The sequence below is a fragment of the Hippoglossus stenolepis genome, chromosome 5 (assembly GCF_022539355.2).
Source record: "Hippoglossus stenolepis isolate QCI-W04-F060 chromosome 5, HSTE1.2, whole genome shotgun sequence".
NCBI classification, from domain to species: domain Eukaryota; kingdom Metazoa; phylum Chordata; class Actinopteri; order Pleuronectiformes; family Pleuronectidae; genus Hippoglossus; species Hippoglossus stenolepis.
In genome coordinates this window covers 6,113,685-6,226,724 of record NC_061487.1, presented here as the reverse complement: position 1 = coordinate 6,226,724, position 113,040 = coordinate 6,113,685, and the positions used below count along the sequence as shown (strand labels likewise).

Here is a 113,040-nt window from a genome sequence, read left to right as displayed (position 1 = left end):
TGTACGAAGTCATTAATATAATATACATTCGACACTGTACATTCTACATTCTACTGCAGTGTTTCTCATTTTCTGTCCAAATAATGAATGAGGGAGACATAACATCAGACACATAAAGTACTGATCTCAACGCTAAACCACAATCGGATTGTGTTTGTTAATGGCAGATTGTGTTGGATTGTAAAGGTCTACATCTTCCAAAGTGGCCACTGTTGCTCCAGTTGACTCAGACAGCAACACTTTTATTTAAGAATCACTCAAACATTCTTTTTTTCATTGGACCATGTCACACCTGTTCCTAAAACTTGTCTATAAAGTCCAAATTCACTTTGTTCCACACTGACCTACCCATTGGATATGAACCTGTCAGAACCCCTGAGCTCGTCTGGCTCATGTCTGTCTTTATTCTGAGGGTGACATCACACATTCATGAGGCAGCTTTCTGTCTTTGTGTTCCCAGCTGCTGGAATTTACAACCACACAGCATTAGATGTGCTCCAACAGCAACTGTATAAATGCACACCTTATATACCTTATATAAATGTTTTTTATGTATTATTTCGTCTCCTCTGAAATGAATGTGCTAAATTGGGTAATCGCACATATTCACTGCCAATTGGATTTCACATATTTCAAGAGAGACACAGACAGTTTTTCATGCTTTTATTTTCTTCACACCCATTTCATTTTTATTTTGTCCTAAACTCTTTTGATGGGCTCCAGACTCCAGAGCTGGGCTGCCAGGCGTCTAACCAGAACCAAGAGGCGTGACCACGTCAGCCCTGATGTTCTCTCTGCAGCAGATGAACTCAGCTACATGGAGTTGAGCCATCACCCACCTTATAATTTACACCTGTGCTTTTACTGCTGTGACCTGTCAAAATGTCTGCTGGGAAAAAAGATCCACTGAAGCTGATCTGGAGCAACCGATTTACACCTGAGGAAAATAGCACAATGTAATGTGCTGCAGCAAAACAAACGGCCCCAGAGGGATTCTTCATTTCTTCAAAAACAGTTTTTTCTGAAGTTTAAATGGTCTAAGTTTTCAAATCTGACCCTATAGCTTCAATCATCATGGCCACCAAACTGATGGTGCTCTGCTGGGCTTTATAGACCTGCCCACAGGTCTGCTTCCTGTTCTGTCCAACAGATGCTGACACTGTTCAGATTATTTGATCCAAACCTTAAAAACATCTGGAGAACTGATGGATCTTTTACATCTGTAACAATAAAGCTACTTTCACTGTATTTTTCACACATGCTCAATACTTCTCAAAGGTGGCTGCATGTGGCTCAGGGGGTAGAGCTGGTTGTCCACAAACCAGAAGGCCGGCAGTTTGATCCCAGTCTCCCTCGTTCCGCGTGCCGAAGTGCCTTTGAGCAAAATAGTGAATCCCAAATTGCCTCTGACGGCGGCGTGTGTTTGATAGAGGAAGTGCCCCACAGAGAGGAAGTGTATGAATGGGTGAATGGCTAAACTGTACTGTGAAGCACTTTGAGTGGTCATCCAGACTATAAAAGCTCAATTATCAATACAGACCATTTACTTTTGCAGGGAGCCTCATTTGTAAATTTAACAATTATAATATAATAATGAAAATCAAATCCCCTATTTTCCTTTTTTCTTTAGCACAATTGTTTTCTACAATAACAAACCACAGTCTTGAGGGCGTATGGATACAATGAAAGCTTTTGACTTCGTGGTAATGAATCAGCCAATGGGGAAGTTGCAGGGTCTGTTTCTTTGTGTCTACTTATGAAACCCCAAGTCCAATTCAACCCTGCGCTTAGAAAACAGTGCTGAACAAATGACTTTAAAATTACATGACTAAAAATACTGAACTTTATTGATTTCTGAATAACAACAGATCTACAGACATGGCTTGAAGAGTCACACTTTATTTACAAAAATAGTGAGAACCAAACAGGCGATTGTGAGGAAGCGAGAAGGCGAATCAGTTTTAGTACTTTTTATTCCTATTGAACAGCAGCTAAAGGCTCCTGGTTGCATGAATTAAGACGTGGGTTGGTAACTTCCGGGTGAACCTCAGCATCACTTGCTTCTTCTGAGGTCCGACCTTCGCCACAGTGTGCGCAGCTTCATCAGGCGTTTGTCCGAGACGACCGCAGTTTGGTTTCTGAGCAGAGGCGAGGGCTCGTTTACTTTCTGCGGCGGGCGGCGGCTCCCTTCTTGCTGCTGTAATACAAAAGAAAATGGGACACGAGTCAGAACGATGGGGTTGTTTTCAACATTTTTGTACCTTCATTCAACGTGGGATAGCTGATGGCTGTGCAGGCTGAGGTTTCATGTCAACCCCCACTTGTGTTCTTGTGCACAGCCAAGTTATCAGGGATTGGTGCCTTGCTCTATGGCTCCTGAGCAATAGTGAAGTAATATAAACGTGTTTTTTTCCCTCGACAAAGTCTATACATAAATACTAAGGTTTGTACAACCATGCTGGATCAGGTTTTTATCTCAGACTTTACTAACTCAATATCTGACATAGAAATCCACAATATCAAGTCCTCATGTTTTGTCTAGTGATACATGGAGGCTAAATATACATGAATTATCTGTCTAGATCACAAAATAATAAGCCACACTAAATAAACATGTTATTTCACAAAAATACTTTTCTTGGTATCACACAAACACAACATATAAACAACAACAACTTCTCTGTTGCACATGTGACATTTTCAGAGGACATCTGGAACACGTCAGAGATGCAACATTTCCAGGCTGCGACACCACTCGTCAGAGACACACTCATGCAGCACTTACCTGCACAGACTAAGTCATTACTGAGTCCAACAGCCACTAAACCTAATACGACCATCTTTCGACTTACTGTTGTAATGGCTCTCCCACACATTGAAGTGAATGTGTCAGTATGAGGACAAGGACTCGGACAAAAGGATGCACTGTTTTGGGTAATAATGTGTGTTATGTTTGTTATGCAAGTGTTTTGTTTTAAAAACTATAGTTTTCACCATAATACAATCATTGTCGGTCACTATAATATTTGCTAAAGACATCGGTAAAAGTCTCCAGTCAGACAATGTGTCTTGCTACCATCACATATTATGTTATCAGTTGAATAGGAGCCAATCCTTTTTCAAAGACCGGCAGGGAACGTTCCTCACGTACAGACATCACTGTCATCAGTACGTTTACAGGTCTAATGAAAGGTAATATGATAATATTAGGGAAATAACACACAAAATGTATGAGATGTTAAAGACGCACATAGCCAGACAGAGAGGAGAGATAAAGAGTGGTTTGGAAATCTGTGCGCAGATATGGCTTAAAAGATTTCCAACCATATGGACGAGGGAAGAGCTCCGTGGAGGGGCTAAAACATCCGTTCCTTTTAAATGACTCACATATAAGCAGGAGAGTTTTATCAAATCTTTGACGATTTTTCCAAAAAAATCCAAAAAACAGGAGGGGAAAACCAAAGCTTATCACGAAAACATCATCAAAGCCCTTGTTAGTTACACAGTGGCTGCAGCTCAACTCTCAAAATGACATTAGCTTCTCTTCAAATTCAACTAAAGTTGAGCTTTAACTCTTTGCAACTTGTGACAGTTTTAAAGCCTAAAACTCTGACCAGCTGAGAGATTAGATTATTTACAAGAAGCTGGTGGCAGCACAGTCCTGCTGCTGCTGTGCACTGTGTTGTGTAACATGTAAATGAGCTGTGACGGGATCAGAGGCCGCACAGTTTTGATATGGGTTTGGGTTGGTTTGTGGTGTTAGTGGGGATTTGGTGCGTTTATGGCTTGTTTGAATCTATATAAATTTGGATTATCATGGGGTATCATGCAGCTCAGCTTTAGAGTTGATCCTAAATGATTCTAAAATTTCGGAATTCGGTTGCTGGTTTAAACATAAACTAAAAAAATGAGCTGATGTTTTGATCTTCTAATGCCATAAACTGCCATAAACAGTTATGTTCATGTTATGACAGTTATGTCTCGCGGAGAGAAGGGTTGTAACGTTCACCCAAACAACAAGTTGGAGTTAAATGGAGTTATGAAGTTATATTTTTTAGAGTTTTGAGATTACTATGTGTCAGTGAACGCAGCAGGGACAGTACTTACTGCTTCTGCAACTCGTCAATGTGTTTCCTATGCGTGAGCACCTGAAAAAATGACACAGCAGCATCTTTAACACCCACCAGGACAGGTTTACCTCGCAGGGGCCCGACTCCCTTCCCTCTCTTCTTCTGAACAGGCTCCGTGGGCTAAAAGCTGCAGACTGAGGCATCATGGGAAAGCACGACGGCGGGCGTGCATATGACCAGTGTTCATTATTTTTTCACTTTGGTTTGATTTGAACTAGATGTTCAGTTTCTATTATGATGTCTCATCCTGAATTTGGCAACTAACAGATGTTCTGATCCTTTGTGCTTTGAAACGCCCGTCGTATGTTTCCCCAAGATGCCACGTGGATGGTTTGGAGACATTTGGCTTCATCCGCTCTCACTCACCTGTCTGAGCGCTCGCTCACACACCTGAAGAGTTTGATTCCAAAATGACTCTGTTAATGAAAAACGTCTGAGAAAATGCGAACTGTTATATTGAAATTGTTAAAAATGGAGTCAAGATAACCGACTCATGTTTTGCTTTAACATTATCGAGTCTGACAGATGCTAACGAAGCATGATATTAAAGCTGTGGTACTGTTTTAAATGACAGAGGACATTCAACTTCCTCACTTAGTGGAAATCTTGCTTTGTCATTTTTCCAGAGTGAATCTTCAGGAAACAGACGTCCCTTTTGGAAACAAACCCTTCAGTTGTCTCTCCTTCAGTGGTGTCTCTGGACCAGAGGCGGCGCTCTGGTTCTCTGACCTTCCTTCATGCTAACATGCAGCGAGCCTGAAGGCGGCGGGTGCGACACCCTGCTCAGCTCTACTTACAATTTACTGAGCTCCTCCACTCTCTTACGCAGGGTTGTAACCTGGAGGAAATCAAAGAGTGTATCAAGGGTTCAAATCCGGAGGTGTGGGGACGCTCAGCCGAACGCCCACCTCAGGACAACGTCGTCAACAAGCAACAACTACATCGCTGCTTCTGTTTCCTTGGAAGGTTTCTGGACTTTAAACAATTTACTATGGCTCATATATATCAAGATAACTAAACTGGAAGGTAAACAATGGTATAAACAAACAAACAAACAAACAAACAAAACAAGTAATGGATGAAAGAGACATATCATTTCAAATGGAGGTAAACAGAAGGAGGAGGTACGTACCCAGAGACCAAGCTGTGGATCTTAACTGTCATGCACATTTGTATAAAGGCTCTCAAGGATGATTATTAATGATATTCATATATTATAGCATCTTTTCAAAAAAGTTAAACAAATAAAAAACTTTTTTTATAAATAAGTCTGACTTTTATTTCAAATCCAACAGTTCTAAAAATGCTAAATTCTGTTAGTTGTCTTTCTTCAATAAATTATATTAGTAAAGCATAAAAACTTTAGATCTAATCAAGATTGTGTTTTTTTTTTCACAAGGGCATCTCAGCTTTTATCGACCCATAATCTTATTTTTAGGTTTCAAAATTTCATGTAATGACATATTCCAAACCTACTGAATCTTTAAATGGGAATGTGAAAAAAAAAACATTAGAGACAGTAAACACAGTGGACATTACTGAGAGTCAGAACAGGGTTGAAGTCTCACCTCATACTTCTGCCTCTTCAGTCTCTCCATATGGTCAAACTTCTCAGACTCAAGCTGGGTCTGCCATTCATGCAGCTCATTGATCTTATCCCTGCAAACAGCACAGGAGCAGGAGGAAAAGATTAACTTCCAACACAACAGCTGATGCTCGATGTGCAGAGAGAACTCAAATATTTGAGTCCAGTTAGATTGAGGTGTTTCTATAAAAATCTTAATTATGTTTTCAAGAATATTTTCCTGCAGTGATGTAGGACATATTCAGATTCTACTGACCAGTCTGCAAAAACCCTCATGCATTAGTAATAGTATGAATAAAAAGTATAATCATAAAAATTCACCTGAAGTATTCATTTTAAAAGTACTGAGTGTATAAAAAAGAGTTATATGACTTCTATTATATATTACATTACATTTCATTTAGCTGACGCTTTTATCCAAAGTGACTTACAAGAAGTGCATTCAACCATGAGGGTACAAACCCAGAACAACAAGAATCAAGAAAGTACAATTTTCTTCAAGAAAGCCAAACTACATGTGCTATAAGTAAGTGCCATATAAGTGCTACAAAATCGCTACTATTTGTATTTATTTTTATTTTTATTTATTTTTTTATTCAAGGTATAGTTGTATATATTAGATACATATTTATATATTCCTGTGTCAGCAGCATTTTGTTGTTGTCATTAGTTGAAGTACTGATAATGATAACTATTCTGGACAGGGGTTCAACAAATATTTGGGCTGCTTAGTATGTTCTCAATTAATCAGTACATTTTTTGTTAAATATAAATGTGAGAAATTATTATCCATAATCATCTTGGTTTTGTCCAAATTATTGTTGAAAGTTATTCAGTGATGAATAAATGGCAATTATTTATAAAGAAAAGCATCATGTTTGAGAAGCTAAAAATCATGACATTTAAGACACTTTTACATGATGATCAAAGCAGTTGTTTGTTCAATTTTTGCTAGTGAAATAAACCTTGAATCAATGAAATATATCTGCTTTCATTGTTTATAATGTTGGTAGAAGATTAAAGTGGCATGAAACCAAAACACTCAAAATATCAGCTCAGATATATACTTGAGAAAATCTACTTCTATGAATATACACTGACACGGAGAAAAGGTGAAGTGTGTGTGTGTGTGTGTGTGTGTGGTGTGTGTGTGTGTGCGTGTGTGTGTGTGTGTGTGTGTGTGTGTGTGTGTGTGTGTGTGTGTGTGTGCGTGTGTGTGTGTGTGTGTGTGTGTGTGTGTGTGTGTGGGAGCATTGACTCGTACTTCAGCTTGTCTTCGTTCAGATGGTCGATGTTGAGTTGCTTGCGCCTGGCGCTCAGGATCTTCTTCTTCTTCTCTCTCTCAGTCTCTTTCTTTCCACCTCTCTTCTGGTCAGCCTGTTCCATGCAGACACACACACACAAACACACACAGTAGAGACGCAGGTTAACAGCTATCCAGAAAACAAGACACTGCTGTGGATGGTATAGGAGTGTGTACTGACTTTCTGCAGGTGACTGCTGTAGTTGGAGCCCATGCTGGACAGAGCTGACTTCTTCTTGGCATCTTCATCCATCTTCTTCTTGGTATCAGCCTCCTCCCTGATCCGCCTCTCTTCCTGGTTCACAAAAACAAAGAACGCGGCCGAGTGAGTGAGACCTCCGAGCCACACGCACAACTCAGAAAAGGAAACCAGAAGAATAATGACAAACAGATACAGAATTATAACGTGAAACTTGAAATATTGTAATGCACAATCAAATTAGAGCTAAAGTCATTGAAAGGAAATAGCGAATGTAGCATTTTCATATCAAATATTTTCAGAAACATGGATTATGAATATGAAAACAGAAACATGAATAGCAGAGTGGGCAAGTTCTTTACCACTAACAAATAAAATGACAAATATAAGTCATATTCTCTTGAAAAATGAAATGTGATAGATCCACGAACCTCACGTCTGGCCTGGCGCTCCTTATCCTTCTCAGTACGGACCCTCAGCTGTTCGGCCCTCTCGGCACGACGCTTCTCCTGCCACAGACCAACATATACAGCGTCAAGCGTTTTATTCAACACAACTTACTCCACCACATGTCACACGTGAGGTGGAACAGCCAATACAACCTCTAGAGAGGAAAGACAACATTCAGTTTGTTACTAAGCCCTTAAAAAACTCCAAGATCATTTTCGGGTTTAATTTTGGCATTTCTTTCTTTCTTGTTTCAGGATGTTGACACTGCTGATACATTGTTACATTCCCAAAAATCGGGATGGATTCCAATAATTTCACCTTGTTGTCTGAAATCGTTTGTGTTTGCTTTAAAATGTTTTCTTATTTGAACAGTTTTTTTTATAAGAAGACTTTTTTAGGGAGGAACAGATTTTTAAAATATTCAAATTTTTAACAATAAGGAAGGTTAGGGTTTGTTTATTTTTATAAATGTAGGGGATCGTTATGAAATGTTGTGCCATCTTGCTTTGAGTGCAGTCCCTGAGTTGTCTCCTATCGCAAAACTCACAATCCTGTCCTTGAGGGCAATCAGCTCCTCCTCCTCCTTCTTCCTGTGCTCGAAGTGAGCATCGATCAGGCCCTGCAGCTCAATCAGGTCCTTGTTCTGACGTTTCTTCTGGATGTCCTGCAGGGCAGAAGAGCAGAGGCAACACTCAGCCCTGCAGAGAAACAAACGCTAATCGACAGAAATCCATAATGTCGTTACTTTAGGTCAACTTACATCAAAGTCCACTTTCTCACCATCTGGGATTTTTGGAGCGCTGGGCCTACAAGAGGAGATCAAGTGGGTCTTAAGTGCATTGACACATCTCTGAGGGTAATGTTGCTATTTGTGTTTTCAGCCAAATGGCTCAGACCAAAATGTTTGCAGAAATCATTGGAGGTGAGATGACATGTGAAAGAAACTTACTTGAACTTTGGCTTCTCCTCTGCAGGTTAAGAAATGAAGAAGGGACAAGTACATGTCATTGGGTTAGAAACAAAGCAGACTATTTCAATTCTCTCAGGCATTAGACTGTATAGTTTTGTCCCTACATGACAGATTAGATTAAGATTTAAAAATAAAGATATAATTATGGAACATTGTAGGTTAGGGTTAGAAAAACAGAGCAAACAAATGAAAACTTCACATATATAAAGAAAACTAAAGCAAGGGTATAATGAAGTTTTGTGAGTATCAACATGTCATCTTGCTTTGAGTGCAGCTGAAGTGTTTTGTTATTACAAAGACATTTTTGCAAGAGTTTTCTTTAGGCCTTAGTATCTTGCTTTTTCATTTTTCCCAAAAAGTGACGTTTGTTTGTTTACCTTTTTTTTTTCATTTTTCTTTTGGCTTGACCCCAAAACTGTTTTACACAAGCAAATCATTTCCCCAGTTCCTTCTTCAGATTTAATCCAGATTCTGACGGCTCCATGCCATGCAGATGACGAAGGGCATACAGTAGCAAGAGTGTAAAGGTGGGGGTCGCTGTGCAGTGAGGCTTGTTAGCATTGTATATTCCTACGCCCTTCTTCTCCACTTCCAGTCTTAACTCTCCGAAACGCTCACATTTCCTGTATAATATGGGTGTGTCCGTGTGCAAGTGAATATGTATGGGTAGGTCAGTGGGGAGGGGGTGTGAGTTCGATTTTTTTTCATTTCTAATTCTTTTTCACAAATTTAGATTTCAAATTGCCCTCTTGGATTTTCAGATACAATTTCAGACCTGGACACTGCAGTCCTTCCAAAACCAGAATGACAGATTTCACATTTGTTATAAGTTTTAAATCAACATACCTTCCTCTTCAACAGCGTCTGCATGCAGCAAGCATCAAAAATAAAAGCAGAATAGACAACAGCATTAGCAGGCACATTAGAACCAAAACAGGTTCAGCATAACTCGCTCAGAGATGAGGAGGATTATAAGTGACGTCAATTCTCAAACATCCCCAATATTACCAGCTACCACAAACAAATAAAGGCTGAGAAAAATGCATCTGAATTTACTTTTATCCATTAATAAGGTGTTAGCAATTGGAAATACCTGGAAAAGACCTCAGAAGATCTAAGTATTTGAGAACTTACTTAAGTCTTGACTTGTTGAAGCCACAGTTTCACTTTCAAACCGCAAGTGTGAGCCCTTCAACAATTTGACCCTGTATTCATGTCCATTGGATGTTTCAGAAATTACAATTAAGAGGATGGAAAGAAATTTGGATGGTAATTGTAGTTTTCACAATCCAAACGGCAGCACATGAATACAACACTGACGTGGAGGACTTTCCCACCAGCATCTGAGTATTAAGAGGTGACATCCATCAGGTAAATTATATTGAAAAAGGCGACACCATCTTTTTAAATTAGATAAGCATATGTAACATGTTCATGCTCTGCAGTAAAAGTTATCGTATGTATTAAATCTGAAGTTCACCTTCATCAGACGTCACAGTAATGAAAAAGCAACCATGTACGCCAGATACTTGGAGTACATGGTACAGTAGTATAAGTAGAGTTAGAATGAAAAAGAGCCTAACATTAGTTTTTAATTTGAATTTTACTTTTAAAAGAATCACTTTGTTTTAAGAAGACAACTCTGTCCTCTGTGAATGCTAACATGTTAGCATATAGTACAGTTAATTGAGTAGCAGTATGTTCTGATTTGTTTGCAGCTGTCCAATCGTACTCAAGGACAAATTGACTAACGTTTTTCAGTTTTTCTTGATAAGAATAAATTAATAATTTAATAACATTTTAATAGGACTTTTCTAAAAAGTTTAGCCTTCGACAATTGTACTGTATGCTAAAATGTTGGTTCAAATACCAGATAGTCCACTACAGTTGTACAATAGATGTCAATTTACATCAAAATGACAAATGTCAGCTTTTCAACAATAGTTTTTAATGATTGAATTAATTAATTCTCAAATTATTTTGTCAGAAAATGTTTTGTAAGCAGAAAGCTAATGGTCAGAAAGCTAACGGATCAGAAAGCTAGAAGATCAGAAAGCTAAAAGATCAGAAAGCTAACGGATGAGAAAGCTAACGCATCAGAAGATAACGTTGATGTGAGGCAGGACTTAGGGTCTTTATCTCAGCACAAGGTTATCGGCCTTCAAATATTAGTCACATCCTTACTTTCAAGTGCTTCAGACAAGATCATATCAGCATTTCATGAGTTTGTATGAACAGATATAGTAATCTCATCCCAACTTGCAGCCTTTGAGTGCTGCATATACGGACTGTCTTTGCTTTGGGTAGAGGAGAATGGAAGGTAGCATTAGCATTAGCAGACATGATGAACATGTGTGCGAATCAGGATTAGTGGAATCTGTCTGGCTGGCTTTAGACAGTGGAGTGCACCTGTCGCCTGGGAAAGGATGAGAGAATAACCCCTACCCCCTCCATGCCACATACCTTCAGGCTCAGGCTCAGGCTCTGCTTCTGGTTCTGGTTCTGGTTCTGGTTCTACCACTGGTTCTGGTTCTGGTTCTGGCTCTGGTTCTGCCTCTGGCTCAGGGGCCGCCTCAGGGGCCACCTCTACTTCCTCTACTACCTCCTCTTCTACAGCTACACAACATGCATCGAATCACCAGGGGAGAGGAAGGGCGATGAGAGGGTTAATGGAAGCAGAAGTATAGGGAAAGTGGAGGTGGTCGGAGTAGATGACAGGAGATGCATGAAATGACAAGATTCATGGTGGCGAGGACTACCACCAGATGGCGTTAAAGCAGCTGAAAGGCAAGCTATTGCAGGAAGGAAAAGGTCAGTTGTTGATGGTCAGTTGTGGTGGATGAAATGTGAATGATTCCTGGAAAAACCTGCACTGGAACTCTCTGTTTGAACACAAAAACTTCTTGATTCTATCCCGTCGCGATATTTGTTTGAACCAGTTTCTTTTAATTTATTTCAAATACTGTTAGTGTTAACCTGCATGCCATAAAAAGTCCATGTGGTGGTAAGAACACACGTTGTCAAAAGTGATTGACAAATTAGTATCAGTGACGTAAGACTTATCGTCCGGAGTCTGCAAGCTGTGTCTTACCATCGTATTCTTCTAGTCCGTCCAAGAGAAAAAAAGGAGCAGAAGAACATTATCAAAAGATCCCATTGTACCCATTTTTGACAGAATTAAATTCAAAATGTGGGTACACTGGAGATTCATGCTTAGCATACGCAGCACAGTTCTCCTGGGTTGATCAGCGCTCGCAGGCGGGACTATGGAGTGGCTTCAAACTTCCCTAAAGTCACTTTGATCTGAAAGTGTGTTCAGCTCAGGAGGACTGTGGGCTACAGTTGCAAAGAGACATGCAGAGCTGCAGGTAACATTGGCAACAGGTCAGTGCAGGCTTGTGCAAACCAGATGTCATCAATTTAGATTTAGATTTCACACAGCATATTTGGCACTGTCCCGTTGCCATCGTTGGTGCCTGCAACCATGCTACAGCCGGAGGGAAATATAGGCTATGTGCACATTTGCTCAAAAGTGAGAACATTATTGCACAACTTGAATCTGGAGGAGTCAAGCCAAACCTGTAAACTTACAAATTTGTCCTGTGCAATTAACTTTCTTAAGGAGATGAAAGGTCGGTTAGGCAAGTTCCAGAAATAATACTGGGATTTAACATGGAACTCCAGACTGTACCTGGACCTAATTTGGGGGCATTTATTGGTTTTGTAAATGAGAAAAAAATGTGGCTACTTACCCTCGACCTGATCACTGCAAGACAGAAAGAAAAGAAATTCTGACTTAGAATTGAAGCTCATTGTCAACATTCATCTTGAATATTCATTTTTGTCTTCGGAAACATTGGTTTGGAAAAATAATCTTAAATCAAGGTCTGTGTAAAAGCTTTTCCCAAAGCCGTCGATTTTTATTTATTGAACACAAGAGATCCACACAGAGAATCTCTTGACAGACGCAGAGCTAGCTGGTAGACCTTAAATTTGAGATGATTTTTCCTACAGCTTTAAGAAATTTGTGAATGAAAATGTTAATTTACTTACACTTCCTCTGTGTCAGACATGGTGATAGTGGACTTTGCAACCTGGAGGCAAGAGAGAAGAGAATAACTTAGAGTCAGTCGGCAAGGAGTGACTGAGCAGCCTAGTGTATTAATAGCTCAGGATTTAGTTGCAGATGTCTTAAATATCTGCTGCCCCACCCTAAAGAAACCCCACCTGCTTGCCTGCGCATATTTTACTCACCCTAAAAATAAAAATAAAAGCTTTATGCAGATTCATTTAAAAAAAGCATTTAGCTTCTCACTCATTTTAGTTCCTTATCATTTAAAATATTTCACGGGTCACCTGTAAATAATCTTTGAGACATTTTACAAATTTGTCACATCCAAACCTCTTCAGTTTATAATTAGCGTGAGACCGCGGACTGAAATTCGAGCCTCAGTCTTAAAGCTGCTTCTCTGAGGATAAATGAGAAGGGAGCCAAACATAGAATTTTGCCATTGGTCTGTTTTCAACTGCTGAGAGATTTATGTTGCAGGAAAAAATGAAGGGAAAACTTCAGGGGTCAAGGTACAGGTCAGCCTCCTGCCCTCTCTGATCACTGCATCCTTTTGGCATCAAATATGTTAAAGGTAATATCTGTCACATCTAAAATCATTCTCAGCACACGATCCTGTTGGAATCCAGTTCCAATTCCGGCCTGGATGCAGTATCTGATAATGCAATCATAAACATAGATGACCTGAATTTATTCATAATTGAATCTACCAGTGACTTGATTTCGGATTAGTTGCCCATCAGCTTCATTAGCGTGAGGCCACCATGAAGGCGTCCCGACATCACCGCTATTTCCACCAGACAGCTGCACAGGTCCCAGATCTGGTTTCAGTGGACCCAATGTTGAAGATTGGGTTCCTTCCCCTGGACCCATAATTCCACCTTCATATCCTTATCTGGCCATCTCACATGGTTCCTTCAATCCCCTCTTGAGACTCCCTGCTGACTGAGGCCACTTTACTCAGGAATTAAAATAAACCTTGAGAGGAAGCCATGAAGGTTAAAGTTCTAATGCCTGGCTTCTTTCTATTTATTCTTTCAGTCTCATGAATTCCAAAATTGTTTCCAAAGTCTTACACCATTATGTAATATTAGCAGTCTAGAAAAACTAACTAGATGTAATGAATGGTTTACATCCAGTCTGGAGGTTCCGGGCTCCTGTTCAAGATGTCAATGTGTTTATCCTCATGCTATGTGCAATTTGGTCCCATGACCCTCTGCAGCTTTACATCAACAACAAGATTAAACCTACAAGCAAAGAAAAGCTGCTTCGAAAAACTCCCAGCAATGTCTATGTCAAAGTATCAATTCAAATATCACAAAACAGCATCAGGATTAATTGTGGCTATTCTCATGATGTTACATAACTCATTAGTATCATCCTCTGTCTCCTGAAGTGGGAAGCTGCTTCAAAGGGTTTAAGCCATCTGTAAATCCCTCAGGTATGAACTTCCCTTGGATCTCTGGACTTGGACCAAACTGGCACAACAACAACAACAACAAAGTCCTTTCAGGTAAAAGCTGCTGAACTTTTATCTCCAAAAAAAGAATCCACTTCATTACTGCATTTTAGAAACCCAGCAACACGGCTTATCAGCATCTGACAGGGCAATCAAACACCAGCACAAACAAGATTTCCTTGCCACTGAGCTCAAACACAAGCGCATCACACTCTCTGGGATTCAATGGGATTTCTCTGTGTATTCTTCCGTGTGACCCAATCTGTCCATCATTTCAGACAACTGTTTCCTTTTGAACAACAACCTCTACTCCCTATGGCAGTGATTGTAAAACACATGGACTCAGCTGTCCTCATTTAGAGTGATGTTTGGGGATATTGTACTTGAGCTTCCTATCCCCTCTACCACTCACACTCTCACACTCTCCCTTCTTCCTTACCTGAGAAAAGCTGAAAGAAGTGAGCTCCCTGCTGGCCGAGACTGGCTGTAAGGTTCCGCAAACTTACCGTGCTGATTATGTCCTTCTGTTATAGTGACACTCGATCTGCTCGGCCTGCCCATTGGTCAAGGGGCCGGGCCGTAGGCGAGGCTGGGCCTGCGTTGGGGCAGCGTCCATGGATTTTCGACCCCCCCCCCCACTCCCAGTGCTGGCACTCAATAAGGAGATAGAAGGGTTGACTGGTAAGAAGGGAGGCTCAAGTTTGGCGAAGGGGGCAACCAAGACGCTCCTAGGTTGCTATTCTGGGGGCATTGCATTAGGCAAGCAAATTTCAACTCAGAGTGAGAGAAGACGTCAGGGAGGAGAGGCAGGTGGTGTTTCTGAGCCTTCAAACATACTGTACATTATAGCCAAAGGAGGATAGAACCTAAATGAATTCAATATGTTGAACAATCTCCTGCTTGTGGTCTTTGAACTTGACTTTCTTGACTCCCTGGTCTGAAAGTAAAAGTAGTCTCCCACATAATCACAGCATATATATACATGACATCAGACCTACAACATGCAGGACCTACAACATGAAAAACAGACAATGTGATGATAACTGAGGAATTAGAAATAATTCATCCTCTTCCCATTGGGTCATCAGTCTGTAGTTCCTCGTTTTTTTAAGTAAAGGAAAAATATGCTTGAATGAGAAGAAAGGCTAACCTATACCTCAACTATTTTCTTACAGTGTGATCTAAAACAGTAAAATGTAAACATATGTGTATTTTAGTTGTGCTGTATATGAACACTGATAATTGTTTTCTTTTTGTCCTTTAAAATGCACCTTTATAGATTTAGTGTTTCTTTAAGAAAACTGTCTTAAACTATCTCATGTGCCGTATCAGTTAGATATGTTACAATGTTTTTCAATTCAGCTGTAAGTCAAACCAATCTGCAGTATGAATCATTCAGCAAACCTCTCAACTTATTTTGTCATTTGGATCTGACATACCCTGTAGTTGTCAATTTCAGTCCTGAAAGATCTTCTAACTTCCTCCAGAGGGTGCTGCAATGACAAAGTTAACAGCAGAGACTCTCTGACACTCTGATGTCAAATGTTTTCATGTCACTGAAACACAAATAGACCAACCTGGGGCCAAGGACCTCCTGCTGGAGTTTGTTGTTCTTGATTTACAGTTGAAATGACTTGTCTGTGCTTCAGCTGCTGGAATGATCACCGAAACAACATATTTAAAATTGTTGTATAGTTTTTTTTTCTTCTAATTTGAATAATTTTTATGTGGATAGTATTGTCAGATTAAACACATTCTCATTCTTCCAAACTCCCTAAACCATTCCTTGCAATGTAACCTATAGTCAAACTGATGTAAACCCCCAGAAAGAGCCCTAACACACTCTGAAGGACACCTGACACCCCAAGGGACTAACAAACCCCCTAGCAAGGATCAACTCCAGCCTTTAAAAATGGCCGTGACACCATTTGAACCCCATGAATCCATCAAGCCATCTATGATCGAAAACACTTATACTATAAGGGAGGTGTGGCTTGAACCAATCCCAGCCATTAGGCGAAAGGCGGGGAACATCCTAGACCAGTTGAGAGAATATATTGCATGGTTGAACCCAATGAATGACACATATATTCCTCAAGAGTATACTTGGAACTCACTAAAGGTCTGTGCACCTGAATCACACAGAAGCGCACCTGAATCTTACAAAACCTCAAAATGACCCAGTAAACCACCTAAATACTATTGGAACTTGCAGAAATACTTACAAAACCCAGCACAGGAGATACTTTCAAGGGCATCATAAAGGACCATAAGTAACCCTCTGAAAATCTTTATGATCACATAAATGGCTCCTAAATTCTTCTCCAGGAACCACACCAATACCTTTATAACTCCCTAATATTCCTCTTGCAAGGATAAATGCCCTTAAGGTGGCACTAAAACCTTCTCACTGAGTCCTGAAAAACAACCTAAACATAAAAAAAAGACACTCTTTGAATCCCCTCAAAGGTCTCCAGAATGCTCCTCCTGTAATATCCCACAATCCGGCAATCCCCCAATGCCTTCTTACATCAGTCAAAGGTTCCTACTCAACAAGCCTTGAACCCATGAACCCTCTTCCCCAAAGAAACTGAGCAAATTATTTTAATGGCTTGCTATTGTTGACATCTCCAATGTAGTGTGGTCATTGAGTAGGATTCAAATACTGCTTTTAGACTAGTTAAAACCGTATCTGGTAGATTTGGGGTAAATTACATTAAACAATGAATAGCTCCAGAGGAGAGATTTATATCCTGCAGATGTAGATCCAGTCTCTACTCTTATTGGATGCAGAAGTTAATGCATTACATGATATAATGTCATTCCTACCATATGATCATGAAGTATTTTTCGAATTATAAAAGCTTTAGGTTGGGTCATTCTCCTTAGAATGCAGATACCTTGAAAAATGAATTATGACTATGCATGGTTTTATTTTCTAACTTCATTGTTACTTCATGACATCACTTTTCAGATGATGTCATGTGATGGCACACAGTTTTTTTTTATTATTAGTGTGAAGTCAGATATATCAGGGCCTTTAGTTCCCAAGCTTTTCACTGGATGTTTACTTGAAAGTAGCTTTCAAGTTACAGTAACTTGGAAGAAGTTGTGCCGCTTTGTTCATATGACATGAACACAGCATCACAACTTCCTTGAGCAGCCCTGAAAACCCTTCAAGTGCTGCAACTTTGTACGATATATTTTCACCAGGGTCTATGCAGAAGCCACCTGGGACACTAGTAGACCCTTTAGAAACAATATCTTTGGTATTATCAGTGATGCCTAATGCCTCAAAAAGGAACCTGTATGCTTCTTCAGATTTGCTTGATTGACGTACAGCTTCAGAAACCCACTACAAACCCATTACATCTAGGTAATTTTGGATTAGGAAGGACTATGTCTGCTATTTTCTGTTACTTTCCAAAATCAAGTGCACCACTATGAATGTCAGGAAGATGAGTTGTCTTCATATCTTCCTCATATCATGTCTTCAATAATTGTGTCCTATCTCTGATGGTTGGCTTTTCACTGCATCTTGGAGTATAGCTCTTTGGAACAACAACAGCGTGGTAGAACCAATTTATTGAAAATAATCTGACCTTTAGAGTAGCCTTAAGAATCCTCAGAACTCAATCCAAGGTTCTAAGAACTCCATGCAGGACCTCCACCATTAGCCCCTCTACACACCACCAAAAATCCTGAAAACCAAAGATATCAATAACTGACCCGAAGGTTCCAAATTATGTGAATTGGTACCTTAATCCCATCATTCCGGAAATTTCATTATTTCCATTGGATACAAATCCTGCAAAATGAAACCCCTTCTCATCTTTCTGGATATACAGTGGAGTCCCACATCCTTAAAGGACCCCTGGGTGGCCCTCGGACCCCACTTTTAAAGTCCTGAGGTGGTGAAACCTAAGGTCCCATGGCATGTCGAGCTGCGCAGTGTCTCGCCAAGCCTTGCTCTGCTGTCAGGACAACGCCGCTGTCACTCTCAAGAGCTCACAGGGCTCTGGATTTATTTTTGGACTGTCATGGCGTCCGTTCCTTCCATTTGTAGGAAGGGGGGTCGAGTTGGGCTCAACATGAACCTGCCGCTCTAACACTCTGGGCTGGGACAAGCAGGCAGCAGCCGGCCGGCCGCCCCCAAAGCAGCAGTCGCACAGGTAAACATGCCATAATTACACATTTTATTCTCTAGATAGGGCAAAGAAAAGCTGTCAGTGTAAGGGAAACAGCTGCTGTCGAATTCAGAACCCCCCACCTTTACAGTCAGAGGTCTAATGTGTGTATGGAGAGCTCAGGATGTTTTTGTTCTTGTCCTCAGTGCAACATTAAAGCACCAGCGGGGCTGAGCTAAGTGTTAGCCTTACATTGTTTCTACTCCCGGTGGCTTCAAAACAATCTGCCCTGTCAACTATCTGTCCTGGCTGCAATGAGGCATGAGTGACTCATGATCACGTTATAGTTTCCTGTTGTGTAATTGTGGGGAATAAAGTTGTCCTTGTTAGGTTTGGAATTGTACATTGAACTTGAATCAGTGTTCTTTTTTGTTGTGTTAAGGGGAACCCGCCTGGAGCGCTTTGAACATCAGCAACAAGTTTTTACCTGGTAAGTTCCTCCTTTTCCATCCAAACTCATGGTTTGCTGTGTTTGTGTGTGAGCCTCATATCTTCACCGGAGGTAAATAGCTTTTTGGGGTGGATTCATTTACTTAAGGGGGCCATTGTGGAGCTGCTTGGTGTTTATTACACATCTATTATTACCCTTTCCTCTTTTGAACTTTCATCCTGAAGGCGCTCCAAATACCAAACCTTCCAGAGCCTTAAAAGGAGGAGTGAACTCTCATGTGTCAGGCAGGCAGGAGGTTCAGGGAGGGAGGGGAGGGTTGAAAAACACAGCCAGATCTGGCCTTCATTTTACTGAGGTGACATACATAGTATAGTGTGGATATTAAACAATTGTTTTTTACAGACTACATGATCTCAGATGTGGGGGGTCAGAAACACTCTGAATAATCTCATAATAAAGTTATCAGGCTCGTTTCAAGTCGAAATGGGTTATTGGGTATATTCAGTGACAATATTTCTCAGGCCCTATCCAGTGTCAGGGGGCTGTGATGTCATGAGGTCACATGCTCTGCATTCACTTTCACCCTTCAGCAGATATATATATATATATGTATATATGTTGGTGGGAAGTGACATGAGAAGACCCTGGTGTGACATAACTGCACTCCAGCCGTGCAAGTAAGGCTCAGCCTGTAAAGTGTACACTCACAGATGGGCCTACAAGATTCTCCCTAGGCAGAGTGCAGTTTTTTTATATAAACCTAATTGGGGAAAAAACAAATAAGTATTTAAGTATTTAAAAGTTACTTTTAAATATTTAAAGTCAAGTAAGTCAGTCTGAGACTTCAATACTTTGATCCATTGTGAGATATCTTACCAAATACAGACAGATTTTAACTTCTAATCTCAAAATCTAGGGCTTAACATCTCAACAACCCACTTACTATAAAATTTATTGTGAAAGTTCATGGACCCAGATGATGAATCCTGATGATTTTTATGACCCCTTCTAACAGCGGACCAGGTGAAATAAAAAAAGACATTGATCCCCATACCCTCTCCTTATCGATAGGTCTGGTCTCTGTTTATGGGCTCAAACCTTATGGGGTACCACTTAAAGCTCCCCTAGAGGCCTGTAAAACTTATCGTGTTTTACATGGATGGTTGATGGTTAAACTCAATAACTCAGTTTTTGCAGACGCCTCATCTGATCTGCATCACATCACTCTTTCGGGAAAGTGATGCAGCCTGTAAAAAGCTAGGAGTCTTAAAAAAGGGAAGCAGGTGTTTGGCCAGCCTCCTTTCTGCCTTCAAACTAAAATTAGGCAGAGTAAAAGCTTCCAGGATCAGCTGTGAGTCTGTAACATCATCCAGGAAGAGTTGAGATACATGCTCCTGTTGGTTTTTTAGCCTTCGGCACTGATCTGTGGCTCTTATAAACAGCACTCACATAAACAGGATGGGTCGTCCCATAGACTATATAAAGATCATCATGGGTCATCCTCAATACGTGTGTGTGTGTGTGTGTGTGTGTGTGAAGGTTAGCAGTAAGATCTCTCAAATCCAAAGTAAAAAAATGTATGTTTGTATCAAGTATCAAAGGTTCATTTCTAAAACATTGGCCACAACTGAAATTTTGACATCACACTCCAGTTGACAAACTTAAAAACTATCCTAAAATATTTAAGACTATCATCCCATGTTAATCAATTTGTATTAAATTAGATGTGTTAACCAGCAGTAATCATCATCTGAGAACCATAAAGCTCCACAAATGATTTGATAGAAAAAAACCGAAGTTTCCCTCTCAAACTAAATATGATGTTATGTGTTTTCAGTGCTCCAGCAGAATGATCATTGATCATTTACCATAAACCACAATGAGATGAAAAAACAGGTGATGCTCAAGTAGAAAATTATTTTAATTTATTTAAGAAAAGGGGTTACAAACAAACACAAGCAGGAATCTCAGTAAATGGACATTAAGGGGAAATGGCTGAATCAGTGAAGAGATCTAAAGGAACCAGTGAGTTGAACTAAAATATACGCAGGAGATGGAGTTTGATTGTACAGATCAGGTGTCTATATAATAAAGGTTGATGTAACAGATAGCAAATCTTCCAATGTTCCTCACATAATGGCCACCTTCCATTAGTATGAACTCTGAAATGTTTCAGATTGTTCTTTAGCCAAAGTGTAAAGGCAGAATAGTTGACACAACATAGTGTGGTCTTTTAATCGTACATGATTGGAAAATGTAAACACTTTCTACATAAAAGACTTTCCCTACATGCTATCTGAAAAGGATCAATCATTGGCAATAATTGAGAAAAAATAGAAACATTAAGGCTCACAGTTAGATATGTACACAATGATAGAAATAGAATGTCAGACAATACAAAACCAATGAGGAAATCAAATATAATATAAACATTTGAGAAGCAGATCTTTTGGACTTGAGCTGTTGAGTTTGTCCAACTGAGTCATAGAAGATGTTTTATTGGATATAAATGGAATATTGTAACTATAAATGTTGTGGAGCTGCTTCGGGTGGACATCTTTCATAGCAAATAAAGTCGAGGTGGTGGCCACCTGAAGAGTTGACACCTGCTCAGTAATCTCCATGACACAAATCTGCAAAAAATTACGAAAAAAGAAAATGTTAAATAAGCAAATATTGCAAAATAATTCACATTGCTATTATGTTACCTTTTGAAAATCTTTAGATTTTAACACTTTTAGCCTGACAACAATGTTCATAAAGGTCTCATCAATTTAGATTTGAGAAATTTGAATGCCTTTGGAAGGTGTTTTTGAGACTTTCTTGTGATCCAGTCAAATGTTGGTTAAGGACAGAGACATACCAGGGGCAGAGGAGAAGATTTAATTGGATGGTGTTTACAATTAATGAACATTTAAAACTTGACACTTGACAAATGCTTTGGCGTGAATCCCTGTGAATCTACCTTTTCTAACAGTTTTTGCTTTTTTTTCTCCACAGAGTGCTGCAGTACTCATGGCTGTCGCTTACAGTGCCGTCACCCATCCGGGCCTGCTTTCCCAGCAGTACCCTCCACCCCTGCTGCCCAAGCCTGGAAAGGACAACATTCGGCTTCGGAAGCTCCTCAAGAGAACTGCTAAGAAAAAGGCCTCTGCTCAGGCAGTGCAGTCTACAACGCCTTTTCGCTCCAACCTTTCCCCTGTGAATGAAGCAAGTCCTGACCTCGAGCACAGTGACCACTCCACTCCTCCCCGGACTCCAGAGACACCATCCAACCTCTACGGTGTCCAGCAGCCTCAACGGTTTACTGTCAGGCCGCTGTATCAACATGTGGCATCTCCTTACCCGCAGCGTGCAGCTTTTGGCAGAGCAGCAAGGTTCTCGCCACAGACAGTGGCATTCCCATCATACTCATACTCGCAGCATGTCACCTCAGTTTCTTCATATTCATCATCAGCCCACCTTTCTGGAGTCTCAGCAGCTCTGGGGCCAGTCGTACAGCCGGCAGTACCAAACATATCTATGTCAGCTTATTTTGTGCCTGAGATAACAGTGTCACCTGCTGAGGTGAAACTGACAGCTTCTACCACATTTGCTGACACTCAAGCTGGTCTAAGACCTGCTGCTGCAGTAGTAACTCTACAGCCAAAACCCAAAAGTCCAGGTCTGACTCCATATTCAACTTCACGAAGTCAAGGTTTGATTAGACCTCTCACTGTGTTGACCCCGTTTGTCAAATCAAGAAGTCCTCGTCCAACTTTCAAAGCAACTGAACCCTCAAGGTCACCCAAACCGATGTTTGATGTCCCTCAAATTAGAATGTACACAGCAAGCACATCGTTCTATGAGTCATCCAAGACCCCACCAGTGTACGACACAACTGAATTAACTGATATTGGCAGCACAATACCTCAAATTAAAATACCAACAGAAACGAAACAAGATTTGACCCCAATATCTGAGGTCAGAAGAGACACAGCACAGACACCTCAGCCTTCTTTCTTGGGCACAGATCCCCAGCGAAAAACACCAACTTCGGAGATCAACAGAGTTATAACACCTACCCTTGAAATCAAGAGAGCCACTCCAGCATCTGACATCAAAAGAGCCACTCCAATACCTGAAATCAAGAGAGCTACTCAAACACCTGACGTCAAAAAAACCACTCCAACATCTGAAATAAAAAAAAACACTCCAACATCTGAAATCAAAAGAGCAACTCCAACATCTGAAATTGGAGTTGCACCAACTTTTGAGTTCCAAACATCAAGAACTTTAACAGGGCGGCCTAAAACCCCAGCATACCACATGGGTCGGGCTACAACACCTGTATTTGAAATTTCAAAAGCCAATCCTCTATTGTTTGCAGTGTCACCAATACCAGTAGAGCCAGAGAGGTCAAGAACACCCGAAATGGCTTCTGCTGTGTCCAAAAGCACGATGACTATTGAGCCTAGGCCTACTGAAACAATACTGAATGGGGACATTTTTTCAAATGTGACACCTGCAGCTAAACCAATTCAACAAAGTATAACAAGGTCAAAATCAGAGCCTTCTCTGATCACAGAAAAGAACAAAACTGCTGCAGCTGATTCTGAAACACCTAAAACTCCCACATCTGAGCCAACAACATCAGCAGTCACTTCTTACAGCTGTCAGAGGCCTAAGACTCCAACTTTTGAGGCATCGCGGCTTATGACCACATCACCTGGCTTCAAAAGACCAAAAACACCAACTGGTTTATCATCTGTTGCTTTTCAAAGACCTAGAACCCCAACCCAGGGGGCTCATAAGTCTGCCTATCGTGGATTGACACCAGCAGAATATACTGCTTATGGTGGAATCAAAACTTACTCTCCAGCTTTTGGTATCAGAGGTTCTAAGACATCAACTGAAGAGGAGGTTAAAGTTGAAAAAGAGGAATCAGCAGATTATAAAACACTGAGTCAAGAACCATCTGTGAAAGAACCTTCAATAACTGAGGTGTCTAAAGTTAAAGACACGCCCAAAGATGTAGATGAACCCCGTCTAAGAGAGGCGAATGTTTCCACCACCCCTTCAATCCCTATAATTGTTGTTTCACAGGCATCTGACACTTTAGGAACAATGTTAACACTAGAGACAAGTACGCTATCTAGTCAGGCTACAATAGTACAAGAAGAAACAGTGATTCAACAAACACCAAAGTCTAAACCTCCAAAACCAGATGTGAAAAGTCTGAAAAAGGAAGAAACCCAAGTTAAAGAAGACATCAAACCAAAGACAAAAACCCCAGAAACCACAGGTTCCCTGCCGAAAGGTGGTGACCAAGACCCTCTGAAGGCTGTGAGGAAACTTTTAGGCAAAGATAAAGTTCAGCCTGCAGAGAAGAAAGTTGTAACTGAGGCAAAAGGTGACGTCTCAGAACAAAAAGTGAAACCTGTAACTGCCGTCACAACTAAAGCTCAAAGCTCAAAGCCAAGCTTGGCAGCGCCTGCTCTGCCTGCTAAAGCACCTGCTGCTGCATCAACAGAAAGTGATGAAAAAGGAAAAGATAAGACAGCAAAAACAGTGGTTAAAACTGCTGTTGAGAAAAAGGAAAGCGATGAGGCCCTCCTTCCAGCTGAACCCCTTCTTAAGGTCATGCAAAAGCCGAAAGGAGTGAAATCAAAACTGAGTGGTTGGTCCCGACTGAAGAAGCACATGGTAGTGGAGCAAGAGGAGCCCAGATTTCCTGAAAATGTCTCTCAGAAGGAGACAGCTGGGCAGGACCAGAATGAGGTTAAGGAATGTGAAGAGAAGGCCAAAGATGAGCCTGACACTCAAGACACAAGCCAAACCACAGACGCTCCCAAGGCAACAATGATGTGGGAAGCTGTCCTCTTCCAAATGTTTTCCACCAAAGAGAACATCATGCAGCAGATCGAGTTAAACAAAAACGAGGAGGAGAAAACGCCAGAGAAAAAGGATGAGCTAACAGAGATACCTTCATTTGCGTACCGGCTGCCTGTGCTCCTCTTTAGTCCAAAGTTTGACGCTAAAAGGCTAAAAGAGGCAGCATCAAGGCCGGTGACGAAAATTTCAACTGTGTTTGAAATGGGTCTGATTGGGCGGAAAGTTAAAGACGAGGAACCAAAAGACTTTAATAGAGTAGCAAGGGGGTTCACTGCTCCTTAGGTTGCATCTAATGTTCAGTGCCCCGATGAAAATGTAAAGACAAAAAGTTTATGTTTAATGTACAGAGCAGAAATCTTAGCAACAGAAATTGTGTACAGGTGTGGTCAGTGTTAGTCTCTGTGTTAAATGAATGATGTTTGTGACGGTGTTGTAGAAAATGTGGCCTTTACTTTATACTTTACCGAATGCTTTGTGTGGCATTTGTGTGACTGGTTGCCTGGATGTTAAATGTATTTGTGGATTAGCTGAAAGGAGAGAGCGACATTTGTCTTAAGTCATTCAGACGTCACATCAGATTAAAGCTTTTATGTTTTAAGTAATTTCAGAGCTTCTCATTTGTTCCTTTCTTTACATGTTCACAATAACTACTGACTGTTTTGTTAGTGATAGATTAGTCAGTATTTTGGTTATTGTGGCGCTAACTGTATGTGACGTATTAATATGCAGTGGCTCAAGAAAGTTAATTTTACTGAAAACCTAAAAGCAGTTTTTTACAAGAATAAGTCAACTTTAAGCAAATTATTAATAATTAGGTTTTTGTGTCTTTAAAAAATAGATAGAATAGACTAAATGATCTCATGACAAATAATTTCTGACAGAGAAAACCTCAATTTCTCTTTAATGATTGTGCAAAAATACACTTTTATTCAAAATGGTGCTACTTGCCTCAGGGTAAGACCTATCACTAGTTAATGGATGTACATGTGGAGTGATATGATATTTGAATTTTTTAACGTGTAAGTGGTTATGTTTTTACGAATGAACTTTCTTAAAGTCACAATGAAATAACAGTTTAGGAGGATCTAAATTCCTTTATGTGACCTTGGCAGGGGTGTAACGCAGGGACAGTTTGTCTTACATGTCAGCAATAACAGCTTTGATGCTTCAATAGTGGATGTAATTAAGTGAACATGAAGATATTGTCTTTTGTCTATGATGCACGTTTCTAAACAGCTAATGAGAGCATAACACCAAAATAAACTGAGTAAACTACAAATGCTAAAGGAAATATTAGATTAGGAATTGAAATCTGATAAAAAGTGAGATGCCAAGGACGAGATAGACAATATTTTAAACATTTACATCGGGTGGGTGATGGTTCACGTTTCATTAGGGTTAGGTTTTGGTCACACCCCAAACTCAAGGGCGCAACTACAGTTATTGCGTAGTTAATATTCCAGACTTCCAGACTTCTTTCTATACGTAGTCTATGTAGTGAGAGGTAGACAAGAGATCTAAATATTTCAAAAGTGTTAACCAGCCGTCTTAGTGATTGATTTCATTGTGACTTGAAGAAGGCAGCTGAGCTAAAAGCTTGTAGAGAAGGTGAATGATGAAGAGCAGCCTCGGTCATGATACTGGATACTGAACTGTGGGGTCAAGGGTCAAGAGACATGGAGGGGTTTTACTGTGAAGCAGGGCGGGCAATGTATTTTTCTATTTTTATTTTCTAACTTGCTGGATTATGTCTGATCTGATTTCCATTGTGTGCAGGAGTTGTGGATTAATCTAGTGAGTCTTTGACAATGTAAACCTTAGCAGGTAGATTTTCTGTGATTCCTTTGAATCAAAACCTGTTGACACTTTCAAATAAAATCACCAGGCAAAGTTTTCCCTGTGCTTGTGTATTTCTTGTGAATCTGCAGTGTCGAACACTGAGCTGGAAATAAAACATGGTATTTTATCCTATTCTATTCACTGCACATGAGCAGTCAAACATGAGCACTCAATCCATGACTGGGGGAGTTTTCAACCATTGTCTGTGTCACATTTATCTGTTTAATTTTCCACGTAGAATTAGTAAATTAATGTATTTATTAGTTTTCTTGCTTTGGAATCAGATAAGGACATCAGATGGTTCAGACTGGATGCGTAAACTTATCATCTGAACACGTGGTAAACATGTGCACTGCACATTTTATTTAGAGATGATGTAAAGTCTATAATGATAACATTAAAATAATATTAATAGTAATATTATTAATATTATTTTACTGTTATCATTTTAGACTCTACATCATCTCTAAATAAAATGTGCAGTGCACGACAAATTTCAGGCTGACATGAGTCAAAAAGAAAGATATGAATTGGCCTAAAATATCTTTAGCTTCTTTAGCTTGTTGCACTGGTTCAATTAGATGTTACTGCTGTTTATTATACATATACCTGTTGTCTGTCTACATTTAATTATTTTCTCTTCTTGCCATTTTTGAGCCACAATTTCGGGTTGAAGATTAAAAGTTACAGGCTACATGCGCATTAGAAATAGGAAAGAATAAACTTATTCTAAAAACAAAAGGGGAAAAATTATGTTGGTGCCTGTTGTCAGTTTAATAAGTTGTTTAAATGTAGTACATTTTATATCAAATTCAAGACTCTACTCTCCTTTAAATTGAAGTCACTCTACTCTAATCAACAGAATGAGAAAAATCAAGTTAAAGGATGATGCTGAGCTTCACTAAAACAAAGAGAAACTCTCCTGTCACTTGTCTTACCAGACTGTTTGTTCATAAATTCTCCTCCACTCTTGTCGTCCATGGGGATCTTGTTATATTTGCCGTGACCAGTGACGATAAATTTATACTTTTTACCAGCTGGTGATCCCTGATGAGTAAAAACACAAATTCACATTAGTTATAATGTTGTATCCTGGCATTGACAACATTCTTATTGTTCAATAAAAGAAATATAGATAAACATGCTAATAATACACATATGATAATAACATGTACATTAGTCAGTGTCACTTAAGTCATTTTTTTCTGCAGTAAGCACCTGGTTCACAATCTCAAAATTTCAGTGTAATTTAGCAAAAATAGAGATAAAACACATAATAAATAAAGTTAAAGATGAATTAAACTTTTTTTAAAGTAAAATATAGGTTATGTAGATATAAAAGTTATTATAAAAAGTTATGATATGATTATCATGAATGAGAGCATGCATCATTATTATCTGAAATTATTGGTCTGTTATCTCTTAAACTGTAATTTTACTTTTTTTATATCATTTGCTTGGGGTCAGGTTGGATAGATGGTTTTGTGGATTTGTTTTAGATGTTAAAGGCTAGTCTTACTATTATAGTCAAATATGATTGAAAATATAGTCAATATCGTGTCAATATCATATTTAAAGGCATTAGAGGCAGTGCAGAGGGACAATGACAGAACTAATACAAGTGAAAAAGAAGATGTTTGATTTACCTTATTGGCTTTTTGACCCGGTCCTTCTGACGAATCTCCGATGATCTCCCACATGTTCTTCTTCTGCATCACGTCTCCAGGCTTCACATCCTGAGAAATCAATCAATAATCAAACAGGTTGGTATTCTGAGTCCTGCTGCCTGCTGACCAGGATGTAGTTTACTGTTGAACTGTGTAGCTTTACACTGAGAGGTGTTTCTGTTATGTAGCCTACCCTCATTGATATAGATTGGCTGAACAAAATAATGTTTCACTTTGTTTTCTGCCGTAGATCCTAATGCCAGATACATAAACATATACAATTTGAATTAAAACTTGTTAGAGAGTTCATTTTTCTGACCAAAATACATTTCCAGTTGTTCCTAGACATTCTTTTGACAAATTTAAAACACTTAGGCAGATGTTTGCTGCTGATATGAGGGAAGTCATGATTAAGATATTTGTTTTTAGAAAATAAATTAAGAGAAAAGTCACGGCTGTTTCAACAGCTGATGTATCTTGTTTCTCCACAAGAGGGAAACCTCACATCATGAACCCACATCAAACATCCCACAAGTCTCATCACAGTCAGCTAAGTTTCTAGACTCAGCTCCTGGGGTCATGTCAGTGGAGCTAAAGGGCCGGCTACACCCTGGACAGGTCGCTATCACAGGGCCAATAGACTGTGACAGGAGGAAAGTGAATGTTCGCCTTGTGTTGGTGACTTACTGTTGCTCTGCTGGACGACTGTCTGCTGCCATCAGAGGGGCCTTTGACCCACTGGGTGATCAGGTTGGCCACGCCCACCTTCAGACCATCCGTGTCCTGATTCCGAAATAAAAAAAAACAACAAAGAATAAGATGCTTTGTTCATCCTGTAAATGCTTTGGATGAAAACACAATTTATCTATTAGATAACTGAACGTATTTAATTTCAGAAATAACCAAAATTTTGTTGACTCCACCAGATACTTCCATAGGAACTGTATTGTTATTAACTTACTAAAGGGTTTATATTACAAACTAATTCATATTAACAAAACAATTACATTTAATGTCACTAGAAAAGATTAACTGTTATATTACCTCAACATTTTAAACTTAAAAATCACAGTGCTCTGTAAACCAACTTAAAACATTGAGTTCAGAGCTGATTAACCCACTAACACCTCTGTTTGTTTGTTTGTTTACCTCAAAGAACTCCAATTGAAACAGATATATATTTAACACGTACAGTAAGAGTCTCACAGCCAGGATTTAAAGTAGACACGTGACGCTGCAGCTCGGAGGTCGGCCAAACTGACAAACATGATCCCCACAGGCTGACTGGTTTGTCTGTGCACAGACTGGTTGACTACAGGTCCATATGTTGCAGCTGTTACAGCTGATTGAAGACAGACTTTGCAAATTTTTCCACTGTAAAATGTCTAAAAACTAGACCTGTGTTACATGTGTGTACATGATTCCAAATGTTTCCAGGAATTGTAAAATCTGTCGTTATTAATCCATTCAATACAAAAATTACAATGCACTTTTTAGATCGTTTTTGAAACTTAAGTTTTCAGAGAAACCAGGTCTGCAGAGACGTCCTGTGAACAGAAACAGATTTTTGACATGAAACTGCTTCATTCAATACTTTTACTGGATTTAATGAGCAGGTCAATGTTTTGGAGAGGACACGTCGGAGGACAATTCAGCTTCAGGGGAAAAAAAACAGAGCAATGATCACTGATAGAATCTAAAGCTCACATGGGAGAAGTTTGCCATCAACACTCTCTGCCAGAAAACTTTTATACATGCTTACCATTGTAAAAGTGTCTATTTTGACCCAAACTATCCTCTTTCCCTAAAACTGACCAACTAGTTTTCTTTCCCACACTTCTCATATGTAGAACTTTTATATCTGATGACACAAGTTTTTGTTTGTAGGAAAATGAGACCATCCTGGTGAAAATGTGTTCAGTGACATAACAGCAAGGTACATCTGCTCATTCTCCCTGTATCTCAATGTGGAAAGATCCTCTTTGGGCTTCAGTAAGAGTTTGGTTTTAATCATTATACACAACAGTTATTATCATCTCTTCACACTGGTGTCACTGAGATGTCCCCTGAAGTAGTCTTTATGTTCGTGCCTGATTAAAGCCTTTTTTGGGTTTTAAATGTTTTACTACATTTTGTCTAATAAATGTGTCACAGCAACAGCCTCTTTATCATTTGTTAACATATATAATATGATATTATTCAAGTCTGAAAAGGGCTTAGATTAATCACTTTTCATCAATACATGTTACCAGGAGATATGGACATTTAGGCAGGTGTGTAGGTGTGTGTTCACAGATTTGAAATTATTTTGATGGCATAATCTGTTGTGGAAAATCCCGTTGACATTTTGTCAGTTTATTATTTATTTTCTAGTTACCAGTTCATCACGTTGTCTGGGAAGTGATGGCATGCATGTGTGATGCCACTAGGAGTCACTAAAGCATGACAGTTTGGGCTCTTTCACTCCTGGGGCCACCGGGTTTATCATTTAGCCTAGAACATTTGGTGTGTGAGCAGGAAGTAGCCACGTCCCTGTAGGTTTTCTGACCTTGCTAGTTGCTCCCTTGGTGGGACTCTGGCTCCAGGCCTCTCCGGCCTCAAACAGGTTCTTCTTGGAGGCGACGACCTCAGGTGAGCTGGGCAGGTCAGTCAGAGATGCCTTCACTGCTCGCGCCTCTTGTGAGTTCTGAAAAACAATAAACCTGGATAAGTTCGGTGTAAACTAATGAAATCAGAATATTTTAACCTTTTTTTGTCTGCTCAGGAAGCACAATTCTGATGTGGTGTCTAAGAAACAACACAGAACAGTTTCCTGGTTGTAAAGCATTATGAGAAGTTATTTAAGTCCAATATAAACAGTACTTTTTTTTTTTAAAGGGAACCTTGGTCTCAAAAATTGGTCGGGTGCAGATGTGAAATTAATGTTTTATTTCAAATTTATTTTTGAATGGCTTGTTTTCCACTTTGATATATATAAATTAAACTTTCTCTTATTCATGTTCTTAATTTAAGGTTTGTGGCTGTAAACCTAAGGCTAATAAGCCAAAAGAATACAATTCTAAATTACAATTTTACTTTTGGGTTAGATTATGCATCATCTGCATCATCTATCTATTTTAATATATAAGTATAATGCAATACACAGAAAATTTGTTTTTGTTCAGATTTCATTTTGTCACTACGTCATAGTCATAGTTTAAAGAAATATATACATTTATATATAAAACATAGAAAAAATATATTTCTGTTTGATTAAATTATTTAACATTAATTTTGGCACTCATGGTACTCCATACCCACCATGTTTTAACAGTGCTTTACCGATTCACGTAGGATAAGCCTACTTTTACTGGAATTTATGTCAAACCAGTTTTTCTTTGAAAGTGTGTCATGAACACATGTCAGAAATGAACCTGGGGTCATTAACTGTGCTGTTAATCAGCCTGGGAACCGCCTGAGGTGAAGAGTTAAAACAGGGAACGGAAGAATGACAAAACAAAGTTCTGAACATCTGGTTATTCCCGTCATATATCTGTCCTGACACATGCTGAAATGAAACAGAGCTGTGAAGTCATCGCCCAGGTGCTGATTCCAGCACAAAAAAAGGGGTCAGAGCTATTTCTGTCCCCGGCTGGTTTAAAACAATGATGGGTCCCACGGTTCAAGTCAATGTCAGCAGCTTCTGATCACTGCAGGGTGTGGACAATTTAGTTCCAGAGATACACCAATCGTTATATCTTTATATCTTTCATTTTGTCACACTGATTGTCCATACTGTAAATCGACTGTATTGCTCTATTCTATCCATTTTTCCAAACTGTTGCTGTAAAGGTAAACAATGTGATTCCTTTCCTACTGCCCAAAAGACCCCATGCCCTCTGTTATTGACCCCATGCCCTCTCCTCCAGTGCCATTTTCAGGACAAACTCTAATCTGTTGGACTCTAGGAATAAATGAATAATCCATGTGGTGTTTGTTCACTCCAACACGTTCATGTTCACGTGCCTTCAACAATAAGTGCAGCCTCCAGGGGGCACTGTCAGCATCGTACACAGCTCCTTCTGAGGTGCTGAGTGTGACTTCAGATAAAAGCAATGTGATTGGACAGTGTAACAGGTGTGAATCAGGTGCCACAATAAGCCTGAACTCGTCCTGAATTCCTGTGCGCTCCACTGAATGAGTCAGGTTGTTTGCCGATGAATGATGTGAAACCAACCTGCAGTGGGGGCGTGATGAAAATACTCATCAGCTCCATCAATGGGCCTTTTGTGTTTGTGAGCACTCCTGTGTGTCTGTCTTTGTGGAGGCTGGGGTGATGACATGTTTGGACAGTTGGGACATTTGGTCCAGTCTTCTGAAGGCTATGGGTTTCAAAGTCCAACTGTTGTTTAGTTTTTTACTGTCAATAGATTTTTATTTAGTAAAAGGAAGTTCTTGTGGGAAATGTTCCCTTTCGTCACAGTCCAGAGCAAAGGAACGAGACAAAAAGTAAACTGTGTCCATGGCCATGACCATCATCATCATCATCATCATCACCATAATCATCATCATCATCATTATCATCATCGTGTCTGTGTGTGTGTGTGTGTGTGATCTGACCTCCACGGCGTGGGCGTACTGCTCCAGCTTGTCGTCGATCTTGGCCATCAGTATGAGAGGCTGCGTCTTCTTAAAGCTGTTACTGATTCAAACGAAACAACAAATGCAAGCAGTTAAACCCAGATATGCAGATCTGAAACCAGTTAAGTCATGATCCTCATCATGTGTTGGTTTTCTTACCCTCACAAAATCTCATTACTCCCTCAAATTATAATTCTGACGTGGCAAAACTCCTCTCCATACCATGCAAACTTTATTTTGTGTCACTGAGTGAAATATTCAAACTTAAAACTCAGGTTACACTCATGATATTCCATCAAATAGCAAAATATCCGTAATGTCACAGTTCACACCTCAGTCAAAACCACAGAAGTTTTAAGTCTGACCAGCACATGTGGACTCCAGGAGTCCTGATGTTGACTCAAATCTGGGTTTGTGAACATTGAAAGGTTGTCTGAGATGGTTTTCTCTTATTCTCTGCAGATTCAGGAAGGTTTCCTTCTTTTATCCAGTTGTCCAAACTCAACCTCCACAGTCATCCTCCCCTAACAACAAACCCTCCTCCCTCACATCTCTTTTGTCATTTTACAGCTCCGGATATGAGTTGAGCTGCTGGATGAGGTCATTTCTCCACATTGGGGGAGGAACCTCATTCATCAACTGAATCATTTGCTTCAACATGTCTGAGGCTCTTTTCTCTTTGCCCACTTTTTGTGTGCACCTCTGATGGAGGAGAAGAGCAGATGAAATGACATCAGAGACACTTCTGATCTAACTTGCTTGCATTGACACAATTCCAATAGGTTTTATGAGCTGCATCTTTCACGACTGGAAGGTGTGACTCAGTTTTGAGTTTTACCTTCAATAATAAAGTTAGAGGGGAAGTTTCTATAGATCTTTTGCTGATTTTCTGAACGATTTATTCGTACATATATTTCATTGGAAACCCAATTTATACTGAACTTGTTTCTGCTGCCAACAATCTGCAATTTCTGCAGGTCGAAGTTAAAAGATTACTCTTACTGCCCGAAAAAACATGCATGTTAAGCTCATTGCTCAGAAGCACTAACACTGCTGGAGTCAAAGGTTCCTCCCTGCCTTCTGAAAATCTCCCCTGTTCCTGGTACAGTCATTTTAAGATAAAAGCATCCACACAGAGGTTTCACTCCTGCCGAGAGCTGCTCAGAGCTGATAACTAGCTGCTGCAGACTGCCTGGAGCCGCCATACCTCACCCACCAGCAGAGAAAATACAGCTGCCTGCATCTGGATGGAGTTTAGCTGACCCATAAATCATGGCAGAGAAGGGTGATGCAGTGAGAGAGGTGGAGAGGTCACCTCTGAACCCTCTTCATCAGTGTTTATCTTCGTAGAGAGGACGGTTAACCAGCAGACCAGCTGCTCTGCACAAAAACTCCACATTTTCTCTGCTGAAGGAAGTATTGAACTCCTGGTCCAGGATGACATTTTAGAACAGATCTATCCATCTGATATCTATACTGCGTATCCTTTAGAGGTCATGGGGGAGCTGGAGCCAATCCCAGCTGAGATTGGGAGACAGGCTGGGTTCACCCTGGACAGGTCGCCAGCTCATCACGTCCCACAAACAGAGACAAACAACCATTCACATCTACAGTCAATTTAGAATCTCCATTAACCAAACCCCAGTCTGCATGTCTTCGGACTATGGGAGCAGGAACCTTCTTACTGTCAGGTGTAAACCACTTTTTATTTCAAATAGTTGACAAGTTTCCAAAGATACTAAACATAGTGACCTGGTTTTTGGGGCAAATGTTTCAAAACTGATACACAAAACATCCAGAATGATTCAGTCTGATGGAACAGTTAGAGAATGATTACTGTCACACGTGAGATCGCTCAGGATAGTCACCTTTTCTTCAGTGAGCGGTTCAGGGACTCTGTTCTCTCTGTGATCTGCATGAAAAACAGAAGAAGTTGAGGTCATTTTTCTGAGAGTGCGTTTCTCTATGCCGCTGTCTCGGTTCTGAAGTGTGTCTACAGCAGCTCGGCTCTGTGTTCGTCCACAGACCGCCACAGCTCCGTCCAAGACAAATGGAGCCAGGTCTGCTGGTCTTAATCAAACCATGCAAGTCATCAGCTACTCTGACGGCACGAGCAAAGGATGATGGGAATGTGCTTTCTAGCCCATATGTCCCATATGAAAAACAAGAGGGTGATCTGTATTGGGTATTTTTTTTTAATCATAATGAATTTCCTTTGTGTGATGTCAGGCTTAATGTTGACTGACTGTAATCTCAGTGTTCTATTTGTAGTTACACTTTCATTTTCATGTCTCTTTCCTGTAAAGAGGTTATTCCTATTTTAAGGATTGTTGTGAACCAACCCTATAACCTTTAGATCATACATCCAGTGGCACTCTACTTCCACTAATGTCATGTATTAGTTAGTCACAGCTACATTTCAGATGGAAATCTTCGACTTTTTACTCCATATTTGACAGGTAATGTTTCCAGTTACTTTTTAATTTAAAATGTTAGACAAAAAACAGACGATAATCTAATAACATACAACACATTGTTTAATATTAGACCAGTGGCTCCCAACATTTTGGGCTTGGGATAAAAAGCAGCGTGCAGTTTTGACTCCTCCTACAAACTCCCGTCTAATCTTAGATTGCTAAAATGACTTTAGGAAAATTATTATCCTTATTACACCGATTTTCAATTATTTCAAACAATTTGATGAAAGACCAATGCATGGCTGTCAAGTTTTGCATTATAACGTTGTCTATTCTTCTGTGCTCTTTCCTTAATCATCTGACGGGCCCTCGCATTTATCTGCTGACCTCTACAGGGAGGTAGCCGATGGACTTAAATAAAATATTTAAAATCAGCTCCAGCAGTACAATGCTGCAGAAGAATTGATGAATGAATACTTGAGGTAAAGTTATCTGTTATTTTCTAATTTTAATCTTAATCTGCTGACTTTTACCTGTGATGGAGTATTTCTACCGGTGTGGTGTGATTGGACTGTGGTAAAGGAAGTGAATATTTCCTCCATTACTGTCTGAACTCATGGTATGTCCATGGTGACCTGACCCCTGCATCTTTCAGATCACAGTCTGGCCTGAAGCTGTGTAGGACCCTCCAGTGCTCAGGATATTTTACTTCTCTAGGTTGAGCCGCTCTTTGTAGCAGCCTGGTGTAACGGACTGTGATTGTCACATGGTCGAGAGGCTACATTTCACTGCTTTTAATTTTCTCTGTGGGCAGCAGAGGACTGATGTTCAGGATCAGTGTTTTCTATGACGTTAGAGGCGTTACTTTAAAACTTAAAATATGAGGGGATCTTGGAGGGTACTATAATTCCTTATTAACATAAGTAGCCGGCAGAATAACAAAGGGTCCATTAACAAAGCAAGTCCATTCACTGTGTCACACAAACATCTAATTTCTTGGTTTCCATGGTACATAGTTTGAATCTGAATGAAGAGTTTTGATTGTAAATTTCTGTTTCATATGGTAATAGAATTACCATGATTTGTATCCCACACAGAGCAGTGTATAGATTTCTTTTTCCAGACACATATGAGGCCACCATGCCCTTTGACCTTTCACTACTGAAATCTAATTAGGCCTAGTTCATTTTTGAGTCAAAAATTTGAAGACATTTCTTAAAGACAGACTTGAGGTATCATGTCAAAGGCCAAAAACATGTTTTTGAGGCATAAAAAGTAAAGTATTTAAATGTAACTTCTTCCTTTAATTCCCTGTATAGCACTGTCTGTAAATGTTCAGTTCAGATACAAAAAAAAACTGCCAAAAGAAGGTGCAGAGGTGCAGAACACACATGCAGTGTCATGCACACACACATTTTCATCTACACCGCTGATATCCACATACACAGCCCCTGAAGTCCTGAAAAATATTTCATTCCTAAATCGTTTGAGCACCACCAGAAAAAGAAAATGCTTCAGGGGCTTTGTACAAGAAATCAGCTTGTGCCCAAATACAGCAGGAACATGACACAGTGGTGTACAGTGGAGTCTTTTCACAAATACACATTTTAACCATCAGTGAGTTATCTGACAACACAACATGCTTTTTTGGTGCATTTATGTCACACTGACTAACAAAACACACTCACAGACCCAAACACACTCATGCGACTTACAAGCTGAGGCTGAAGCCATCGGCTGCGAAGATAACACAAGTATTTGTCATTGGGTGTTAATGGATAATGGATCACCAAGATTGAAGGATGATTCACCCCCACAAAAAATACAATAAAACCGTTCTTTCCCCCTTTTACTTCTTTTCCACAGTGACTGCTGCTGCCCTCCCATCTACACAGTGAAGTTATCAGCTGCAGCTCGACGGCTGCTGCAAGTAAACTTTACTGAATTCATGTTTAAACTTCTTCCTTAGCGTCCCTTGCTAACCTCCACAGTTTTCATTCTGTCACTTAGCGTTCACACTGCGAACAACCACTTCTGTTATGTTATTCATAATCTTCGCTGCCACGTCGTGGCCACTAAATCTCCCTGAGGAGAAAATTAGAGCTCAAAGAGAACAACATGTGTGAACCACATCTGTGTTTGCATAACAAACTCTCTTGTTGCCACAGTCTAGTTCCGTCTAGATGAATAAGTAGCACCATATTTTGGTAGGAGATTGTGGGATTGCAGATGAGCATTACTCTTTACATAAATACATGAATTGCATGTTCAACACTTTCCAACCACACACATAAATGTAAGTGGAACTTTGCCTTGCTCAGAGTCAGTCAGAACACAGTGGATCATCGAAGGTGCCCGCAGTGTGAACGCTGTCGTAAAGTAAAGGACTGGAAAAAAGTTGTGTCTGGAGGGGTTGTTTACCTTGTGTGTGGGAGCTTTTGGACTGAAGGGACTGAACATCTCTTCCCCGTCCACGCTGGACGTGCTCAGGCTCTTCATCCTCTCTGCTGCCTCCATCCTCCTCCTCTCGATGTCGTCCTTCATACGTCTACGCTCCTCCTGGAGTCAGGGCACAAACACGGTTCAGCTCCATATTTCTGTTGAGCTGCTGGATGTACCACAGCCTTCCCTAACTAGTCATTAACTTTGTCTTTTCTGTCATAAAACCAAAAATATGAGCTGAAAGAGGCTAAAAAGCAAACACACTCCTTTGACCTACTGTTAATAAAAAAATAAGGGTTGAGTGGTCTTTATAGCTTAGTTGCTTTACTTTGAATTACATTTAGAGATTTTGGTCTGGTCACTCAACTTCCTGTACACTCACTGATGAGCCTGTTTTATTTTTCAGTCAAAATAAAACTATTGGATTTGTGACTTTGTAAAATCTTGCGGGTCTCTATTGCGGTCGTGTGAATATCAGAGTGATACCATGTCAACTTTTTCACATATTAAGCTTTGAAGGCAGCTCACCTCCTCTTTAGCCAGCCTTTGCTGCTCCTCCTCCTCCCTCCGGTGCTCCTCTTCTTGCCTGACTCGGCGTCTCTCCTCCCTTCTCCTCTTCAGCTCCTCCAGCTCCTGCTCGGCCTCGGCCTGTCCGTGTCTCAGCTGCTCCAGGTCCTGGCTCTCCTTTACCTGGAGGCTCCGTCGGATCTTCTCCAGACGCTGCTCCGTCTCCAGGATGGCCTCCGCCTCCTCCGGCTCTGTAGCTCTCCTGCAACAACAGGGAGGTTTTACATGGGAAAAACGTTCATTCATGCCCAGGCTCTGGACTGTCTCCAACACTGTTCATTCAAACACTTTGGGTCTTTAAAAAAGCTGAAACTGAATGTCTAAATATAATCTGCTCCTATCCTGGTTAATAAAAGTTTTAATTTACCATTTAAAACAAAGGAAGATATTCATTAACAATAAATAAATAAAATATTGGACATACCTAGTAGATCTTTTTGTTTTGCTGTTGATGTGTGACACCACTTCCTCATTTGTTGCGTCTCCATTGTGTTTCGGCTCCTGTTGAAGGAAAACCTTCGATGTGTAGGAGACTTTAACTTCTTTTCTTTTCTCCATCTGCACAGAAAGGTTGAAACAGTTCTCTCTCAAATTACTTTACATTTGACTTGGACCTCGAACTTTGAAAAAGCTTGAATATTACTTGGACTGGAAACCGAAGGCTGACTTCTCTAGAATGATTGAAAACCTTAAACCAGCTCATTTGTTTGGTGAGGAAAACCTACTTCTGTTTTTGGCCTTTGCACATCCTCCCTTCTCCTAGTCATCACCTCCTCCCTCTTCCTCTTCTCCTCGTCCTGTCCGTCTTTCTCCCTCCTCGCCCTCTCGGCTCGAACAGCCACCTCCTCACGCTCCTTCGTCCTCTCCACCTCCATCCTGGCCTTTTCCATCCCTTCCTGCTCCTGTTGCTGGAGTCGGCTGGAGGATGTGGCCGAGGCCTGGACGGTCTTTACGGATGGAGCTTTGTTTATCGTGTTCTCCTCCTCGTCCTCCTGGCCTCCCTGGCCGAGCTCCTGCAGGCGCTGCTGCCTCCGAAGCTCTCTGCGCTGAGTCCAGTCGCTGAAGCCTTCGTCCTCCTCCAGAGAGGGAGAGCTGCTGGGCTTGAAGTCGCTATCGAACCTGAGGAGAGACGAGACAGGAAAGGACAGTGAGCACAGCTTGTTGATGGAGTTAAAGTGACGTGAAACAGCAGCAGGTGTTTCAAACCGTGTTTAACCGAATACAAACCCGGCTCAGTTCTACTTTTTGCATGTTTATCAATTAAATATTTATACAGTGTATCATTCCCCAGAATTCAGTGCAGTGTGTCAATACTCAGACATATGACATTAATACGGAACTAGCATCACGGGACCAAAGACTTAATGAAATACCCAAATCACAAATACAAGTTTAAACATAGAGATGTATCAGATTTGAAATTGAGAGAAATAATCAACAACAGATTAAAGATCAGTGTGAAAAATAACACAATATAAGAAAAGGTTGGAGACTAAATTTGAGGGATTTGGGTTATTTTGTCAGCTTGTACATCTTCCTACTCCGTCTGTATGTGGAATGCTTATACTGAGAAGCATATAATACGATTTGAATAAACAGGCGACCAGCGCAGCAGTCAGTGGGGGCGGGGCATTCACAGTCAGTCTGCGAATCAGGTTGAACTTCTTCTTTGTCCCATCCTATTTATCCTTGAAAAGCTTTTGGGACAGGATCATTACTCCTGAGCTGACTCAGAGGTGACGCTTGTGCTTCTGACAGGAGGTCTGATCTTCACTGCTGGAGCTCATTTCAGCTCCTGTCAGTCAAAAGGCATGAAAGGAATTTTGTAATATGGTTCAGTGCTTTGGTAAACAGAGGCTTAGACCAGCGGCAGGGAAGTGTTCACTGTGGGGATGTCAGTCCAGGGTGGACACATAACTGTACAGAAAGAATTAAAATGGTAAATGGTCTGTATTTATGCTTTACAATTCTTGATAACGACTCAAAGTGCTTTACAGTACAGTTTTGCCATCCACCCATTATACACATTCATACAGTGCATCAATGGGCCGTTCTTTTTTATGAGAATGGTGCAGCCTTAACGGGCAATTTGGAGTTCAGTATTTGATTGCATAAATTGTTATTGTTCTAGAGGCAGAAATTCATATTTGGTGTAAATATTCATAATGTACAAACGTCAATATGTTTGGGCACAGGGGCATTTTAAGGTTTAAGGGGGAAAATCAGTACATCTTTACTGTACGTCTTATATTTCTTATCTTCTCTTGTCATTTTGTCTCGTCTTTGCCCCTCGATGTGCACACCCCGAAACGATAATCTTGGCAAAGGTGGGGAATGGATAAAAACAAAATATGACGAATTGAAATGAAAACAGGCTTAGAAATAAATTAAATGAACTCTAACCAAAGCTCTTTTAATAACCTCTCCACTAACAAATCAACTCTCATTCATATAAAAGCATAACCATTGATTTACTCTAACAGGTTTTCAGGATATTTAGTTAAATACATGTGCTGCATTTGGAATGAACCCTGATGACAGAAAAAAGGGCTTCATGCACTACAGCAGTTATCCAAATAATAACAAGACCAGAAACCCAAAGCTTTACCAAAAAAGATGGTCCACAAACAGCCACACAGCTGCCGAGCAATTTTCTGCTTTGAACGGAAATTGTATTACTTTTAAGTATTAAAGTAAAAAGTATTAATTATTAACTGAGTGATAACTAACGGTTGATTAAGTGAACTCATCATTCCACAATTTTCCCAACAATCAGCACAGTGTCTCTGTCTGCTCCCCCGCTGATCAAAAGTAATCAAAGTGTGCTTTGTGTTTCCAGGAGCTGGCAGAAAGGAATTCCCTCAGCATTCCCCACATGATTAAGACGCTCAGCCAGCCAGCAAGTCGACAGGTTCCCCGCTGCATGATGGGAGTCTCTGCCTGATCTCTCAGCAGCTAATGTCCCATAACGAGCGGCCATGTTTCTGCGTCGGCTGTGTGGCGACAGAGACGACACCTGGACAGGTTTTCGGAGGTTTCGGAGGTTCTGACACATTTTGATGACAAAGACACTGATTTACAGGATGTCTTTGATTCTGATGTCCGTTTAAACAAAACAGATATTCTCAGATATATAAAGTTGATGAAAATACTAACTTATTCAAAACCAAACCACAGCACTGTATATAATGGTTTGACGGCCCCTGCTAGGTTGTGTGGGGCATCACTGCTGGTTTGATGGATTGTTAAAACATTTTTGTAAAATGAAGGTCATGTCAGTAAATTAAAAAATATCTTCTGTAGTGTAGACAAACTTTTTGTAAAACAAAAATGTTTTATGCTACGCTACGTTAAGGTGAAAATGCCTTGACTCCATGTCTGTACAAATACTTACACTTCTAGTGAGTATTAAAACACAAATGTGACTCAGATATATGTCGGTCTGAGGCAGAAAACAAGCAGAAGCTCAGAGACAGAAATCAGTGAAAGATGAAGGTAAATATTTGTCATAATAGAAAGAGCTACAGGAGAACAATTATGGATTCAACCATTTAAGTTTGTTTGCACAGGCACATACACAACAACTGCTCTTCATTTGACTTATTATGTGTTTACAGACTGCGTGTGATTGTGTGTAAGTTGGTTATGATTACACCAGTAACATAAAGGTTATGCAATGGGTAATGCTGCATTCTATTCAAAGTTGGATTTCTTTGTGAATTTCTTTCTGATTTTTCATTAGAATTATTTACAATTCAGGTACAATTCGAAATACACAACGTCAGTAAAACAAGTAAGACAAGCTAGAGATTTTGTTGTTGTTGGCGAGTGATTCAACTACTGTACTGTAAACAGCACAGCCTGTTTGACACATGCTGTAAACGCAATTGCTAGACAAAGTCAAACAACTGCTTCTCCAGTAAGCAATGATTTCAGCCAGAGTTCATAGGATCCCTGACTTTGTGTGGCCTTCCATTATCATTTTTATAGCAGGAGGTTGGAAAATCTTGACTTCCATGTTTTGTGGAACATATGTTTTAGGTTTAAATATATTGTTTGCAGCAACAGAGGGCAGCAATCAGCATTTTATATACTACAGGATTTCTGTTATTTAATGACATTATCTTAAAGGACACATCTGCTAATATTCTATTTTGTTTTTATTGTCCACATAAAAAAGACCAAAACCAACATTAAATGTGTCGTACTGACAAACACAAGCCTAATATATCGTTTCCCTCTTGCCACACATCAGCCTTGTTGCTCAAAAACTAATAAAAAGCCATCTGTGAGACAGAAAGTATGACAGTATTACAAACTAACAAAGTCCTGGTCAATCAGTGACATGCACATGCAAAAATCATCCTGTGACTGAACAGTTATTTTGATTTAATGAAACCTTTAAAAACCTCTTGGGCAGAGGAGTGATGTAGTGCCAACCGGCATCTATATATTCATACCTTGATCTCTGACCTTTCTAGAGGCAAGAAAACGTAGCAAATTTTTTTTTTAAACAGCATTATTGCATCTCAAACAGAAAACCACATCCTGACTCCAGCTGAGGCAGTGAGGTGACAGACGAGAAGGTGTTAGAGGTGCAAGCTGTAATCAAACAGGCTCAGATTATATGTGGGCTGAGACGCCACAAGCTTTGACACGGTGGTACTCCTCTCTTGGGACACTTTTGCAGTAAACATTCTTTGGAGGTTGCGTAATGAAAAGGCAGCTGTGTGTTTGTTACACATCAACAGGTCGGGAGGGGAATACTTTTTTTGCTGCTTTTCCCAATGGAAAAATTTGTTTTATGAAACCAAGCGTCCATAGGTGCAAGGTCGTAAAACATGCGATGGCACGGCAGCAGTGAGGAAGAGGAAAACTGAGGCTGCAGCATGTCGTGCTTTAAGTCTCACAGCTGGGAAACATGACAGCACACTTTTAAAATTGCACTTATATCAAGAAAAAAAACTGTCACAAAGTTAGCAGCTTGTACAGGAAGTAATTGGAAGTGAGGCAAGTGAATGAATAATGTTCTCTGCTTAATAACTTCCTCAGTTCCCACGATCGCATATACAAGGAATTCAGGAATTCAGCCTGCATTAGCATCTTTAAGGGTGAGACCAGGGCCAGACTTTTGACGCTGGAAAGAAGGGTTAGGTAATGTCCCATGAACTCGCATCGCATTACTTACTATGGAGTTTAACAAATTAAGTGAAAGATTAAACCTATATCATCATATCATCCTTTTTGTCTTCTTAAGCTCATACAATCTTCTAAAACCTACTTATTAAAAGAAACAAATAAAATAAATTGTAGCCAAACTTAAAACAAGATAGATGACTTTTGACAACAAAGATTATTCTCCTAGATTATCAAAAAACCCTCTAAATCTAAAAGTCTACTTTTTAGTGATGACAGAGCCTATAAAGATTCAACAGGAAGCTGCTGGGCTCTGTTTACCTAACCAGTACTTTTAAGTGGGCACCATGCAAAAAATGTGCTCCTCGCTCTCTGGTGTATTTGGGAATATTCCTGTTCTCACATAGTCATGTAGATAACCATGGTTACCAAAAGATCTTGATCTTGGACTGGGGTTCAATTTTCTGTTGCTGTTCTCTTTCTGTCTGTACTTACATCTTCTCCTCTGTCTGCGTCTCGTTCTCTGGAGAGGACTCTCCGGGTGTTGAACCACTGCTGCCCCGTCGGAAAGACTCTCGAGCTCTACGACGACGTTCCCTCTCCACCTCCTCCGCGTCCTCGATGCTCCTCTGAGCCGTCAGCCTGGGAAGGAGGTAGGACAGAGTGTGGTTAATAAGGAGTGGGGATGTTTGTTTCTTTCAGGTCAGTACGGAAGTGAACCACTACTACTGCCAGTACTACTGGGGCAGCTACCTACTGAGGGGTAGAGCGGTCGTCCTCCAACCAGAAGGCAAAACTGTACTGTATATATATATATATATAGATACAGAACATTTACCGTACTTTATCTTTACTACAGATTTTACATTTAACCTGAGAAAAATATCACGGTTCCTGGGTTGTAGGGACACTGCAAAGAAAAATGTATTGATAAGCAGCTAAAATCGCTCCACTGTTATGCCACACAATTAAATAGACCAACAATGAAGTTTGTGATGTAGATGGTGGGATAGTGACTCCACATTTAATGTTGGTAATACGAGGAGGGTCCAGCTGCAGCCTTGTGAAGCTCACCCCCCCTTTTGTGAGTCCAAACCATGTCTATCTGAATCAGGAAGTTCAGCCTCCTTCCACTCCCTTCATGATCATCCTTCATATTCGCTGCTGGATACATTTTACTGCATCAACAAACACTGTAAGTGTAGAAGTTTTTTTTTTTCTTTCAGAAAAAATGCACCATCCACTTTGTACAATAAATGCACAGGCTTTGATGACTTGGCCTGCAGCTAATGATCTTCACTATCAATGAACCTGACTGATGATAATTCATTATTGATCGACTGGCACCTGCCCTTGCTGGGACGTGATTTGATTGGCTGGTGCCTCCTCTGACACATGAAAGTTAAGCTTTTCAATGGAAGCAAACGAACCACAATACAGTCAATGCACGACGTCACCTCGTTCAAAGTGCATGAAGCCTCCAACGTGTACATGTCAGTGCTACATTACAGATCATCGTCTGTTCAATCAGCAAAGACACGGAACTGGAAAAACTAAATAGACAGAGAATCACTGAAAGCTTGCAGAAGTAATCACTAAAACTGTCTTTTATGACTTCTCCACTGTGGCATCGCCCCACAGAGGACTTCTTTCATCGCTGGTGGTCAGGAAACAGTGAAACCTTCAATGAGAAACATTTGTCCCAACACAAATTCCTGACTCATCGCCGTGTCTCGGAAAAAGAGTCTGTAAAGTGGTGAAGAGGCGGAGATCCGGGCCAGAGGAACATCTGCTGGGCCTCAGGGGAGAAAGGACACGGGCTGTTTATCTTCAGGATAAACACACGTGCTCTTCAGCTCGTGTCAGCGTGACATCACTGTATTTATTACAAACACTGTTAATCTTTCTTTATTCACTGACGACGAGCCCAACATGAACACGCCCTGATTCATAGCTACAAGTTAGTCTTTAATGCCAGTGCCTCACCTCAGATGTGAGTGGTGACATGGCACAGAGTATTTTTTGTCACATTGAAAATCCTACAAACATTTTTGGGTTGTTTTTTATTCAGATAAATGTCATTTCTGTTTTTTACAACTAAGGACTACACCCATTTCTTCATCTAGCATTATTTCTTCATAACTATAAATTAGCTATAGGTCTGTGATGTTTAAAAACATAAACATTTTTTTATTGAGACCGTTCAATTTCTTTTCGAAAATACTTTTATTTCATTTTTTTTTTTTTTGTGGCTTTGGCTTAGAGTTTGTTGAATCACATACATTCTTTCCACGTGGAAACACAGTATCAGAGTTATCTTCTTGATTGTCACTTGCTGCCGTTGCTATAAATTAATTTACCAGCAAGTATATCACTGTTTTATCTCATCATATTATTACTGTTATCATTATTTTGATCTGATCATTCTCAGTTCGATGATTTGATTGGAACAACTCTAACTCCTAACTTAAACTGGCTCTGTGGTCCAGGCCACTGGTCTGCGTTGGTGAAGTCTGGTAGGACTAACAGGTCAATAAGCTCCATGTGGCTGCTCAGGTATCGAGTAACTCCAATTGGCTTCAGGGTCACTAATAGTTCCATAATGGCCCCCAGCCTCCATCTGCCCACCCACTTTCTCTAATAGAGGGGGGGATGTAGATAGAACTGGCTGTGACCTTTGACCCTCAGCATCATCCTGGATCAAGCTTTTGTCTTTGTCTTCATACACATTTACAAGCTGCACCTTCTCTCTGACTCCTCGTCCTTCCTGTGTTTTCATCACAGATTTCCATCATTTTACCTCCATTACTGTTCATCTCCTGCAGCCTTTCACTCTTCTTCATCACTGTCGTTTTTAGCTTGTACTATTACACCTTCATCTTTGTTGTTTTTTAAAGGTGCAACAGTTCGGAATCAAGGTTGTGTGGTTCAGATGCTAAAGGAGGAGACTGTCTTTGACTCACAAGGGGTTAAAGGTATGATCCATGGAGGGAGATGTAAAACCCAACTCTCAGAGCATTTTATCATAATGTAGACTTGATCTGTATGGCAAGTAAACAAAATATTAGGGCTAAACCAAATACTATGAGTGTTCACGATTACTATGCTTATCCATGCCCAAATCAGAGATATAGTAGGCTAATCCGACATTAACCATCATGCATCAAGATTAACTGCTATTAGATTATTTTCAGATCAGGAAATTTCATCTTCGTGACATCATGTTACAGTGGAACAGTGACAAGTGACTTTTGTCCACACATGGGGTCTGGACTTTCTCTGGAGTTGGCTCACAAGAACAAAAAAATCTCCAGGGGTGCATGCAGGAGACAGAATGGAATATGTAAATGATCTGCATCTTCCACGCGTATGGCTCCACTGGATAATCACCCTCTGTGTTCTCACATGAGTCATTCAGACATTCTCTGGAGTTTTTACTTAGGGGCTGGCAGGAGAAACTCTGGACAAAGTCCTCAGCAACTGACTCGGACATTTACATTCTCACATTGAGACTCTCCGAATAATTATCCGGAGTTCAGTGCATGTTTGACAGCACCTTGTGTAACAGGCTTACAAGTTAAAATAACTACACTAGCAAGATATAGAAAACACCAAGCATCTGGAATAACTTCAAAATTTTGTAGAGATGACCAAAACGTTTAGTGTCAGATACAGTGGGATGGAAACTATAGCAAATCCACAACAGTCTTTTCTTCTATTATGTCAGTTCTTAGTGCGACATGCATGCCAACAAAGTATAATATTAAAATCCATTTTTCTTGTTTCCCTCTCTCTGCTTACTACCTGCTAAGCAGGCAACATACAGACACAGACAACAGCTGGGGAACATAGCCGAGCAGCTAAAGGGTCACTATCACCCTCAGAAGGTGGTGGGGACTAAACCCAAAGCTAAAAGAAGAGGGTTCTTAGATTCATCAGGTGGAAACAAACACTGCTCTAAATAAAGGAAAATGTTGCTTCTCAGCTAGTATCAAGTTCAACATATAAACTTAAAGTGTGATTTTTGCAGGTTTAAAACTTGTATTTCATGCATTGCTGGCTGAATCCAAATTGAAAACATACTGTGAAAAGATTAAAGTTTACCACAGCATCAACACCACCTGCTACTGTTTGATTATCAACTGACAGAGTCCTGCCGCCTCACATGCAGCTGCACTTTTCCACATAACAAATGGTACACCAGCATTTCCAGATGGACCACAGCCATTTTCCAGTCCAACTAGAGTCGATGAAAATATCTGACATGTGGACAGTGATTCAGAGGTCGAGAAACAAGAAACCGATAATCTCTACACTTGCCAGCATCCAATCTACTTCCCCTTCCACTTTGCTTCCTGTGCTTGTCCTTCCTGTAGGCAGGGCAAGGACGAGCAGAGAGGAAACTGGCAAAGGGACAGAGGTTGAGAGGCCGGAGCACAGCTGGATGTGGGTCAGCGTTTCACTGTGACCTGATGAGGCAAAACTCAGGTCAGAACGTGTTTGGAGAGCGGCAGAGAGGCAGTGGTCAGTGTGTCAGGACGGAACATGGATCTATCTCCATTGTTTATTAAATCTCTCCTTGTGTTTTTTCTTGCAAAAAAATGTGTTTTCGAAACAAATCAAACAGCACGGCCACATTTAATTCAATTATGTTTTCTTGCAACATTAAGTGTGAACTATGATTTATAATTTCAATGTGTAATATGTTACATTTCCAAATTGGCCCAAACTGTTGTACTATTTAGATCATATTTGGGAAAATACTTTGAAGATCGGATGTTTTGCGTATTAGGACAAAATTGCATTTGTGTAAATGTATATGTAAGACACATATAATACCTATGTGATGTCTTCCAGCTTAGGACAATAATAATTGTATTTTCTTATAATCATTGCATATAGTCATATAATCATTGTATTGTCTTATAATCGAACAACCTTCGCTGCACCAGGACCATCTTCCTCATCCACTGACAGGACTGCTGCTGAGTAAACAACATCAGGGGCTTCTGCTCCCTCCTCTGACATGACTACGACTGCAGAGGTCATAACAGAGGTACCACCTTCTACATCCTCCTTCATTGTGAGTGTGTCTGTGTACATTCAGTCACGAGCAGTATGACTGATTTGTTGCGCTGGTGTTTTTGGGCCACAAGCAAAATCTTGTTTAGGAAAATCTTTGATTCGTCATGAGCTGGGTGTTGAAAGCTGCTCAGACTGTTTGAGCTAAACTCTGTCTCCCGTGCCCTCTCATTACGTCTCCCTTCTGTAATCAGTGATTCAGTATTCTGTCATACCTGGCACGAGCTCAAACATCTGATTTGGACTAAATGATTAATCCCCCCTCTGAGTGATTTTAAAGCACCGGAATTAACAGCAGCTTTACTTCCTCCTTCTCATCCTGTGTTTTATCAAAACCAAATCTGATTTTTTCCGAGCTCATGTCATCTAATCCCAGTGACAAGGCAGAAATCCCCCCCTGCTCGAAACGCAGAGTGGGTCTGGATTGTATCAGGGTTTCGTTGCCTCTCAAGACAATTACAACAACACGCACAGAGCACTTTCTCCTCCTTAGTGTCAAGCAGGTTTTTTGTTCTCCTCAGTTTGTTGATTCTCTGTAAACTAACGCCAGACAAGTCTGAGCACGCTGCCTCCCTGAATGCTTCCCCTGATAGCGGCTGACAAATCTGGCCTACAGCCCTGGAGGTCAGTGAGACCCAGCATGTCAGGAAAACAAACCTAAGCCCTGAGCTGACAAATCAACACCAGAACAGACAAGTGCAATTAATAGCTGATAAATTAAAATCTTCTAGATCTCTTTAAAAATAAATTTATTTTTTACCTAAATTGGATATTCGGAAACAAAGAATTAATTTGCTTTTGTCGGTTTTATTTTTTCAGGTCTTATGTCTCTCACTGGTCCCAGTTTCTCAAACAAAAGGGTTTGATAGTTTTCTGTGATAGTATGATAATATCTTTGAGTTTTTTTAAGAGATCACCTTGGGATTCATTTGATTAATCTGTAAATGCAAGATATAACCAGCAGATTAAAATCAATCAAAGTCCTAAACCACATCCTGGTCCTCTCTGTACATGGTGCAAGGCAGAGACAGAATCAGGTGAACATGTATGAGAGAATGATAAATAATACACCCCTAAAAGTGTTGGACTGTTTCTTTAAGTAACAGACAGTTCAGTGTTTTGGAGACACAGCTGGTTGCCAACAGATTTTATGAAGCTTTATAAAAGATAAAGAAGCCCACAGTTCTGTGATGAAAAAAATTAAATGCAACTGATAGTAACAACCCGAAACATGACACACAAACCCACAAAGCAGATGAAAGCTCCACCGCCTGCTAACAAAACCACCAAACCAGGCAGCGTTGCTCTGTATCTGCCTGCACTTGCCCAGGCTTTAACTTTATTGTCCAGCAACATTTTACCGGAACCAGAGTGAATGAGGCAAACGGCTGAGGGTACAGATGCCTCATCTGCTCTTTTGTAAGTACACATGCTGTCATCGGCCGGATGATTCCGCTGAATGACGTGATAATAACATGATCTGCTTGCAGCCTCAAGGAGCCAAGCCAGTCTCCATATAGGTTAGAAGACGAGGAACGGTGGGGAGACGCTTGTGAGATGAAGTCATTGTTGTGTTGAGACTTGTCAGGGCGGCAGTGGGCACTGAATCACTCTGACGCGACAACAAAAAGACGCCACTTCTCAGGAACAGAAAAAAAACTCCCTAGAGCAGCCAGAGTTGAGAGGAGGGAGCTGGGGGCTTCAACCTGCAGACAGCAGGGTCAAACTGCTGCTTATCTTTTTTGAATGTGTCTCACAGAGACTGAGTCATGCAGCTGCTGTGACTTCGACCTAACCCAATGTGCAGAAGTGTGAAAATTGACATTGTGTGACAGTAATCAGACATGATATTATATTTCAGGGGGTTGCAGGTTGAAAATGAAAATGTATCTGTATAACGTTATATCGATTTTACAGTGATGTTGTGACTGCAGCCCTTTAATACACCAGATTATGCTATAGACTTATCAGGCCAAATACATGTGGACCGGATCTGGCTGACATTTGTGAAGAGCATGGCCAGATCAGACAGTCAGCCCACACTAACCTGACCTCAGAGTGAAATCTGGTTTAGCCGGTGGATCACATTTACGGACACTAGGGCTGAGCTGTTTCTACTGTTGTTTAAGCCCCTGTTCACAAATTCTCCCCTGAAGCAGAGGAGGGGAAACATGTCTTTTTCTGGTTGGACTTTCCCCCCCCTCTTCCTGGTTTCAGACATTTTTATCTGACATTTTTAAATTTCCTGATCAGTGACAGAAGAGGAAACTCAGAAGGAAATAAGTAATCCAATGGGGATGAATGCAACAAGGAAAGCACCAAATCACAAGGAAGTGTCAGAGGAAGCCTAGGACCTTACGATGTTATGGAGAGATACCCAACAGACAATGCACAAACACTTGGTGACAGTGGAGAGAAAGAACCAAGGCTCAAAGTGGTCGACCATTATTCCTTCTTTGCAGGAATACACAGCGACAAGATGGCCAGCAGCAGCCTGTGTCCTGGACACTTCAGAGAGAAGTAGGCAGTCAGATAAAGCCAGAGGTCCGACAAGTCCCCCAACAGCAGACAGTAATCACCATGTTATGGCTGCATGTCTGAGTGCCCGCACCCCCCATGCAGAGCACAAATGGGCCGATGATCCCTGAAGTCTGAGCAGCTTGCAGGTTTGTTTGCCCTCAGGATTTGACTGGAGGACAGTGGAAGAAAGCAGCAGCCATTGTCAAGAAAAGACCTTCCTGTGTTTGTTCAGTGTGAACCTTAACCGCCTGAAAAAAAAAACACAGCAAGGGCAACCTTCTCTAATACCAAAGAAAAATACATTCAGTAACTCATTCCATCTGAAGCTCCATTTTGTCTTTAAACAAAATGACAAAAATGACAAAGAAGCAGAAAAGAGGAGAGCAAAGGTGAAGAGGTTAGTTTACTCACAGTTTCCCTGAGACCAGAGAAGCTGGGAAAGAATAGTTGTACATGTGAGGAAGGATATTTTCTATATATTTATTGTCTATATGGACATTTTCTACGTAGTACCCACATTGGTAATTCATGCCCTGAGATTTGATGGTAAACAGTAAATGGCCTCTAGTTATATAACGCTTTTCTAGTCTTGATGAGTACAGGTTATTGCAATTAACTCACACAGTCAGTGAGGTGCAATTCGGGTTCAGTATCTTGCCCAAGGACACTTTAGCATGCTGATGACTGGGATCGAACCGCCAACCTTCTGGTTAGAAGCACCAGCCGCCCCTTCGTACAAATGGTAACAATTGCTAACCTTGAATTAATGCAGTCAGTTTATGTCATCTGCCCTCACTCTCCTCTCTTGTGTAAGCTCAAAGAACCAGAACCTTGAAACTGAGTTTTTCAGAGTGGTTATGAATAAGAATTTATAAGAGTCAGATGTGTGGCTGTGGAAGAATCTGACTCTGAGGATCCCATTCTACAGGCTCTGATTTACAAGTTAAGTTATGACAAGCAACAACAAGCCGCCTCCCATCAACACTATGACCTCCAGGATGTTTTACTAAACCTCCACTTTCTTGGTGAGTGATCCTACCCTGTCTCCTATCCTGCAAAATAAGGTTTAATAACATATATGTACATTTTTCTCTATTGCAAACCTCAGATTACATCATACACTTCCTACTAATTTGTCCTCGTTGATCCGAACCTTGAACTTGAGTTTGAGATGCAGTGACAATCTCCCCCTCCATGTTCACACAGTATTTCAAGGTGACATTTCATTGACCGTAACGGTTGGAAACAGGTCACACATTACAGCCTTACTTTTGTGTGATGCTCTTTCATTGCAATAAAATTTAACAGGAGAAATTCTCTTGGTGACAGATCTTTCTGAAACATATTTGGCATCAGTTCCCTCATCAAAACAAAGCTCAGAACTCCTTTCTCCCGTTGTGACTGATGTACCATCTGCTCAGAGCCATTGTTGCCACATGTGCGATAATTATTGTATTTCCACGATAATTTGCCCTCTGTACAATGTACAATCAATAATTCCAAAATTTCCACGATGTATGATAATTTTATCATTTTGTGACACTTATCTAAAAGTTGTTATCTAAAAGAATGGGTCACGTCTGTGTTTACGCATCTCTTCTCACGTGTCCGCATGTTTAGGTCAACACACAACCTTTTATTACAGGGATTACCTTTTTCTACCTAAGTTTTTTTTTTTTGAATGAATTAGGTAAACTTTTCATGACAGCCTCCCGGTCCGACTTCTTCTTCTACATTTTTTTTAGGGGCGCATTTGTTCTTTGTGTTTTGAATTCATGCTGCTGCATCAATATGCAAACACGAAACGCCATCTTTAACCGGTTTGTCCACTAGGGGTGACTGTAGCAATATGGAGATGCAACATGTCGACGTCCATGGCAGCGCAACCACGGACATTATTATTTATGTTATTAATGATAATATAAATGATGAGGCTAATTCTACCCTATACACTACAGTTTTTATGTGATGGTAGTTACAGTAACTATGACATAGATATGAGAATTATATCCCATTTTTGCATAGAGATCCTTATAAATTCTACACACTGCTCCTCTATTACAGGACATGTTGAAAACTATCATGTAGTCTCAGCCTTCAGACCACGCACTGCGCCTTGTGATGACCAGACCAAGCATCCCATTTGTGACGACTTGGGAGTGAGAATGCTCTCGTCAAATAGATAAAAACCTGTCATCTGCTCACACAGATACCACCTCTGGAAACAGGAAACCATGCTGTGTTTATTTTCCCTCTGTTCTTTTAATGCAGACAACCTGTGGAGGAGGGTTGGGGGGGGGAGTTCAGTGCCCCCATCACTCATCAGCTAACTCTACCACCCTCTCCCCCCCGAAAACATTCCTCAGCATTTTATCTCCCTGTATCGTAAACACTGAGGTAACCCACACATGTGTGTGGGAATGAGGGGTCAGAGGTCACAGCGGTCAGTTTGTTTTGAAGCAGGTATGCCTCCTGGATGACATCAGCGCTGGCCAGGGGGTGTTTATCTCACCAAAAGAGCTGATTTAAAACAGATTGACCCTGGTGCATGCCTGCCTGATGCCACAGCCTGTTGATTTGAACAAGGATGTCAAAATCAAACACTCCTCTTTCATTACTCAGCATGGTAGTGAATTCTGCGTGCTTGAATATTGTTCCACTTCTGTAATTGCTTTTATTGATTCTATTTTTATTACTTTTGAGAGAATGATAGCATCAAACCTTTAAAATAAAAAATCATCCCTTTTTTTAATTAGTTGCTGATTAATTGCCAACTGCGTGTTTAATGTTTCCCTATGTGGAGTAAATAAACAGCATGTTGATGACCAGAATTCCGACCTAATGGAAAAACACGAAATTACCGCAAAGCAGTTGCATTCCTAATCAGCTCAACACTGAGAAATGCAGGGTGAATCACACTGTGGGACAGCGGGGGTGGTGGGTGTGAAACAGCTCAGCAGAGATACGTACTGCGACTGTCTTTTGGCGTCAGTTTGGTGAGTGATGTCAGCTCCTCCAGACTGATGCCATCTGCTGAGAGGACTGAGTCAGAGCGAGGCCAGCTGTTACTGCATGTGCTGCATGAACATACAGCCTGACAGCTGCTTTCACTGTGACTCAGAGGTCTACACCTCCACACATTGCTACAATACAGAGACAGAGTCATGCGTCGGCTTTCTGTACAAAGTCATCATGTGGAAAGTCACCAAGAGGTTTCTCTTTTACATTTAAAGACTCGTGTCTGACAGCCCAATGTGATGGGAAACTAGGATGATATGATATGATGACAAGAATGATGACAAGAATGATGACTATCTTTTCTGCTTATTAAAATGAACAAGATACTTCAATACTTCTATATTAAAAGTCTAAAAACAATTAGATGCATGTCATATTTTGCTCAGAGTGCATATTTAGCATTCATTCTCTCACCTTAAGTCTAATGAGTAAAATTTGTCTTTAAAGTTGGTTCCTTTTTGTCATCAGAATCATGACCCAAGTCTATCTCATGTCGAAGTCATGTGACTACCTGCTGACACCAGCTTTCATTGACTGCACTATATTCTGATTCTACATCTGATTCTATGTGGCCAGACCCTACAGGCACGTACAGTCAGTGATGAAAGTTAGCATTGTCTGGTTTGTTCAGCACAAATGGAAGACAACCGACATCTCATGACATGAGGACTATAGTATTAACACACCAGCTCATCACTGCATTCAAAATCACAAGTTAAAGATCATCAACAAAACGCAGTAAAAATACTGGTTCTACAGAAAAATGGCCCTTGAATGACATATTATTATATGTTACATAATACAGTGTTAACACTGATGCAGCATTGAAGTCGCAGCTGCTCCAGGTGGAGCTGGTTTATACTTTACGGTTAGACAGTTTACTACAGTGGTTCCCAACTCAGCGGTCGGGCCCCTCCAATGAGTCACATGATAAATGTGAGGGGTCGAGTGACGATTGTTGGGAAAGGAAAGTTTCCCTTTTTTGTTACCTCTTTGGGCTTTGAACAGTTCAACATGATCTGTTTAGGAGAAAATGTCTCTTTGATGAAACTGTTAACAACTCATAGACATGTGAACTGCAGAGGGGCCCCAAAGCAGGAACTATTACATTTTTCAAGAATTTTTCACATGCCACTAAAAATAATTATAAATATAAATTCTCTAGTTCAGTACTTGAGTAATTGTATTTTCCACCACTGGGTCTAGATCAATAGAAGCCTCTTCAAAAGAAAAGATGTGATGTTAAGATGTGTCAGAGAAGTCATGGCAGACAGCAGCTTTTGACTCTGCCATGTCTCTTCAAGTCACAGCTAGAATGTGGTCGTCTAATCTGACAACGTCACCATCCCGTAAACAACGTCACCATCCCGTAAACCCAAAACTTCCAGTGTTACAGTCTGAGTCACAGAATGAGCTGCTATCTCCTCTGTTACAAAACCACAGGGAAGGGGGAGTCACACTGGAAACCTGACACAGGATGAAAACGCAGATCTCCCCCCAAATGACAGGACATGTCGCCACCCATAAGCACCCACAAAACAAAGGACTGACTCAGGTGACCTTTAACCTCTGTCACAGGTCACCGACACCACTTCCCCCCAGAGTGAGGCAGAGCAGCCTCGGGCGTCCAGCTCGTCCTAAACCTCAGAGTGAGTCTAGACTGAAAATGAAAAAGACTGATTTTACTGATTACTTATGATATTAGCTTGTGATTTGTGATTGAAAAAGGGAAAATAATTACTGAGCATAATGATTTTTAATTGTTTCTTTGTTATGCTCAATTAATTCATGTGAAAGGAGGTAAGTAGATTCCAAAAACAAAACAAATCCCCTGCACACAACCCTGCGTGACCCAAAACACTGCCACTAATCCCACTGTTCTCATTTAGACAGACGTGTTTACCACACACTGAAAATGTAACACACACACACACACAGGCATGCTTAAAATATGAAAACAATACTCTTTATCTTCATCTGCAGGCTTTCTGCTGGCATCTTTTCAAATTGCAGTTAAAAGCTCACATTTCACATCTTGACAGATTTCTCCTCTGAGCCAGAAAAGGATAAAAAGATCTTCACCTCATCTCTATTCCAACCAACCTGGAGTGTGTGTCTGTGTGTGTGCTCAAAGAGTGTGTTGTGTTTAAATATTAACCCCAGCTGCCTCTTTCTTTCTGTATGTGTACATCAAAAACAAACAGAAACCAGCAGCAGAAATTGAGAGAAATAAACCACATACCTCATCAGGTTTTGCAAACCCTGTTTGCTGGAGTTTCTCCTCAGCAGTGCGTTTGACATGTTGACCCCTTCTCGATCTACTACTTCTAATTCTTCTTCTTCTTCTTCTTCTTCCCTTCTTCCTCTTGTCTCACCTCTGGCAGAAACAGAACAGATCGCACCGGCCACTGAAAATTATTTTCTCCCCTTCTTTTACTCGACACTTGAAGGCAGCTTTCTGTCCAGCAGCCGTACTGAAGCCCGGTGCTCAGATAGTGCGAGACGCTGGATTGTGTTGTACTGTTACAGGCTCCTCCAGTGGTTACACACTCCCACCCACTCACACACATGCACACTTTCTTTCTGCTGTATATCACACACAAGGCTTCTCCCCTGCAATGCCTGTTGGGAATGTCAGTGGTGCTCAGAGTGACTCCCTCCTCAGTCTCTCAGAGGCTGGGTTTTTAGTCATTAACACCCCCCTCCTTCTCTCTCTCTCTCTCTCTCTCTCTCTCTCACACACACACACACACACACACACACACACACACAATACTTTCCCCCTCCCAGTCCTACATGTGGTTTTCATTGAAGAGCTCAGAGCAGCGGGGCCCAACATCTCTCTCTAGTCCTTTTTTTTCTCTTTGCTGCCTTTTCTCTGTAATGTGGGGTCATGTGGTCTTCCCTGAGGGGGAATATAAGATGATAACCCCCAACAAGAAAAAGTCCACTACTGTTCCCCTTCCCCTTCAATTCAATCTCCCTGCGATTGCTACAGCAGCAGATTAGCAGAAAACATAAATGTCCATCTGCAGTGGTGTCCAATGTGAAGTTAGGGAAACTGAAATAACTTGTATAATAAACATTTCACTGCATGTTTTTGGATAAATATGTTTTTGTTTTGTGTATTACCAGAGCCCACTGACATATGCTTTTTTTGAGAATTGTTTTTGTTAATAAGCAGATTTTCAGACATGACCTGCGGTAAGAACTGGGTCCGGAGTTTACCCAGAGTTTCCCTTCACACATGCACAACACAGCAGGAGGTTCTCGGCACAGACGTGTTCACAATAGCAGCAAATGCTCCGCATTATTCAGGCGAGAGGTGGAGCAGCCGGCACAGGCAGGAAGTGACATATTACCTCCACTGGGTAGATCACATAGGATGATGTTTACAGCACCCAGACACCGTTGATTGCACTTACTCTACAAACTCTCTTGACAAGAGTGTGTGCGACGCCGGTTTTTCTCGGGGAGATATTTGTTTCTTTTTTTTTTTATTCGTTTGCCCCCCCACTTGCTCACGTTGAACCAGCGGGGATCCCCAATGTCCCAATAGCTAATCTGTGTCCATTCTGCGATAAAGTACGGTGGCCAACATTTCAGACCTACGCCTACGTGAATTTGAGACGTTTACGCATGCGCCACCAGTTTGATATACGCACACACAGAAAACGAATATGCAGAAACTAGGAGAACCAAATTCTATCAAGGCTGCCAACATTATTAAAATTATACACACATATAATAGGGTTAGGGTTAGGGTTATATCAGTATATATATACTGATACTGATACTGTATTATTATTATATTAAACTTTATTCTGATGGTGTGTTTTGTAAGGAAATATACAACTTTTGTTTGATCTTCTTTCACAGCCATGGATGTTTGAATGGAGATATAGTGCTGCTTAAAGCTGTTCACTTTTATGCCACCAGTGTATTTATTTGTCTATCACAGAGTTCTGAAATTAATTTTCAGTCTAGATGATGTTATGAAAACTCAGTTTCCTTCTCTTAGTGGGTCTTGAACTTGCCCATGCAAGGGTCTACAGCAGTGAAGGACAGGGTACAGGGGCTCTCGGGCTCAGCCGGAGGATGTTTCTCATTCTTGCTGACACAGTGGGATCATCAACTCATGGTAGATAGATTTCACCTGTGCAACTGACTCAGTGCTGGATGATTGTCCTCTGCTCTGATGTGGAAAGTGTCCACCTGCCCAGTGGTGCAGAGGGAGAGGAACAACAAAACAGCAGGGGAAAACATGTGTCAGGAGTGGGATTTGAACCCACGCCTCCATTTGGAGACCAGAAGACCCTTTGACCAGGAAGGAGATTGTCCTTGAGTCTGGCGCCTTAGACCACTCGGCCACCCTGACATGTATAATTGCTTTGAAGCTTAAGAAATTACTGGAGCATTTTTTTTGAATTTATACCCGACTTATGTGTAGTCCCTTTGACCAGCAAGTAGTCAGTCCTTGAGTCTTGCACCTTACAGTTGTGGGATATGTTGCAAATAACAAATCATACATGACATATTTGACAGATATAGACATTGAAACAGCTGTAAATTTCCACATGAGCAGAGCCTGGTAGATGAAGACCCAGGACTACAGGAACCATGAGTGAGCCTGTATTTAGGAAGCTGAGCCCACGTCTCTTATCGATTGGATTTCCTCTTTGGCCCATGAAATCAATTTGCATGGTGGATACTTAAGAAAAGTACAGTTCTATTAAATGTTTACTTACTATTATTCTATCTCGTTCCCTGTTGTGGAACTAATAAAGGATTGTCTTATCTTGTTTTACCAACTGAACTGCTTCTTGTTGCCCCCAAAACTCACAAGATGTCACAGGTCCTGTTCCTATTGGTGTGATCATCAACTCTAACTTGATATAGTTCACCAGTGTAAATGATTGAGTACTGGATGACTGTCTTTAATGTTTAAGATGTGTCAGGAGTGGGATTTGAACCCACGCCTCCATGTGGAGACCAGAAGTCCCCTGTGACAGGAAGGAGTCTGTCCTTGAGTCTGGCGCCTTAGACCACTCGGCCACCCTGACATACAGCTCATACCTTATTTGTACCTGTTTTCATAAACGAGAAAGGACCAGAGGCCCAAACACAGGAAACATTAATTCAGCAAAATATCCATTTCAGTGTGGAGAGGGCATCAAATCCACAAAATGTTATTTTACAATCTAGTGGAGCCAACGTTTCCAAAGATATCTAAAATGTCAAGCTGACTTCTATGTGTCTATGAAATGATGCACACATATTTGTTTGGATGGTTCTTCTTGTCTCTTCTCTCTTTAGGTTTCACAATCTTCCATTACACACTGATATCAACCATATTTTACAGAAAATCAAGACAGGAAAACAGGATTTAGTGCTTGTTTCCTTCTACTATTGCAATCGATATATCAACTTTAAAACTTTCTTTATTTTGGTATTTTGACTTTCTGTTTTAATTTTATTGATGCTTCCACTTCAACCTTTTTATTAACAAATTGAAAATGTAGGTAAAACTTAGGGGGAAGTAAAACTCTACCGCTGAACACAGCACCTGTGATATCCAGCTCTGCAGATTTTGTCGTCAGACTGTTTGCCAAGAGCTCGCAGGTTTGGAAACCGTCTCTCTGCTCTTCACACTTTGACAAACAAACTGGGCGTCTTTGTCTTCGCCCACCCCTCCCAAAAGCCTCACGCTCACATATTCAACACACCACCGTAACTATGGTAACCCACTCAAGTAAGTCTTGTTGGGTGGCACGTCAGACAAAGGGGCACTCTTGGAAGTGAATTCATAGCGCGGTTACTACCACCCGCCCTCCCTCGTGTGTGAGCCCATAACACAGAGCTGCCATTTCCAACCAACACAGGCTGACCTGAACACAACCTGGACACTCAGGCGCTCTTGAACAAACACATTCAAAAAGGGAAAGGCTCGACAACATGCAACATCTGTTCCCCCTGAAAAACAGGGGGGATCTGATGAAGAGAAACAAAGCTCATCCACTCTGTTGCAAAACCACAGCAAAACTGATTTTAGAAATGAGTCTATCTTTTGAGCATTGTAAACCATGTGTATAAGTGTTACAGACTGTAAGGTAAGTGTATACAAAGGTCCACATGCATTGCACAATAAGAAAACACATGGAGATCACATAGGGATGTCGCTGACCCCTCACTGTAAATTATTCAAACCATCAGTTGGGAAACTCCACAGTCAAATTTCATTTAGTCGGTTGTGACGGTATATAAGTGTTGTTGAGGTAGATTCTGGTCAGCTCAGTGTGGATTACAGCAGAGCTCAAACAAGATGCAGTCTGGTGTTTACTGCTCTTTTCAACCGTCCTCCAACATGTCACAGCGGATTTCCAGTTAAGAATACTTAAGCATGATCTCGCTGCTCCTGTGTTGGTGTTGGACTGAGAGTGATAAGGTTTTGGGGGTCAACACTGGAGATTAATTGTCCCTGTGGTGCAGAAACATGTTGCTCTATTTCTAACCTCTCCAACTCCTTGGCTGAGAAAACGGGTTCAATGCCTTTCATTCCACCAGACCTCTGGCTTAATACGTGAGAGTTCTGAAGATGTTCAACTGAATGTGATTTACAACCACTGTGGGCGTCATGCCTCTGACATTTGATCTTCACTGCAAGTTTTGACATTCAAGTCAATGGGGGTGGGCCAGTCTGCGGACCGAGTTGTTTTCTTCTACGTCCTCGTATAAACTACAGCAGGGGTCGGTAACTGGGTCAAAACATGGGTCCGCTCATTTTGTCGATTTGATCGACACACAATATAGGTGCAGGTATCTTCAAAGTAAGGGCACAATGGTCATTTTGTTGCTGTCATTCTTTATACCAAGCACAATTACAAAGCTTTTATTTCAAAAAGTTGCGAGCTTGGGTCTGTAGATTTTGTCGACAGAGATACAGATGCGAATGGCAGGGGCCATTTAGGCAACACCATGATTTGGATCAAGTAGGTAATAAGGCCTTGTTCCAATTCCTATATCTATTGATCAATACACAGTCAGTCAGCGTGTTTACATCGGTAATTTTAATGTAACGTTAACATGAGTGGGAAGTTTTTTTCAATCTTCATATACGGGACACGGGAGTAACAAACGTTACTGTCACAGCGATTCAATTACATTTCCATACGCTACTGGATTATAGATTATATTCCCCTGGATTTAAAAAAACATTTCATGGTTATTTTGCAAGATTTTATACTTACATTTATGAGCATTTTACCCGCAGCGGTCGCTTTGTCCATTCGTAAAGTATTCAGGAAATACACGGTAGAAAGGGTGTTTGATGGGCTAAATGGCCATTACACCTACATCGCATAGAGAAATAGGACAACGCTACCCGTAAGCAGCCACGCACAAAACAAAGGGGTAGGGCCAGGTGTTAGGGCTCAGGGGTGAATTGGGACAGGGCATAAGTTTATAAATTTCTCACCTTTTAAAACTTTAAATCTTTCTTCAAACCCAAGCTTATGCCTTGCTTGTTAAAGCTATTTGTTGATGCCATTAACTTGTATGAGAATTATAAAGTCATATAAATCTAAAGTCACTGTCTCTGTATATTGAACACATACAAACAACAAGGGAAAGCTGCACAGAGTTTTATCTTCACCTTTCCTGCTGGAGAACAAACACCATTCTCCATCAACAGAGAAACAACAGTCTGTTGGTTCACTTTCAGCTCAAAGCAAACAGCCTGAGCTGCTGTGTTTGGCTTCCTGCTGCTGAAGGTTATCTGCTCACACCAGGTATCGATGGACCACCATCAGTCCACTGCAGAGATTTAAGAGATGAAGTGTCCACTTTGGCATCAGCAGCACTCTTCACAGCTGTATTTAGAAACTAAATAGAAATCCTCTCCATAGTTTACATTCAATCACAAACCAAAGGCTTCTGCTCTAAATGAACTAGCTAGCTCAGTCCAGATATTTTTATCCAAGATATCTGCATTATTTTTTGATACATTCACAAATAATGTTGAAAAACATTCATTTTTGCAATGTGATATTGTGAAAAAAAATTATTGATCCACCCCTTAATCGAACCCTCTGCAAAGGTTAATGGGTTCTTCCTTGGCCTCTTGGGGTCTCTTCTCTTCTACAGAACATGCTTCTCACTCAGATAAAGGAAAACAACAGAATAGGTTAACACAGTTGCAGGTGACACACAAATTAAAATAACCAAACCATCACAGGGCTAAAATCTCATTCAAGCATTAACCAAGTGTCACAAACAAATAAACTATATGAGTCCGAATTTTAACAAAGATAAAACTGAAATCAATAGTTTTTGGAGAGAGGGAAAAACGATAAAAAGTCAGTACTCAGCTTGAATCTGTTAAGTTAAAAAACCACAAGCCGTGTCAGAAATCTTTGTGTTGTCATATTCTCAGACTCTAACAGCCACATTAACTCAATTGAAAGTCATCTTATTACCACTTAAAGAACATATCAAGGATTAAGGCCTTGTGTCTCAGCAGGATTTGGAAAAACTACTTTCACAAACATGACAACACCTTTTATTTCTTTGGTGTATATTATATATGATGTAATACTGGAAAAACTAAGGGAGGAGTTTATGTCTAATGCATGTCTTTGTGGTCTTGATGCAACAATCCGTACCGACAATTAGTCAGGATGCCATCCAAAGTTTAACTTAATTTATTAAACTGTATGTATTGTGGTCGCAAAATGTTTGTAATTTTTGTATTGTAATTTTCAGTTGTCCTGATTCTGACATTATAAATTTCAGATACTGTTGGATGCAGTTGTGTAGTGCAGGGTATATGCAGGTATACGGCATATATTGGGCGTGTTTTCCAATCCGCAGAGCATATACCCTTTTCTAAATCGCCTTCTGTTGCACATCATTCAGGAGTTTGTTTATTTAGGTAATAGGAGTGGTGATAGTGTTAGTTAGGATAAGAATATCAGAGTGAGCCAATAAGAGGCAGAGATGGGGCAGGTCATGTCTGTGTTTGTCATCCAGGGAAAAATGATCACCTGCTCTTTGCATGACCTCTGAACTAGTTAAAAATCGCTACAGGCCTCTAAAGACATTCAAACATGAAACAAACTACCCAAATAAAAATTTCACAAGCAAACAACCTTGTGCCACTACCTCAGTGCTGCTCACCAGCAGCTCAGGTAGTGATAGTGGTTCAGCGCCCCCGCGCTCCGTCCCCCACCCCTGTTGGAGAGGAAGCTGTTGATGACAGAGCTTCTGCCTTCTGCCCAATTTAAAGTGACAACAATGCTGAGCACGTTTTAATGGCAGAACCTTGTTAATTATGTAAGTAACATGCAGTGGAGTAATTTATATGGAAATTTTGGGGATATTTGCAAACTGTAATTGCCCCATTCCAAATAATGATAATATTATAATGGGGCTGCTTCTCAAAAATATTTCCTGGGGAGAAGAGAGGAAGAAGATGGTCGAGGAGTTGGATTCTTCTGCCTCACTTCTGTTGAAGTCCAAAGACGACCTGACCGGCTTGATTCAGCTCGTGGAGTCTGAAAAAGCCAAAAAGAAGGAGCTGGAGAAGGAGCTCAGAAACATGAACATGAGCTTTAAAGTAAAAGAGGAAGAGGTCGTCTCCCCGAATGCAGACCTGAAGCTCCAGCAGGACAAGCTGCAGCACTACATCCTCAAAAATGAGGGCAGGTCCGAGGTAATAGAGGAGCTGCAAAAATAAATTAGAGACTTAGATGAAAGGAGGTCCACCGAGCACGAGGAGTCCCTAGAAAAGGAAATCAAGCTGGAGGACGCCATAAAACTCCTGATCCAGCAGAACATTGTGCTTCAGGTACGTTACACCAACTCATTCTGATTGAATAATATTGGATTGTTGATTTGTTTCCGATTCAGACTTTGAAAAAGAAAAGAGTGAAACTTATGTTGTCTCTGTGTTTTCAGGAACAGGCCTTGAAGACCGACAGCTACAAGGAGAGGGTCAAGAAGGAGAAAGAGGAGAAGAAAGAAAGGAAGAAGGAGGAGAAGATGAAAAAGAAAGAAAGGAAGAAGGAGGAGGAGATGAAAAAGAAAGAAAGGAAGAAGAGAGAGAAGGAGGAGAATGAGGGGACGACGAGGAGGAGGTTCCCCTGTTTTCTCTTCAACTTCAAACCCTCCTAATCTCCTCTCCCATCCTTTCTCTCCCTCTGCCCTGTCAATCATCCCCTCATCCCAGCTCCCCCCACTACCTTACACCTTAACCCCCTACCCTCCTTACCCTCTTCCCTCCCCTCCCCTCCTCACCCTCCATCTACCTGTATGTGTTAGAAAATGAAAAAGATCCATCAGTAACAGTGACCTTTCCTCTGTCTAGTGATTCCAGAAATCTCTGTCAGTATGTGACTTGTATATCTCAAGAACTGTTCTTCTTATCAGCTACACACATGTTTATTCAAAGGCCGATTGAAGAGCAGTTTGTGACTGTTGTGATTTCTTTTTTAATAAACTTTGAATAATCAGACAACCAGCGCTGTGGCTGATGTTTGGTCCACAATCAAAACGATGAAAACCAAACATTTATATGTAAAAAAAACTAAATATCAAGTTCATCTCGGCTGGCATTCTTTAATTGGGCAGTTGTATTAAGGGATCTGGCTCCCTTTTCGTCTGTGGGTTTAAAGTTCATCCAATGTGGGGAGGTGATAGGGTTACAAAATATCCGGGCCTCTTTGTTCAAGAACGTTGTGAAACTTTTAAAATCGGGGTAATCCCCAGACTTATATAGGTTATCGTCGACAATTCGGCCCCACCGTCGTACAATCCATTCGGGTAGTTTTTGAAGTAACTTGTGGTTTTCTTCACAATCATTCAAGATGGTCAACCCTTTAACATGTGGGATTGCCTCTGCGCAAAGAAAGTCTGTAAATTCTCTAAGTGCTAAAGGATCAGTCGCACTGATTTTAGGCCATCTGGCGAGCTTGTCTCGAAAGGCCTTTTGAACAAGGAATGGGTTGCCATATCTCTCATGTAGGACTTTCCAGGCGCCTGTATATGCGTCCTCCGAGTTCCTGTAGAAGAACCCTTCCACCGCTTTGCGGGCTTCTCCGACGAGGTAAGTTTTTAGGTAAAACATCTTCTCGCTTGGTGAGAGAGGTTTCTGATCAATAAGGGTTGTGAAAGACATCTTCCAATCAAGGAATTGCATGAGATCATTGCTGGCTCAGGTACGGGCAAGCGATTTATGCTGAGTGCGCTTGCTATTGCTTGGGCCAGAGAGACGGTATCTTCAGATGTAGTTGCTCTCAGAGGTGCTAGTTGAGGTTGAAATGACACATTTGAATTTAGCCGCGCTTCATATTTGGTCTCCTGGTGAGCAGCATCTGATTCATGGTTCATCCCATTTTGGCGGTCATCTTCAAAACTGTTATATGCTCTTACTCTAGCAGATGCTACCTGGACTTCCTTCTTTGCCTTTAGCTGCTGCAGGTTCGTTCTTTCCTCTTCTAGCTTTGATTGTCTCTCTGTCCTTTTACGCTCCACTTCGGTCAACATGGCCGCCTCTTCAAGTTTCCATTCACTTTCCAGTATTCTGAGCTTGGATTGCTGAGTTAGAATGTCTTTTGTCGCCTTTGCCTCTTCTTGCTTGGCTGTGAGTTCTGCTTCTGCATCTTGTTGTTTACTAGAGCTAGTGGAAGTTGCAATTGATTGATCTGAGTTCCGTGATGCTTCTGAAAGTGCGGTTTCAGTTTTTGTAAATCCAAAGATGGAGCCATGCTCTTCCTTACTCTTTCACACTTCTCACTCTCTCCTTCTCGACTCGTTCATTATAGTTCCCATCGACGATGTCTCTACGATTACTCACAAGAGCAAGGATCTCTTCAGTCAGAGCGGAGCAGGTGTCCATTTTACCAACAATATCTGGAGTGGAGGTTTGGTTGCATACAAGTGGCTCATAATGATGGTGCACCACATCATGATTTGTGATAATTTTTCGTTGGATTTTATCAAGGTCATCTGGAGAGCAGTAGGTTTTCAATTCAGTCCGAACTTCTCTCGCTGACAATTTCCAGGACTCATAGGCCTTATAAAAAGTATTTTTGTGCTGCTCTTGGACCTTCTCTGGTATTATTCTTTGCCGCGAGCTTGGTCTGTCTTGATGTGTGGGAACTTGTTGCTGCTGCATCGAGTGACATTTTGTTTTACTTGCGTTGCTGATTTGACTATCGAACTTTAATCTTTGAGTGTAATATGCAGTATGCCTGAATAGAACCTCTGCAAGTAGTCGCTCTAATTTGGTAACTGCTATTTATCTTGCCATACATACAAAACAGTTAAAAAATAAGAGTTTTAGTACAAAAACAGATGCAACATAAATATCGTAAGTAGAAAGAAAAAGGCTCAACAGGCAAAATTGAAAGAGAATGCGCTATAAGTGTGCTTAGCAAACTATACTAGGCAGTTAAACAGTTTAACTGTCACTGTTTAGACTCCTCAAAGACACGACAATAAATAATGTTAGTTGCAGCGCTAGCCGGTTTGTGGCCGCGGATAGCATGTAGCCTAGCTCCTTAGCCTGAGCTAACCAGGTAACGTTGAGCTCTGCGGGCGTGGCTCAGCTGTCAGTCTTCACTCGCGCTCCTCCTCTTTGCCCATTTATTGGTTAGCCAGGAACTAGGAGGAGTCAGCACCGGCAAGATGGCACCGGGTGAACGCCTACTACTAGCCTCATTTTCACTCTTCAGAAACCAACGGGTGACGTCACGGACCCTACGTCCATCTATATATACAGTCTATGATAATATCCAGTAGGGTAAAATCCTGGAGGCTCCTCTGAACCTGCGAGGCCTGAATTCAAGTTTTCCAGGTTGTTTTGCTCCTTTGGCTGAAGCAGGATTAAAGCTACAGCTCCTCTGGAACAATTCAGCAGCTCATTCCTGCAGATCACCCCCTGTCCTCACTCACTAGAGGCAGTGGAGAGGTCAAAGCCTGGAGTGCTGTTGATCCATTTGAGCGGTGATCCTCCCTGGCAACTCAGGGAGTGCTGACCTGCGACCCAGTGCTGATCCTGCCTCTCCTCCAATATGATACCGGAGCTTCCCTCATCACCTCCCACTCAGAGCGCCTCCTCTCAGGGTTCGACGGCCAGAGTTCTCCTCGCATGACACCGAAAGCTAAACACCACTGAGCTCTCAGTGACAGGTACATTCCCCTTTCTGACCAAATGATGAATTAGTATACTTAGTAGGGTTTGGAGATTTTACAAACATACATGCTAGCTATATACAGTTTTAATAGACTCCTCAGAATCACCCAAAGGCAGAGAGAGTAATGAATCTGACAGGCATCCTCTTTTTAGTTTCTGAGCTCGATCTGAGCCCCAATAGCCAGAGGCTATAAACCATATAAACTGATTACACCTGCAGCAGCGTCATAATGATGACTTCTACGGAAGAAGACACAAACTTCGTAAAAACAGCAAAAGGAAAATTCTATTTTTCAACCTGGGTGTAAATGAATGGTACTTACAAAAGGATCAGTCCAGTAGATGCAGGAGTCTCCACAGGCAGCTGCAACACAGCAGCAGTTGCTACAATGTTATCTTATGGGGCAACTGCGACAGTCCACGAAATGTCCACTAAAAGTTATTTTTCAAATTGAGAGAGTATGGAAACATACACATGTCTCGCTCAACAAGAAGTCTCACTTTGAAGTTGTGTGACTGGGGTGGTTGCAGGAAGACAGAGGTGGAAACATGAGAGAGAGCTGGAGAGAGGAGTTTGTATTATGCTGAGAGAAACGGTAATGGCTGAATCTTTTTCTAATGTGGACAATGTCAATGAAGAAAATTTGAGTTGGAGTATGGAGAGAGAGGACCTTTGGACAAACTGAACAGTGGACAAGGCAGAATGCTGTAAAGAGTGGGATCTGTTGATGCTGATATTGGTTGTCTTGATGTGTCCACAGACAAAAAACCACGCTTTGTGAGAATTTTTGAGGATTTCCCCCCCTCTGATCATCCGGACTGTGCTGGAGACATGTTTAATGTTGCCAGACTCTTATCAAAGACCCAGAAAAACAATTTGAGCCGTTTAGTTGAAAATAACTCTATTAGTGGACATTTCATGGACATGGACTGTCACTGTTGCCCCATAAGACTACATTGTAGCCACTGCTGCTGTATTACGGCTGCTGGTGGAAGTAAAGGTTTTGCACATACCATTTATTCAAACCTCCACATTTATAAATATAAGGCCTGAGTTGAGAAATACCAAAATCCCTCTTAAATTGTGCAGGTAATATTTGCATGTGTGACATGCAACTTAAACCATACACTGCTTGTAGCAGCACTCCTTCAAAAGGATTTTAGAAAGTGGAAACAACTTTAAAAGAAGCTGATGAGGGGATGAAGCCGACCTAATAAACAAAGATCTGAGGTTGGAGAAGACAGAGTTAATATCTGCTGCTGGATGAGCCCTGTTGTGTACTGTAAACACTCCACCAGTCTGAATACAACGTGTACGTCATGCTGCTGGTACCCCTGAGGGCTTTTCTGTGAGAACATAATCACTTGTTTTTTTTCTGCTTGTGGTGGTAAATAAAGAGCCAGCACAGACCTGCTGACACCCAGTGTATAATGACACCTTTCTCAAAAACTGTAGTTTTTCTTTTTCTGTACACCCAGTTCTGTCTGAATATACAGAACAGAGTGTTTGGATGAAAATAACCTGTATTTACTACGTCTTAATAATGAATTCTTGAGTTTATTATTTAGATTATATCATAGTCTGTGGCAGGTAAGGGTCAATGCCTATCTTGAGGAAAACGAGAACGAGAAACAGTATGTAACTTCATTATGAGAGATGACTGGGTTTGTTATGTGGTGCTGTGAAGGAGCCTCTGTAATTTGTCTGTGGTTAAATACCTTCAAACATTTTACACACACACTCTGATGTCTCTGATGTTCACTGTGTTCATTATGCTAATCTCAAATGTAAAATATATCCTGGTCAGCAGTTTAGATGTCCTGTTTTCCAGATGGTGTTTTGAAACTGTATATGTAGATTTGATTGGAACTGTTCTTTGATTTCTATACCATGTTCTGCTCTGCTCTGCAGTATTTATGTTAATTGTTTTATTTCTGCAGGACAGAACTGATTTTACCTTTTTTGCATAATAAGGTTGTGTTTTGGAGAACTTGCCTGGCTCAGTGGACTCAGTACTGTAAACTTCTGCCTAGAGAGGTGACATCAGTAGAGTAAAACTGTGGGGAAGCTCCGAGCCTCCTCTGGGCTTTTATGAGCTTCAGTCAGGATGACTTTTATGGCAGCGTAGCTGCTTTACACAGCCCACCAGGAGCTTTACTGTGTGAAGGAGACGTGCTGAGTGTACTGACGGAGTAACACGGCGGCGATTCCACGTTCAGACGGAGGAATGCAGCCTCATTAAAGCAGCACAGGGGCCGAAACGGTGCATTTCTGCTGAGTGAGGTAAACCAGGAAAACACACTGAGGAGATACTAGCAAAGCAGGGGGGAATTTCAGCACATGTACAATATGGTTACATTGCTAACTACAGCCGGAAACATTACCACAGCATTTCAACAGTACCCCTCTCCTTATTGAAGGTTTGTTGCATAGATGTTATGCTGGATTTGATTAGGTTTGAAACGTGATGATTTTGAATTAATGTTCTGTAAGAATTTACAACAAAAACCTTGAATGAAAGAAGGCATTTCAGTTTAGAGGTTCAAAAAGGCAAGAAGAAAAGCTAATAGACCTTTACATAACATGTAACACATGTACACTATGTAAAAACAAATCAAAATCAGAACAACTATTTGAAAATAATATAAAGTAAAAGTATCATCTCTAAGCATATTTACAGCCAAGCTCAGTCATATTAGAGTAGAGTCCTGTGCAGACTCTGCTTGACTCCTCCTGTAATTTTCGCCACCACTTTGCAAAAACATGGCCTTTGGGACAAACAGTCATGGCACTCAGACCATGGAAATGCAGCTGACTATGTATTTCACCTGGCTCCTCCTGTTGCACCGGCTGCAGGTCAAATTTTGGATTGTCCATTACTTGAGCAACACAGCTGACATTGAATGAGGAGGCGGGGCTGGATGGATGGTTCGATTAGACTTTCCATTTCTTTCCTGTTTCAAACTAGTCAATTTAGTTTTTTCTAATTGTGACCACATCATGTGTTCCACATCATTAACCATGTGCTTATTATGATGATGAAGATCCTCTAGCTTTAACAAAGTGCTTTTCTTTAACCCAGACCCATAGCAAGTCATTTTGAAGCTGACCAAATGAACCATGACCTTTCCCTTGCCTTTGGCTCATAGTAGCTGGAACACCTTGATGACGAGACTGGAAACGATCAGCAATGAGACTGCAACAAAAAACTGCAAGTGAGGAAAGAGGGAGGCAGTGAATTAACATTACAGAAATCATCTTATAATGAGCAAACCTCACGTGATCTGTCAAAAACACAGTCAGGGACAAAATGAAATGTCTCTCAGTGAGGCATGGACAGATGAGCCACACTGAAACCACTCCTCGGATAATCCCTGCAATTACGTCCGCAAACAGGGACCTGAGAGGACCTGCATTCAATGACAGGTTAAAAACTGTATTCTGCAGCATTCACCACATTTTGGTACACACACTAAATCACATATACACACACACACACATGCCAATTCAAGTCCTGTACATATTTTCTCACATCCACTTCGATAAATGTATTAACAAAACATTTGTTTTAGAACCTTGCTCAGCTCCTTTAATTTAGTTTTCTGTGTTTGTTAAGGGTTAAATAACATAATTCACAAAGTAAATCCCTGTATTTATTATAGTATAAATAGCAGAGCACATCTTAACAAAGAAGAAACAAATGGAAATGGAAGACAAATGTAACAAGTGATTCAACATGTTTACACGTGACTCTATGTTCCATAAATAGCAGAACCTATACACATCTCCACATGCTTTGTTAGCCTTACAGAGCCAGTGTGGTGTGCAGAGGCGCCGCAGGTACTTACTTATATCAGGGCATCATTGGAGCAGCTATTTCACAGGAAACTGGATCTGCCTTTAAGTAGCAATGTTTACTGGTATCTTCACTGACTTAATACTTTCATGCAGGTAATTTTCTGCTGAAATACATATAGATTCTTGTGTACAAACCTATTTTCATTGTAGTGTCTTATCGCTAACTAAATGCATGCACTACTAAAAGGACAAGCTAAGAGGGTAATGGAATTTCAGTTAGGAGAATCAATTCTTTTAAATGTTGGTGGGCACCAATATAGTGATATTTGAATGGTTCTAAATATATATTTTCTCTGCAATCAGAAGTGTTTCCTTGCTGGGAACAGGTGGTGATGGGGGTTTGCTGAGAGCCATTATTTAATTTACAAGACAAGATGTTATATCCACCCTCTGAGCAAAGCTACTTCTTCATAGCAGACTGGATGCTATGGGCCGGGCCGAGGAAAACTAGTTAGCATGTGAAGAAAAAAGTGATAGAAACAAAATTAGAATGAACATTGGAATGAAGTCACATATTACACACAGACACACAGACGCACACACATTCAAACACACTGATCATGGGCGGCACCAGGTCCATTAAAACATCCATTTATTTTGCAGCGGGCTGGCAGGATTCCAGATGCATCCGTCTTCTCCCTTTTTTACTGTTAAGCATGTTGCAAATGTTCCTGCAAGGTAATCCAGAGTTAGAGCCCTGTGGAAATGACAGAGTCATTCTGCCTTTAAGTCTGTGTAACATCAAAATGATTGTAAAGCTGTTATTTAAAGGTTAAAATAACTGTATTGCTTCAATGTAAGACAGAAGGAGAGGCAAGTTCACCCTCAGTGATAAATTGATTGCAAAATATTTCAACTTGAGCAAAACATCCTCGGAGGATGTGGTTACAAATCTGCTGTGATCTAAAGTTATATCTCAACACACCTTTACTGTGTGTCAGCGAGTTGGTGGTATTTTAATAAAAAAATAAGTTTGACATGAAGCAGTGCAAAGCCTTGTTAGAGGTTTATCCAGCGATGTCTCTTGTGCTTTGTTCAGTTTTCAGTTTTACAGATGTCTTTCTTAAATCTGAAGCTGCTCCTCTCGGGATGCAGGGCTGTTTGAAATCAGATCAACCTGTCCCTGTGTACTGTCTGACTGATATACAACACACCAGATGGACGGCAGGTTGGGCTGCATTCAAGAGCCTGCCAGGTTCTCAGTAACAAAAACCGTCTCTCTGTACAGAGGACCGTGGACTGCAGAGTGCCTGGTGGAAGGCCGAATTCAAAAAAGAATAAATCACTGTTGATCCAGAGATGACAACAAGCGTGCAAAGAAGCTGTGTGATGCCAAGTTTCAACAAACCTCCAGCCGGGGGAAGGAAGCAAAGAACCACTGCCTCTCCATCTGTGAGCTCCGGTGTACTCTGAGTGAAAACATATGGGACTCGGTGCAAACGGGGGAAAGTTAATGAGATTTTGAGCAGGCACTAAATGTAACGGCACGCCTTGAACTTTTTACGATGACCTCCAGCAGGCTGGACATAATAACCCTAAATGACTTTACAGCATGGGTCAGTTATTAGGATCTGCTTGGGTTACAGTCATAAGATCTGCAGAAAGACGTCATGACAGAGGGAAAGACTGCAGAGCAATATGTCTGATTCAGCAGAGTGAAGAGATGGAAAATGATCTGTGCAATTATTCACCACGCTCGGCTGACTGATGCAGGAAATAAAGCGTGTCAAGAAAAAAAAATAAACTTCGAGTTAAATGTGCTAGAAAACGTTCAATACATCCACACACATGACACAGTCTTTTGGATGCTTTATGTTCCTAATAAAAAGATTAAAGTGCAGGATGCTCAACAGTGTTCTAAAAAAAAACTTTCAAATCCCCAGGATCTGCAATAAAAACTAATTACTGCTCTCACAGTCAAACTCCCCAGGAATCTGTTAAAACTGTTTTAGGACAGACTGCACATTGCATAAGTATTGCTCCCCAAAAGGGGAAGCTGTAAATTCCGTATATACATTTAACCGTTTCTGCACAGGTAAGCTTCCTGCTATCATTAACTGCACATTCACAGATGAGTCAAAATAGTTAAATTGTGAGTGTGCAGTCCAACACAGATGAATTTAAACATGATAGATTACAGCCTTTACACTGATCTGGCAGTTTAATAGGCAGTGATGAACAGTAGTTTTACAGATAAGCAGTCAGAGACAAAGGATTCACTTACTGCTCCACCTTAACCTCCGTCTATGTTTTACTACACCAATGAGAAATATGTAGATCCGCATACACATATGGATTAAGGTAACAAAATATGCTGTCTCCAACTTACTCACTACAAAGATGATGAATCACAGTGTAATTTGCTCCTTAATGCTTAGTAGGAACAAATATTCAAGTAATTTTTTTATGCACAAATACAGTTTCCACATACATGTGTATTAGTGCGTGCAATATCATATCATAACTGATCTGGAACAGTTGAAACTCACAGTATCTGTATGATGAATGTAAAGAAAGTTGAACTTCCAAATATGGTTTGAGGTGGGCGTGGTTTGTACTCCCTTACTGCCAATGAATGACTGCTGCTAATGCTAATGAGCATGGTTTAAATAGACCACTGGTCTTTTAGCTCAGCAGAAAATCCCCATCCACACTAACACACCTGAAACTCAAATCACATGAGCATTCACACATACATTCTCAAGCTGGTGTAAAGAGGAAGCAGATCTCGTCTGAAGTGTGCTGCTAAGTTGCAGAAAATGTTATAATAATAAGACATAAAGTCAACATGTCATCATTTTCAAGTCTTCATTTCTGCCCATCCAGAGGAAAGCACGAAGAATAGCTCTGATGGCTGCTCAGAGCATCAAGTCCCTTTTGAAAAAACTACCCATTAGTTTCATTCAGACTATGCATTTTGAGACTTCTCAGCTGCTACTTCCCTTGTCTTGGTAGATCATTTCTGAACCATTCATGAGAAAGCTCAATTGTTTACCAGACCCGAAATCCATTTTCCATTCTCTGCACTGGCTTCCCAGTAGGTTTTGGATCCCTTCCTGGTCCGGTGCCTGGGTAAACCTGTGACTCACTCCATCCCTATACGATCTCTCAGGTTTTCTGACCTGTGCACTAGACTAAAAAGAGAGGAGATTGTGCCTTAGTACCGCACGTGCCTAATAACTTATTGTTCTTTCTACTTATGTATATTGTTTTCTACTTACATATATTGTTGTTTTTATGTCCGATGCACCAACCACACCAAGTCAATTTTCTGTATGTGAAAATATACTTGGCCAATAAAAGAATTCTGATTCTGAATTCTTCTTCTTTGAAGTAGTGACTTTTCATTGGGAGTATGATCTGTAACCTCTGTACAATCTTTTAAAAAGCAACTGAGGACCAGTCTCACTTTGACATAAGAAGTGTCTATGCTTCTATACCCAGCACTTTTACTTTCAGACATCATTCACACTTCTGGCACAGCAAGCGGCAGTATGGTTCAGTGTATTGCCCAGGAGCATCTTGGCATACAGACAGGATTATCCAGGGTGTGAACCATGACCTTCTGGTTAGTGAAGGTCATGGTTTCACCACATTTTTATAGCACCTTGCTCTACAGCTCAGGGGGTGGAGAGGGTGATCTTATAACTGTATGACCTTACATCGGATTGATGTGGATTAAATGTCTGTGAAAGGTGCTGTATTAAATGTATTTATTTATGCAGAGGTAAGACCTGAAGTCGGCAGACATTATGACCAGATCCAATAAAAGTTCACATTAACCATGAATCAATCAATGCTTTGAGAAATTGTTATCAATTCATTTTCTTTCATCTCTACATTTGGGAAAGAAAAGTGTGGTATCCTCTAATTGTATATACAGCAACTCCTTTCTGAGGCCAGACTTAAAACACACCAAACCTGACTGTGGCTTTATACACAAAAACTGATACTTTTCTATTATTAAAGTTTGATAGCTGTGTAATATGTCATCATCTATTTACTGAATTTACAGTCAAGGGTCATAGCATGCAGAATAATATACAAATAATGCTTCATTCCAATCAGCACCATACCCGCCCCAACCAAAAGACAATAATAATGATGATGATGAACAAATAATATAAAAGATCAAGGGATGAACAAAATATGAACGTGCCCCAAAATATTCTGTTGGATGTTTACTTACAGGTATGATCCCAACTCAACCTAAACTGAGTCCTCAGACCACAGTGCTGCTGTTCAGACTAGAAAAACAGGACACACATGCCCCCTACTGACCTCAAAACTATATTCACACCAACAGTCAATTATCAGGCCTGAGCAAAGAGCTGTTTCAGCTCTGAACGAGAACATCTAAAGCAAAAAAATCTTCTCAATAAGGAACATTTATGACTTAAGTTTTTTGTCCTTGTTTTGTGTTTCTGGGAGTTGCTGTGGTTATAGTGTCCTTTGCATTTATTATTTGTTAGACCTATGACCATCAACCAGCATTATGCACATTTGCTGTTTATTTATTTATTGTCTTAGTTCTTCTTGTTGTTTGTGCGTCAAATGACCATATGCAAAAAAGGTCATCTTTTTGCAGCTTCAGTCCATAAACATCCGTATCAGTTTCCAGGAGGCCAGATAGAACCCATCACTGCCCTCTGATCTTTGACGATTCAAGGACGTAAATGTCCCTGTGATTTTACTGTGCTCATTGTAAATCAATCACCTAAAAAAAGGATGCTTCATCCTAAAAGTAAAATAAAGATTCATCTCTTATAGCAGAAACAAATAAATTCTGCACAGATGTTGACATGCCTGTTAACATCAATGTGTCCCTTGTTAAAACATTACTGCCTTGGTTTTATGACTGTTGCTCGCTGAGCTTAATAAACACTCGTCTGTGAGCGCTGTCAGTCAGCTGCTGCCACATCTGCTGGAAAGAAGCAGGACACATCAGAAGACCATGACGTCATTAATTAAATATTAACATTGTTACGCAAACTAGACGCGCCAAAAACATGCATTTTTATAGCTGACAGTGACATTGACATCACATGGTACTTGACTCTGGGATTTAAAGCTGCACTGACTAATTGTTATTTTTAGCTAACAATTAATCAAACGTCTCCAGGTGATGTGAAACAAGTTAGTTGTACTTTTGAACCAACTCTGTGGCTCCTTTGTTTTGTTTTTATTGCACTTTCCAGCAGCAGCGGTTTTTAGAGACTGAACATAGTGGAGCACTGAGCGGCTAAAGAGCCAGAAACAGAGCTTAAGAGAGGTAATATTAGACTTATATTCATCAGGTGGACACCAGGTGGACACGAATATGACTCCAGTAGGACAAACAAGATTTTTGTGAAAATATGTATTTTGAAAATACTTCCTTATGAACTCTCTAGGAAAGAGAAAAGACAGTTGTGTAACCATCATGTTCCTGCACTATCCAGAAATGAAACCAAAATATCCTCGGATACAAACACCGGTCATCTTGCCCTGATGACGGCATTTAGAGCCAGAATCAGAAGATGAAGTATCAACGTTCACCGATACGTTTGACCAATCCCGAGTCAGTCTCAGCTGTCAATCATGACCTTTCACCACGTTTTTATAGCATCAAGTAACTACAGAATAATTAGCACTTTGGTGTATGTCAGTGGGTTAATAACTACCTAAAGTGAGTCAAAGCATCTTTGGGAAAAAATGTAGTTGACGTCTATTTTGACTTTTTAGTTTGATCCATGTCCCATCTGCTTACATAGAGGAGGTGGAGTTTGTGATCGATACAATGATACCTAACCACTGGCTAATTGGTGAATTACTGGTGCAGGCAAGCTAACTGCTAATACGCAAGCATGGGCTAGCTGCTGCATGGATGTTACTTTCCTCAAGTGGTTGTTGTTATTGACATAGTTCAGTCATTTTGTACCAGCCAAAGATAAAATGTTTGTTAAACTTCCAGGCAAGGTTAAGCCATGATTTATAATGACCTTATAAAGTATTAATGCCAAACATAAAACGAGCACTTTGAGAAGTGTGACTCTATGTGCCTGGACACCAATTATACCATGCAGCATCTAAATGTCAGGTACTTGTTGAAAGTAAGATCCACTTACTCCTTACTGAGCCCTGAAGTCCCATGTGATGATATAATGGTCATAAAATAGGATGTACCTCTGGGAACATGTTGGCAATAGCTGGAGTTTGAACTTTTTACTCAGGATTTTACATTATTTTATTTAATAAGGATCCACTGAAAGCTGAAAGCTCCTTAGCATTTTAGCTTAGCATGGTGAACATCAGTTTGCAGTTTATTCAAAAGACGACATTAATGCTGCACAATTAGGTCCGGATTTTCTCCAGAGTTTGCCTTTCACGTGTGAAGACCACAGCAGGAGATTCTCCATTCAGACACAACAGGAAAATCTCCAGAGCTTCAGTTGAGGAGTAGAGACAGGGTTGAAGAAGCAGAAGGGAGGACATAACCTATAAATTCCAATGCAGAGATAATTTGTTTTTGTCTACAGCACCTTTTCATATAAAACTCTAGAATCTCATTGTTTTTCCAGGTTGACTTCCTACTCGGCATCTACGTATATGGCTCCTCTTTTTAATACTGAAATATTTAGATTGTTTTTGTTTATAACTTTCAGTTTTGTTGTTTGTTAGCAACGTTATCAACACGATCATTCGCTCATGGTGAATCCTCTGTATAATCTTCTTCTGTGTCCTCACATAGGCTTAATCAGGCATTAATCCAGAGTTTGTACTAGGGGGCTGGCAGAAGAAACTCAGGAGGATGTCCGGAGCCTCTCACTAGTACATCTGCATTCTCACATACAGCCCATTCAGATAATTTCAGGAGATTATCTGGAGTTCAGTGAGTGTCTGAAAGTAGCTTTGTCGTGGGGCTCAGTAGAACTGGATGGTGAATCCATGATCAGTGTTTTCATTGCTGTTATTGCCTTCAGAGCACTGGTCTCTAAATTTTTAAAATAACTCTTGTGCAGGTGATGTACAAACATCTGGATACAGTAGAGTGCAAACATGGTGTCTGTAGTGACCCACAGCCCAGTAGTTAAGATGCCCATGTCTGGACTTAGGGGCAAATTTTTACTTCCGCTGTATTGTGTGTATATTGCGAACACTTTACATTAGAAAACTGAATTAAAAACATAGTATTACTGTAATTCTAATGGCAGATACATGCTATGGAGAACCCAGCTACACTACAGGCTGTCTGATCCAGACTGAGCCCAGCACACTGGTCACTTTCTTCTTAGAGCGATTTTTTAAAGGGAGTCTTGGTGAAGTCACATGATCCAAATATAACTCAGAGGCATCTCCTTGCATTCCCCAGGAGGCCGAGAGGACAAAGTTAGCTGCCAAGGAAACTCTAGAGGCCCCGGAGCCACGGGCCCCCAGCAGGTCGCAGGCGTGAGCGCAGAGCACCTTACAAGGAGTGTGAGGGCATCTATCTGTGTGTGTGTGTTTGTGTGTGTGTGTCTGTGTGTGTGTGTGTGTGTGTGTGTGGAGGTCGAGGCTCTGAAACCAGCAGTGAGTTTAATCATGGAGTAAATGCAGAAACCGGAATAAAGGGATTTTGGATCACTGATCACCTTCCTTCACCTGAACCTGAAATATCACTAAATAGCACTACAGCACTTTTCCACATTCACTTCCTGACTCCTTAACTGAACACTCCTTGTTAATATAGAATCATGAGAAAATGTCTAAATATGGACAAAATATTTCACAAAATCTAAGGTGCGGTGAGTCATTTGAGGCACACTATTTGACGCCTGTGGCGCAGACTGGAGGAAGACTGCACACATGATGAAGAATAATTTGGGAGTATAGAGAAAATAGAAATGTTGTGTGTCTTGTTATATTTGATTTCTGACTCGAGTGAACAATTTGCCTTTACAAGTGGTTTCTCGTTATAGAGACATGATAGTTTGCGGTTTGTTAGGCACACAGAACTGAAACTAATGGCATCCAATCCAGCAGTCCTACTATTATTCATTCTCCATGATCATTTTGGAGGATGAGTCAAATTAGTTTAGTGTGTTCAAAAATGAGTGTGGGTGCTTTTGTTCTTTATTCTTATGGTGGGCTCCTTTTAACCCTTGTGTTGTCCCTGCTTCCCCCGGCTGTTGGCCCCCTCACATAGCCCACCCCATATTAGGAAAACACACGTAGGGCAATAGACAAGTGAGCAGCCCTTGCAGATGTATTTGTTACACCCGCGGCACATAGTGTGAGTTTTACAGTCCTTTTTCCTGGGGCATATCTGACACCTCTTCCTCTTACTCGCCCCGAGCGGGGCTGCTGCTAGGGCTATGGAGAAGGCCGGACGCTCGGGTCGAGCGTCGCCGTCGTCGTCGTCATGGTCAAGAGCTCTCCGTGCGGCGGCGGCGGCTTTTACAGCCTTCACAACCGCGGTGGACGCTTCCGTGCGGGGGATGCGCTCCCTTCGTGCAATGAACGGAGTCACGAGAGCCTTTCCCAGCTGCTCTAGGAACACCCTCCGCTTGTTCCGCTTGGTGATTGCGGTTGTAGTCCAGGACGATGACCGGTTTGCCGATGACCGGTCCTCGTGCTCGCTGATGTCAGCCCGGTATGCCGCGTGCTCAGGAGCACCACGTTCCTGTTTTTTGGGGGGATGTAGGACACCAGAGTGGCGGTGGGCGTGAATGCGAACTTGGATGAGAACACCTCTCTTCCCTTGACCGCGAGCAGCCCGGTCGGGAGCTCGGGCTTGTTCTTCCGAACCGTGGTGGAGGAGGTGAAGTAATTGTCGCACGTGACGTTACGACCGTGCAGTCCCTCCGTTACATCGAGCACTACTCGGCTTTCCGGTGTACACTTGCATCTTCCAAGCATTGCATCGCAGGCCACCCACGACTTGATCCCGTATTTCGCCGGCTTGCTGGGCATGTACTGTCGGAAAGGACACCGGCCTAGGGAGAACAAGAGGAGGAGAAGAGATGAGAGGAGAGGAGATGAGGACGAGGACTAGCAGCCGCTATCGACACAACATAATAACATAACATAATAATAATATTACATGTCATTTGGCAGATGCTTTTATCCAAAGCGACTTACATTTAGTGCATTCAACATCTATGGGCCATTTAGGGATTCAGTGTCTTGCCCAAGGACACTTCGGCATGCAGATAGGGAAGAGGATTGAACCGCCAACCTTCTGGTTGGAGGATGACCACTCTACCCCTCAGCCACAACCGCTGAACAATATAAAGAAAAAACGAAAAAAAAGACTAACCTCTGAACGGAACCAGTTGCTCGTCCACGGTCACTTCGGGCCCCGGGCTGTAGAGGTGCGGTAACCGCACCACCCACGCATCCCAGACCTCTCGCACGGCCGCCAATTTGTCCGTGGCTCGTCTCGTGCAGCAGTCTGGAGTACGTGTGGAAGAGTTTTAGGGGCATCGTGGCACGAAATATCGCCCGGCCGCTCTCGGCGTCCCACAGGCTGGCGGCGGCCTCGCCCCGGGACCTGTACACGCCCGCTAAGATCAGCAGCGTGCAGGTTGGTCTCGTCCATCCCTTTCCATTCGTCGCCGTATTTTCAACAACCCTCCCGATTCGTCATCTCCAGGATGATGTTTTCTACCGTCGGCATGATGAACAGGCGGAACGTCGAGGCTAGGTCACCGGTGCGGGACGTCGCGTGGATCGTGGGGCCCGGGGGGACCCCGCTTTGAGCCGCAGGAGAGGAGGAGGAAGAGGAGGAGGAGGAGCAGCGGCCCTCCTCTCGGCCGTACGCCCTCGAGGACCATGTTATTTCCCCGTTTCTTGACGGGAAGGTCTCTCTTTCCACGAGTCCGGTGGTGGTGGTGATGGTGTCGCCAAGGTCTTGTCCTTCTTTTTCTTCTTCCAAGGATGACGAATCTGCAGAAGCATCACCCACTGGGTCGTAGTCGTCGTCGCCGTCATCGTCACCGTCGTCGTCGTCATCGCCGTCGTCACTGTCTGCTTCTCGGTCTGGCTCTTTTGCATCCTCTTTGGGTTCAGAGGATGGTTGCTGGGAGAATAGCTGTTGGAGAACCTGTTCTCTGGTGAAACGCTCCTGACGTGACATCGTGCCATGGTCAGGGAGGGTGGCACACAGAGAATGGCACACCGGCTTCTCTGTGGGTCTAATATACCCCCGAGATTACAATTGGAATCAGGTGTGGGTCTAAATGACCCCACAGAGCACCACAGCGCCCTCTCTGGGGGTCTAAATGACCCCCCAGGAGAATCGAGAATGACAAACCATTGGTCTCAATTACCCCAGGAGAATTGGATAATGACAATCCTTGGGTCACCCTAACCCTAACCCTGACCGGCCAGGGCTTGCGGATGATCGCACGCACGCACGCACACACACACACACACACACAGACACACACACACTCTGGGTCAATCCGACCCAGGAACAACACCAGGGTTAACTTTTATCGGTTAGTCTCAATCGACTTATTAGCAATAGGTTAACTGGCTGAGTGAAGTAAGAGGCATCTTCAGGTCCTCCCAACCTTACATCCCATACATATACAACCCATATAGACATTCACAAAACTATGAGTAGTTTGTACAAGCAAACAATTATCTATGTAGCCAAATTGGCAATTATTATTAATATTATAATTTTTTTAATACCTACATTACTTATTCTGCTACTACTACTAACAATAATAATTGTAATAATAATAATAATTTCCGACCCTGATGCACAATGATTAAACTTCTGTGGTACCTTGCATTAAAATATCAGGGCAATTATCTTTGTTGGATCCATTTTCTACACTGGCACACTGTCTTTATTAATCCAAGAAACTTCCATCACCAAAAATAGAGCTAAAGATATATTCTCCCCAAATATGGCTGTGTGGTGGTGATGGGTCTTTTACAATGACCAGAAAATATGGGAAGGTTTAATATATGGGTAATAGTTATATGTGTGTTATGTGGTGCTGTGCACAAAGAATACCAATTTCTTATTTTTCCTGTTTCAGCTAAAAATAGAAACTTCATGTGATGATGCTGTGATAAGGTTTGAGGGCAGGTGATGATTGTGACTTGGTTTAATGACACTCAGGCCTTGATCAGAGACAACCAATGTTTTGCTTTTAGTAACAGTCTTTATTGTATGATGTTGATATTTGTTTAATTATAAACCTTTTTAATTTAAAAGCCCATTTTCTTTAATAATGTCGTATTTCATGACAGTGGTGTTTTCTGGCTTCTCACCTTCCAACTAATCTCCTGCCTCCTAAGCTAGAAAGCTCAAAAACTACGACAAGACTTAGCAACTTAGCTCCCAAAAACTTGAGTAACAACAAAACTGCTGCTGCAAATGTACACTGTGTGGTAATCACAGACCTTGATTAGAAATAATCCAGGATGGTAGAGGAGTCTATATGGATGCATGAAATAGCCTTTGAAGGTAGGTAGGTACGTAGGCTATTTATTTTTTTGCACACAAACTGGGTCTAACTTACTCTGTGCAACCTCTTGCTGAGCTGGAATCGGGATACATCAGAGCGCCAGGTGCTGCTACTGTGTTCAGCTATTGAAGTTAGGACACATATATTATTTATTTATTTAAACAGGGACAATGATCTGGATTCTTCTGCAGGTTCAGGGTTTTCACCAAAGAACCTAATGAATTCTCTTTGAGAAGAGAAGAAACAAGAAAGCATTGTAACATCCTTTTCTCATGTATTTTAGGAAGGGGGCTTCTTATCAAAAGCCTTAGGATTAGATAAGAGATAAATGACACACTTTGTTAAATAGATAGGACCATAAACTGCAAATTATGGGGGATATTTATCATTCATTCATTATTATTAGTTTCATCATTATAATTAATACTACAAAAATGATACAAGTATGTTGCTGCTGATTAATGACACTGATTAATGTTGTTTCATCAGTTTTGAATGTTCAAATATTCAATTTAACTACAAGAAAATAAATAATGAATAAATCAAATATTCAGTATTTCAGCATTAGAATTTTGAAAGATTTTAATAAAATATGCAACTATTTACAAAGCTTTATTTTAAAAGTGGGGAGTCGGGGTGTTATGATCTCAGTATTTGTTGGTCTTCACCCTGAAAATCTGAAAGAGGTGAGATGGAAAAATGACAAAACTCCTGGCTGATTTTCTTCCACATTTGACTTTATTGTGTTTATTCAACATGGTTCGGTTTGTATGGATGTTTCCCCCGAATGTGTGGAGTTTAAGACTTGTTGCTGTGTGTTGGTTTGTGAACCTGCAGAAACACTCACTCCCCCCCTTCCCTCCAGACAAAACAAAGTGCAAAAAAAAACACAAAAACAAAACCTTCAGACACCTCACAGGTGAGTCCGCTCCGACATGCCAACCTGCCGTTCTACCTGCCGCATGATTTGACTGAAACCATTCATCAACAACCAACTGATATAAGGTAGGTGGAGTTCAAATAAATGAAAAGACAAACAGCAGCGTTGCATTTAGGAGGTCTCGAACATCTTCTTCCTGTCAGCCTTATCCTCAATGTTCTTACGCCAGTCACCCGCTGCTTCTGCAGGCTGCAGAGTGGAGGAAACAAGATAATCAAAACACACGTCCATATGTGAGAAGTCATCCTAGACGTCGACTAAACGATAAAACTCAAATATCGTTTTTATTCTTTTTATTCTAACATTTTGGGACTTGAGGTAAACAGTGTGTGTCTTTGAATGCAATATAGTTAAACTGACTCGTGGTGAGCCAACAGAATAAATAAGTAAAGTTTGAAATATCTCCACCAGTGTAGTGACGGTTCTGAAAAAGACAGAACATTAGATGACAAAATCTTTGAATGTGAGACATGTGGTGGACCTTGGATTTGTTATATGACTTCAGTATTTGTGAGACAACACAAAGAGGTTAGTTGTAATGATAATCATAGAGGTTTGACCATCAACCATGGCTGGATCAGAATAATATTTGATGTTTTTTCCTGACAGTAAATAAAGGTCCAACAATTTTAAACAAAATCAAAATGGTGTCGGAACACAATGACTTTCTAATTGTGACATATTGGAACTACTAAGACCTCAGACTCTATCTGAGGTATGATTTTAACAACATCAACAGTATTTGCAGATAGAAGATCTAAAATCCGAATCAAAGCAGTTACCCTTTGAAACAAACCAGAAACCTTTAGGCCTATACTTGTATTTGTGTAGAAAGAGGACAGCACAAATTCAGATGCAACCCTCAAATCTCACCTCCAAAAAGAACACAGTAAAGTCCACAGTACCCACCTCCTCTTTGACCTCCTTCTTGACCTGCTTCAGGTTGGCCCTCAGGTCCATGGTCACCTTGTGTTTGGAGCCCAGCAGAGCCTGCAGCATGGAGTCAGCAGACATACGGACCTTCTTCAGCGCGGGTTTCTTCACACCCCTCAGGTCCACCACTTTGATCCTCAGGTCTTCAATCTGTGGGGAGGAAAGCTCTTTAGTTTGCCGTCGTTCATGCAGCTGCTGGTGCTGTGATGCTGTCGGGGAACATTTACCTCCTTGTCGGCCTTCAGCACCTTGGCCTCGGCGTCATACCTCTCCTCATCGATCTGGTCAATGAGGGCATTGAGTTTCTTGCACATTTCCTGTCAACACACAAACTTCTCATGTTAACAGTGTACACATTACGTTTTGGTACATTGATATTTCAGCCAAAAAATGAAAAATACAGTAACCTTTATATGAATTAGGAGGATGTTTATCATGTTACATTTTCCCATGTTGACAACCCTATGGGGATTTATACATGTCAAACCATCAGTGTTAAAATAATGACAGTGATGATGCAAATAAATCGGAGTAAAATGTGGAAAATCGGAAGACATGACATCGACAGACATGTCAGTTCAAATATGGCAACAGTGCTTTCTTTATCGCTTCCAGGTAGAGAAACATCCGTCACACAGTCAGTCTAACTTTCCCTTTGTTCATGTAGCGTATACACCGTTTCTGGAGAGCTTTAGTATTTTGGGTATATGTGTTTCTAAGACAGTTGAAGTTAAATGCCAACAAGAAAATAACTGTTCCATCATCTTTGTTGAAATGAAGAGGCACTAAATTTGCTAGGATGACAGTTTCCACCTGCTCCCATCATTTGTGCTAAACTTGGCTTAACACATTTGGTACCTCTCGCTGTCCAGACCTCTGGACTATAGCCGAATATGGAAATCAACCCAACGGTAAAAAAAAGTAACCTAAATTATAACAACCTACCAAAATAAACATTTACTGTTCAGTTTGAAGAAAAAAATTCTGAAAAATGTGTCCAGTCTGGCATCAATGTTTGCTGTTATTTCAAAGGTGACCTCCCACATTTACCAGAATGCTTTTGAGCTTATATAAGCTGGTTATAAGCAGGAACAACTGCATTAACCAAGGCAAAATTGTCAAGCTCATAAAAATCTTTAGATGGTTTTCTCATTGAATGTTTACTGAATATTCAACAAGCAAGTCCTAACTCTTTGAATCTAAGGGTCTTTCAGAGGCTTTTCCTGAACTCTGAATCCTCTTTCTTTTTTTCTTTTTTCACTTCAGGGAAACAGTCACACTCCTCTCACCATGAGAGTGTTCTGGTCTCCAGCCGTGTCTGGGGAGATGCAGTGTTCGGCCATGTAGTTCTCCTTCTCCAATATTTTCTCCTTTTTCTCCTGCTCGATCCAGGTCAGAGCGATCTGGAGGATCACGCTCTGCAGAACGAACAACAGAGAGATGTCCACTCACAACACTGTCCTCTACAATTAGGTTTGAGGGGATTTAAAGCTCAACACAAATGTTTTTATCCAGGGCTGTACGACATGCGCCTGTAACAGCATTCATTTAAACAGAAATGAGTTGGTTTGTGTTTGGTTTACCTTCAGGTGATGCCTGCGGCTGGAGGTCATCTTTTTCCTGTTTGAGAAGAAGTCGTTTCACAAGTCAGTTAATTTCATATTCACCGTCAAATTCAACATCCATGTTGAAGAACATTTTTGCTTGTTGAAGTCTGGACGTTGAAGTGAAGTAGATCTGATCAAATTTCACAATAATATTATTAGCCTAGCTATTAAACTAACTGCTAACTTGTTACCACTATTGCTTTTGTATTCCTATTTTCAAACCAATATTTTAGACATAATAATCATATCATTATGTGCTTGTAAACAGATATTTCTGCACAGAAATGATTCAGGTGAAACGTAAACCAGATGGATGTTAACACTGATGATGTTACTTACTCAGACATCGTGAGAGTTTTTGCGGTTCACAAGCTGCATGAGGAAACACATAAAAACACGTTGAACGGAGGAAACATTTTAAATGTTTTAATCCCTGCTGAACGCTGTAGTGGTTCAGATCAGGACAGCAGTGAGATTCTCTGAGATCAGCATGTGCTGTCGCTCTGATGGAGATGTACAGATGAGAATATTTGTGCCGTAACGTGATCTGAGGCCACAGCTGAAGAGCAGCGACGTCGACTGAACTAAACTGGGAAGCTACGGATCCAATGTCGTATGCCGATAGTTTGTGACCAGATCGAGTGAAGGATTCATTTGAAAAATTCCTCAGTGAAATATCATTAGCTAAAGTTGATGGTTGATATGTGTTAATGACCTAAAATGGTAAAGGTCAGGGGATATGACATTTATGGCTTTTCTTATTGACTTTTTCAAGAAAAACAAAAGGAAAACAGTTTCAATTTATCCAATAATGTTTTTTTAGTAGAAGATTGTTCAATTTTACAGTGACCCAGTAGATCCAAATTTACCAAATTCAACAGTACGACAAAACAAATCTTACCAAATAAATTGACATATTAATCCATCAATTATATAATTCACAATATTCTATATTTATATTAATTGAAAGGTTAATTAAGCACTGAAGTGTCATCAAGTTTGTCCATAGTTACACAAAGTAAAATACTACAGTCAATAAGCATTAAACATGATAAGCAACAAATTTTAACATCTGGTCAGACGACATGAGGATAATTGTGTTTTATCCACCTGAGTGCTACAGTTTGTCGCCCTACAAACACCTGCTAACCCTGAGCTGCAAACAGCTTCAGGATCATAAAACACAAAACAGTGGAGATGAACCGGTCTCATAAATTGGGGTCTGTCAGAAAAAGGTCAGATGTCATGACAAACATGTAGAAAGCGAGTTTAGAATGTCAGGATTGATCAAAGTCAGAGAAACAAATGTCAACGACCCTGTTTTAAATGTTGACTTTTAGAAACAGAGTCTGGTTGACATTTGGCTACACTGAAGAATTTTCTTTTTTTTGGTCAGGTAAAATAATTGATGCTGGTCTCAGAGAGGCTGGAGAAAAATAGACAAAATAAAGTAGATTTAAAATAAAGTTCTCACCTATCAAGAAGAGGAAGAAGAGGACAAGACACACTTGGTGGAAGAAAATGAGCCACTGCCAAAGCCACAGACAGTGAAAAATGAAATAGGGTATATATGGTGGATTGCGATGCCTCAGCAAATTGCCCAGATCCTCTTTATGGAAATGGATTCCTGGCCAGACCAATGGGCCGACGAGCTCCTGAAATACACCCAGCCCGGCCCCGCTGTGCTAACCGCCCTCTCTGTGAAAAGACTTCAAGTAGATCTGAAGGCGTCAAGATCTCCTGGATAGAAAGAAACTGAGGACACTCTTTAACCTTAAACTGAGGGTTTTTTAAAGTAATATCTTCAACTTCGACCCAAACACAATGTTTTTAAGCTGCTCCATCCCATCAAATGGAAATATTCACTTGTCTTGTGCCTCATTTTATCTATTGTATATATTTACAGACTTCTGAACAAATAGAAAGCTCTGTGTTTTTAACATGAGTTTGACCTACATGTTGTTTTCCATTAAACAGGTTCACACTAGTTTCCTCTCATCGTGTCCTTAGAGATAAAAACACAAATCAGCAGTTTTAAGATGTGTTTGATTTTATTTTGTGATACTTGTGTTGAAGTTGTCTTTTGTCTGGTGTGTCTTCAAAAGGAATAGTTCAACATTTCAATGTCATTTCTGTGTGTTAACTTTGGATAGAGCCAGGCTAGCTGTTTCCCTCTGTCTCCAGTCTTTATGCTAAGCTAAGCTAAGGTAAACACATCCTCTAATAAAAGTTCAGACTCGAGAGAGAGATGCTTCTTCTTATCCTACTCTCAGAAAGATAGTACTCAAACACATTAACCAGAATGTTAAGCTTTCTTTGGGATGCTTTCGCTAACTTATAACTCATTATAATGTGGGGTTTAAGTGACACTTTGATGAAGTGTGATTTGGAAAAAACAAAACGAAGAGTGATTAAAATGCAGATAAAAGTATCAAACAAACTAAGTCTTATTTCAAAACATTTATTTCTGATGACTCAGTGAAAACTTGTACATTTTGAACTGATGTGTCTCTGTCAGATCTTGTGACTGTTACTTTGGTTGAGTTCAGTTTCTCTCGGAGTGACCGTATCACAAAATAAAAAAGAAAAGAAAAGAAAAGAATGGAAGTGTCTAAATTCTTGTCCCGGTGTGTCCTGCTAGGACTCAGGGACACATACATTCCGTCTCTCAGACCTCGGACAGAAACGTCTCCCCTGCCGTCGTCATCTCCAGTCCAGGATTTAGGAGGTCTCGAACATCTTCTTCCTGTCGGCTTTATCCTCAATGTTCTTACGCCAGTCACCCGCTGCTTCTGCAGGCTGCAGAGTGGAGGAAACAAGATAATCAAAACACACGTCCATATGTGAGAAGTCATCCTAGACGTCGACTAAACGATAAAACTCATATATCGTTTAAATACCATTTTTATTAGTCGCCGACTGCCTCTGTTGTCTGGAGAGTAACAACGAAGCCTCAGTAACACAAAACATGAACGTGCCAGTATGTCTCCTTTTCTATTAAATTATAAGCTTTTTAGTTCAGAAGCCCTGATCTCCGTTCATTATAAAAATATGAATATAAAAATCAACTTGCAGCCTCTTTAAGCCTGCTTTAGATACAGTTATTAATCTGTCACATTGAAATAAATCACAGTAAAACTATTTTTACCTTCTTTCTTAAGTTTTACATTTTTCCAGATACATTTTTATGTAATAGTTGGCTTCTATTGGAAACACATTGGGGTTTTTGTTGATACACCAGCAGAGTTTAATAGAATAAGAGTTTTAGGACATTTGTTACATTATTAGGGATGATTTGGATAATTTTATGTCACTGGTATATTCTGGTGCTTGTGGGAAATTCTGACATCCAAAGGATACCAATAAGCAGCTAGTTAATAGTAAATGCAGACTGTGCTTAGGAACGATGACAACAGACAGGATTATTACTCTGTGTGTTTGTCAGAGGGCAGTGAAAATCATCGGTTTCTTTGACAGTTCAGAGACATATGAACAGTGATCAGTGGTGGAAAGTGAAACAATGATATGGTCATTTAAGATGTTCAGTATTGTGACCTGCCTTCAAGGTGAGGAGAATAAATGTATGAAAGCTGTTTTCTACCAGAAAAATATGGTGCTTGCTTTCTGTCTCATAGTTTTCCGAAGTGTCCCGATTCTAATTAGTAAATACAGTTTTTTGCTTTAGACACATATTTCGGAATTGTTACTTTAAATCTCAATTTACTTGTTTAAATATTTCATTACTTTCTGTATGTTAATTGGATTTTATACTTGACTGATCTTATTAACTGTCTTTGTAACTTGGGATTTTGGAAGGTGATAATCATCAGTGTTACAAAATGTGAATCTATCTTCAGTAGTAATATTTTTGTCATTTCTGCAATTTTGATACATTCTTCCATAGAATTTAATGACAGTGTTCAATTTGAATAAATGATGCCGATGGCAGCAGAGAAACCTTTGCTGACTGGAGCTGACACACTTCATGGATATTTCTGATTGATCACCAACAGCATCATTACATCATCAGTTTTTATATATGATCTATGATGATTGATTGAAGTGTAACATTGATATTCTAATGAAAAAAACTGAATCAGATGAGAACTTGCTTGAACTCCTGAAAAATTAAGATCACAGTACTTCTCCTAGTTTACTCAAAGTATTTACCTTTATACCTTAACTTCTTAGGAAGCTCAACACAAACCTGTTAAAGCTGCATGGTTTGGTCTGTACTGTCAATTCAAGTGTCACATGAAACACAGTTGGACATTTTTGATCTCTCCTCACCTCCTCTTTGACCTCCTTCTTGACTTGCTTCAGGTTGGCCCTCAGGTCCATGGTCACCTTGTGTTTTCCTCCCAGCAGAGCCTGCAGCATGGCGTCAGCAGACATACGCACCTTCTTCAAGGCGGGTTTCTTCACTCCGGCCAGCTCCACCACCTTCAGCTTCAGCTCCTCGATCTGGAGGCAGAGAAACATCAGTGACGATTGAGTTCATATGTGAAACCAACAGGTTTTAGGAACAAGTACTCCCTCCAAAGGATTACAGAAAGTCTCAGATGATGCTCAAAGACAATGTTTCATCTGCAGCTACGACATTTGCAGACAAGTACATATGTTTTTAGTTACAGTGAAAATTTTTTTACAGTTTCTTCACTGAACACTACAGGAGTGTTTTTCATGTTCATTATACTCATGTTATACACATTACAGTGACGCCAGTATGTTTTTGCAAACTTTGAGTTGCCTGAGTGGTTACAAAAATGCTCAAAATACAACATTAGTGAACAGGATAAAAACATTGTAACCCTATCCCTACCAGACCTTGTAAAAAATCACCATGAACCAAAGTAAATTTATTATTTTGCTTATTAACATTTATTCTTAAACTAAAAGGAGATACAATCCAAAGACAGACAGAAACTAAACTCAAGTAGCAATTTTATGTTCCTGTTCTATCAAACTATTCTATATAGTGTAATTTGGTATGGTAATCTGTCAGCACAGTTAAAGTCTAATCTTGTACGCCTCATTTAAACGGCCAAATGTTGCCCTCAGGCGGACAGTTCAGGATACCACACTGCAGACTGAGCCGGTACAAGAATTCCTTTATACCACTGGTTTACTTCCAACATGGGAATGTAAGCACATACTAGCCTTATAGTTATTAGAGTCATAATTGTTTGCGAGAAATAAGGCTCATCCAGAAGTGCATTAAATGTCCACACATACACCTTGTTATATTATAGTTATAGCAGCAGATGAGTGGACAGACAATTAAACAAATTGAGACAATGTGATCTGATCGCTCTGTCCAGCTCATGTTACATCCTCCTGTTTGATTATAAAAAGGATAGAAGAAGAAGAAGAAGAAGAAGAAGAAGAAGAAGAAGAAGAAGAAGAAGAAGAAGAAGAAGAAGAAGAAGAAGAAGAAGAAGAAGAAGAAGAAAAAGAAGGCAGTCATCAGTGAAATCACATGAGGACTGAGGTGAGGAGGGTTTCCTGTGTTTACTGGTTAATGGCTGCTGCTGCCTCGCTGATTTGGAACACTCACATGTGATATAATTTTCACCCACTAAATTGTTGTATGTGGATTATTGACACCACAACTGCATTTTCACTTGTGCTCAATGGGGTCAAAATGTGTCCACGGGTGGTTTGACTGATCCGATCACAATCCATCCCCAGTGCATCATGAATGTATTTAAATGTGTATCATCTGATTGTTGTCTGATCACACAAAATGTATTTTAACGCAGGTAAATGGGGTAATAGATTTGAACAGAGTTGACAATGTTGGACAACTGAACAAGTCATTGTAACTTTGAATACTTTTCACTAAGAATCACCAGACATGAGTTGTTCTCTGCCATTTGTTCATCTCACTCTAGAAATCTCATGATCCGTAAAACCAGGTCAAATCTAATCAGTTGCTTTATCAATGTTCTTAACTAAAAGGTAATGTAACCATACCATAGCAGATTCTAGAAAATTCTCGAAGCAAAGTTGCCTTAGCAAGACAAACGCATTGGTGGACAAATCCAATTTTAAGTCTCAACAACTGACCAAACAATGATTGAAAGCCAATTACTTCATCTCATGTCTCTCACCTCCTTGTCGGCCTTCTGTACTTTGGACAGGGCGTCGTACCTCTCATCGTCAATCTTGTCAATGAACTGGTGGATCTTTTTGCACATTTCCTGTTGACAAATAAATACATGAAGCAAACTACAGCTGTTCTATGTCAGATAGGTTATTCTTCCATCCCACAAAGGAATATTGTTGTTTTTACTCCACTGCTCTCAGCTGACAAATACAGTTTCTACTTACTTCTCAGATTTTACACAGAAAGCATGTGTCATAAAATATGACACTTTGTTAGATTAAACAAATAACCAGTGTGTAAAATCACTCACAACAATCAGTTTTTGACATTATTTTTATTTAATACTCTTTAATTTCTATGTATTGATATTGTCTTTGTTTGTCTAGATTTCTATTCTTGGCTGTAGCCAAGAAATAATAAATTTTTTATAATAAAGAATTTCTTATGAATAAAGTATTTCTTATCCTGGTTCTGAGCCTTTGTTGCTGTTCATCTTTTGCAATGGTGGATTGGAAGGAACAGACAACTTTTTGATAACTCCACCATAAGAAGATTTCAAACCTTTTCTCTCTCTGTGCTGGAAAGAGCAACAGCTTCAAACAGCTGTTAACCTTTGGAAACTTCAGCAGGGTTGAGTTTCCAATCATGATCTAAATTCAGTTTCAGAAGCTGCTTCACTATTTAAGGCAAAAGACTGAAGAAAAGCATCGAACATTCTGTCTATTTAACATAAGAAATCGTCAACATTATAACTGAGTATTTGCATCAGTGATGAAGATATTATTGGTGTCTCACCATGAGGGCTGCCTGGTCTACGTTGACTTCAGGGGCTGGACATGTCTCGGCCATGTAGGCCTCCTTTGTCGCCACAGCGTCCTTCTTCTCCTGCTCGATCCAGGTGGCAGCAATCTGCAGCATCACACTCTGCAGGGACATAAAAGTATGATGTGTAAAATTTGAATTAAAATGTTTCACTGACACTTAAACACTGCTGAAAGGTTTTATGCTCACCTTCAGGTGATGCCTGCGGCTGGACGTCATTTTCTTTACCCTTTGAGGCAAATATAAGAAAGTTATGATCAGAAAATCATGGAACTTTTGTGCAATAAAGGAATAGTTAGTTTTACAATTTTTTAAAGACATTTATTTGCTCTTTGGCAGATAGTTGCATGAGAACGCTCATATTACATATTTGTACATCAAATAAAAGGAAACAACAGCCGCTTGTTAGCTTAGCTTAGCGTCAAGGCTGAAAATGAGTCAGCATGACAAACTTCTCCTGGAGTACCAGCTCCTCTAAAGCTCAACATGCTACACATACCTTAAAAACTGTTTTACATGTGGTTGTGTGCAAAGAAACAGTCAGATACACACAATAAATCATTGTATTTAGACATTGAGGTGCTGGGAGGTGGATGTGTTGGATGTGTTTTGGATGAAACCAGGTTCAATGTTCCTCCTTGTTTTCATACTTCACGCTAAGCTAAGCTAACTGGCGGCTGCCTGCACCAGTGCACATTGACACATGAATGTCATTGTCGTCCACCAACATCAGACTAAAACCTTCATTCACCCCAGTCCGTTTGTTTAGTGGGTTGTTTGTTTGTAAGCAACATTACAAAAAACATCTAGACAGGTTGCCATGACACTCGGTGGAAGGATGCGTCTGTCAGGAAAGAACCCGTTACATATTTGTGCCTATCTTCATCAGGAGTTTTTTATCACGTTCTTTAACATTGTGCAATAAAGTAATTTTTTGAGCAATTGGTGCAATAAGTGTAAGCAGCTTATTTGAATTTAATGGGACTGTTGGCAGAGGTAAGGGCTCTACTGAGTGTCAATCTAGGTTTAATGTCTTGTTAAGGCCGCATATATTTAGAAACCAGACAGTAACTAACTTGAGTTACAAATGGGCATAACTGAAATAAAACCAGCTACAGCAATAAAAATAATAAGTTACTGTTACTGTAATGAGTTATGGATTATTGTGGAACTGGAGAGGTGTTAACAAAATAAGTGAATAGTCCCCGGAGGATCCAAAGCTGAATACTACCCCCTACTGACAGAAACCAGCATCACAGGATATAATACTCCTGTAGTGCAGCGCTCCCAAAATGAACCCTTTAGCCTGCTGTGTGTTTGAGTTGGGTATTTATGGTCCAGCAGCTGCGCAGTCCAACGTGACCCAGCATGACACACTATCATGCAACGCACTAATACATTAGTTCCCACTGATTAAATGATGACATCGATTATTCCACCTCTAACTTCAACTGAGGGTGCAGAATATTAATTTGAGGGTGCAATGAATGCTTCTGCAGCCCTGTAGAACTGAGTCTGCTGTGACCATACACTTATTGTATAGACAGGACAGCACATCATTTATAACCGAAAAATGGTTAATAACCAAACTATTCCTGTACAACAGCAGCACCCCCCACTGGCGTTCTTTCACTTGTTTCAGAAAGACTTGATAAAATTGAGAATTCTTATAGTTAGCAGAAGACATGAAGGATAAATCATGTCACACCAACACATGAATAAAATATCGGTACTTAAAGTGACGACAATGAAGCCGATGAGTAAAACTGTCAGTGCTTCATCATGCAGTGATATGTGGGGGGAAAACAAACCGCAACCATTTGAAAATATAAATTGATCAAATGTATTAATATAACATTATCAGCCTGCAGTTGATGTGTTTCTCCTCACACATGCCAGCAACACTTACAGCTGCTGACATCTGAAGCTAAAGGTCGACCTATAAACTATCCTGCAACATTTATATTCACTATGAGCTTTTATTTCACAGATGCTTTCAGAGTTTCGGTTTCAAATCATTTCAATATTATTTGTATAGCGCAAAATCATAACATACATTATCTCAAGATACTTCACATATTAAGGTCAAGATCTTAAAAATGATAGAGACCCAGCAGTTCCCACAATCTTTGCCGAGTATATTTATTTATTTATTATCTCAGTTATTTGGATGTAAAAAGTAATGGTTCCTAATGCTCCAAAACAAAGCTCCTAACATGACTAAGTTTGCATTTGGGTGCAGGTCACAAAATAGACTGATTACATTTTCAATTTCAGTTGAATTCAGTTGTATTTTTAAAGCACAAAATCATAACATACATCATCTCATATGTTTTTTTCAGAATGTCAAAAATATTCAACTACTTTCTGATCACAGCAGAACGTGTTTTATCAATTCCTATGTTCATTCTGATTAAACATCACTGTGGGAACTACACTAGTATTTAAATCCAAAACACCCCTGAGATGTGGGGCAGTGCCCCAAGGTGGTATAAAATACATGTAAAGAGCTGCTGTTTTAAAGAGTCAGACGAAATCTGCATAGTTTTAGTCTAGTTCTCTTTGGCAGGTTAACAAGACCAGTACAGTGAAGAAGGAGAAGAAGTAGAGGAAGACTGTACTCACTCAGACATGTTGGCTGCTTGTGATCTTTACACCCTGTTCAGAAACAGAAAACACTCAGTTAAACACAAGCAGACAGGTTCTATATAACACACTGACTGAACTGGACAAGTCTTGTTGTCCCCATGTTATCCATCAATGACCCTTTGACCTCCAGCAGGTAACGTGATACACTTTACTATCATGGAAAACCTGCTGCCGGTGTCCACAAACTGGCTAAATTTGGATGGGCGGTGGTCAGATGCCGCGGCCCTGAAGCGGAACAGTTGGCCCCTCTGAAGACATTCTGCTTGGAATTTAACTTCTTACGGCGAGCCAAAGAACTGAGCACGAAATGCCACCAACAGTGCAACCAAATGCAGCTCGAAGCACGTAGTGAGAGCTGTTAACACCAACTCCAGCATCCACCGGGGGGGGCAGAAACTGTTAAGATCCTAATATAAAGAGTCAGACACGATTAATGCAGAGGCTTTGAGGCTTGAAACTGGTCAGTTTCCCCACAAATAATGATAATGTGAACATATACAAATGTATAAAAAGATTCTGAATCATTATTATCAGAACTGGTTCTCTTCCACCACTGTGGAAAGGTATTCCATCATTTCAAAATTGCTCACAAACATTAATCTTCGTCGTATGAGGAGAATCACAAAAAAGAATAGAAAGACTGAACAGAGAAAAGCAATATAATATCAGATAATTCATTTGAATGACTTTTAACATAAATTGGAAATTAAGCGGGGTTGAGCTAACATGCATTTCTTACTTTAAATACCAAACCTCAACATTTCATTTTTCACCAATGCAAGACACACAAACACATCCAAAGGCCATGATTTTGCACTAAGACCCCATCAAAACGAATTATTTGCGTCAGTTTCACTTAAGGTTTGAATACAAACTTCAACGTGCCTGAGCTAAATGCCCTTCAGTGTCCTTCAACAAGTACAGTTAATCTCAGCTACTGTTTCTACCTCCAAACCTCTGAATGCAGCTTCAGGGGTCAAAGGTCACACATGCAGCACCACCTTTAATAACCAGTCCAACACAGTTCAAACCACATCTGTAGAATAAACCAAACTCCCACTTGCTAGCAAGAACCTCAGTGTGTTTGTTTGCTGCCAGAGCGAAAAGAAGCGGCAGGAGAGACTCTCACCTACTGAACGTGACGAGGAAGGCGAAGAAGAAGGGGCAGAGACGCTGCCAAGTCCCATACAGTAAAGAATAAACAGGGTATATAGGGTGCGAAGTGCCCACTCAGCAGAAAAGTCAGCCCTCTTTATGGTAGTGGAGAAACTTCAGGCCAATGGGCCAACAGGCTCCAGAAATACCTCTGCAACTCTCAGAGGAACCTCATAAATTTCTACTGCAGGAAGTCGCCTCCATGGACTGGATGCTGGAGAGACGCTATCAGGTTCCCTCCCACAGAGACAAGCAAGGGGGATGGAGCAATTGTTACACAACAGTCTGAGCGGAGAGGGTGACATGATTAACGCAGCACAGATACAGTTTCCATTATAGCAGCAGGCCAGCAGTGAGTTGTAAAGCTGTCAGTCACACAGCCACATGGCGCTTTGGTACATTTCAGTAAACACAAGGCTTCAGTAGCTTGACTCAAACAAAGCAGGTGGGGATCTTCCAAAGATTACAGTCTGAGAAGACATGCGTGGTCTGACTTAGAGTGAAGGCTTCATGTTCACTTCAGATGAACTGTAGCCTTTACACACATTTCTGCTCAGAGGGAGAGCTGTGCGTTTTGGCCTCCGTCACCGGAAGTGGGAGCATTTTGGCGAACAGTGAGGACAGGAGGAAGAATTAGAGCAAGCAAAAACTTTTTCAGTGAATCAAAATTCATAAACAACAGCGAAGTTGTTGATCCAGTTCTTTCATTATATTAATCTGAGTGGATGTTATCACTGCACATATTCAGCTAAAGAGATGAGGATGATTGACTGTGAGAAAATTCTGCAGATTTAAATGTCAGTCAGTTGTCAGCTGATAAATTCTTCTTTGATAATGAAGTAAATAAAACCTAAGAAAATGTAAAATGTGAATTTGTCTAATGATCATAATGAATCTATGCCCTTCACTATCCAATCAGCTTTGGATAGTGGAGGGCTGTCATCATATGTCATTAATCAATAAATACAGTACAAGGACATCTATTCAAGATGTAAACCAATAGAAAACCTCATCATTCTCTGGGAAAAACATACTTTTATAATTTTAACATCAAAAATATTCCTACATGCAAGTTCAACAGAACCTTTTCAAAACCAAATATGTCAGGTGGAATTTTGGGGGAATGAGGCTGAATTGTTTTGACTTGTAAACATCCTATAAATGTAGGTTCACTGAAAAGCGGAAAGAAAATGTTGTATGACGTAGTTTTGTATGAAATACTCAAAACACAGCACAGATGTTTAATGTAAAAGAGAGTCAAGGCCCTAGACGATATAGTGGCTTAAAAAAAGTGAGAACAGGAGATAGTTACTCACCGTTTGTAGATTTCCATGTTGCTGCTGCTTTGTTTGCCAGATGTGATGAGGAGGTGGAGCAAAGAGTTGTGACTTAATGGCATTTAGCCACATTTCATGACTGACACTGAGGAGAGATGATGATGTGCTGAGCAGCAGAGAGGAGAGTGAGAGGAAGGCTCTCTGCTGACATCTGCTGGTTCAACAACAGCACAGCACTCAGTTAACTGGAGTAATATACTCTCCCTAACTTGCAGTCGGGCCAAGTCAAACATTTAGCAAAGTTAAAGTTTATGTTACTTCTGTACTGTGGGAAAATACTGAGGTTTTGGGATGTTCCAAATGAAAGATAGATATGTAGGGATCAATTTGGACATGGCTACAGAATGGCGGTCTTATGTCACTGTGATAGACCCCATGGTCCTGTGATGTTGATGTCCACTGTTGTTCAAAAATGTCAGATAAATATCTTGTTAAATGGTTGCAGTTATGAATTCAGTCTACTAACCAATATGAACTTTTGTCATAAGCTACAATTCGGTAGATGTTATCAAACGACCTACATCTATCTAACCTGATGTCGTACCCAAGTTAGAAAATGTGGCCCGTAAAAAAAAAATTGTAAGATCTCTGAAATCTCTATAAGTTTCATAAGGGCCGACATCGCCAATATCTGTAGTTACATCTACATCTTTACTTGCAAACCGTCAAACACTGTCCGTAAAAAACTACAGAACCACAGCATTGCCATATTCCAAAAAAAAGGAATTTAATTGCACAAGTTTTTCCAATTCAATGAAAAAGCTCAGGTGTAACAGTGGTAAATGATGTTGCAGCCCAGAAGCAGTGAAAACAGACAGGTGAATTTGAAAGTCTTTAAGAGGTCTCGAACATCTTCTTCCTGTCAGCTTTGTCCTCAACGTTTTTACGCCAATCGCCGGCCACCTCCACACCCTGACAGATGTAGAGATTTGATGAGTTGAGATTTTTGCCGTCATGTCAATGTGGAAAAAAATATGGAACAATGCCTCACCTCCTCTTTGACCTCCTTTTTGACCTGCTTCAGGTTGGACCTCAGGTCCATGGTCACCTTGTGTTTTCCTCCCAGCAGAGCCTGCAGCATGGAGTCAGCAGACATACGCACTTTCTTCAAGGCGGGTTTCTTCACTCCAGCCAGCTCCAACACCTTCATCCTCAGCTCCTCGATCTGGAAACACAAACAGAGACTTAAAGACCAAACACTGCAGAGTGATACAGTCATACACACCAAAAACCACACAGTTAACACAAAGGTGATGATACATCACCAAGCGACATCAGGTGGACAGTTAAGTTCCATGTGTTGTTTCTGCTTCAAATATTGTTTCTACACTGGACGCTACAGTGACGCACCGTCACAGAGAGATATTACAAGACAGATTGGAGTGGGGCTGGTTAGGAGCCTTTACTGGTTAGTTTGAGATTACTAAACCTAAGCAGACCTTAATCATTTTGTCACAAAAATCTGTTATTTTGGAAGAGACTGAAAACCTCCATAGAGAGGACCCGCTCCAGATGTAAATATTAAGTATTTAAATATAAGGGCCCATTCTAGGGTAAAGAAAACAACAATTCGTACAATAGTATGGGAAAGTAAAGCCTAGAATAACATTATGTCAATGGATTCACTTAGAGTCTTAAACATGCAAGAGAGACTTATGTAAACACATCCATGTAAAGTGTCAGAGAGACGTCTCTACCTCCTTGTCTGTCTTTGCAACTTTGGCCCTGTTGTCGTATCTGTCCTCATCGATCTTGTCGAGGGACTGGTGCAGCGTTTTGCAGAATTCCTGTTGATATGAAAAGAGAAGTGTTTCACTCACAGAATCAGCCCTGCATAACTTTAGGTCCTCCTCGATTTGTATGTTGTAGGGTTTTTTACCACCAGAGATGCTTGGTCTCCACTCATGTCGGGGATGGGGCAATTCTCAGCCATGTAAGCTTCTTTGGTGGCTGCAAGATCAGTAGTTTCCTGCTCCAGCCAGCCAGCAGCGATCTGCAGCATCAAACTCTGCAGGATAAGGACAAAGAGACTCTGTAATTTATACGTTTTTTTTCAAATTAAAGCTGCTATAACTGAAAGTTATGATCTCTAGGGGGCAGAAGCTCTTATAGTTAACTGGTTCGCTCACAGTGGCATATTTGTACATCCAGCAGACAAAGAATCATGATCATACCACTGCAGTTGTGTTTGTGTCTCTGTAATCAGCCTGAATCTAATTTATTTTCCTGTGGACAATAAAGACAATCTGTTCACTTTGTTTTACCTTAAGATAATGCCTGCGGCTTGATGTCATCTTCTTTCCACTTGAAACAATGGAAACATCATATTAATAACAACATGAAAGGATTCCACAGAAAATCTCCCCAAGGTGTTAAAGGTTAAAGTTTTATTATGGATTTATAGGCTGATTATTTCCTCCATTATTAGTCAATATTATTAGTCAATAAAATGTCAGAATAGTAAAAGCAAAAACAGTAAAATGAATTGTAAAAGTCAAAACAGCTCAATGGATAGTACAAGTAAAAATAGTAAAATTTCATTTATAAATTGTAATACATGGCAATAAGAGCTCAGTGGGATCCAAGTTGAATAGAAATGTCCTGTTTTGTTTGACTAAAAGTCTAAAACCCAGAGGTATGTGTTAACCATTACATCTGTTATAGGTGTAACTGTTCTTTCGATCCTTTAATCGATATTAGCTCCTCTAATTATTTCAGCCTTAATTCACACAATTTGGGGAAAGCAGGGAATAATAGTTGTTGATGTTTGTGTAAGAAGCAAAAAAAGACAACAAAGAATAAAGTTACACTTACTCAGACATCTTGGCTTCTTTTGGTTTCAGACTCTGGCAAAAAATCGGGCAAAACCAAAAGACATTATTAGACAAATATCCGAATATAGGATGTTTTACTTCAATTTACTTTGATGACTATGACACATTTTCTTATTGACTCTGAACACTTCACACACACATTTAGGTTTAAACACATTTAAACAAAACACATTTGCTGGTTTAGAAACGTCCATTCAGGTGAATTATTCAGATCTCCACTTAATAGGAAGAAGGTTCTGTAGTTAGTGACACACATCAGTTTAAATCAGGATCACACCTTCGACCTTTGACCCTGCAGTCGCAAAAATTACTCTTTGATTGACTGGAGGAAAACTACACCTGTTTTGTTTGCAGCTCCATTGTAGCAAAATATGACATCAGCACTTTCAGTTTTTATTAACTTGACTCACTGACAGCTTCATTAAACTGACTGATCTCTCTGGTTATCTATCAAATACAAATATGTTAGACTAATGTAGTATATAGTTTATTATATTAGGAACTGTTGGGTTTCTCTATAAATTTGAAGGTCTTGATCCATTATGTTATGGTTTGGCCCTTAAAATGTAACTGAACTGAATACCTTTAATTATAATTCATTCTTCTTTTTGCCATTGATTATTTTTCATGAAGCACTTTATTAACTTATTTAGATAAGTGCTATACAATAAAGTTATTATTATTATTATTATTATTATTATTATTATTATTCATTATACAGCACATAGTGGATCTATGATGAAGTTAATATAAAAAACTGTCCATCTATCAACTAAAGAATCTTAAACAATTAGTTTAATCTGTTAAACTCAAAAATAACAGACTAAGAGATTTGACAATTACTTCAATTTGTTACATTTACACACTGTTACACTTTCCATCAAAACATATAATTAAGTTATTTTGAAATTGAACTTGGAATATTTTTTAACATATGCAGAATTTTCTGATTCTATGTTTTGTAAAACATAATGTTATTGCTCGTAACTTTGTGATTATTTCATGAATAAATATTTTCTTCTGGCGTACTTGTGGGTCTCTGATCATTTCTCTGTGATAAAAGTAGAAACTTTCAGGATTCATTCTCGAATCCTGAGTCATCAGGTCAGAGTTAATCCTGGCTCAGAGTCAAATGTCAACAATGACGTTTATGATGATTTGTTTATGAGCAGAAACATGGAATGTATTGACTCATACTACAGGAAGGCAGCAATAAGAATCAACAAGTGTCAATTATCAGGTTTGTAGGTCACAACAAAATAAAAAAACCTGCTTTTAGCTAATACATTTTCCCATAAATAACAAAGTTCCCCATTGTGGGACTAATAAAGTACTTCCTTTCTTATCTTATCTTATTCAAATCTTTTTGGGATGTTTATGTGGAATATTTAGTAGGTATTATTTGTTTCTTGCTACTCTTCTATAACTTGAATCCTAAACATGGTTCAGATTGACTACGTATGCAAGTTTTTAGTTAATACTAAATATTTTCACATATTGAATTGATATTAAATATTCAAATTGGATTTGGGGAAATATCCCATGATAAAATACCTTGTAAATAAATTGTTGATTATTACTTGAATATAAACTGAGTTTTATAAACAAACTCAACATTGAACATTGTTTAAAGTCTGCAAAAAGTTGAAAGGTTCTTGTACAAATCCATCATCATGTTTGCTACTCAGTACCTCATTCCCTTTAGCCACTAAATCATCAAAGTAAAAGTTTCTCACCTACAAAGTGACGATGAGGAGGGCAGCAGAGGCTGACTGAAGGACTGGGAGACAGTGAGGTAAGTGAGGCATTTTTTGGGGGGGTATATATGGGCTTAGGTGGGTGATCAGAGGTTTCTCAATATGACCACGTGGAACTCTGAGCCTAACCAGGTCAATGAGGGGCTGAAATATACCTTCATCCTTTGACCTTGTAAATCTTCCATCTCTGATGCGTGGTCAGCAGTCTTCAGTGAGATGGGTCAGACTGTCAGCAGGGCATGAAGAGACCTGCAACAGAGTGAAGAAGGACTAGACCTAATGAAGAAGATAGTCATTGATAGTCAACCTAAAAACAACCATCATTGATATATATTCCATATTTCCAGTCTCTATACTTTCAAAATGTTAATTTTATATAACAACACTCTAATTACTGATACAGTGTACCACTTTAACCACATTAATGAGTCAGCAAACTGTTGGGGACACATAACCCAGATAGAGGGGACATTATTGTCTCTATAGGGAGGAAAATGGATGTTGTCTCTGCACTGAGAGTTTCCCACTTTTCTTCCATTAACAATAGACTCACACTCTAACCATCCAGGAACATACAATCAAAATGGTTTTTAGGAAATAACCAATTTGGAATTTTAAGTACCATGGTAGATCAGATGGGTGCGAGTAAAGTGACTGCATTTATATAGTGCTTTTCTGGTGTTTTCGACCAATCAAAGCACAAACAACAAGTCACATTCACAGTGCTCAGGAGCCATTCAACAGACTCTGGGTGTCCCATGCAGTCTCTAATACAGAGCTGATGATAGAATTTAAAGCTAGGGTTGGTAATACTGGAAATGCCAGCACAAGCAGGCTAAACAATGAAAATATGCAACCAAAACATCCCTCACCGCTCTCGTCAAAGCTATGCCAGTATGAAATCGCATTGCCTGACAAATGCTAGAAGCCAACTTTTCCATGACACGCTTGCCATAGACACCGTCTTTCTTTTCTTCATTTTTCAGACATCTTAATTTATTGATCGGGATGTGAAAAGGATTTCAACAAATACGATAAAAATTGTTTCATAAACAAACTACCAACCCTACCTTTAAGAAGGTTCTGTTGTTGTGAACTAATATAATCAGTCGTTCTCAGGGGCCCCTCTCAGCTCGGGACCCCAGGCGATTGCCTGCTTCAACTACCTTGTTGCAGTCCTCCCAGTGTTAACTCATCATTCACACACTGACAGAACAGCCATCAGGGGCAATTTGGAGAGGATCAGTGTCTTGCCCAAGGAGATTGGGCTCATTCTTCACGCCTACAGGTTGAGGCAGATGACCACCAAGTCTGGTTCTGTTAGAACTGAGGTTCCTTCTAGTGAAAGGCTTTTTTTTCTCTCCACTGTCGCCAAGCGTTTGCTTGTTGTGTGAACTGATATCTCTACAATATTCTTGGGTCTTAACCTACATGGCGACATCATGTGATATGGGTTTTCAGGCGTGTTAGTAAGGAGAGGGATTAAAACTGGCTCGTTTTCAGTGGAAAAATGTAGTAGAATGAATACAGCGTGCCTTGAGACAATGTATGTTGTGATTTGGCGCAATACAAATAAAATGTAATGGAAATTGAATCACCCGCTCGACTTCCTGAGGCACAGCCTTCATTGGTCTTTTTAAAAAGCTGAAGCATGTTCCTATATTGTTATATATCATCATTTTATCCTCGATAAGATTATGATTATTGAGCATAATTAGCAGGTTAAAATATCAAGACTTTACATAAGTTGTTAATTGTCGTTGAGGTCAAGTGACTGAATGAGAATATCATTAGCCACCTAGTTCAATGCCACAGATATGAATCTCTGACAGGTTTAAAAACATCTCCAATTGGGAAAGTGTCAACAAACTGCTGAGAAAGTTGAATGCAGAAGTTCCATGAAAATCAAATCCATTTTTTTATATGTTTTAACTGCAAATAATTCTGCCATTTACTCTTTCATGTGAACAACACTTCATCCAAGTAATTGATTGACATTTTCCCAAAATGTCTGATTCTTTAAAAGTCACTCTCATGAAAATGAAGATATTAAACTACAGCGAGAAGGTTCCAGTGGACATGATAAGCAACCAATCTCAAAATAAACATGTAGTCATAATAGATAAAGAGATTTCAAAACACATTGAATTCTTCTAAAATAAGGTTAAGCACCTTATTTGTTGCTGATTTGAAATCAGAGCTGTTTCAGTTCATGCTGGATTCGGACGCTGCAACTGAAACACAACAAAGGCAGAAAAAAAAAGAAAGAACTTTAGAAACAGATATATTTCCCTGGTTTATATTTATGAACAACTAAGTAACAACGTCTGAAACATGAGAAAATTACAAAAACCATTGAAAAGTCAAATTGATGCTGCTCACCTTCTGTGTGACTGAGCTGTGTCCATCTCCGATCAATACGCTCCATTTGAAAATAATTATGTTTTTATGAGGAGGAATAAAGTACGGACATTCTTTAGCCAGTAAGGGTTCGTTAACATGTTTAAATCTCAGTCATCCTCCTTCGTCACTTTGATTACTACTAAAATATTTACTGCTGAACAACAACTGAGACATATTCATTGTATTAGAACGTGTTAATCATGTTCAAATATAAATATTAAAAATATATATGTATAAAACACAAAAACAAGTACATTAAAACTAAGTACTTAGAGTTAAAAGAAAACAAACATAAACATTAAAGCAAATCAGCATTTTATTTAAGCTTTTTTAAGTTGCCACACTTAAGTCATTTGCTTTGGTAGATTTTCTACTTTTTCAGGGATTTTGTGCTAAATTGTGATTAAAATGTTTGGAGGGATTTGATTAACTTTGAATTTCATTTTTTTCCGGTCAACATATCTGAAATCTGTCCTGAGATGTTTTCAGAGGACTAAAGACTGCTCACACTGAATACTACAAAGACTGTAGGTGTGGAACATGAAGACCTCTGCTGACACTATGTGGTCAGTATGAGCAACACCACAGCCCTGTACTGATACACAGTACCTGTGTATTTTTACAAAAAAGCACATATATATTTTCTGCACAGAAACATTTGAGTGAGTAAAATTTTATGTGTATATTTTCTGTCCTAAGAAAGGTTCAAAACATTAAGTTAAAAATATAAATATTAATAGAAAATAAATGTGCTTTTGTATTTTCTTTATTTCCAACTACAGGTAATTGAGCTTTGGGAAAGGGTAGCGAGTGTTACTTTGAGTTTAAAGTATTTCATTGTAGATATTTATACAAATATATTTTGCTTCCTTTTACAAAAAAGGAAAATGCATTATGTGAGCAAAAGAGATTATAGAAAATTAAAGAAGACGTCAACATTCACTTTTCACACCTCCCTGAACACATGAATTAAATGTATCCCTGCAAATTCATGTTTATATATTATTAACTTGTTTCGCCAATCATTGTTTTGGTAATTGCTGCCTGGATTATGTTCATGAGCAGATGGAAAATAGAAAAAACATTTGACAATGGACATTTTGACTGATTGTTATATAACAATAAAACATTTTTGATATGATGAATATGATAAATAACATTTTTCATTGAGTAAAGCATGATCAATCAATCAATCAAATTACAATTTGTCTCATAGGGCTTTAACATGGTGTGACATCCTCTGCCCTTAACCCTCAACAAGAGTCAGGAAAAACTACTAAAAAACCCTTAGTAGTTTTAGTACTAAAAATGATCCAGTCAGCATGACCATTCTGAGGTTGACATAGATGGAAACATGGATATGGTGTCTTGTCCCTCCATGATATGCACACCACTACAAAGAGCAAAACACAACCCTGTTAAATCTCAATCTCACCTTCCAACACAATTCATCTTAATCAGTCCCATTGATATCTGCACCAAAGACATAATTGTGATGCTTTGCAAAGACTTTGAATGTGTAAAACCAAGATACACGTTTGCATTAGGTGACACAAACAGGCATGAATTCTGTTTCAAGGTACGTTTTGCTGTAACATTTGATAAAACAAAACAGCGAGAAATATTTTGTTCTGTACAACGATCAAGATTTGATGATGGGTGTGCTTCCTATGCAGTGTTGAGCATCACTGAGTTAAAGACAGAATACCTCATGAGATCAGATGTCGGAACAAAGCATGTTTATTACAAAAACACTAAGAGCAGGAGGTTGTCAAAAGTGAACACCAACACAGAACCAAACGGGAAGTGTGAGGTGAAATTAAAGAGCAGTTTCCCTTCTCAACCACTCGCTATACAAATGTACAATAAGACACCAAGCTGAAACTTACAGTTTTAATGAAAGAAAAGGTTTTTGAATTCGATGAAAAAAATCATAAATTTCCCCAAAAAAGTACTAACAACCGGCGTAAAGAAAGAGTTAAGTTATTTAGGAAGTCTCGAACATCTTCTTCCTGTCAGCCTTGTCCTCAATATTCTTACGCCAGTCGCCAACCGCCTCTGCAGGCTGCAGGACACAAACAGTGCAGTCAACACTTGTCCACAGTTGAAATCGTCTTTTATTACCTGTGTGATTGTCCTCCTGAAGAGACTCACCTCCTCTTTCACCTCCTTCTTGACCTGCTTCAGGTTGGCCCTCAGGTCCATGTTGACTGTGTGCTTGGAGCCCAGCAGAGCTTTCAACATGGCGTCAGCAGACATACGCACTTTCTTCAGAGCGGGCTTCTTCACGCCTGCCAAGTCGACCACTTTGATCTTCAAATCATCGATCTAAGTGAAACCAGAGCAGCTTAAAAGTCAAAAAGTCAGAGTAGATGTTTGCTTTAAAGGATAAGTCATTTAATTCTAGATACTTCCAGTCATGTAGTTTTATTCATTGTAAGCAAAGCCCATGAAACACCAGTAGTCAATCAACTGATCGTCTGTGTTGTTTGAGTGTGTATCTACAGCCTGATAGATTGTATTCATCTGTGCCAAAGAAACTATTAAAAACATATCAGTTACACTGGATGACATGGGTATTTACAAGTGACCTTACTATCTAAAAGTAATACAAAATATGTATTAAATAAATGTAAATAAACTATGTTTCATTTACTAACTGCATACTGTCCTGTTACAAAATTAAAAATATCACTGTGAAACTTCAGCTGGTGATTATTTACATTATATTGTCTGGCTTAATGAAATGTTATGGTTAAAAATACAAAAGAGGCATTATCTATCTCTCTGTTGATTACTCTAAAAATTAGAAAATACTGTCAACGGCACAACAAAAACACCTTTTGAGTAATTAAATGTTCTATAAATCGAGCTGTAAATGAACAAACCCGTCAAAATCTTTGCAATAAAAAACTGGAGACTTTGGTTTGTGTACGTGATACTGGAGTGGAGATTTCTGGGTATGAGGAAGAAAACTTCCTCTAGAGATAAGACAAGTTTGGATATTTTCTTTCAACTTATCTAAAAAACTGTTTTTTCAAAATGGACCAGTCCAAGACAAATAGGTTTCTGCTTGTAGTGTGTCATCTGCATAAGCAATCAACACTTTCTCAATTCCCCATATGATTAGCACCATATTCCATGAAATTAGAAGAAAAATACGGGACCAATAACATTAAGTGTCATCAACATTAAACTGGAACCAAAATGTTTGCATACCCTGTGAGACATTATGACTGTAGCACAGGAACAAGGGGGTAAAGGGAGAGATTGGGGGTAAATATCAGAAGGAAGTGGCTGAGCTTAACACAAACACACATGCAGTCACACCTCACAGCTGATTGGCTGCTAGTGACTAACCTTTCCAGTTGTCCAATGTGTACAATTTGCTTTGTATTCAGTCCAGATAATTGTTAAGTTGTTAAATGTTTTTTTCCCTCTCATTTTTGTCTGTTTATTCTCATGTGGAGAACAGGTCAGTGCAGAAGCAGGAGGAGGAGGAGGAGGAGGTTTACCTCTTTATTACCCTTGTTCACTTTGGACTCCAAGTCGTACCTCTCTTCATCCACTCCGTCAATACGGGAGTGCAGCTTTTTGCAGGTTTCCTTAAACAGGAGAGACAGAGGTGAAGTCAACATACTGATCCCAACCATTCACTAATGGATATTATGATATTTAATTGCTGACAATAACAACGACAATATGCTGCTAATATGCACTAATACGTGGCGCTAGGGCACCCCGATGTTGAGCTTAAATTTCGGATAAGTGTAAACTAAACATCGCCATGCCAAACAGATTTTGCTGAGTACATGGTTCGAAGTGTCAAACACTAAACTGAAGTGTCTCTCACCATTAGTGCTGCTTGGTCTCCACTGATGCTTGGTGCCGGGCAGGCTTCACCCATGTAGGCCTTTTTGGCTTCTATGACGTCCTTCTTCTCCTGAACAATCATGGTCGCCGCAATCTGGAGCATCACACTCTGCAGGACAAGAGGCACGTCAAAGGCCAGTCGAGGAAGAAGGCACTCTGCGATATAGTGTTCACCGGGTTTTAGGTCACATTTGAGGATGTCAAGACATGCAGAGGAAATTATTCCAAAAAGTGTTTCATTCAAAACTACTTATTCTAAAATGTGTCCTTAAACTTGTTTTGCTCAGAAAAGGACACTCTTCTCATCTCATTGTCCACAGAAGTCGTACATCCCATAAACTCCTTCATCAGCAGTTTAAAGGAAAAAGAGAGAAAAACATGGATCCTGATCTCAGAGAATCAATAACGTCACCTTCTTAGAAACACTCTATCATCAGAATCAGCAGCTTTCCTCCCCTGGTCAGATTCATACATATATATACGTGTGTGTGTGTGTGTGTGTGTGTGTGTGTGTGTGTGTGTGTGTGTGTGTGTGTGTGTGTGTGTGTGTGTGTGTGTGTGTGTGTGTGTGTGTGTGTGTGTGTGTGTGTGTGTGTGTCAGAGTAGTTAAGACAACACAGAAGAAAACTCAACTGGAATAATTGTGACTTTATGTGTTTCAATTACATATAATACTTCCATGTTACTTTAATTAAATATAATTAAACATTAATTTAAACATTAAACACACAATATATTTAATCAGATTACTCTCAAGTTATTTCATTTTTTCACAATGACTCAACATGATAGAAAACACTAAAAGCAGCACATCTTGATGTGAGGCCAAATACATATAACAAACTCTCTAATGGCAGATTCATTATCAAAAACACAGCAGATGTTTTCCGGAAACCTCCAGTTAAAAACACAGAGACAGTAACATGACATCACACGATAGTGACATGTTAATTAATTATTTATGGATGATTGGAGAACTGTGACAATCCAAAATAAAATCCAAACCTCCCAGCAACAACTGTCATGTCTCCCATAATGCACACAAACACAAAGAACATCCAATACATATGTAAGCTGCTTGTTTTCTGTAACTACACTATTCAATATGATTATTATACATTTCCCTCATGATCACATATCACATGTCAGGCAGAAAGAAATCACAATAATACATTAATGTTTGGAGCTGCAATCTGGTTAAAAGGACAGATTAGTCCTTTAATAAAGAAGAGAATGGATTCAGTATTGTTCCTCCATTAACAACTTTATAATAATGGTGTTAGATGTTCTGGGGCTCTACAATATAAACTGTGATAGTCAAAACCTTCTCATAACATAAGAACCAATGTGCAGCTTTAATTGTGCAGGGCTCCTTCACAATCTGAATATCTGTTGATCAGTTTAACTCTGAAGACTGAAAGTAGCTGTGGACTCGCTCTCACCTTGAGATGATGCCTGCGGCTCGAAGTCATTCTCTTTCTGTAACGAGCACAAACCACACTGTCAGTGTCTTGACAGGAAATTATCGAATCAAGCAAATCAGCCACTTGTTCTAAATGTCTGATACTGATAGCTGGAAAATAAAACTAGGTTCTGTTGTTCTGTCAGCAACATTTCTCCATCACTGCATTTTAGAGAGAAACACGGAAGTTTTCATTCCTCGACATGTATATCATGTTTGGTTTTCCTCAAAATCACGTCAGAAATAACTTTTGTTCAGAAATGATCAGGTTTTTATTCTAGGGGAATCCATTTTTCATGGAGATTCCTTCCTTGTCTTGTCTCTCCATGTCTCCTTTTGTTATCTTGCCCTCTTCTTCCCATCATCACTTATTTCATTTATTCTACCGTTTTCATCTCTTCTTAGTCAGATATCAAGCAGACAAAAATGACATTGTCTGAATCACATAAGACATTTCTCTCTTTCTTGCTCTTTTTTTGGACCTCCTACTTTGACCTTCGACCCTTCACTATTGTCCTGTTTACTTTTTCTCTTGCCTCTTTACTTGCCAATATCTTTCCTTCTCTCCGTCTTGGTGATTTTATTTCTCTTTTAACTTGACAACCTTTCTTAATCCTTCCTACATTCCTTCCCTCTCTTCTACATCTATCTATCTATCTATCTATCTATCTATCTATCTATCTATCTATCTATCTATCTATCTATCTATCTATCTATCTATCTATCTATCTATCTATCTATCTATCTATCTATCTATCTATCTATCCTCCTCCTCTTGCCCTCTTATCAATGGTGAATACTGCATGCTTTATACATGGTAACACTTCAAACTTTCACTCCAGAAAAATACTAAAACTTACTCAGACATGTTGGCGGATTCTTTTCTTCACAGCCTGTGCAGGGAAGAAAAACAGAAAAGAAGAAAAAGTCACTGAGACACTGAGGGAAAATAAAGGATGTTATAATCTGCTCTCTGCTTAAATACCACAGCCTCCTCTCTTGGAAATGTGATCTATTCGAACAGTTGATGAGGGGCGATGGTGATAGAGCTAAGTTTGGAGTTTGGATCAAATGTCCCGACTGACGCCTGGGAGAAGCATGCAAAACCAAATATCCTCAGGGAGTTAACGCTTCAATTCCTTTCGTGGAGAAGAATCCCTGCAGCAGAATGTGCTGCCACAGCGAGTTAGCTAAGCCAACTCCGGGATGCCAACACACACTGCAAAAACAAACCCGTCTCAACAAGTCCCTCTGACCTGTATTCAGATTTCAAGTTATTTTAACTAAAAATAAATTCAGGGTTTCAATTTACTCTCATGTCTAATGAGTCTGAAAACTGTTAGAATCTTGAAATATTTAAGAAATTTCAGACAAATTTAACACTCAATAAAACATAGCAATAAATAAATTACAGCCCAAACAAAAATCTTTTTACTGTTTCTTTAACCAGTTAAAACCAAGTTAAAACACTTCCATGATATTCTTCTGTCTGAATAAAATATCTAGAAAATTTCTAAAATTAGAAGAGAAACTGCACTGGGTTCCATGTTTTTTGTGAAATAGACTGACAACCAAATTACTTGTTAAGATATTTTTCTGTGTACTTTCTGAAAACAGTGAAATCCCATCATCCTCTCAAATCCCAAACAACCAAAGACATGAGCTAAAATAATCAAAGTAGCTAAAGTTAACAAAAGAATAAGCATATTGTATAAAAATAAAAAAATTCACCATTAGTCCAAAATTAATACTTAACACAGGCAATCTTATAAAAATCTTTAGTTTATACAATAAAAAGACTTCCTCACTTTCCGAAACAACCAGATTCTTCAAAGATGAAGCCCAACAGTTATGAACGATCAAGCAGAAATCTTCAGCAAAAGTCAAAAGCAAACAAATAAGCATCATCCAACCTTGGTTCATTAAAATCTCTTTGCAGTGCTGTTTAAACACAGCGCTCGGACCTCATCAGCCAGTAATCAGCCCTCTCCTTCACATGGGCTCACATATCCTTTCACTTATAAACAAACTCCAGAGGTCAGGACTTTCATCGCCTTAGCACTTTTGCAAGCAGGTCTCCTCAAAGAGACTCTAACGGACTCCACACGGCTGCTTCGTATCAATTTACCAGCTCCGTCCAGGCATGCAGAGAGGAGAAGGCAGAGGAGGAAGAAGAAGAAGAAGAAGATGGGAAATTAGTCTCACCTACGATGATACGGAAAGTCAAGGAGAAGGGCACCAGTGGCCAGAGGCAGTAGCAGGGAATCATCCTGGGGCTGTATATATATGTGAGGGCTCAGATATGGCTATGGAGCTCCTGTTTATGGAAATGCTGGATCTTTAGACCAATCGGTAGCCAAGCTCCTGAAATATCGACAACCTATGCCAACTTCACCCTGTAAATCAGACATCTTCAAGGAGGAGCCTGGTATCATTTTAGGTCTCTGCTCAGTGGGATGGATGCTATAAAGGGAGGAAAAGTATGATGAGGCTTCACACTCACTGCAAAACCACCAGAGTCCAAACATTTAACAACATCAAGACAGGACTGGTGAAAGGAGCGGGACAGTAAAGTCTGCCTTGTTATCGTGCTGAGGGAGTTTAAGTGGTGATAATCACAGGATGCATACACTGCAAATAAAGGCTGGACTTGGCTTCCAATTCCCAAGGGCAACTTAATGGAAAACATGATTGGTTATTGCTTAAATACTCAAACTGCGACAACAAATTTTATTT

The 113,040-nt window shown here is 40.2% G+C and overlaps 7 protein-coding genes, 1 long non-coding RNA gene and 2 other non-coding genes across 26 annotated transcripts; 1 reads left to right on the top strand and 9 right to left on the bottom strand.

The window, feature by feature from the left end:
• Window positions 1–1,879: 1,879 nt before the first annotated feature.
• tnnt3a (troponin T type 3a (skeletal, fast)) lies at window positions 1,880–14,727 on the bottom strand. 9 transcript variants are annotated; one of them, XM_035157080.1, is made up of 15 exons: window positions 14,605–14,727; window positions 12,691–12,731; window positions 12,390–12,403; window positions 11,729–11,740; window positions 11,101–11,253; window positions 9,484–9,501; window positions 8,617–8,635; window positions 8,428–8,473; window positions 8,215–8,331; window positions 7,649–7,726; window positions 7,200–7,313; window positions 6,980–7,092; window positions 5,699–5,789; window positions 4,928–4,968; window positions 1,880–2,197 (listed from the first exon to the last, which is right to left on the bottom strand). In XM_035157080.1, the coding sequence occupies exons 2-15, from the start codon at window positions 12,708–12,710 to the stop codon at window positions 2,161–2,163; spliced, it is 873 nt and encodes a 290-aa protein (XP_035012971.1). In that variant the 5' UTR covers window positions 12,711–12,731; window positions 14,605–14,727; the 3' UTR covers window positions 1,880–2,160. The 9 variants fall into 9 exon arrangements, with proteins under 9 accessions (XP_035012971.1, XP_035012972.1, XP_035012975.1 ...); XM_035157081.1 differs by having other exon boundaries at window positions 11,729–11,737; XM_035157084.1 differs by lacking the exon at window positions 9,484–9,501.
• Window positions 14,728–15,597: 870 nt separating this feature from the next.
• LOC118109737 lies at window positions 15,598–18,100 on the bottom strand. The gene is made up of 3 exons (XR_004696847.1): window positions 17,925–18,100; window positions 15,743–15,817; window positions 15,598–15,658 (listed from the first exon to the last, which is right to left on the bottom strand). It is a non-coding gene; the product is annotated as an uncharacterized LOC118109737 (long non-coding RNA).
• Window positions 18,101–18,200: 100 nt separating this feature from the next.
• prr33 (proline rich 33) lies at window positions 18,201–26,510 on the top strand. Of its 2 annotated transcripts, XM_035157077.2 has the most exons (3): window positions 18,201–18,337; window positions 18,735–18,782; window positions 21,744–26,510. In XM_035157077.2, the coding sequence occupies exon 3, from the start codon at window positions 21,759–21,761 to the stop codon at window positions 24,897–24,899; it is 3,141 nt and encodes a 1,046-aa protein (XP_035012968.1). In that variant the 5' UTR covers window positions 18,201–18,337; window positions 18,735–18,782; window positions 21,744–21,758; the 3' UTR covers window positions 24,900–26,510. The 2 variants fall into 2 exon arrangements, with proteins under 2 accessions (XP_035012968.1, XP_035012967.1); XM_035157076.2 differs by lacking the exons at window positions 18,201–18,337; window positions 18,735–18,782 and adding an exon at window positions 20,613–20,639.
• lsp1a (lymphocyte specific protein 1 a) lies at window positions 21,199–56,602 on the bottom strand. Its single transcript, XM_035157078.2, has 13 exons — window positions 56,168–56,602; window positions 43,801–43,947; window positions 38,895–39,288; window positions 38,594–38,727; window positions 38,131–38,371; window positions 37,582–37,719; window positions 34,612–34,655; window positions 32,723–32,804; window positions 30,672–30,809; window positions 28,811–28,906; window positions 28,103–28,192; window positions 27,395–27,503; window positions 21,199–21,376 (listed from the first exon to the last, which is right to left on the bottom strand). The coding sequence occupies exons 1-13, from the start codon at window positions 56,224–56,226 to the stop codon at window positions 21,354–21,356; spliced, it is 1,695 nt and encodes a 564-aa protein (XP_035012969.1). The 5' UTR covers window positions 56,227–56,602; the 3' UTR covers window positions 21,199–21,353.
• A 1,590-nt stretch (window positions 56,603–58,192) lies between these two features.
• trnal-caa lies at window positions 58,193–58,303 on the bottom strand. The gene is made up of 2 exons: window positions 58,266–58,303; window positions 58,193–58,238 (listed from the first exon to the last, which is right to left on the bottom strand). It is a non-coding gene; the product is annotated as a tRNA-Leu (tRNA).
• Window positions 58,304–58,877: 574 nt separating this feature from the next.
• trnal-caa lies at window positions 58,878–58,988 on the bottom strand. Its single transcript has 2 exons — window positions 58,951–58,988; window positions 58,878–58,923 (listed from the first exon to the last, which is right to left on the bottom strand). It is a non-coding gene; the product is annotated as a tRNA-Leu (tRNA).
• Window positions 58,989–83,139: 24,151 nt separating this feature from the next.
• LOC118109772 (troponin I, fast skeletal muscle) lies at window positions 83,140–87,484 on the bottom strand. The gene is made up of 7 exons (XM_035157148.2): window positions 87,378–87,484; window positions 86,243–86,275; window positions 85,880–85,916; window positions 85,586–85,714; window positions 84,524–84,613; window positions 84,273–84,446; window positions 83,140–83,552 (listed from the first exon to the last, which is right to left on the bottom strand). Exons 2-7 carry the CDS (start codon window positions 86,248–86,250, stop codon window positions 83,475–83,477), a joined length of 516 nt encoding a protein of 171 aa, XP_035013039.1. The 5' UTR covers window positions 86,251–86,275; window positions 87,378–87,484; the 3' UTR covers window positions 83,140–83,474.
• On the bottom strand, window positions 86,242–98,537 carry LOC118109768 (troponin I, fast skeletal muscle). 2 transcript variants are annotated; one of them, XM_035157138.2, is made up of 7 exons: window positions 95,460–98,537; window positions 93,024–93,063; window positions 92,808–92,936; window positions 92,017–92,106; window positions 90,194–90,367; window positions 87,378–88,702; window positions 86,242–86,275 (listed from the first exon to the last, which is right to left on the bottom strand). In XM_035157138.2, the coding sequence occupies exons 1-6, from the start codon at window positions 95,465–95,467 to the stop codon at window positions 88,625–88,627; spliced, it is 519 nt and encodes a 172-aa protein (XP_035013029.1). In that variant the 5' UTR covers window positions 95,468–98,537; the 3' UTR covers window positions 86,242–86,275; window positions 87,378–88,624. The 2 variants fall into 2 exon arrangements, with proteins under 2 accessions (XP_035013029.1, XP_035013028.1); XM_035157137.2 differs by having other exon boundaries at window positions 93,024–98,537.
• A 140-nt stretch (window positions 98,538–98,677) lies between these two features.
• Window positions 98,678–106,707, bottom strand: LOC118109769 (troponin I, fast skeletal muscle). 5 transcript variants are annotated; one of them, XM_035157140.2, is made up of 9 exons: window positions 104,949–106,707; window positions 104,739–104,800; window positions 102,722–102,815; window positions 100,790–100,821; window positions 100,240–100,279; window positions 99,855–99,983; window positions 99,673–99,762; window positions 98,967–99,140; window positions 98,678–98,887 (listed from the first exon to the last, which is right to left on the bottom strand). In XM_035157140.2, the coding sequence occupies exons 3-9, from the start codon at window positions 102,749–102,751 to the stop codon at window positions 98,810–98,812; spliced, it is 573 nt and encodes a 190-aa protein (XP_035013031.2). In that variant the 5' UTR covers window positions 102,752–102,815; window positions 104,739–104,800; window positions 104,949–106,707; the 3' UTR covers window positions 98,678–98,809. The 5 variants fall into 5 exon arrangements, with proteins under 5 accessions (XP_035013031.2, XP_035013030.2, XP_047195947.1 ...); XM_035157139.2 differs by having other exon boundaries at window positions 104,739–106,707; XM_047339991.1 differs by having other exon boundaries at window positions 102,722–104,800.
• Window positions 106,708–106,848: 141 nt separating this feature from the next.
• On the bottom strand, window positions 106,849–112,633 carry LOC118109773 (troponin I, fast skeletal muscle). Of its 3 annotated transcripts, none has more exons than XM_035157149.2 (7): window positions 112,510–112,633; window positions 111,165–111,197; window positions 110,285–110,321; window positions 108,823–108,951; window positions 108,485–108,574; window positions 107,124–107,297; window positions 106,849–107,034 (listed from the first exon to the last, which is right to left on the bottom strand). In XM_035157149.2, the coding sequence occupies exons 2-7, from the start codon at window positions 111,170–111,172 to the stop codon at window positions 106,957–106,959; spliced, it is 516 nt and encodes a 171-aa protein (XP_035013040.1). In that variant the 5' UTR covers window positions 111,173–111,197; window positions 112,510–112,633; the 3' UTR covers window positions 106,849–106,956. The 3 variants fall into 3 exon arrangements, with proteins under 3 accessions (XP_035013040.1, XP_035013041.1, XP_035013042.1); XM_035157150.2 differs by having other exon boundaries at window positions 112,514–112,596; XM_035157151.2 differs by lacking the exon at window positions 112,510–112,633 and adding an exon at window positions 112,218–112,238.
• Between the last annotated feature and the right edge of the window lie 407 nt (window positions 112,634–113,040).

What these genes read in the sequence shown, in the direction of transcription:
- LOC118109768 (XM_035157137.2), bottom strand. Translation starts at nt 93,155, where the DNA reads ATGTCTTTAAAAAATTGTAAAACTAACTATTCCTTTATTGCACAAAAG. An exon ending in GCCGCAGGCATCACCTGAAG is followed by an intron (nt 92,937 to 93,023) that starts GTGAGCATAAAA and finishes ATGTCCCTGCAG; the next exon opens with AGTGTGATGCTGCAGATTGC. An exon ending in AGAAGGAGGTCAAAGAGGAG is followed by an intron (nt 88,703 to 90,193) that starts GTGAGGAGAGAT and finishes TCCACTCTGCAG; the next exon opens with CCTGCAGAAGCAGCGGGTGA.
- lsp1a (XM_035157078.2), bottom strand. Translation starts at nt 56,226, where the DNA reads ATGTCAAACGCACTGCTGAGGAGAAACTCCAGCAAACAGGGTTTGCAA. An exon ending in AAAACAAAAAGATCTACTAG is followed by an intron (nt 38,372 to 38,593) that starts GTATGTCCAATA and finishes CTGTTGTTGCAG; the next exon opens with GAGAGCTACAGAGCCGGAGG. An exon ending in CAAAAGCTCCCACACACAAG is followed by an intron (nt 34,656 to 37,581) that starts GTAAACAACCCC and finishes TTTTTCATGCAG; the next exon opens with ATCACAGAGAGAACAGAGTC.
- LOC118109769 (XM_035157139.2), bottom strand. Translation starts at nt 102,751, where the DNA reads ATGGAAGATTTACAAGGTCAAAGGATGAAG. An exon ending in GCCGCAGGCATTATCTTAAG is followed by an intron (nt 99,984 to 100,239) that starts GTAAAACAAAGT and finishes CTTATCCTGCAG; the next exon opens with AGTTTGATGCTGCAGATCGC. An exon ending in TTGCAAAGACAGACAAGGAG is followed by an intron (nt 99,141 to 99,672) that starts GTAGAGACGTCT and finishes TTGTGTTTCCAG; the next exon opens with ATCGAGGAGCTGAGGATGAA.
- LOC118109772 (XM_035157148.2), bottom strand. An exon ending in TGCTGAAGGCCGACAAGGAG is followed by an intron (nt 84,447 to 84,523) that starts GTAAATGTTCCC and finishes TCCTCCCCACAG; the next exon opens with ATTGAAGACCTGAGGATCAA. An exon ending in AGAAGGAGGTCAAAGAGGAG is followed by an intron (nt 83,553 to 84,272) that starts GTGGGTACTGTG and finishes TCCACTCTGCAG; the next exon opens with CCTGCAGAAGCAGCGGGTGA.
- tnnt3a (XM_035157080.1), bottom strand. Translation starts at nt 12,710, where the DNA reads ATGTCTGACACAGAGGAAGT. An exon ending in ACAGCAGTCACCTGCAGAAA is followed by an intron (nt 7,093 to 7,199) that starts GTCAGTACACAC and finishes TGCATGGAACAG; the next exon opens with GCTGACCAGAAGAGAGGTGG. An exon ending in CTGAACGAAGACAAGCTGAA is followed by an intron (nt 5,790 to 6,979) that starts GTACGAGTCAAT and finishes TGCTGTTTGCAG; the next exon opens with GGATAAGATCAATGAGCTGC.
- LOC118109773 (XM_035157149.2), bottom strand. An exon ending in GCCGCAGGCATCATCTCAAG is followed by an intron (nt 108,952 to 110,284) that starts GTGAGAGCGAGT and finishes CTTGTCCTGCAG; the next exon opens with AGTGTGATGCTCCAGATTGC. An exon ending in AGAAGGAGGTGAAAGAGGAG is followed by an intron (nt 107,035 to 107,123) that starts GTGAGTCTCTTC and finishes TGTGTCCTGCAG; the next exon opens with CCTGCAGAGGCGGTTGGCGA.